The following is a 144,179-nucleotide window of genomic DNA, read 5'->3' as shown; positions in this document are numbered from 1 at the left end:
GCTTCCAAGCTTTTACTGAGGAAGCAGTGTGCCATCTATTTAGAGATTTCTTTAGTTTGATTTGTTGGCAGCATATTCATGGTTGTAAATTGAAAGGAGAGACAAAGAAAAGGAATAACATGAAATAGCAGGTTTTTACTGCATAAGTCCTGTGATGGCGTATAAAATTAGGAAATAATACTATGAAAAAAAGGTATACTAAAAACAATAAATACAACCCTGATGTTTATTATTGTGCTAAAAGTTAAAAGGTAAGGGACATTCCTTCAGAATACTGGAACTAAACATTTTTAGTAATAATTCTTAAATTATCACTAACATTCAGTCTGTTTATAGCTTTTCAGTAGAATATGCAGCTCTGTGTTCCCTAGAATTCTCTAGCTTGTTGCATGAAAATGGCTAATTTGAACTCACTATTCTTTTCTAGCCTGTTCATCAGTGTGCAATGTCCTGGAAGGATAAATTTTTTAAAAAAATTATTTATGTACAAAAATAATGGCATCAAAAGTAAAAGAAACAATCTCCAAAGAAGGAGAACAAAAAAATAAGCAATGAATTTCAGACCAGCAACAGCAAATCCCAAACGAGAGCTTCTGTGAGCAGATCACCAGGATCAGAGTGAAGCGTTCCTCCTGCAATTCTCACTCCAACCAGGAGGGTGTGCTGCAAACCTTCAAGGTTGCCCACCCAGCTGTTGCTCAAACCAGCCCTTTCCTTCCTGAAGTAAAGCCACTGGCTGGAAGTAAAGAAGAGAGTGTGAGTGTGTCAGGAACTAGCCTGAAGCTCGCTGACTCCCTAGCACCCTGAACAGTGACACCAAGGTGGAGATGTTCATGATAGCTGGCCCAGTCCTCCCCGAGGTCAGTCTGACACGACACCAAACCCCAACTTCTCAGCTGGTTCATTTAAGATGCAAATAAGAGAAATGACAAAGTCAAGCTCTAATCTCTTGGGCTAGGTATTCTAAAGATGAAGTGATCTGAGAATCATGGCGACAAGAGGGAAATCTAAGTATCTATCTGAATGCGTCAGGGTTAAAATAAATTTTCCCTATTTCCCCCTTGAAATTAAAACCCAGTGAACTTGGCTCATGAATCTTTTAGTTAACTATTTTGCTAGCAGAAGGTTTAGCCAGAAAAGGACAGAAACCGTTTTAAGTTTTTGAAGTCATCCTCTCACAGAAAAAGGAAAAGACCCTCTCTCTTAAGAAAAATCTTATAACTGTATGTGGGATAAAATTATAACTGGTTTGCTCTAAATTCAGTACAATCTTGACTGTGTATTAAGCAGTTGAACAGTTTTTCTCCAGGTTTTTTTTTTACTTTCATAAAATATTAATTTTTTCCCCCTTTAAACATTGTTCCAATCCGCTTGGTTAATGTGATGAGGTGCGTGTGGTCAGGTAAGGAGAGCTGTATTATTACCCCATGCTCTATTTAAGCAGTACAGCATGGTCTTTCAGAAGCAAAGGGCACATTGAAATAAAATCAGCCCAAAAGTGTTCCTCTGTGTTTACATCTCACAATAGCAATCACCACCACTGTGCAGGGTGTTTCTTAGCAAGGCCTGACTGGCTGAGGTTAACTGCCCGGAGTACAGCTGAAGGCCAGCAATTCTTCCCAGCTACTTATTAACCCCCAGGAAATCTCCTGAACCCTGAGGGTCATTGTTCAATCCTTTATAAGCAGTTTTCCAAGTATTTTGAGTACTTGTTCTTTCCTGAACACCTACAGCCGGCCAGATCGTGTTTGTATAAAGAAACACTCTTTTTTTTCTCTCTTTAAAAGTGGATTGAATTTCAGGTCACCTTAAAGGTCAGTGGCTCCAGAAACCTTCTGTACAGCACAGGGAGTGCAGCTCGGTGCTCTGTGATGATCTAGCGGGGTGGGATGGAGCGGGGAGGAGTATGGGAGGGAGGCTCAAAAGGGAGAGGATATACGCATACATATGGCTGGTTCACTTCGACGTACAGCAGAAATTAACACAGCGTAACGCGATTATACTTCAATAAAGAGAAAAACAGAAAAGAAAACCAAAGAATGGTCTTTACATTCTTTCAGAGGTATTTAGATGGGATGTGTGTGTCTGTGTGTGTGGTCAGTCTCTCAGTCCTGTCCAGCTCTTTGAGACAGCGTGGACCATAGCCCACCAGGCTCCTCTGTCCATTGGATTTTCCCAGCAAGAATACTGGAGTAAGTTGCCTTTTCCTTCTCCAGAGAATCTTCCCCACTCAGGGATCTAACCAGCATTTCCTCCATCTCCTGCATTGGCAGGCAGATAATTTTACCACTGAACCACCTGGGATTCTCAAGATGGCATGTATAGTTCACTTCTGGGATGACTATGTTACCCAGAATTATAGTGTCTTCTACATCCATGAAGTTGCTGTTCTTTGCATAATCGACTCAGGTTCCAGAGTTCACAAAAAAACACTACTAAACATAAAGAGAATTATTGGTGAAATATTTTGTACATGTCCCAAGAGAAGTCATTCTTTTTAGAGAAGGGAAAAAAGACCAGCGGCTCAGAGAACATCACTTTCTTCACATTTGGGTTTCTCTTTTTTTTCCTAAGGACCAAGAGAATAGAGAAGGTAAGGGAAAGAGGGGAGACAAACAGAAGGCCGAGGAGCCCAGGGACCAAATTCCTCCTCCTCCCAGGAATCGCCCTGCGAAGGACAGGAGAGCAGGGGGCTGCTGGGGAAGAAGGAAAGGCTCAGAGGAGATGATGCAGACAGGACACAAGGAGGTCGGAGTCAGAGGTGCCACTCTGCCAGCCACATGGCCAGGCCTGGGCCAACCAGAGACCACAGCTCAACCCAGAGACCGGAGACAACACTACTGATTTCCTTCTGCAAAACCAAGAGATTTTATTCATGCAAGAGAGTCCCACACTTGTGTGTTTTAATATTGCAAAAAACTGAAGAGTATAGACTAACTTGTCAATTCATGACAATAAATAGAATTAAAATTTTGGTCTGCCTTGCCAATAAAAAATTTTATATTTCACCTCAACATTTAATATCAGGTGTCTGGTATTAAGAAGTTGTATAAATAATGGAGATTATTTTTAAACCACAAATTAATTATAGAGTTGTCCAGTCTTAACTCATTGGGAAGTTTTGAGTACCCTGTACGTTTCGTGTGTATGTGTGACAGAAAGGAGGGGAGTAAAGAGAAGCACGAGAAAGAGGAGAGAGGAGAAAGAGGAGAGAGGAGAAAGAATCTTCTGAGTCAAAGCGACTTCATCTGTTCTACATGTTACTGTCCCTTCTTCCAAATCTTTTTTCTATCATTTATTAGTGCCCATAAGAAAAAAAAAGTATCAAATGAAAATGAGGATCTTCTAAACAGATATTGTTAACAATAAGTATATCCCTGAAAGTGCAAGTTAAAGTCGCTCCTCTGTGTCCGACTCTTTGCGACCCCATGGACTAAACAGTCCATGGAATTCTCCAGGCCAGAATACTGGAGTGGTAGCCTCTCCCTTCTCCAGGGGATCTTCCCAACCCAGGGATGGAACCCAGGTCTCCTGCAATGCAGACGGATTCTTTACCAGCTGAGCCACAGGGAAGCCCCAAGTATATCCCTATTATGACTTAAGAAACAACTAGGGTCTCTTCCTAATCATTTAAAATCAAAGACAAAAGGAGATTCTCCTGGTGGTCCCGTGGTTAAGATTTCACACTCCCAATGCAGGGGGCCCAGGTTCCATCCCTGGTCAGGGAACCAACGAGGATCTGGCACAGCCGAATAAATAAAGTAAATATTAAAATCAAAGACAAAAGACTAGATACATAGAGATGACACATATTTTGTTTATAATTTAAAAAAATAAAAAGATGTGAAGGCTGTCTCAAAGGACCAATAAACTTTCTAAAGTCATATGGCAGAAACATCACTATAGTTTCTTCCTTTAGCTGAGAGAAGAGAGGAAAATTATATTCATAATCACACACATAGCAAATTGTCCTACCTTGATGTACTGGAGATCTCTAGCTCCCTTCCAATCTAGTGGTGGGCTTCCCATGTATGTTTATGAAACATTATGTTAAATCAGTCCAATGTAATTCAGCGAGCAGTGATGGGTATTTGGCTGAAGGAGAATCTGGAACTGGTATTTTTATGAGTATAGCGTGAACTGTGATATTCTAAATGCAAAGGGGATGATGGGCATTGCCTATTCAACCAGGGAAGAGCTGAAGGAAATTTCTATAAAATGTTTTCTAATTTGACAATGTCTACATAAGCAAGAAACATCACTTTGCTGAAAAAGGTCCATATAGAAAGCTATAATTTTTTTCAGTAGTTATGTACAGATGTGAGAGTTGGACCATAAAGAAGGCTGTCTGCTGAAGAACTGATGCTTTCAAATTGTGGTGCTGGTGAAGACTCTTGAGAGTCCTTTGGACAGCAAGGAGATCAAACCACTCAATCCTAAAGGAAATCAACCTTAAATATTCATTGGAAGGACTATTGGTGAAGCTCCAACACTTTGGCCATCTGATGTGAACAGCCAACATATTGGAAAAGACCTTGATGCTGGGAAAGATTGAGGGCAGGAGGAGAAGGGGGTGACAGAGGATGAGATGGTTCGATGGCATCACTGACTCAATGGCTGTGAGTTTGAACAAACTCCCAGGAGGTAGGGAAGGACAGGGAAGCCTGGCGTGCTGCAGTCCGTGGGGTCGCAAACATGACTTAATGACTGAACAAAAACAACAACGCAAGCAAAATTATAGTATTGGGCAAAAGTGAAGAAGTGAAGTGAAGTCACTCAGTCGTGTCCAACTCTTCGTGACCCCGTGGACTGTAGCCCACCAGGCTCCTCCGTCCATGGGATTCACCAGGCAAGAATACTGGAGTGGGTTGCCATTTCCTTCTCCAGGGGATCTTCCCAACCCAGGGATCGAACCCAGGTCTCCCACATTGAAGGCAGATGCTTTAACCTCTGAGCCACCAGGAAAGCCCAAGCAAGTCCCATTATTTCTGCATCTTGGACACTGACATAAATACAGAGCAAGTCAGTAATTCTGTCAAACATAAGTAGTGTTGGGTTCAGTCTTTATAATGATACGGTATCCGGTATACATTTAATCATAAAAGGATGCAAACCAAGCCAGCAGCCAAGAACAGGGTTGAAGGAAGTGTTTCTTGCAGAGAGTAGGACTTGAGCGTCTAGGACTTTAATTCAGAAAGAAGCAGACAGTTCAGCTCAATGACTCTTCCTTTCCCCAGAAAAGACTTGGAGTCCCTGAGTGAGAAGGAAAACTGCCTTCCATCCTGCTCACTGCCATCCATCCTGCTCACTGCCATCCTATCCCTGAAGGCTATCCTGTGACTAAATGTAGCAGAGCCTGTTGAAACCTGCACAGCTGTGATAAAAACACTTGGACCAGGACTTCCACAATAACTGTTTGCATGGCTAGGTACAGTTAATTATTATGTTTTTCTTCACCCTTTCAGAATTCATAAACTCTGCCTCAAGGTCAAAGCATGATTTTTCTGTACTTTTAACAGGTCATTTATTCTTAAAATGTTTGGGGATTTTTTTTTTTTTTTTGAGAGAGAGTGAAACAGGTATATAACTTTAGGGAAAACTCTAATAGTCCAATTTGAAGAGATGGTAAATGGTGGGGGGATGTTGTTTTTCTTAAATATTTCAGTAGTTTTTCACCTTGAGATTTTTTAAAAGCAATATGTTTAGGATTATTATTATTATAGGCCTGGTATCCTGCTAAGAACTTTATATGTGTTTTAGTTTTCACAATAACCATATGAAGAAATTTCTTTCCCATTCTCCGTTTACATACTGAAGGTTAGAAAATTTCAAACCCTTTGCAGGAGTCCTGTTACTAGTATGACACAGAGCTGAGGTGTGAATTCAGGTCTGTCCTGACTTCAAATCTCTTTATCTTAATTATTGAGTAATTCTGCAACTGAATTGCTTTTCAGAGGTGAACTACTTCAGATAACAAAATGAGGTTTGCATTTCCTTCCCTATTATCACGTTCAGTCAAAGGATAATAGTTAAAAACAACACTAGGGACTTCCCTAGTGGTCCAGTGGTTAAAACTCTGAGCTCTCACTTAGGTCGGCTGGGGTTTCATCCCAGATTAAGGAACAAAGATGCAACAAGCCACGCGGAACTGCCAAAAAAATACTTAATAAAATAAAAACAACACTATATTAGATATTTACTGCCTTGTCAGTTTCTTCACTTTTACTAGGAGTCTCATGAAATTAAAAGTTTTATTTCAAAAGGCAATACAAAAAATCTCAAATGATGGGTTTTTTTCCCAATTCTATTTCACCTACAGGGAATCTGCATAACTAAGGAAGACACTGGCCACTCCCCAATTTCACCTAGGCAAAGCTCTTCTCACCCAGGAGAGCTTAGTAGTGACATGTTGGGATTAGAACAGCTGTCTATTTACCCTGGTGTAGTACTAATATTGTTAACCAGAAAATTCACATTTATCAGTGTAGAAATGCTGCATTATCAGTTCAACCCTTTAGGTCCCCTTAGAAATGTTCAAGGGTTTACATTTTTGTAAATGGGGCTTTACATTTTACAAATAAAAGCTTTCTTTTATACTCCCCAGAGCCCATCCAAAAAGTTGTGCCAATAGCATCAACTTTCTGTTCCCACCATAAACATACCCACACGCAGACACACATGAACACACACCCATCTCATTCTTAGAGGGAGAAATAATGAATAGGGTAGTTGAATACGAAGCTAATTAAATGCACTTAGCCTACACTGCCATCAGCTTTCTATTCAGCTTAATGTATATTCCTTTACCTATGTAATCAAGGCATACTCCCCAAGCTGTCAACACCTCAGCCCAAATAATCAAAGCAGTTCCTGGATAACAAAGAAGCAATATGCAAACAAAGTGTTTCTATAGCCTCATGAATTTATGTATGGCTCAAAGTTCTTAGATATTCTTTCTGCGAACTTCGGATTCAGTCAATATCCTACACTGACCGAAAACAAGAGTGAAACATCCTTGAACAGTTTCTTATGCCTGTTTATACCATTTATTCATGATCTACAAATTTATTTAATAAACATTTCATGCAAGCTTAAAAGAAGCTTCATGAGAAAATGTAAGGAAGCAGCATACACAGAAGATGGAAAGAAAATGTGTTCTTTTTCAAAGAAGAATCCAGGAAGATTTCATGTACCGTGGAGCAACTAAGCCCATGCGCCGCAGCTACTGAGGCCCACAAGCCCCCACAAGAGAAGCCGCCGCAAGGAGAAGCCCTCACACGTCAACAAAGAGTAGCCCCTGCTCGCGAAATCTAGGGAAAAGTCCACGTGCAGCCACGAAGATCCAGCACAGTCAAAAATTAATAATTAAATAAATAAAAATTAAACGAACAAAAGAGTCCTAATCCCAACAAAAGAAGAGGGATTAAATTTATTTTTAAAAAAGAGTATGTTTTAAAAGCTCAAGTGTATCCATGAAAATGGCTGTTTCAGCAATCTGAATGTTTCTTTCACAGAGAAACAGGTTACTCCTGACCTGTTTTGCAAATATACTTCACACTGAGTATCAGATCACTATCAGTCTGGAAAGGATTGTTGTTTTTACCAACTTTCAATAAATATGAAATAATCCTGGAGGAATAAATGCACAATAAAAGTCCAACTGGAGTTGCTTTGTTTCCCAAATGCAAACTTGTTCATCTGCAGCCTGTTTAGAAACCACAGTTCTGAAAGGAAGAATTAGGTCATGAATGGATGTGGCTGAGAAACAGAGGTTGAATAAAAAGGATATGACATTCCTCAACCAAGCACAAGATATTATGAAAATAAATAATGCAGTGTGATGCCTTTCCTCATGAAACAGTGACCAGTAAAATTATAATGAATATACCAATGTCAATGGTTAAAGGCCATGCAAAAGAGTCATGGGGAGATTACTTTCTGAGATAAATAACACACTGCAGATATATATTTATGTATTTTCACTAGAGCTGATAATAGGTTACGGTTTGGAATGGCAAACATTCTGGCTATAAAATCTTTTTAATGAGACATGCTGTGTGCTGAGGATATAGGACAGTGAGAATCAAAAAAAAAAAGGTGCTGATTTTGAAGAAGTTAAACAATTTGTTAGCTTTCTTTTATTCTATACTAGTGTACTGACATGTTAACTAAAATTTGAAACTATCAGTGTAAAAATATTGTTGTTTTTCAGTCACTGAGTCCTGACCGACTCTTTGTCACCCCGTGGACTGCAGCCCACCAGGCTTCCCTGTCTTTACTATCTCCTGGAGTTGGCTCAAACTCACGTCCATTGTGTTAATGACGTCATCCAACCGTCTCATCCTGTCTGCCCCTTCTTTTCCTGTCCTCAGTCTTTCCCAGCATCGGGTCTTTTTCCAATGAGTTGGTTCTTCACATCAGAGGGCCAAAGTATCGGAGCTTCAGCTTCAGCATCAGTCTTTCTAGTGAATATTCAGGGTTGATTTCCTTTAGGATTGGAAGAGAAAGAAAGAAAGTGAAAGTCGCTCAGTCGTGTCTGACTCTTTGCGACCCATGGTATAACAAAATAATCCCCTTGAAGTTTTAATGTGATCCAATAGCTCTCTTGTGCAACACAGCCTTTAAAAAGTGCTGAGATTTATTGCTTTGGGAAAATACAATAGACTATAAATCAAGCTACAATAACAACTATGAAAATTTCTCTTACCATTCTACACCTCTAGGCTCACCTCTGCCCAAGGAAGCTCTGGAAACCTTCTATTCAATAGACTCTGTCTACAAATAGTTATTTATCACACCTTGAGAGGTGGCTTCACCTCCACAACAAAGTGTCTGGAGATTTCATTTGTCTTCACTCACAGTTATGAGAACAAAGGAAACTTTGATTCATTCGGTTGGGATGAAACGTATCCATATCATAGCAATATTAGGACCTTTTAATCATCTCTCCATAAGAAAAGATTAAAATGCCTTAGTTATGCGAGATTAAATGCACATTCAGTAATTGCAACGGACAGTATGCTTTCAGAGTGGGAGAATTAAATTAAAAGAAAGACAACTCTGGAAAATGTACTAGTGGTAGAATTAGAGGATGTTTCATCAGGTCCTGATGTCTCTACAGTAATGAATCTGCCAAAAGATAATAATATTTTAGTGAAAGGTGTGATTGGATAAGTCACATTATTTATTAACTGTTACCCTAAAATATCACTTTTGTCTTATTATTAAGAATGGTTACAGGGCAGCTGGAATGCCTGACACAAGGTATTAGAATTGGATTGTGTCCATCACAGATCCTGGAGGCATGATCTCTGAGCTTGGTATTAGAACTCACTAGCACCTGCTGGCTGAGTGTTCTCAGACCAAGGCCTGCCAAGGTCTCAATTATGTCTCCAGGATCATCCAGTCATTCACATGGTCCTCTCCAATGGCCTCAACAGGAACTGTCTTTAATTCCTAAACTTGCTCTTCAAAAAATTTCAAATAGATGCAGACATTGGAGAAGACTGTCAGAGACAAGAAAGACTAAAGCTACAAAGGTGGGAGGGGGGAGCTTTCCTGGTGACCCAGTGGCTAAGACTCTGTGCTTCCAATACAGGCGGTCCAGGTGTGATCCCTGGTCAGTAAGACATACGTAGCCAAATAAACATATAAAAAATATTGTTATTTTTGTTGTTCAGTTGCTCAGTTCTGTCCCACTCTTTGCGACCTTAGACTGCAGTAAGCCAGGATTCACTGTCCTTCACTATCTCCCAGGGTTTGCTCAGATTCATGTCCGTTGTGTCAGCGATGTTATCTAACCATCTCATCCTCCGCTGCCCTCTTCTCCTCCTGCCTTCAATATTTCCCAGCATTAGGTTCTTTTCCAGTGAGTCGGCTCTTCACATTAGGTGGCCAAAGTATTGGAGCTTCAGCTTCAGCATCAGTCCTTCCAATGAATATTCAAAATTTATTTCCTTGCAGTCCAAGGGACTCACAAGAATTTTCTCCAGAAAAACAATTTCAAAGCATCAATGCTTCAGTGCTTGGCCATCTTTGTGATCCAACTCTCACATCCTTACATGACGACTGGAAAAACCACAGCTTTGATTATGTGGACCTTTGTCAGAAAAGTGATGTCTCTGCTTTTTAATACACTGTCTAGGTTTATTATAGTTTTCCTTCCAAGGAGCAAGCATCTTTATTATTATTTTTTTAATTTATAAAGAAAAAAGATTTGATGGGAAAATGTCCCTCTCTGGAGGTTATTGGCCTTCTCGTGGGAAGCAAACTTTCATGGACAGGTTAATTTAACTCCTTAGATTCCCAAAAAGCTTATGTGATAAAGACTATGAATGATGAAACAGATATACCAAAGAACAAAAGAATATAGACTTCTTCAAGCAAAGTAGGTCTGGAGGGTAAGGAAGCAACAGGAAATCAATCAGTAGTTACGCTGACTTTCCAAGGGCTTGCAATGGAGAAGGGCAGCGGGGAGGAGGAGATGGAGAGAAGTCCAAGGGCCTCACAGCTGTCAGAATTCTTTCTTGCTGGGTGGAGGTCAGTCTTTGTACCACTCAGGCCTTCGATTGACTGGAAGAATCCCACCTTCATTATAGAGGCATCTACTTTACTCTAAGTCCACTCATCTAGACTTTTGTTTGTTTGCTTTTGGTTTGTACTCAGTTGCTCAGTCGAGTCCAACTCTTTACAGTCCGACTACAGCCCGCCAGGCTCCTCTGTCCCTGGGATTCTCCAGGCAAGAATACTGGAGTGGGTTGCCATGCCCTCCTCCAGGGGATCTTCCCAACCCAGGAATAGAACCCAGGTCTCCCATGTTGGAGGTGAATGCTTTACCATCTGAGCCACCAGGCAAGCCCTGATTTAGATGTTAATCCCATCCAAAACCCACCTTCACAGGAACACGCAGTATGTGGGACTAAGTATTTGTCCCCAGTGGCCTAGCCAAGTTAACGCACAGAATCATCCTTCACAGTTTCTAAATGGACTCGATACTTAAGACCCAGTTGACTGACTATCTGGGCAAGGAGCCACAGCATCATTTATAGGGAAAAGATAAAAGAAATAAATCTGCAAATAAAAATGGACTCTTCTAAGTCCCAGATATGAAGAACAGAAAAAAGCCAAGGTGGGACTAATCATGATGAACGATTTCTTCACAAAGTAAAATCATTTCATCATTTCAGCTTCTCTCAAATTGGGTCAAGTGAATAACTCTATGAGAAAAGCAAAAGATCGTTTAATAAAATATTAAATCAAGCCCATGTATAGTAGTGTTGCAGGGTGTGATGGTTAATTGTATGTGTCAACTTAGTTATGCTCTAGTGCCTAACTGTTTGGTCAAACACCAGTCCAGATAAGGCTGCAAAGGTATTTTCAGATGTGATTAACACTTACACCAGTAGACTCCGAGTAAAGCAGGTGACTCTTCATAGTGTGAGTGGGCCTCATTCATTCAGTTGGTGGACTTAAGAGAAAAGTCTTAGGTCCTTCGAGAAAGAGAAAATTCTGCCTCCAGACTGCCTTTAGACTCGAAACTGTGGCTTCTGCTAAAATGTCCAACCTGCCCACCTGCCATACATCAGTCAAATTTACCAGTTCCCATATTCACACAAGCCCATTTGCCGGGAGCCAGCATAAGGAACTCCGCCCATGGCAAAGGTCATGAGGAAGGAGGCTTCGGCATACACAAAGGCAGGATCGAGCCTCAGGAAACCCTCTGTTCCCGAGCATCTACCCCCAAAACCAGAGTCTGATTTATGCTCTCACCTACACCTCTGACTTTACGGGGGGCTCTCCCCTATCACCATTTCTCTCAGAGAAGGAGTTAACTTGCAGCTCCAGTTAATAAAAATTCCTGGGGGTGACAAGAGTGTTTCAACTTACAAACTCCTCTGAAGGTTCTCTAGCCTGCCTGAGTGGGTTCGTCCGGCCACATGTGATTGTTTACAGCCTCCCAACCATGAGAGGCATGAGATGCTGTAAAATTTTCTAAATACAGACTCTTTTGAGAAGTTTTAAAATTATTAGTATAGTATAGTGGGTTGATTAGAAATTATATTGGTGAAGGGTTTTCATTTGTTGAGCCAATATTTGCTGCTAAATCTCCATATTCCTTGCCCTTATAACTAGCATATAGGAAAAATAAGTATTAACCTTTAAGATTAATCATGTTAAACCTTAGGCGAAGTAAATTCCTTTCTTGATTGTAACCCACTACACCCTCACCCTATAGGAATGCAACTTTATTTGGAGGGTGGCGCCTGGTTTAAGAAAAAATCACCCCTGGAAAAAATAAGTTTTCTGGTTGACTGACCGTTATCAGAAAGGGCCATAAAATGTCAGCAGGCCTCATGGCCAGAAGATGATGTAAAACCCATAAGACCTTTGTATAATTTTATATGAAGCACCTGATTTTGACAAGGGTCAGGTCTGCTGACCCCCGTGTGACTCTGTATTCATCCCTATGTATAACAAAAAGTATATAAGCAAACCTAAAAAATAAAGAAATCGGATCAGTTTCTGGAAAGACTGATTCCCCCGTGTGGTTCTTTCTTCCCCCTTCTGGCTGAATTCCCATCTGGAGCGTGGGCACTCACCACGTCTACTTACTTGCCCTGGCTTCTACGATCCGTGAGAGTGGGAGCCCAAGGCGGGGCACCCTCCAGTATTCAAACGGGCGCTGGTGGCCCAAAGTAGATGGTGAAATTCCTTGTCTTGGAGTTTTATTGGTATTCCACGTAAACCAAGTTATTCAGCCTCTTTTTCTCCACTAATTTTCCTACTACACTATTCCTTTCTAATCTCTCTTTATATCTGTAATTAAATAAGTGTTTTCCTAGGATGCCTACTCTGTCTCCCCTTCGAATTACCCTGGATCCACTGGGGCTGGACCCTGGCACCCATTTTTGCAAATCTTTCTTTCTGTCTCTTTCTCTGTCTCTCACCCTCTCTTTCTCACTCATTCTCTATGTGTGTGTGTGTGTGTGTTAATGTTAGTCACTCAGTTGTAGTAGACTCTACATGACCCCATGGACTGTAGCCCACCAGGCTCCTCTGTCATGGAATTCTCCAGGCCAAGAACACTGGAGTGGAACACTGGAGTGCAATCCACTCCATTCCCATTCTCTAGGGGATCTTCCCAATCCAGAGACTGAACCTGGGTCTCCTGCATTACAGGTAAATTCTTTACCATCTGAGCCACCAGGGAAGCCCGATAGGATGTGTGTGAGGATGTGTGTGTGTGTGTGTGTGTGTGTGTGTGTGTGTACATTCTATTGGTTCTATTTTTCTGGAGGACCATGACTAATACAGTGGTGGAGAGCTTTATGGCACGAATGGGCCCAGTATCTGAAACACTTCTCTTCTAAAATAGGTGTGCTAGTCTATAAAGAATCCTTATATTTTATTTTCAATGTATATATTAACACTTATTTAACTTTGTTACAAACTTTAACACTTCTGTTTTAAATTCATAAACTCACTTTCTGTGTTAAATTCATAACTGACCAGCACAAAACTCTCGGAAGAAGAAACTGAGATTGCCTTGCGATCTGTTTAGAGCCTTGCACACAGCAAGCATTCTTTGAGTGGCTCAGGTTTACCAGTTAATCTTCCCGCATTACAAGGATATGGTTTCTCAGGTGACACAGTGGTAAAGCATCCGCCTGCCAGTGCAGGAGATGTGGGTTCCATCCCTGGGTCGGGAAGATCCCCTGGAGAAGGAAATGGCCACCCACTCCGGTATTCTTGCCTGGGAAATCCCATGGACAGAGGAGCCTGGCGGGCTACAAAGCATGGGGTCGCAAAGAGTCAGACACGACTGAGCACACACACATACCATGTAACTAATCTGTTTAGACAAAGAGGTCTGTATCTTCTCTATGCATCTACAAGACGTGAGGTCTCTAAACGCAACGTGGCAGGTGTACAGCATTCCTTAGCTGATAGCCGGAAGAGGAGAGACGTTTGACCGGCTGTCACCAGCTTCCACCCACCTGTGTTTCATATACAGCAAGTTTTAAAGAACTCCAAGAAACAGAACTAACTAACCTCCTCAGGAGCTAATTCCAGCATACACAACATCCGCTTGCATGCTAGAAATGGTCTTCACGGGATGCAGAGGCTATTAAAGTGAGGTGCTCAGTCAGTTAACGTTATGTAAAACCAAATATGCACAGGCAAATTATTAAAGATTTGTTTACTTGGAACTCTGATATTTGCCATGAAAATTCCTACAATTAAAATTTGACTTAAAAAAAAGAAGTTTCTCCCCCCTCTCTTTAAAAATCAGTTTCAAAAAAACCCTTGATAGAATCAGCTAATTAATTCTTGGCCTCTTTAACTAACACCACATTTGAAGTCACGTGCTATAAATCAGTTTCAGTTGAGATATTAAAATCAGATTATAACAGAAAAGCCTTGTAAATATTTGCCTCCAAATGAGTTTAAGAATAAATATATATTCAGTATATCATCCATATTTAGCAGATATTAATAAGACAAAGCATAGCTTTAAATTCACTTATCATTTAATACAAAGGAGGAAATAGGAAAGTGGGCCTGATTAGCTTGTTTATTCTTGGGCTTGGTAATACCTTATTAAAATTTGAGGTTCAAAATTGATATAATCTGTCAAATGTCAGCAGAAATATTTGTTCTGTAAATGAAGCTTTAGTTAATAGAACTTTAATTTTAAGTATTTTACATTTTCTTCTCCTCCATAAGGAAACTGGAAAAGGGGTGGGGAAGTCTGGATAGGAAGGTGAAATTAACACATGCAGCGTGCTCCGTCACTAAGTCCTGTCTGACTCTTTGCAACCCCGTGGACTGTAGCCCTCCAGGATCCTCTGACCATGGGATTTCCCAGGCAAGGTTACTGGAGTGGGTTGCCATTTCCTTCTCCAGGGGATCTTCCTGACCCAGGGATCAAACACAGGTCCCCTGCATTGGCAGGCAGATTCTTGACCTCTGAGCCACCAGGGAATAGGAAATTAACACTGAGGTCTGAATTTCCTTTCTAGATCTGTGCTGACACTAGAGGTCAGCAACCTTCTAGAAATGATATCTTGAGTCTTCACTCACTGTAATTTGCGATTTGACAGAAGAACCACAGAATTTTAGGTGAGGAAGTGGTCTTACTAATGACTTAATCTGCTGCCTTTCTAGAAGAAAAAGAGGTGAGATCTCAAGAGGACCAGGGACTTGGCTGGTCTCACAGTTACAGGGAGTCAGGGCTGAACTCTGGACGCTAGGAGCTGATCAATGACACAGTGTTGGGGCTCTTCATAGTCACAGGGACCCTAGGTGGGTGCTTGTGCCAAGTCCCCTCAGTCATCTCCAGTGCTTTTCGACCCTATGAACTATAGCCCCGCTATGGACTGTAGCCCCCCAGGTTCCTCTGTCCACAGGATTTTCCAAGCAAGAAAACTGGAGTGAGTTGCCATTCCCTTCTCCTGGAAATCTTTTTGACCCAGGGATCCAACCCATGTCTCTTGTGTCTCCTGCCTTGGCAGGTGGATTCCTTGCCACTGGCACCACCAGGGAGACCCCAAGGTAGGTTGTCTACAGGACATCAAATACTCATTTCATATTTTACTGATAAAATCGACCCACTTCCAGTATTTTCAGCACCCCATAGACAGGACCTTAATGCAATGATTTTGAAGACAAATTAAGCTCTGAGGAATCTATCCTAACTCAGGTTTGTAAAAAAAAAAAAAAAGTCTGCTTATTCTGGAATGTGAGCTGCTCAGCTTTAGCCCGAGGCTGCTCTCAAAGCTCTCCGGTCCACTGGGTTCGGAAGACACATCACACTGGGAGACAATACCCACTGCTCTTCTTTACTCAGGCTCAGACAGCTTCTGTTTCGTACTGTTTTCTCCTCTGTCTTCCTGACACAGTATCCTTTGAAAATATGGAAGAAAAACTTAAGTTTGTGACTCTTGAAAATGTCTATTAGAAAATCACTTTATGTGAATATGGCAAATGACCTAAACAACTCTAATACCAAAATTAAACATGTGGTGATGAGGATTTCTTTAACAAAATAATAAATTGGGCTTTCCTGTTGGCTCAGTGGTAAAAAAACAAAAACACTTTCCAATGCAGGAGACATGGGTTCGATCCCTGGATCAGGAAGATCCTCTCGAGAAGGAAATGGCAACCCACTCCGGTATTCTTGCCTGGAGAATCCCCATGGACAGAGGAGCCTGGCGGGCTATAGTACCTGGGGTCGCAAAGAGTTGCACTGAGTGACTAAGCAGCAACAAGGACGATCCCTTTTGAGTCACCCCGGGAAAAAAATACACCCTGGGGGACATTCTGTCTGTATCCTGCAGCTTCGCTGTGGGCCCTGGGTGTCTTCCTTCTCAGCTGCAGCAGGTACACCAGTGATGGGACTCTGCACCCGCACTTGCACGCCAGTGGGATGGGCCGCCTGGGAGGCTGAGTGTCTGTGCGGCACTTCCTCTCTGCACTCAGCTTTTGTCACATGGATTGAGGGACCAGTGCCTCACCTCCTCAGCCCCCTGTCATCTACCGTCACATGAATGTGATGTCATTTCAGTCTGTTAGAGCACCGTGACACAAAAGGAGGCATTAGAGCCTGACAGCAGCTGTCAGAGTGTTGCAAATATTTATCTGAAATATTGGATTACAGCGGTGTCATGTAACATTAGTGGCGGCAACTTGTCCCTGTAGAGTAAGTTCATTTATTTGCACAGTGTAAATGAGGGCATCACACTCAGGCTATCATTAAAGAAAATGTCCCCTCGCGTAGTTATGGAATCAGAATTTCTAACGTGCAGAGGAGCGTCGCGGCCGTGAAGAACGATGCTGCAGCATTCCTAAGCTCGTGGCTCAGTGCCAAGCAAGCCGGTCACTGTGCCCGTGAAGGCTAGCTAAGCTTCTCTGACCACATGGGTGGGACATCCAAGTACTTTGATTATTTCCAAACAGAGTTTTAAAGCCATCACAGCCTTGCTCTGATCCAGCCTCCTTTGCGCTTCTCCTGTTTCCTTAACTGGAGGCTTCCTGAGCGAGTAGGAACCGTCTTGCCCTGTTCCTCTCCACCTGAGGATCCAGTACCGTGGCTTCCTCCTGCCAAAGCACAGTGTTCAGTGCCTGAAGATCCAGGGCAAACTTTCCTTTTTAACAGATGAGGGAACCAGTCAATGCACAAGAGTTATACAGTGAGGGCAAATTATTTAGTTACATTCCTTAAAACTCACAGGGTTTTATTACACAGAGTACCAGTCTCACTCCTGACTTAAAGGTATACATTGTTGTTTCTTATCCTTTAGGCACTAGTTCAGCTCAGTTCAGTTCAGTCGCTCAGTCGTGTCCGACTCTTTGCGACCCCATGAATTGCAGCACACCAGGTCTCCCGGTCCATCACCAACTCCCAGAGTTCACTCAAACTCATTTCCATCAGTCGGTGATGCCATCCAGCCATCTCATCCTCTGTTGTCCCCTTCTCCTCCTGCCCCAATCCCTCCCAGCATCAGGGTCTTTTCCAATGAGTCAGGTCTTCGCATGAGGTGGCCAAAGTATTGGAGTTTCAGCTTCAACATCAGTCCTTCCAGTGAACACCCAGGACTGATCTCCTTTAGGATGGACTGGTTGGATCTCCTTGCAGTCCAAGGGACTCTCAATCAAGAGTCCCACTAGGTTGTGTTTGATTCTTTTGTGACTCCATGGATTGCAGCCTGCCAGGCTCCTCTGCCCAAGGGGTTTCTCAGGCAAGAGTACTGGAGTGGGTTACCATTTCCTTCTCCAATTACTAGGTGAGTAAGTGAGTGAGTGAAGTCGCTCAGTCATGTCCGACTCTTTGTGACACCATGGACTGTAGCCTATCAGGCTCCTCTGTCCAAGGGTGCTGGAGTGGATTGCCATTTCCTTCTCCAGGGGATCTTCCCGACCCAGGAATTGAACCCGGGTCTCCCGCATTGTAGGCAGACACTTTACCATCTGAGCCACCAGGGAAGCCCTTCAACATAAAATATTTACTTTCTTATAAAAAGACCCTGATGCTGGGAAAGATTGAGGCAGGAGGAGACGGAGGCAACAGAGGTCAAAATGGTTGGATGGCATCACTGACTCAACAGATATGAGTTGGAGCAAACTGTGGGAGACAGTGAAGGACAGGGAAGCCTGGCATGCTACAGTCCATGGGGTCACAAAGAGTCAGAAACGACTTAGCGACTGAACAACAATTCCAACTATGTTCTATGCTAGTGATGAAAGACTAGGAAGCATCAGCTCTTTTAGGTCACAGGGCATTAGAATAACTCCACTGGTGACGATGATCATGGTGGAGACGACAGTGAGTGTGGCAACATCAGCTGCAAGAAAGCTCCAGGGACCCAGACGCACTCAGAGAGGAAGGGCCTCTAGGGGAACGACAGCCAGATTTTAACGTCCATATTGTATCAGTCTCTTTCCCTCTGGTTTCTGTTTTCTCTAAGGGGGGATGTGAAAGGTTTAGAAGGAGAAATTGTGACGTCATCTCCCCACTCTGGGGTTCAATGAACTAAACATGAGAGTTTAATAAATTTAAATATGTTTACTGCAGCCTGATGACGGAACAGGACACTACTTCTCCGCGGAAGCCCCCTCCCTGACCTCATCAAAAGTGATCACAGACCTGACTTTCATGGAAGTCACATTTTTGTTTTTCTTTGTGCTTGTATAATTGTTGTTCAGTCACTCAGTCGTGTCCGACTATTTGCAACACCATGGACTGCAGCATGCCAGGTCTCCCTGTCCTCTGTCTCCCATAGTTTGAGCATCTCATCTTCTGTTGCCCTCTTCTTTTGCCTTTGATGTTTCCCAGCATCAGGGTCTTATATGAACATGCATTTTCCTAAACACTAAGGCTTAGCTTCACCTGTGTGGGAACATTTGCTCAACATTATGTTTGTGAGCTTCACCTGCTTTTTCATCCAGCCATAAATTTGTTAATTTTCAGTACTGTGTATCATGCCACTGTGTACATAAACAATTTATTTATCCATTTTATTGATCATGGTAACTTTTTTTCCTGGTTGAGATAATATTCATAAAGCTGTTAAAATATTCTTGTATGTGTAGGTAAAGAGATAGATACAGAGAGATATAGATATTTCTTTGTGCACATATGCATGCATTTCAGGGGTGTATTTTTAGGTATGTCATTTCTGAGTCAGAAATTTTATTAGATAATTATAAACTTTTATAATTTTATTAGACAATTTTCAATTTTATTAGATAATTATAAACTATTTTCCAAAGTGATTCTACTAAGATTTGCCATCATTAGCAGTGTAAAAGTATTAATATTCCTTCCTTTTCCTGGAACACATTATCCGTCTTTCACAATTTCAATCATTCTGCTATGTTGGGTCATATAATGAAGACATGGGGAAGAACCAGAGCATTCTTAATGCTATTTGAGGTCATTTGTGACCGAAGCGCAATCTAGGGTGGTGGGATGTAAGGACAGCCCTCCAGGACCTGTGCCTTCTGGAATCCATGCCCTGACGTAATCCCTCACCTTGAGAAGTTACAGACTCGTTTCCTGGAACAGAACGCAGCACGTGTGATGGGCTATCACTTCCGAGATTAGGTTACAAAACAACTGTGGTTTCCGTGGTGGCCACCTTCTCCTAGCCTCTTGATTCTTTCTCTCTCTCTCATCAGCACCCACCACATCATGACAACACCCAGGCAGCCTATACAGAGACCCATATGGCAAGGACCTGAGGCCTGCCAGCAACTACATAAGTGAGCTTGGAAGCAGATCTTCTAAGGCAGGCACCGAAGTGAGCTAAGAAGTGGATTCTGCAGTCCCAGTTGACGCTTGAGATGACTTTAGCCTCAGAAAATATTGTGATGTAGCCACATGAGATTCCCTGAGCAACAACCCTCCTGCCTGGCCACTCCTAGACCCTTGACCCACAGAAACTATGAAACAAGAAATGTTTTTCTGATCTAAGATACTAAGTTTTCAGGTAACATTTTGTGGAAGTTTGCATGGATGCATGCTCCATGGACTGTAACTCACCAGCCTTCACTGTCCATGGGATTTTCCAGGCCAGAATACTGGAGTGCTTTGCCATTTTCTCCTCCAGGGCATCTTCCTGACTAAGTGATGTAGCAATAGCTAAAAAACATATACTTTGGTACCTGGAAATGGGGTGAAAGTGTTAGTTACTCAGTCATGACTGACTCTTTGCTACTCCAAGGACTATAGCCGGCCAGACTCCTCTGTCCCCGGACTTCTCCAGGCAAGGGTACTGAGTGGGTAGCCATTCCCTTCTCTAGGGGATTTTCCTGACCCAGGGAGTGAACCTGGGTCCCCTGCATTTGCAGCCAGATTCTTTACTGTCTGATGTCATGATGAAAAAATACCTTAAAATGTGGGAGTAGCTTTGGAATAAGACGGTTGGTGGAAGCTGGACTTTTGGGAAATGTTAGAGAAGGATACATTTCCTTGCACAGACTGTTAGTAGCACTGGTTTTGAGGACTCTGAGTTAGGACTTACAAGGAAATCACAAATGTATTTCTGGAAACCGGAGGAAGGGGATTTTGGTTAAATAGCGGTGGAAAGGTTTGCAACATTATCACCTGCAGAAACGTGGAAAGTAGAACATATGTCAGATGAACTAAGGAGGTTTCCAAGCAAGTTGTTGAAGGTACCAAATGGTTTCTTTTTGCTGTTTATAGTACATGCGAGAGAAAAGACATAAATTGTGGGAAGGACTGTTCGTCACAAAGGAGCCAGGACTTACTTGGATTTGAAAGTTCTCAGACCCTCAAGATAACAAATAGCTATTGCTAAAGCTAAAAGGGCTTCTTTGGTGGCTCAGACAGTAAAGAATCTGCCTGCAATGTAGGAGACCCAGGTTCAATCCCTGGGTTGGGGAGATCTCCTGGAGAAGGGAATGGCAACCCACTCCAGTATTCTTGCAGCCTGCCAGAATTCTTGTATTTCTTGCAGCAGTATTCTTGTAGTCCACCAGCCTTCTCTGTCCATGAGGTCAGAAAGAGTTGGACACGACTAAGTGACTAGCACTTTCACTCTCTTTTTCAAAGTTAAATATGGTTTCCAGGTAAAAGTCAAATCCAGGGCACTCTCAGCAAAATATGGCCCACAGATGAAGCTGAAGGTAGGAGTATAAAGTCTTCTGTTACATCTACAGAACAATCAAAGTCGATGCCCCCAAGTACTACTTAGTCACACAGGAGGTCCTTTAAAAGAGTAGGGGTATATGTGACAGATCCTCTCTGTTGAACAACCAGACCCTGAAAAGCCTGAGGTCTCATTAGAAAGGGGTTTGGAGGCATGGCTTTTGTTTAATGGAATGAACCACAAAGAGATTCTAAGGCAGCCCACAAAATTTGAGAGGATTTTGTTAGGAGAAATATAATTGGGCTGGAATGAATATTAAGAAAGTACAAAATGAAAAGAGGCATTTGGACTCCTGAAATCCCACTGTCAGGAGGCAGGTCAAGAAAAGTACTGAGCTGCAAACAAGTGCTACATCTCTTGAAAAAGGAGGATGGCTTGGGGGATGGAGTCAAGAGTCAAGGAGACCTTTTTCTGGGCCTTCATAGCTAATCCCAGAACTTCCAAGCTTTTTTTTCCCAACAAGATTTCAAAACTGCTATGGACCAATGACTTATTTTTTTGGCCCGCATTTTTCCCTTTTTTGAACAAGAATATGTATAGTGATTATTCTGTGTCTGCCCACCACTGTATGTACACGTAGAGGACACAAAACTTCTCTCTTTAGACTTACAGATAGAAATGAGCTCCCCATCAGAGCTGCACTTAAGAAGTATTCTTGAGAAACCTCATCCACACTTGAACCTGAGTCAAATAATGGCATCCTGAACTTTGAGCTGAGTTTAGAACGCGATGAAACTGTTGTGGGCCTTGGAGAGTGTCAATGTGTTTCGTAGGTTAAAGAGACAGAAATCACTGGGGGCCAGAGGGAAGAGTGTAAGATGTCTCCAAGTTCCTGTCACTTCCGGGTAGAACAGATGGCTCAGTGGTAAAGAATCTACTTGCCAATGTAGGAAACACCAGAGGCTCAGGTTCGATCCCTGGGTTGGGAAGATTCCCCTGGAGGAGAGCATGGCAACCCACTCCAGGATTCTTGCCTGGAGAATCCCGTGGACAGAGGAGCCTGGTGGGCTAAGTGCATGAAGTTGAAAATAGTAGGACAGGACTGAGAGTACATGCATGAGACGTAACACTTGGGAGCACCAACCCTAGGCTGAGGTGGCTCATCAGAGCAAGCCCCCTTTTAACAGGCCCTGGATGCCAATCTTGGTGTCTTAGGTCCTAGATATTGGCAGAAGCAACGTTCAGTCTCTCCCGTTTTCAGCTTCTGCCTTATAAACCGTTAGTTATCCTTTGGAGAAAAGATGGCCAAAAGCCAATGCCGATTTTTTTGACCTCTGCCCTTCCTTTAATCTCGAAACACAAAATCGATGCTGCTGTCATTACTAAAACATCAGTAGGAAGCTCACTGGATCGTACAGAGACAAAGGGACCAGAGCTAACATTTGTGAGTAACTTCTTTTTTTTTTTTTTAATTCTAAAGAATTTTTTTTTTAATTTTTTTAATTAATTAATTTATTTATTTTTTATTTTACTTCACAATTCTGTATTGGTTTTGCCATACATTGACATGAATCCACCACAGGTCTTCTAAATGCACCTGTTTATTATATGACATTGCATTTATGACTCACTTTAAAAGTGGCAATTCTTCTGTCCCTATTCCTACATATTGATACAGAAACACAAGATTCATAGTTACGGTTTGCTGAGAATTACAGTTCCTTCCAATGAACACCTAGGACTGATGCTGAAGTTGAAACTCCAATACTTTGGGCACCTAATGTGAAGAGCTGACTCATTAGAAAAGACCCTGATGCTAGGAAAGATTGAGGGCAGGAGGAGAAGTGGACGACAGAGGATGAGATGGTTGGAAGGCATCACCAACTCAATGGACATGAGTTTGGGTGAACTCCAGGAGTTGATGATGGACAGGGAGGCCTGGCATGCTGTGGTTCATAGGGTCACAAAGAGTCGGACACGACTGAGCGACTGAACTGAACATTAGATACTATTCTGGTTTTGCTGAGCCTCTGATAAACTGCTATCTCTGCTTCTTATGACATATGACATACATAATGAAGGGAAGTATGACGCCATAACAGTGGGATCTGATCTAGAGCAATCTATACTCGTGCTACTCAGAGTTGTCTGCAGGCATCCTGGCTGCTATCTGTCACCAGTTCACAGGGAGAGAAGGACAGAAAGTTGAAAGCCAGCATCCAGAGACCTGTGGGGCGACGTGGCATCTCCATGAGCTCCAGCTGTGTGGTCAGGGTCTCCTCAGCTGGACGAGGTTTGGCCGAATCAGGCATGAGTTACATGTGACCAGCCTGGTCCAGCAGGACTTGTTGAGACAGCAGCCCAGGAGTCAATGAAAAATTTTAAAACACGTCATTCACAGCAAATAATCTGAGAAGCACTAACTACTGACAGTGTCCACTCATGCCCTACTCTGGATTGGTGCCCCTGCCTTCCCCCAGTAGAAGTTACCCTAGCAACAGCTAAATCTTGGACCGGACCTTGGAATGGGTCCCTCATGCTGGGAGCCTTTGGACCTATGAGCCTGTGTGTGGTGCCAGCTGCCATATCTGTCCTCTGGCAGGCTTAGGTCCATGGAGGCTGGCTGCTCCAGTGGTCCAGAAAATGACATGACCCAGAAGTAGAAGAGGGCATGGAAACCCATTCCAATATTCTTATGGGCTTCCCTAGTGGCTCAGACGTTAAAGAATCTGCCTGCAATGTAGGAGACCTGGGTTCGATCCCTGGGCCGGGAAGATCCCCTGGAGAAGGGCACGGCAACCCACTCCAGTATTCTTGCCTGGAAAATCCAATGGACAGAGGAGCTTGGAGGGCTACAGTCCACGGGCTCAAGAAGAGTCGGACACAACTGAGTGACTGATACTACTACTACAATTGAAAAAAATGCTGCATACCAAAATTTGTCATGATTTCTATATCTTAACCACCATTTCCCTTTATTTTGGTTCTTTATAACTTAGACCAACACAGAGAAAACTAAATTTGGGACCATCCTGTTGTGTAACTTATTTATTTTACCTCTCGTTGCATCCTTCTGGCTTCTTCTACCTTCTAAGATAGCTATCTAGAATTATAATTTTGTTTTAAACAAAGCATATTAACATTAATATTTAAACTTTTGCAACTCTCCAGGAAATCCCCAGGACACCTCCACGGCCTGCTGACAACATCAGCATTTGGAATCCCCACTCTGGTCTGTACTCGGGGACAAGTTAGAGTCCTGTGTGTGTGTGTGTGTGTGTGTGTGTGGGTATGCACGGGCGCACCCTCAGTTGTGTCTGACTCTTTGTGATCCCAGGGACTGTAGCCCACCAGGCTCCTGTGTCCACGGGATTCTCCAGGCAAGAATATTGGAGTGGCTTGCCATTTCCTTCTCCAGGGAATGAACACACATCTCTGGCATCTCCTGCATTAGGAGGCAGATTCTTTACCACTAGCACCACCTGGGATAGCCCTTAGAGTGCCCTGGGGGCTTTTAAAATAGACTCATACATTGGGCTGCCATCTATGGGGTCGCACAGAGTCGGACATGACTGACGTGATTTGGCAGCAGCAGCATACATTGCTGGAGAAGGCAATGGCACCCCACTCCAGCACTCTTGTCTGGAAAATCCCATGGATGGAGGAGCCTGGTAGGCTGCAGTCCATGGGGTCATACAGAGTTGGACACGACTGAAGCGACTTAGCAGCAACAGGAGCATACATCACTTCCCTCCCCAAAGAAAATGACTCAGTTGGTCTGAGGTGGGACTAGGTTCTGTCTGTTTCAAAAGCCCTGAGGTGGCTTTCTAGGATTGAGAAACACTGTGAGGCCCACTTCAGCTCACAGAGTGCTTGGTTTTTGCTCTCTGACCCCAGAAGCCTTAGAACAAGCACATGATTCCAAGTATTTCTGCCTTTTGAAGGCAATTTAAACAACAAACATACTACCAATACCTCAGAACCATCAGGAAGACTTTCTGGAAGCTGAAGTCCAAGAACAAATCTGAGTCCATTTAAAATTACACTCAGACTGCACCCCAGAGACATTTAAAATGATTTGTGGGACTTCCCTGGTGGTCCAGTGGCTAAGACTCCACACTCAAAATGCAGGGGCCCTGGGTGCAATCCGCGGTCAGGGAATTAGCTTCCCACAAGCCACAGCTAAGGCCTGGCATGCACGTGTGCTCAGTTGCGTTGGACTCTCAGTGACGCCTTTGACACTGAGCCCCCTACGAAGCTCCTAAGAACCAGCACAGGCAAATAAAAACAAATGCTTTGCAATCTTCTTACAGAACTGTTACTGCCTCCTGTATTTCCTGCTTTGCTCCATGCTGTAGCTGAGGAAACCTGGTCTCCAGCAATCCCAGCCCAGTGACTGCAGCCTGGAGCTCGCCAAGGTAGAAGGAGTTGGGGCGTGGCTGAGAGTGCCCTCCCTGAGGGAGGGGTCTACACACTAGCCCAGAAGGTGAACTATACGGCCCCAGACAGTTTCTGGCCGCAGCTCTAGGCTGAGGGACAGCTCCCAAGAAGGCTTGGAAACCAACGGCACTCCTGAGCCAGATTCTGTACCAGGCCTGCTGCCTTATCCCATGAGTTGACTTGAGCTGAAATTTTGCGTTTGATTCTCACCTCTATTCCCTTAGTGAAAATCCCATTATCTCTAACAGCTGTGTGTCAAGAAAAGACATGGATTTTGTGTAACAACAGAAGGATGCCATACTTGTTTTTCTAGGTAGCCTTAGGCAAAACCATTTTAGCTCACTTTCTTGGCTTATTACATAAAGACTTAAACTTTGTGTAGAAAGAGGGGAGTTACTTTAGAGTGGGAAACTAGAAAAAGGGAATTCAATCTCTATTACACAGAAGCAAGTTGATAACGATATTTTTTTAAAAATACAGCCTGGACCAAAAAGATGGCATAGATTTGCCACTAAAATATTGTTTCCAGTTTATTATTTCTAGATAAATTCATAAAGTGAAAGAAAACCAGGAAGGTGACATACACTGCTTGTGTAAGCCTTGAAATTGATTTCAGAAGCATCAGCCCTCACGACAAAAGAATTTCACAGTTTAATTAGGATGGCTCAAATCCAGTGTCTATATTTAGGATAAGCTGGAAATTACAGTGTAGAAATGAGAGTCATCCAGCAATACTCTAAATGAGGCCAAGGGATCTATGGAAAAAAACTACCACAGTTTTTCTCAGCTAACCATAAAATTTCTCAGCTTTTGTTTTTCAGTGGATACAAACAGAATAATCTCTAAGAATTTTTTACCTGTTCAAACTGAAGAAGGCATTTTTCCTAAAATTCCCTAAGTACAAACTTTTAAATCTGCATCTACACCTACCTAAATTCTTTTTAATACCTGTGTGATCTGTGCTTAAGCACAGATCAATTTGGCATTTAATTTATAACATATCAGAGGAATCTCATTAAAATTCTGAATGTATATAAACATGTTTTATACAGCTAATATTTTGGCTTCGTTTTGTATGTGGTTGGCAGAGTTTTCATGGCACTCTATCATTAATTCCTTAAATATTCCTGTTTTCTTCTCATCATCGGTGTATCATCAAATAAATCAGTTCAAATCCAAGATGTGACAGAAAGAACCATATGATTACTTTTTTTTTTTAACTTCAGGAAATGTTTTAAATGATCTCGTACAAATTATATTGGCTTCACATCCAACAATTTATTAGAGGAGCATATGATTATTTATGACCATAATTATGGTTTTTGGATGTCCAACAAGAGTGCTTTTCTTCTTTCTCTTTCTCTTCTTCACTGTGACCTGGGTCTGAGTTTATATATGCTTGTCAGTAATTTCCCTAAAAGCAGTTTAAATGCTCTAAATAATACACTCAAAATCATTAAGAAAACAAATCGCTTTAGCGAGCTGACCTCGGCAGCAAAGATGCTCGAAAGCACAGGGAATATCCAGCCAGAAAGACGCGGAGAGAAGTCAGAACCTCAGGAATCAAAAATCCTTTGACTTAAGTTACTTGCCTTGGCTGAAGGTTTACTTTTAAATTACAAGGAAGGAAATATTCCAGGTAAAATAGCTCTTAGCCAGTTGTAACTAACAAATCAATTGTAGATATCCGGTACAGAAGCTGAGTGTGTGCCATCACTACTTGTGAATTACCTTCTCCTCATTTATTTATTTTGCAATAGTTCCAATACTGCCCCATGCTACCATTTGAACGTCAGGCACTCCATTCAATGTGGTCATTCAGATTTGTAAAGGGCCCCAAATTCACCAAATTCCCACTCTGAAGATCCGGTGGAACTGAGTTTGTTTGCTTGTGTGTTATTGTAAATTAACAGGTACACTGACTACTCCTTTAATTCTCAAACTGTCACTTACAGATAGGGGCTCACACTCTATTGGTGAATAAACTGAGGTTAAGTATTAATGTTTTCCAACTGTGGTGCTGGAGAACACTACTGAGAGTCCCTTGGACTGCAAGAAGATCAAACCAGTCAATCCTAAAGGAAATCAACCCTGAATATTCATTGGAAGGACTAATGCTGAAGCTGAAGCTCCAATACTTTGGTCACTTGATGTGAAGAGCCGACACATTGGAAAAGACCCTGATTCTGGGAAAGACTGAGGGCAGGAGGAAAGGGGGACAACAGAGGATGAGATGGTTGGATAATGTCACCAACTCAATGGACATGAGTTTGAGCAAACTCCAGTAGGTAGTGAAGGACAGGGAAGCCTGGCATGCTGCAGTTCATAGGGTCACAAAGAGTCAGACACGACTTAGCAGCTGAACAGCAACAACAAAGTACAAATCAGTAATCTGGTGTCAGAGCCTTAACGGAGAGCCCCTCCAGGTGAACACTGTCACTCCCTGTGCTGTGCCTGTTTGTTCCTGGTCTCTGATGCAGCACTTTTGGAAAGATGTGGACCTGTCCAGGAGGCACCTAACATTAGCATGAAAAGCTAAGCACTTCTTGCTTCCCTGAAGCCATCTGGTAACTGAAGGTGAAACCAACAAAGTCCATTTTTCTCTTTCTGGGAAAACGGGAAGTTGGGTAAGTGATGGTGGCTGAAATAAACACCTTGGGCTGCCTTTGTGTGTGTGTGTTAGACCTTCAGTCATGCTCTACTCTTTGTGACCCCATGGACTGTAGCCCGCCAGGTTCCTCTGTCCAAGGGATTCTCCAGGCAAGAATACTGAAGTGGGTTGCCATGCCCTCCTCCAGGGGATCTTCCCGACAGAGGGATCAAACCCACATCTCCTGTGTCTCCTGCATTAGCAGGCAGATTCTTTACCGTCTGAACCACCAGGGAAGTGGCTGCCTTAATTTCCTATCAAATTAGCTAAAACATCCTGAATGTCTTATTGCTTCTTTCAACTCAAATTAAAAACCTTCAGCCTCCAACCAAAAAACTTTCTTACACTTTGAACTAATCAGGAGGAGCACTGGTGATTTCTATGACAAGGCAGGCAAACCAGGCTGGTCAGATCTTGGTCACCCTCACAATAGGCACTGGCATTGAGTGGACCCCAGGGAAAGGGGTTTTGCACAAGGAGCTGCCAGCTGGCCTAGAGCTATTCATTTTGCTCATGCACATGGTACTGTGTCTGGTGGACACCCAGAAAATGCAGAAAATCAAGATCGAGGTGGCGCAAGGTCACTTTAACAATGTGGAGAAGCTCCCTAGGAGATGTTGTTCCCAACACTGCCACCAGGTGGTCATTCCTGGGAGAGACTTACTTAAATAAAAAAATTAAAAACCCTCTGATGATTTCCTGCTAACAATCAGAATCTAGCCAGGTCTCAGATCTATCATCAGTTTAGATCACTCACTTTCTTCAACTTGTTAATGGGAGGAAGAAAAAAAGAATGAAATGGAGTTTGTAGAGGAGTTTGTAGGGAGGAGTAGGGGAGCTGCTTTAAAGGGCAGGTAAGAGATATACTGATGAGGACCTCCCTGTTGGTCCACTGGGTAAGACTCCAGGCTTCCACTGCAGGGGGCACAGGTTCAATTCCTGGTCAAGGAACTAAGATCCCACACACACACCTATGAAATGCACTGGATAGGCACATTGAATCCTGAGTCAAACAGATCAACTGTAACAAGACATTTTCTGAGCCAAATGGGGAAAACTGGTTATAGGCTGTTTGTCAGATGATATTAAAGAATCATGACTCGTTGTGCTCATAATAATATTAAGGTTTATTTGTAAAAGAGCGGTGCTTTAACTTATAGATAGGCAGTATCCATCAGTGACGTAATACAGTATGGAGGATTTGTTTTAAAATAGTTCAGAGAAAAAGCAGGGTTGCGAGCAGATGAAAGGAGATTGGGAGAATGTTGGTGCCTAGAATCCAGGGTTATTCCCTTATGTTCCTTATGTTTATAGGTTTGAAAGTAACTTCAATAAAAATTCATTTCAAAAACCTGCTAATTTACAGGGAAAATATCAATAACTTTGAGTTATATACATATATATTACCTGTGTTAAGTCACTTCAGTCGTGTCCAACCCTTTGCGACCCCATGGACTGCAGCCCGCCAGGCTCTTCTGTCAATGGAACTCTCCAGGCAAGAATACTAGAGTGGGTTGACATGCCCTCCTCCAGGGGATCTTCCCAACCCAGGGACTGAATGCATGTCTCCTGCATTGGCAGGCAGATTCTTGACTACTTGAGCGCCCTGGGAAGCCCTACAACATAGTATCTGAACTCAAAGTCAAATTAGTCAAATCTGTACTCAAATTCCATTTTGCATTCAACTTTTTTATTGCTGCGCCCTCACAATAAGGCCTCGTCTACTCCTACAGGAATTACAACAAACCAGAGCATTCCAATTAAATTGGGCGTCAGGTCAGTTTTGATTTTTTTTTCTGGTTTAAATTTCATAAAAACAAGGACTACAACACAGAGCAACCATTGGTTTACAAGAGGTAAGAGGCTTGAAGGAGAAGGAAAATTTTCCAAACAGGTAGAAAGATAATAAAGGTATTTTTTTTACACTGATTTCTTTCCTTTTAAATTTCACTTAAAAAAAAGCTACAAAAATATTTTTCTCCAAACACATTTCTTAGTGTGGGTGCTTTGTTTTATTTTTCTTGAGGTTGGCAGTGGGTGGCACATAAGTAAACATACCAAATATAACCAGAGTCATAGTAACTCTCCTTAATAATAAAGTATCTCATCAATCTCCTTATAAATAAAGTATAAACATACCAAATATAACCAGTGTCATAGTAACTCTCCTTATTAATAAAGTATTTTGTTTCTGAATCAATATCACTGCCAGTGATTAAAAGTTGCCAAAAATCATTGGATATATTTCAATTTTCCTCAATTTAAGAGAGGAGATTGGTTTTGCTTCACAGCTTTCAGAAAAGTCTGCCTCTGATCATAAACTTGCCGGACGGAGCGTCCCTGGTGGATCAGTGGTAAAGAACTGGAGTTTGTATGGAAGTTTGTATGGCCCGTGTAGCCAATGCAGGGGACACGGGTTCAATCCCTGGTCCGAGAAGATCCCACATGCTGCGGAGCAACTAAGCCCGTGAACCACAGCTATTGGGCCTGTGCTCTTGAGCCCGGGAGCCACAGTTAGAGAGTAGTCCCCACTCACTGCAACTAGAGAAAGGCCCACGCAGCGATGACGACCCAGTGTAGTCAAAAAAAAAAAAAACAGGATAGACTTGTGAGCACCCAGAGGATAGGTGCCAGGCTGGCTATTACCAAGATGGTGAGCAGAGCAATGGATTTCATCTCTTGGTTTCCTCGGTCTTAAAATGGGCAGAAATCGTGCCTTTCCTGGGAGGATCCGGGCAAGTCTACACCAACCGGTGCTCAGAGAGAAAGAAGGTGGAGTACCCACCCCCTCCCCCAGGGCTCCGCCCACGTGCTCACTCCGCCCCATCAGGGCCCTGACCCTCCCCTTCCCCACCAACCGGTCCTCCTGATTCCAGGCTCTGCGCCTTCCCGCCCCTCTTCCTGGACATCCACTTCCTGCTCGGCTCCCTGCGCCAGCTCCCGCGTCTTCTCTGAGTCTCAGCTTCACCGTCAGCGCCTACGGAAGTGTTTCTATGCCTCAAGTTGGCCTTTGCTTCTGAGAAGGTGAAGTCCCCCAACCATCCCCAGTGTCTCTTGGGTTTTCGACACTTATTGGTGATTTCACAATGGATGCCACTCCTCCCAGACTCGGTTCCAACTGCGAAGTCTTGCCTTCTGTTCAGCGCTTCTCCTATGCGCTTGCACGTTGTGCAAGGGGCGTGCTAAGTATCTCAGTCGTGTCCGACTCTTTGTGACCCCGTGGACTGCAGCCCACCAGGCTCCTCTGTCCATGGGATTTCCCAGGCAAGAATACTGGAGTGGGTTCCCATTTCCTTCTCCAGGGGATTCTTCCCGACCCGGGGATCGAACCTGCCTCTCTTGCATCTCCTGCATTGCAGGTGGATTCTTTACCACTGAGCCACCAGGGAAGGCCTCTGTGATTACAAGGAAAGAATTAATTAGGAAGAGTACTTACAGGAGTACTCTCGGTATTCTTATAAGAATAGAAGCTGTGCAACTTTGGACAAGTTACTTAACTTCTCTGTGCCTGAGTTTCCATTACTGCAAAATGGGATTGATAAGAGTCCCTGGTATGGTTGTCCTGAGGGTTAAGTGCGAACATCCACTATACATGCTTAATCCCACCTACCATCACTGAGTCGCACACCCTGGGACACGCGTATGGCTTCGCTAGGATGAGCAGCTCCCAGGGCCCAGGAACCCTGACCTGCAGAAAGATGGGACAGCATGGGATGACAGCCCTCAGACCTTCCCAGGGAGCACGGTCTCTGAGTATCACCCTCTAAAACCACAGCTTCTCTGCTCCGAGGACGTAGGCAGCTTCGGCCCTTCACTCCAGCCACTTTTGTTTACCCCCTCGGGGTAGAGTTGTCACTCTCCACCAAGTGACCAGGGGGCATCTGTAGGCAAGAACAGCTTTGGGGTTTGGGAAGAAGGGGAACAAGGCCACTCACAGCAGCAGCATGAGGGTGTACATGTCTGGGTGAAGTGCCCTTTCACGTTGGGGGGGGGTGTTGTTTACTCGCTTCACTCGTGTCCGACTCTGTGACCCCATGGATTGTAGGCCATCAGGCTCCTCTGTCCTTGGGATTTTCCAGGCAAGAACACTGGAGTGGGTTGCCATTTCCTCCTCCAGGGATCTTCCTGACCCAGGGTTTGAACCCAGGTCTCCCGAATTGCAGGCAAATTGTTTACCGCTGAGCCACCACTGAAGCCCCTTGCACTGGACAACTGGACACCAAGTCAATGCCAGAGGAGTGGGGGACCCCTATTCCCTTCACACTCTGCAGCTTCCCATTCCTGGCCATGGCTGGACAAGGGCAGAGCCTCAGCCTGAGATGTCAGCAGAAGGCAGCCCTGGTTAGAAAGCACCTTTGGCCCGGGGCAGTGGCCTGGTTTCAGTCTGGAGGCTCCCGCCTGGATACAATTAGCTTGGGACAGGCTCCGGGAATCGGTATGCAAATGTGCCGTAATGCAACCTTCCTTATTTTCTAAAGCTGTCATTTCTTTTTCTTTTCTTCTTCTTTTTTTTTTTTTTTAAAAAAAAAAACCTCATGTATGGATAGAAATATCTGAGACCAGTGGCCTCTGCTGACCACTGGGTCAGCATGGAGGTTCCTGGTCACAAAGCGCCATCCATTAATCACCCTGACAGGAGCAATTACAAAGCGGACGTGCTGCAGAGGGAGCGTTGCATTTCCCTGCTGCATGTGAACTGTTGAGGGAGTGGATAATTGGAAGCATTTTTGGAAAAACAAATACTATAATCCCCAGCTCCCTTTAATTATATGTATAAGCAGGTATGCACTTCCTCCATTCATTCAAGAAACATTTACAAGACATGATATGGTACGGGAGAAACCATAAGTTGAACGATAAGCATTAGGAATAAAAGTGATTGGGAAGCATGTAGGCATTAAAGAGAAAAACAGTTTAAAACAAATTCAAGATTTGTTCTCTGCTGAAGGAAATGGCAACCCACTCCCATATTCTTGCCTGGAGAATCCCATGGACCTAGGAGCCTGGCTGGCTACAATCCATGGGGTTGCCAAGAGTCGGACATGATGAAGCATGATTGGGGGATGCCAGGGTGTCCCTTAAGGGGCTGACCTGAGCAACTGAGGCTCATGGGGACAGAACCCAGCTATGTCTGGAAGCCTCAGCATCTTAAGGGATGGGCTGTCATTCATGGGACTCAGAGGCCATGACATCAGACCTCAGTGTGTCTGTGTTTCAGATCTCCTCTTCTTGGCAGTAGCATCGTTCTGCACCCACTGAACCAGAAACCTGCTCTCTGCATCAGCAGCTGCGGCCAAGGGGCAGTGCCAGTGGCCCTCCTGTGTATTGGGATCATCCCCGGAGAAGGAAAGGGTTGCGACTCGGGGGACCATGGAGAGGTATCTATTCTAAGTAAGTGAGGACCAGGTACCAGGTGCTTTGCTACATGATGACGTCACCTGACTATTGACGTTAAGTCCATTCTCTCTGAAACACACAGATGCATAGGAGGGAAGGGACAAGATAAAAATACATCTTTAAGAAGGACATGCTATGAGTGATGCGCCCTTTGGATTTAAAGGTAGGACAGAGTCGGGGTCAGAGGTGACAGTGGTCCCCAACAAAATCCGGAGTGTATGGCAGAGTCATGTCCTCCTGGACCCCCGTACTCGGCAACTCTGAAGACATGGATCGGGCACGGGCGGCTGGAACTGGGGTTTGGGGAGTGCTCCCCAGCAACTCAGAGTCTCTGAGGCAGGAAGCCAGACCAGTCACCCTGCCAACAAGCAATGCAAAAAAAAAAAAAAAGCAGCAGACAAAAGAGACGGTGCCGGCTTTGAAAAGGACACTGACCCTTTAGGGATGTGTTTGGGAATGGAGGACCATGACTAAGGAGTTGAGGTGATTCCCACAGTTCAAGGTCAGGGCAAGGGGACAGCACCATCACACGGAACAGAGAGAGCAGAAAGGACACTGACCCACAGAGATAATGATCTTACACTGGTGTTGAGCAGGACTTCAGAGCCGAGACCGTCAGCAGGCGATTGGACCCAGATGAGCAAAGCATGTTATCATCCCAGAGGCTGTAATTTATACATGGGTAATAACGTATGAACAGAATCTATTCAAAATGAAATTAAAGTATTAAGATAATAATGAAATCTAAACAGTATCTCAGCAATGCATCTGGATTCAGATGTAACTAACCATCCAAGGTGCCTTCATGAATATTATCTTATTTAACCTTCGCAATTACCCTGTCATGGAACTGAGCCTCAAAGCTCTAAATTATGTAAATTGTCCAAAGTAACACACATGTCGGGTGGAGAAGCAAGAATCTGAACCCAGACTTTGAATTCCTGAGTTCTCTCTGCAACACCTTTGTGCATGCGTGCTAAGTCGTTTCAGTCATGTCTGACTCTTTGGGACCCTGTGGACTCTAGCCCACCAGCCTCGTCTGTCTGTGGGATTGTCTAGGCAAGACTACTGGAGTGGGTTGCCATGCCCTCTTCCAGGGGATCTTCCTGACCCAGGGATGGAACCTGAGTCTCACATCTCCTGAATTGGCAGGCAGGTTCTTTACCACTAGTGCTATCTGGGAAGCCCATAACATCATCCCCCCTTCCCATTAAGAAACAAACAAAATATGTATATGGACAAACAGCAAATAGGAGGAACACAGTTACAGACACTGGGAAATGTAGGCGTCTACCTTGTTAGTGTCCCTATGGATGACTGTGTTTCTTAAAACTTAAAAATCCAGCTGAACTAAAGAGATCAAAGACGACAGTCACTGCAGATTCCCAGCCTCAGAGGCAGCGGAGGCGGTGTTTCTAATTCCTCCTAGTCACTGCCGCGTGGCCTGGGTACAGTTGTGGTTCAAGGTCTTCGATTGGCGGCTCAGCTAGCTAACCTGCAGCTGCTTTTCCTCTCCCTAGTTCAATAATTCCACAGTGACCCCTGCTGGGAAGAAACCATGGCTCAGTCGCACCCTCCTCCCATGAGAGGTCCTGCCGGGCCTTGGTGGGAACAGGAAAGGGGGGGATTTCCCCCCTCCTCCAGCAGCTGCTGCTCATCAGGTGAGGGGACGATGATTCACACCCACATTCCAGTGCCCTCTGAGCTGGGCGGGTTCCGGCCGGGTCCCAAAGCGGCAGGACCGCCACCCACCCCTCCCTCGCCCCAGGACTGGCACCTGGAGAGGACACACCCGTGTGTCCTTGTGCAGCTCTCTCCCTGGTCCCTGTGTGCAGATATCAGTCCCCTCCGTCACACCCCAGCCCTCACACCATCCTGGGGTCCCCGGGATACTGTACTTAACAACAAAGTGAAATTGGAAAAAAGAAGTCCCTCGGCATAGCTGAGAAGATGACTTCCGCGGCAAGTGCCAAAATGTTTTAGAAATACACAGCAGACAACAGAGTCGCTGCATATTTCACCAGGCAGGATCGTAATTTATGTGATGTATTTTTAACTGTGAGAGGTGATGGGGGAAACCACTTAAATTTCATGTGAGTTGAAGATTTGTCAGTTACACAGTTCCTGTGGTGGCAGATCTGGAAAATGTCAGAGGGACTGAGCGATTACCCACAGAGTGTGCCTACAGCTGGAGCTCTTATTTGGGCTCTGACTCCCCCTGTTGTCGGGGAATTCACTTCTTTCTGGGATTAGTTTGCTTTCTGTGAAAGACATTGGAATTTTACCTTGTCTGTCAAACATTCTTTTTTTAAATCACCTCTCTCCCACCTTTGCTTTTATCCTTCAGGTCTCTATGTCAGCCTCTGTGTGATGCTGAGATGGCCGGGACACTAGCCGTATTCTTTGTGCCCAAATAGCATCTTCCCAACTCAGAAAGTGGGCTTCCCAGGTGGCTCAGATGGTCAAGAATCTACCTGTAATGCGGGAGACCTGGGTTCAATCCCTGGGTTGGGCAGATATCCTGGAGAAGGAAATGGCAACCCGCCTGGGAAAGCCCATGGACAGAGGAGCCTGGCGGGCTACAGTCCACCCGGTCACAAAGAGTCGAACATGACTGAGTGACTAAACACAACTCAGAAAGATTGAGAAAGATGCTTGTGTCCAACTTGGTCCCTGCCCCCATCTTAGGGGGACAGGAGCGGTCACCAGGTCTGGACTGCCCCCCTTCCCCCTGCCAACACACACACAGAAGAGTTATGTTGGAATAAACAGCCTTTAGTTCGTCCCTGCAGAGAAGGCAATGGCAGCCCACTCCAGTACTCTTGCCTGGAAAATCCCATGGATGGAGGAGCCTGGTAGGCTACAGTCCATGGGGTCGCTGATGGTCGGACACAACTGAGCGACTTCTTTCACTTTTCACTTTCATGCATTGGAGGAGGAAATGGCAACCCACTCCAGTGTTCTTGCCTGGAGAATCCCAGGGACGGGGGAGCCTGGTGGGCTGCCGTCTGTGGGGTCGCACAGAGTCGGACACGACTGATGCGACTTAGCAGCAGCAGTTCGTCCCTGGAATTTGTGCTCTGAGTACTGAGGCTACAACAATCGGGAAAAACTAGCCTCTTAAGCCGCGGGGACTTCACACTGAGACACAAGGACAGAATTCTGCCGTCTCAGGCTGCCCTGGTCCTCCCCGCCCCCACCCCCGTTCCCACCACCCTTCCAGACACGCTCTACAGCCTTTCGGAAAGATACCGGGTTTCCGAGGGAAAATTTTCATTATAGATGAAGCGAGCCCTCTAGTGGCGATTTTGCAAGTTACAGCCTCTATTTTGAGATTTCAAGGGGGTGAGTTCAATTTCTTCTTTCTTCTAGAAGCACCCAGAGCTAGTTCTCACTGTGAACGGATGGAATTCCATTCCTTTTTACTCCTCCCCGCCCCAAACAATTCTACTCTCCTTTCCCCAGTGTGCAGCATCCCTGAGGATCTTTTTGCCCGTTGTAATCCTTGCAACTCACTCTCACCCATCAGTCTGGGGTCCTCCATCCCCGTCCCCGTGCCTTTCTCTGCTGGAGAATCGCTGGTGTTCTGACTGCACAAGCCGCGTGCTGAGAACAGCGACACCGCATTGGCAGCCAGACTAGCAAAGCCTTTTTTGACTAGTTTGGCCATGAGCTACAGCTACTGCGCATTTCAGTTTCGAGGTGTTCCGATATTGATCCCCCAAAGTCACACCGTCTGCCATGCTGGTCATATGTAACACTTCTGTTTTCGGAGCGCTCCAAACAAACTGAAAAGGAGCACTTTGACTGTTTAGGACAGGATGCTGGGGATGGTGTGAATTTGCCAGGAGCAAGGAAATCAGAAATCAGTGATGACTCAGGTGGGCTGCAGGTCGCTCCAAACCATTTCAATCAACAGAGTACATCCATGCAGCCTCTTAAACAGCTCTGGGGTCTTTTTTGGGGGGATCCTAATCAGTCAGAAAACGGCATGTATTTAGCACCCACCATGGCACCCATGCCACGTGAAACAAACATTAAATACAAAGGCAAAAGGAAAACTCCTGGAGACCGAAGTGCTCATGGTCAGATAAAGAAGAGAGAAAAATAAACAGGTGAGGCTCAGCTGGGAAGCCAAGCCCATCAGAAGCATGAAGCAAAAGCACCGTCACTTCAGGTTCTTTGAGTTTCTATGGAGTTCTCCCAACAATAAGTTCTGTTCCCCCCTCAGATGGAATCCAGGGCTTGGTTCACGCACTTTTGAGAGGATGAGCCATCCTGGACTCCTCCCCCCTCACTTCTCATACCCACAATGTATCTAAATCCATCCTTTGCTGCCCTTCTTGTGCCAGTGGCTTGGCTGGGCTTTCAGAGTCTGCCTGAACAGCTGAGACACTCTTCTGGGCTCAAGTCCCCACAGTCATTTCGCCCCAGGCTCCCCATTCTCCACGGATCCCCGATTCTAGAATTCCCCTGCAGATCCAATCCTGCTGCAGACACCATCAGGGACCTCCTCATCCTCTGCACCAGTTTCCAGAGTGCGCTCAGGATTCTGACACCTCAAGACGTCGCTGCCAGGGCTTCCCTGACGGCTTAGCGGTAAAGAGCCCGCCTGTCAGGACAGGAGCTGCAAGAGACACGGGTTCGATCCCTGGGTCAGGAAGATCTCCTGGAGGAAGAAACGTCAAGCCACTCCAGTCTTCTTGCCTGGAGAATCCCACGGACAGTGGAGCCTGGTGGGCTGCAGTGCACGGGGTTGCAAAGAGTTGGACACAGCAGAGCAACTGAGCATCTCTGCATATGAACCAGCATTTCTTACTATTGATCTCACTGTGAAGGAGTTTGTACTCATGAATAGCAATCAGGAGAGTGCAGCTAAAGCAGGTCCTAGTGTGGAGATGACTTGGGCCCCCAGCCCCCAGCCCTGCACCAGCACATCCCCACCCTCTGCTCAGCTCCCCTGCTGCTCCGGGAGCCCCATGACTCTGGTGGGTTCTGAGGTCTCTCGAGTTGGCCTCCAGGGCCCCGGGGTCCCACAGAGCCCGCTCCCAGCATCACTCTCACAGCACATAACGCTCCCAAGGCCCACGCTAGCCTCTTTCACCCTAACTCTGCCATCAGTTTTACACGCTCTCATATTTGCAAGAACAGCATCTCCATCCTGTCAACCACACCAAAGCATTCACAAGAAATCTGTAAAGTCAGTCAGTGCTTCTATGATTTTTCTTATTTGAATGAGCAACTTTATAATTCTTGACATTTGGGGAATTACAGCCCCCTAAATTGAAAATAAATCCACAAACGTCACTCTGTGTCTAACATTTATTTTTTAAAATTGAATTGGGTTGGAACTAATGTTCTAAGAATTCTCTATTACATATGAAAAAATCAGAAACACCACGGGGTAGCATAGAGCTGGGGATGGAAACCACCTGAGAAGACAATTAGCCTTGGAGGGAGGTCCCGTAATAGCACAGGGTGCTCATCTGGGCCTAGAGTTCCCGTGCAGGGTGGGGAGTATATTTCAAGCAGATAGCAATGTGACACTAAGTTTATGTGTTGCACTCAAGAGAGGTCTTCCATCGCTAATCTCAGCATTAAATTAAGTACATTCAAAATAAGCACTGGATTTGAGGATCTTGGCATAGCCTGCATATATCAGGATTCTTCTATATAAAACCGAGGCCTGTATGCACGCGTTCTCAGTTGTGTCCAACTCTTTGTGACCCCATAGACTGTAGCCCCGCCAGGCTCCTCTTGCCAGGATTTCCCAGGCAAGAATACTGGAGCAGGCTGCCATTTCCTCCTCCAGGGGATCTTCTGTGCCCAGGGATCGAACATGCATCTCCTGCACTGGCAAGCAAATTCTTTCACCACTGGGCCACCAAGGAAGCATAAAGTCAAGGACTGCATACATTATCTTGGAAGCTAGTCCCGGAATGACTGATGGCTGAGAAGTTGGGGGTGGTCTAGAGGGAGGCCTGTAAGGACCAGTTCTCTTACTGTCCCTAAGCGGCCATGACCTCCAGGGGGCCCTTCAGAGATCTGGGGTCCACGTCCTTGTAAAAGGGGTCGTGGAGTCATGCAGCAGCACTCACAGGATGAACCGTTTCACATTCTCAGGGAGCTCCTTGGAACACGCTCATCATTTACAGGGCCGTGGGCAAGTGATGTTATCTTCTCTGAGCCACTGCTTCCCTCTCTGTGAGGTGGGAAGACGAAATCATAGCACTTGCTTAATAGGATTTTTGTAAGGATGAAATGAGAGCCTCATCTACAGTGCTTAGCCCAGTGTCTGCCGCACAGTCAGCCCTCAGAAGCTTCCAGCAGATTGAGACACCACTGCACACATGTTTGAAAGTCCAAAATCCAGAGTACGGACAACTCCAGGTGCTGGAGAGGATGAGAGCATCGGGAACCCTCTTTACTGTTGGGGGAGGTATGCAAAGTAGAGAGTAGAGAGGCTTCCCCGGTGGCTCAGTGGTAAAGAATCTGCCTGAGAACGCAGGAGCCGCAGGTTCAATGCCTGGGTTGGGAAGATCCCTTGGAGAAGGAAACGGCAACCCACTCTAGTATTCTTCCCATGGAGAGAGGAGCCTGGGGGGGGGGCTACAGTCCACGGGGTCACAAAAGAGTCAGACATAACTTAGTGACTAAACAACAACAATGCCAAGTAAAAGACACTGTGGGTGATACTATGGCTGTTTCTTCAAAGGTGAACATTCTCTTACCATACCATCCAGCAAGGGCATTCCTTGGTATTTACCCAAAGGAGTTGAAAATTTATAGTAAATAATGAGGCCCTGGGCTTCCCTGGTGCCCCAGACAGTAAGGAATCTCCCTGCAATGCAGGAGACCCAGGTTCAATCCCTGGGTTGGGAAGATCCCCTGGAGAAGGGCATGGCAACCTACTCCAGTATTCTTGCCTGGAGAATGCCATGGACGGAGGAGCTGGTGGACTACAGTCTGTGGGGCTCCTAAGAGTTGGACACAACTGAGCAACAACAAATCAAGGTGAGTAGACTTAAAAAAAAAAAAAAACCGGCGGTACAGTCACACAACAGAATATTATTCAGTGCTAAAAAGAAATCAGCTATCAAGAAAAGATGTTGAAGAAACTTCAGTGGGTTTCAGAAGCTAGTCTGAAAGGGCTTGTTCTTCACTCAGTCATCTCCGACTCTGCAGCCCCATGGACTGCAGGCTTCCTTGTCCTTTACCATCTCCCGGAGCTTGCTCAAATTCATGTCCATTGAGTGATGCCATCCAGCCATCTCATCCTCTGTCGTTCCCCTTCTCCTCCTGCCTTCAGTCTTTGCCAGCATCAGGGTCTTCGCATCAGGTGGCTAAAGGATTGGAGCTTTAGCTTCAGCATAAAAGTCTGCATACTGTATAACTGCAACTAGGCAACAATATGACACTCTGGAAAAGGTAAAACTAAGGAGACAGGAAGAAGATGGGGGACTGCCGGGAGTTAAGGGGAGACAAGGATGCTTAGGCAGAACACGGGCTATTCAGGGCAGTGACCCTACTCTGCATGGTACTATAACGGTGGGTACGCGTCATCATGTGTGCATCCAGACTCACAGAATGCACAGCATGAAGTGTGAACTCGAACGTAATCACAGGCAATAATGACATGTCAGTGCAGGTTCATTAATCATACCAAGTGTACCTTAGTGGGGGGATCCTGTGGGGATCGGGGTGCGAGCAGAGGTTCTATGGGAAATTTCTGCACCCGTTGTTCAGTATTGCTATGAACCTAAAACTGTTCTTAACAAATTAATCTACTAAAAAAATTTTTTTAGCTGTGGTTACTGTTATATAAAATTGCCTCTCGCTTTAGATTCTGGCCTTCTATGTAGCCAGTATGTATTTGTAGGATGAAGTTCATGTTTATGGAGTATTTGTGTTATCCTGGCCTCTGGTGGTGAATGTGCAGAGATGTCAGAATTTTTGACTTCTGCAGTGAGCGTTTCCACAGCACTTTGCCCTGATGCTGGCTTTTCCTGAGCTGTTATAATTTTTGCGCCTTTCCCACCCCCTGCAATTTCTTTGTGTGCTGCTGATGACTACTATTATCTTTAATTTCCGAAGGAGGAGACATGCACAATAGGCCCTCATCGAGGAGGTGTTATTTGGGCATAAATAACACCTCAGGTGAAACAGGTGGGGCACAATTTGCATCTTGGCATTAAATTAGAAGTAAACCCCAGGAATATTTTATTCCTGAAATAACAACGACCAAGCGGAAAAGCCAGTGTGATTAACTAACGTTACTTGGCTTTCACAATTACTTGGTAACAAATTCGGAGAAGAAGCCACCTGCTTACGGGCTGGACTGTTCTGGACCGGCGGCAGCCCCAGGCTCTTCGGCTGGAGCGTCCAGGCAGGTCAGTGGAATGAGCCCCGGGGAGCCTGGGCCCCATCAGTGATGTGGTACTGGCATGGCGCTAGCACCCTGGCAAGTACCTGAAATGTCCTCAGCATCAGTTCATCAGTGCTTTGGTTTTTTTCTTTTTTTAATTTGTGGAGTGACGATAAGGCTCTCTGATTTTTACACCTCACCGGGTCGAGAAGAAAAAAGACAAATGTTCACACATGCAGATAAAAGAGACAACTCCTGAGGTGTAACTGGGGCAGTGCTTCTTCCTTCAAGCAGGCTGTTGTGCCTAAAGCTCATCAACGGATGACCCTTCGGCCCCAGAGTTAAGACCACCACAAAGTGGGCCAGTGGCCACAAAGAGCCATGGCCTCATCAGAGATGTGTTTAGACGTCTATCCATCATGCTGGCCACAAATCACAGAGCACTGATGTGAAAACCAGAGGCCCAGCCAACGATTCAAGGCACCGAGTACTTCTCAGAGCACACACACGCAGGGTACACACTGTGTCTTCTGGACTAGCAGTTAACACAAGGTTAGCTAAGCGCCTTTGCTAACTCAGGACCCAGTCACAGAAGTGGAATAGGTTATGTGCTGCTGACTTAGCAGATCCCACTCTGATTAAGTCACATCACCTAATGGGACATTAATGTCCTGCACCTGAGGATACAAGGTACCAAGAAGACTCCATCATCTCTGTGACATTCTTTCCCCAAAGCCCTGGCTCCAATTCATCTAGATATCAGACAAAATCAAAATAACGGACACCTGAAAAGGTAACTGGTAGGTACACTTCAAAACTGTCAAGGTTGTGACCGACAGGGAAAGCCTGAGGAAAGGTCACAGGTGGGAGGAGGCCCAGGAGACCCTGCAACTAAATGCAGTGTGGGCTGCTGCCCCGGATCCTGGGACACAGACAGACACCCGAGGAAAGGCTGGTGAACCCGAAAGAGCGTGCAGTCTTGGAGGTCTTGTTGTTGCTGTTATTGTTCAGTCACTCAGTCATGTCTGACTCTTTGTACCCCCTTGGACTGCAGCACATCAGGCTTCCCTGTCCTTCACTATCTCCCAGAGTTTGTTCAAGCTCGTGTCCATCAAGTCGGTGATGCCATCCCAATATCACATCCTCTGTTGTCCTCTTCTCCTTCTGCCCTCAATCTTTTCTGGCATCAGGGTCTTTTCCAGTGAATTGGGTCTTCACCTCAGGTGGCCAAAGTATTGAAGTTTCAGCTTCAGCATCAGTCCTTGCAATGAATATTCAGGGTTGGTTTCCTTTAGGATTAACTTGTTTGATTTCCTTGCAGTCCAAGGGACTCTCAAGAGTCTTCTCCAACACCACAGTTCAAAAGCATCAATTCTTTAGCACTCAGCCTTCTTGATGGTCCAACTCTCACATCTGTGCATGACTACTGGAAAAACCATAGCTTTGACTATTAAAGACCTTTGTTGGCAAAGCGGTATCTCTGCTTTTTATAGCACAGCTAATTTCTCAAGAGTGGCCCTGTGCTCTCTCTGTCTACAGTTAAAACTGCTCTGTAAATTCAAATTTATTTACAAATAAAAAGTTCTGAAAATATTCTAGTGCTCGGTACCCCAGGCCCTGTGCATGACAATTCCGAGGAGGTTCTGGAGCCTGGATTGCCTGTGGTGGGGGAAGGGAATGATAGCTACCCGGCTTAGCTTGATGCAAAGGGTCAAAATGAACATGGCTGTTATCTCAGTTAATACAAAGAGTATATTCATAACTAGTTTATGCCAGACTGTGAACAAATAACTGAGGGTTTGTTTGATAAGCTCCTGCCAGCAGCCCTCTAATTTACTCACACACCACCCCTCTTCCCACCTCCCACCTGCCTGGAAAAGAGAAAATCCTCCGTGAGATCATCATCTGTTCCGATTCTCATGTTGACTCTCCTCTCCTTACATCTTTCTCATGAAGGATGCCACAAGGGGCTCGAAATAATGATGACTGCTGTCATAATTAAGCTCTGGGATGGATTTCAAAGACTCACGGAGGACCTAGCAGGTCATCCAAGCCCATCTCCCTGCCAGTGCACAAGGGCTGTGCAGGATTTGGCAGATCCGTCCCCGGGCTGTAAAAATTCTAAACTAGTCAAAAAATTACCACCATGTACAAATGATGATTAAAAAGTTTACCTTATTCCTGGATGGTTCTAGAGGGAAGGGGCTGGGGGCAGGGGGAGTAAGTCATGAATAGCTTCCTGAAAACAACTGCTGTTCTCTTTGGAGTATATTTTCCAAGGTGAAAATGTGGTTATTTTCCATTCAGTGTGATAGCTAGGGCTTATTGTTATGCAAGAGTTGCCTCTGCATCAGATAAATTAAAATTTAGCACTGACCCCCAGCTGTCCCTCAAACGATATTATAAGTGCGTCTGTCCTAGTTCCAACTTCTGGCTTATACTGAAGTGCTGGACTTGAACACAGTTGTGTATGAGGCTGCCGCTGGCTCAGACATCTTAGCAACAATGTCAACATTGCCCAGGAATGAATGCTACAACAAAACCCGGTAAGGGCCACCACTTGCTCAAGCGACTGTATGTTATCAAGTTGAGTGGGGCCTTTTCCAATGAAAACTGTGAAATGTACTCATGGGCATATAAATCCAGCAGAAAAGGGCAACAACAACTATGATGTCAGTGAAAACAGGAAGTATTTTCAGGAGATAGAACTTGGAGGAAGCTCGAGGAGAACTGTTAAACAGAAGAGTTAATTCAGAAATAGATCCTTGGAAGATGTTTTGATTATGTACAAAGTGGAAGCCTGGCGGCATAAACGACAAAGGCAGGTGAAGTCCACTGAAAACTGTAACCGCTGTGTGTATCCCAGTCACTCTTCTATGCTGGGCACAGGGAAACAGGAGCACGCAAACACTAAATACGTCCACATTTTCCATTTTTCTTAAGCGTTCTCTACTTGGCACATACATTCACCTTTATACATACAATACATAAGAAAATGTAGGTGTGTGGCCTATGGGAAAAAAACACCCATAGCAAAAACCATGCCTGGCCTTTCCTTACAAGTACCGTGTGGGTTGGGTACATCATGTCTGTCATAAGTCACAGTGGAAACTTACATAAGAGGCCTGTCCCAAGGGACTTCCCTGGTGGTCCAGTGGATAAGAATCTGCCTGCCAATTCAGGGGACACAGGTTCCATCCCTGGTCTGGAAGATTCCACATGCTGCAGGGCAACTAAGCTCCTGTGCCACAACTACTGAGCCCATGCTCTGCAACTGCTGAAGCCTGCACAGCTAGAGCCTGTGCTCTGCAGCAGAAGAAGCCACTGCAATGAGAAGTTCAGGCACTGCAAGTAGACAGTAGCCCCACTCACCAAAACTAGAGAAAGCCCAAGCGCAGCAGTGAAGACCCAACAGACAAAATTAAAGTAATTATTTTTTAAGTCTTAAAGAAAAAAAAAAAGAAGCATATCCAAAGAACCATAGTTCTGTGTTTGAAATTCTTCACCATTCTTTTTTTAGAGCTTCCCCAGTGGCTCAGATGGTAAAAAATCCACCTGCAATGCAGGAAACCTCGGTTCAATCCCTGGGTCAGGAAGATTCCATGGAGAAAGAAATGGCAACCCACTCAAGTATTCTTGCCTTGGAAATGCCATGGACAGAGGAGCCTGGTGGGGTACAGTCCATGGAGTTGCAAAGAGTCGGACACAACTGAGTGACTACTAACACTAATCAACCAATTTGGAACTGTCATGGAGTCTGTGGGCGTGTCGTTTAGCTTGCTGATGTGTTACAATGAGCTAAACTGAGGCTCAAGGTCTAGTGGAAGTTGACTTGTCTGCCATACTGGACATATTTGGTTCGAATCAATTTATGTCATGTCCTCGGGCTGGGTCACCCTTTTAAAGGTTATGCCATGCCCGTTTCACTAGCAGTTTTACCATTTCTTTCCACTAGGGGTAGCTTTCTATCATGAGTGACCTGAGAGGTTAACACCCTTTGATCACCTTTGGGCGGGGACTGGATTTCTCCTTTCTGATTAACAGCTGCGCAGAGTGGTGTCTCCTAACCAAGTCACATTCCAAAATATTTTTATTTGTCTCATCCTAAAACCACAGGTCACTGCTCCCCTGTGTATGTATCAGCCAAATCTTCTGGAAGTTGCTTGTCTTTCTTGACCAGTCTGTGAAATACACTGTATGATAATGAAGGTGAGGCTTTACACTGCTCCTCTAATGCTCAGCACTCCACCACACACTTCCAAATCTTGTCTGAGGCTTCTCAGGCTGGGGGAAAATGGTTTCTTTTCAAGAAACAAGCTTCCAAGATCCCATGATGCACAAAGCACTTCAGTTTGAAAAGAGAAGAGAAGAGGAAAGCCAAATAAAAAGGGCTCAGGCTGGAAAGTCTTGAAGCTGGGGGATTCTCTGAAATCATTCAGATGCTGGATCTACCCTTGACAGGTCACTTCATCCCATTTAGCACTTTTTATCTTTGAGTTCCGAAGCTCTTAAGCAAATGGAGACAGGAGGAAAGCGAACATTTCTGATGATACAGTTGATCAGACTGACAATCAAACAGAAGTTCCCCTGTGGTGCAAGTAAGACATGGTTTGAAAAAGAAATAATGCAAAAGAAAGGAAAAAGGGGATCACAGAGATCACACCTTCACATTTAATTTCAGAGACGAAGACCTGAAGTTGATGTCTGTTTAGATCAGTTGTGCCCCAGTTGGAACATGGGTGCCCAGACCTGCAGTGCAGTAACATGAGCTATGCTTTAAATAGCTGCCAAATAGCCATGTGGGGGCTGGCAGCAGGCTAGGGTTGCGAGGAGACCGATCTGACTCAAAGTGAAGTCACATAACAAGGGGGCAAGGAGGGCTGATGTGCAGGAGAGCCATTTTTCATTATCATTCTGTGCTTTCCTTGATATATGTATATATATGGGCACGAATTCAATTTGTATATATGTGTGTGTGTGTGTGTGTGTCTGTGTTTCTCCTTTGGTTAGCCCACCAGATATGGAAATCCACCCCAGGAACTTCTGAGATAACTTCTCTTCTTTGGCAGTCCTATTTTCTCTGTTTCTGTTGTTTAGTCACTAAGCTGTGTCCGAATCTTTTGCGACCCCATAGACAGTAGCCCGCGAGGCTCTTCTGTCCATGGAATTGTCCAGGTAAGAATACTGGAGTGGGTTGCCACTTTCTACTCCAGGGGACCTTCTGGATCCGGGAATCAAACCTGTATCTCTTGTGTCTCTTGCAGTGGCAGGCTGATTCTTTACCAGCTGAGCCACTGGGGAAGCCCCACCATGAGCAATGGCCGCTAAAGATAAGGCCAGAAGGACTCTTCTGCAAGGCGGCATCTGCTTTCTAATACTGGGCTTTCTAGTTTGCACTCAGGGTGGCATAAGCCATTCAAGTGGCTTCAGAATCCTACAGCCTCACACATATTTTAGGTCACTGATGTCACGGAGTATGCCCTGGGATCCTTGACCTCTGAACCACTCCATTTAATGCCTGGAGCCCAAAGCCTGCAGCAGAGGGGCTGGTCAGTGGAGGATTTGGAAGTAGCTCACTTCGTGCTTCTTCATTCATGCAACAAACCAACATGCAACCCTAATCATTCACAGAAATCTTTCTGTTTTCATTCAAATATGTCCAAAATATTTTCCTTCCCTATTAGGGAGAAGCCAAGAGGTGTCATAGAAAGAGCATGGAGTTCAAACACCTAGAGAACCATCTCCAATCCTTCCTCACTGTGTGGCCTTGGGTGACTTCCACACCTTCTCAATTTCAGTCCCTCAGCTCCCCAAGGGAGTGACACCACCAAATGGCATAAGAATGGGTAGTGGCACCCAGGAAGTGCTCAAGAATCGGAGTCAGCCTGTTCTTGATCTTGTCTGGACTGTCAGCCAGTGGAAGTCTAGAAAGTATTAACACGATTTGCAATTGTCCACAATCATTTAACTCAGTAACCTAGGGTATGTGCTCAGTCACTCAGCTGTGTCCAACTCTCTGCAACCCCATGGACTGTAGCCCACCAGGCTCCTCTGTCCACGGGATTTCCCCTCCAAGAATACTGGAGTGAGTTGTCATTTCCTCCTCCAGGGGATCTTCCTGACCCAGGGATCAAACCCACCTCTTGTATCTCCTACATTGGCAGGCGGATTCTTTACCACTGAGCCGCCTGGGAAGCCCATAGCCTAGGGTGGACACGCCTTGTTATTTCTCCACTTTAAAATATGTCCACATGAAGAAGAGCAAAGTGACTCAGAAACAGCAGGATCTCCAGAATCAGAGACTCTAACACAGACCAGGCGGGCCCATCTCTGAGATGCGTGGGCTTGGCTGCTATTGAGAGTGTAGATAATCTCTGCAATATCGAATGACACAAAATTGTTCAAGCTGTCATATTCAGTAAAAATCTAAGTTTACAAAGCACTTTTCTGTATGACCCTTTACGTTGTCTAATGTCCCCAAGTGGCCCTAGTGGTAAAGAACCCACCTGCAAGTGGACCCCACAGCAGAGAGGTGGGTGGGCTCGATCCCTGGGTGGGGAAGATGCCCTGGAGGAGGGCATGGCAACTCACTCCCGTATTCTTGCCTGGAGAATCCCCTGGATAGAGGAGCCTGGCGGGCTACAGTGCATGGGGTCACAAAGAGCTGGACGTGACTGAGCGACTGAGAACTTTAAGCGACCTACTAAAACTATTTATGCACTGCTTGACTCTACTGGTGGAGTTATGGATGAAATTTCTTTCTTTCCACTCACTGATACTTTCTGAATGGTGTAATGAATATGCATAACTTTTGCAAAGAAAAACAATTTGGAGAAGTAAACAAATTTTAATGTCTTTTTTCTTCTGTCTTATTGCGTCTGTGAATAGGAAGTAACAGACCTTGGAAATCATATTTTTCTGGAAGTTGGGTACGTGGTAAAATGGTAGGCTTTAGGGTTCACCATTTTATGACTAAGACAGCAACATTATGAAGCAACTGCATTAATGACAAATGTCATGCTATCATGTGGACAGGCAAAAGTATTAGAAATCATAAACTGTACTGATGATGCTATACCGATCAATCGATCAAAAACTAAGTATCTACAAGCATATGATGTGGCCCTTATTCCCAGCAACCTTCAGATGGTCTGCCAGTTGTGCTGGTAGTCAGTCAGGTCAAGTGGAGAGAGAGCAGTAGAAAGAAAAAACAAACACAAAGACAAACCTATAAACGTAACACACACACACACACACACACACACACACAAGTTGATAATTGATAATTACCAAGCACTGACACCTCTTCCATCATATAAATATACTCTTATAAGTGGATTTAATCTTCAAATTCAGTCAATACATTTCATAGATTAGTCATAAAAGCAGTCAGTGTCCAGTAACAGTACACTTAACAGTATTAGCTACCAGCATACCTTCAACCCCAAATTTAACATCTTCATTCAGCATCCTTGCAGGGTTTGTCCAGCAGTTTCCTGTGTTTCCTGTCGCAGGCCTGAACTAAACTGCTTGGGCAAAGAGGAGAAGGAGAGAACACAGTCTCCACCAGAGTCCAAGGTCACACCTCACTGTCCTCTTACCTCACTCTTTCTGCAAGTGTCACCAAGAAGCTATCTTACTCATTGAACTGAAACTTCAAGATGCAAAATCAATCCTCTTAAAACAGATTTTTAAAACTTTGAAAGATTTGGAAATACATCAATACACGAAATAGAGAAATAAAATGAAGCATATTATCCCAAATCAGATATAAGACTGTTACAAGAATATATAAGTGTATTTTACTCGTTGACATAGTAAATACAACTCACCTTTCCTCCGTGGATTGTTGCTGAAATAGATCAGGCAATATGCTTGAATTAATGTGATCAGTGCATTACAACTATTACTTCCAAAGTGTGGATCAGATAGCCAGTTGCCCTAAGATAAATATATGGTAGTCACACAAATATTAGAAAGTAAGACTAACCATCTGAAAACTACAAATATTCAAACTTTTACTTAAAAAAAAAAAAACCAGCTTGCACATGAAATTCGAATGACGTATAATACACTAGAAGAAGGCTCCATTCCAAAGTTCTACCAAAAGGAATTGTTTTTACAGATGCCATGAGTTAATCAAATACATCTAGCATCGTCTGGAAAACTTAATAGCATGCCACAACTTCATATCACTGTCAACATGCATAACAGAACCCATAATTATTTTTGTAATAATCAAGCCAAAAGCAAAGAAATAAATGAAGCAATATAAAAATGAAACAGAAGAACACAAAGGAAAGTACAAGGAAAACGTGTATGATAAAATTGAAACCGCCTGAGAAACCAGTTTAAGGCCCTGAAGTCTTTTCTTTCTTTTTTTAGCAGGAAAATCCTGTCGGTAGGTAACCCCTAAAATGCCCCGTAATCTGCACACACCTCAGACCTTCATTTTTCCCCCCAGAGCACTCTCCCAGTAAACCAGGTTTAATGGAAAGTACAAGGTGTGCACAGAAGAGACAATCTCGGGACTGGGGTGAGGCACCGAGGGACAAGAGCCTCTGCCCCACCCCAAGCTTGGCTCCTAAGGGGTCACCCTTCCGCCTGCCTCTGACTCAAGCCCATGGTGTCTGCAGCAGCTGCGGAGTAAAGTGCTGTGTCTGGAACACGTCAGTCCGCACACCACGCAGGGCCTCTGTGCCTTCACTAGGCGAGTCCTCTGCCAGGGGGCTTCCAAAATGCAAATTAGACCTAGGCTTCTCAGATGGATGCGGTTTCCATCAAAACTAGTGCCAAACAAACATCTTTGATATGCAAAATGTCTACTCTAGTGAATATAATCATTCCTACATACCCACCCCCCCAGGTTTTCCTCCAAGAGGTTAAAGCAAATAGCAGATCTGTAAATGCTAATGTACTTGCTGTAAAGCTGAAGTCAGGGAGGGACAACAGTGAAGGGCATCAAATGATGGGAAGAGCCACCACCCATAAGATCTTGGGGAAAGTTAACATTCCATAGTCTTTAATAAAGCAAGACTATTATCACCCTCATCTGGAAGCATTTTGGGCGTTTATAGTGAGTGCATATTAAAAACACATTTCATCAGTAAATCTTCACATGCTGGACAGATTAGCAATATAATTTTTAGCTTGAAATTTTAAAATATCAAATAGAATTATGTACAAAGCACAGGCGCTTGGTTTTTACATACTTTCAACCATATTCCATATACAATTAAGCCATTTTCAGTTCATAAAAAATCCAATCTGCATTATCTGTGATTTGGTATAGAGATTTGCTTCTTTTAAATATAGCCTAAGATTTATATAAGCATGCACAACTAAGTGAATAACTTAACATAACCAAACTTAATTTTGGTTAGGAAAGCAGAATAAATACAGGTTGGTTTGTGGGGGCTCCTTCTAACTGATGAGTTTGTGTGGCTCCTGCTAAGGGAGCAACTTGATCTATTTTTAAGTGGTGAATAATCTGCTCACAGGAACTGGTACCTGTGTACACGGGTATTTACGTACAGAGAAGAGAAGCAGAGTTAATTCTCTGACAACATTTGTTTGTTGTTCATAACTACTCTCCCAAGAGTTTTTCTTAACAGCAGCAGAAGTGAACGGGAAGGAGGCTTAAATCAAATCATGATTTGCCCCTGGTGATGGTATTTTGCACTTTCAGGCCTTTGTTACCTGCAAACTCCAACAAGTATGGTGAAAGGGATGAGGCCCATGTTACCTGCAAACTAGGTTCCTGAGGGCACTTAGACAGGACTGAAGCACCTGGGACCCTCTTATGAGAGAAAATCACAATGGCTAATTCAAATAGCAACTAACAAGTTACATCAACTCATTCTATGCCGGGATCACAGAGACAAAATGAAAAAAAAAAAAAAAGCTCTGTTTTAAAATCATTCAAGGAGACAGTGGAGGCAGCAGTCTGACTAGTGATGTATCTGAATGTGCCGTCCAACAATCAGAAACAGTAATCCAGCTAGCAGGGAGAAAACAATCCCCGCTGGGGCCAGGAAAAACGACCAGCCGTACAGCACAGAGGGGCTGAAATCCAAGCAGTCTCTCATTTTCATGTGTCTGTAGCTTTCCATGTCAGCCACCGCCTGGACCCAGATGACATACAGCATCACCACCAGGGAAAACAGGACGCCTGAGGGGACAGAACAAGACACCTTTAGCCTTTCTGAAGATGTCTGCCCGAGCGTGCTAGCAGACCAATCACACGCCCGGTGATAAAACTGTGAGAGGGCAGTTTTAGCTAAGCCGCCTACTTGGTGTCAGACCTGCTACTGCACGCTTCCTAGGCACATCACTTATCTTCAGTGTTCAGGGCACTGGGGGCGAGAGGTGCAGAAGAACGAGGACAGTGGCTGACCTGTGCTGACTGAGCGCGTACCGTGTGCCAGGGGCTGCATCAGGTGCCTGCGAATCCAAGAGTCAAAGACCCCTTGCGCTGTCGTGGAAGCCGCTTAGTCGTGTCCAGCTCTGTGGGACCTCATGGACTATAGCCCGCCAGGCAAGAATCCCTCTGTCCATGGGATTCTCCAGGCAAAAAAACTGGAGTGGGTTGCCATTCCCTTCTCCAGGGAGTCTTCAGGGATTGAACCCAGGTCTCCTGAAATGCTGGCAGATTCTTTACTGTCTGAGCCACCAGGGAAGCCCTGCCTAGCAGAATTTACTTTCCAACATTTACCCGTCTTTATGTCTCGTTTGTGATGAGCACTGTTATATGTTATTTCTTTCAACATGTACAACATACTCATGAAACAGGTACTCTGAAACCCCAGTTTCAAGTTTATGCAAACTCAGCTGGTAGCTTTCCTAGCTGATTTTTAGTTCAAAGCCTTTCTGACTATTGTTATAACAATGTAACATTTATAATTACAACTAACTGGTGCTGTAGTTAAATGTGACAGTGAAAACAGAAGCCAAGTAAGACAAGTACCAGAAAAAAAAACAGAGATGGGAGCACTGAACTAATATAAAAGAACACATGTGACTCCTTAACAAACTTTCTGTGGATTGGCGATCAAGAGCCTTATTAAATAAAAGAAAGGAAGAAAGAAAGGAGGGAGGGAAACTACTAAACAGAAGAAGGCAACATAATTTATGAACCATTTCAATATAAAACTGCAATCCACCTATTCAAAACACTGTTGGGATTATACGGGCAGAGAAGTGTCATAGTGTTGGGCCTTTGACTTTATCAAATAACAGGACAGAAGAGCTTTATGAATGCAGAAATCTGAGGCTACCACTAAGCACATGCTTCTCCATGTGACTGTTACCGTGACAGCAGAAGGAGGTGGTACCACTGCACTGAGCGGCAGTCTCGAGAGCTGCTAAGTTGATGCATTACTGAATGAGGGACAGGTCCCCATACACAAATTTGTCCCAAAGCAAAATATACTTCCAGTAGTCATGTGTGGATATTGAGAGCTGGACCAAAAAAAAAAGGCTGAGTGCTAAGAATTGATGCTTTCGAATCATGGAGCTGGAAAAGACTCTCGAGAGTCTCTTGGACAGCAAGGAGATCAAACCAGTCAATCCTAAAGGAAATCAATCCTGAATATTCACTGGAAGGGCTGATGCTGAAGCTAAAGCTCCAATCTTCTGCCCACCTGATGCAAAAAACCGGCTCACTGTAAAAGACCCTCACACTGGGAAAGATTAAGGGCAAAGGAGAAGGGGGTGGCAGAGGAGGAGATGGTTGGATGGCATCACTGACTCAAAGGACATGAGTTTGAGCAAACTCTGGGAGATAGTGAAGGACAGGGAATCCTGACATGTTGCAGTTCACAGGGTCGCAGAGTCAGACACAACTTAGCAACAACAACAAGAATATACCTGAGGTCACTTGTTATTTCTCCAAAAGTTCAATCCAAACTTGTTAAGGATCTACGGTACTCTTTGAACAAATGAACTGAACTATTGGGTATAAAAGCTCCACATTCTAATTACTAGTCTGTCTGGAAGGTAAGCACCACCTTGTGATCAGGAGCAGAGGCTGGGAAACACGGAGAGAAGAGAGCTTTTAACATGGGTTACAAGCCTAGCCATCCATCGCTCTTGTGGAGTTAACCATGTTCCTAAAGTATTTAGGTGTCCTCACCCTCCTGGGTCATCAATTTCATAAAGAATCTTGAGAAGAAGGGCCCACACGTTATGTCAAAGTATATCATCATCAGAGCTGAAACTTTACCCTGATTATGATACAAGCTACAGAGTTGCGAAGGGTCAACACAATGGCTTCACTAATAAGAACCATCCTTCACTCTGCCTTCTGAACGTGAGTGTAAACATTGCAGCACAGAATAGAGCAGTCTAATCACTGCACGACAACTGATCACAAAGCAGCAGTGAAGCCGGATCCGGCCAGCAAGCTTCTCGCAGAGCCATGCTTCAGACTGTGACAACAATATGGTGAGGCCATGTGCTGTCTAGCAACTCTGAGCCTCTCAATGCATTTTTTTTTTCAGCAAATACACAGACAGTGTGCTCTGCTAATGTAAAGGTGTGGCTTGGTCATCTGCATACTCTTGCCTTATACAAACACATTGCAAACCATTTTTTATTATTTATTTATATATATATTTTTTAATCTTCCTTGCATCACATGAATCTCTTTTGCTTTCAGGTATTTTTATTTTAAAAAATTTCCTTGGTGAAAAACTAGTAGCTTTATACATCTTTTCTTCAAGAATTGTAAACTTACTGAATTTAGACCATATTTTTTAAAGTATTGTAGGGCCTCCCAGGTGGCTCAGTGGTAAAGAACTGGCCTGCCAACGCAGGAGACATGGGTTTGATCCCTGGGCCAGGGGGTTTCCACACGCTGTGGAGCAGCGCAGCCCGTGCGCCACAGCTACTGAGCCTGTGCTTTAGAGCCTGGGAGCTGCAACTACAGAAGGCCGCGTGCCCCAGAGCCAGTCCTCTGCAACCAGAGAGGACCCTAGCAATGAGAAGCTCTCGCACGTTACTAGAGAGTAGCTCCCATTTGCTGCAACGAGAGGAAAGGTCCAGGCGGCAGTGAAGACCCAGCACGGCCGAAAATAATAAACAAACAAATAAATAAAATTATTAAAAAGTATTGTAGGACATCAAGCAGATGATTCATAATAAGGAAGAATTCAGTTACATTTAATGATTGCTGTTCTTTGAAGAGCAATTACATCCTGAAAGCCACGAAGAATAGTGGTTTCTATCAATACAGTCTTGTTCACTGGTTGGAGAAATAGTCCATTTACTTCATAACAGATCAGCTTATGATTATACCCCTGGGGTAAAATAGTGCTTCCCTACTCTTCATAACCCATTATATCGCCAGTGTCTTTTGTGTGTGTGTGTGTGCGTGTGTGCGTGTGCACGTGCAGACAGACAGACAAACAGAAGGAAAATTAACAAACAAACATGGGGAAACTATCAGTATTTACACCAAAGGCCAACAGATTAGCTAATATGGCAGCAAAAATTTATGACGGGGGCTGCATGAAGTAAGTAGCCAAAAGAAGAGTCAGGAGACTATTGCTCACAGCGGGACTGATCATCCACATACATATACTGAGGCGAGCTGGAGTCAGGTTCTTCACTCCTGAGAAGGGAGTCACAAATTTGAAAAGGGGGGAAAGCTAGAATGAACTCTATGGTGTTTTTTTTTAGAACTGAATGTGTTGGTGTGAATTTGTGGTTTTAGATGGATAAATGAATGAATACGGAGGCAAATGTGTGCACACACCCTTGTGCATGCGTGTACCTAGCTACACTTCCTGGCTGTTCCCTGCGAAAGTCTGGGAGCAACACCACCCCAGTTCCACAGAGTACACTGGGCATCTAGATCTTGGCTTCTAAACACGGGGTTCGGGGCATCTCTGAGAAACAGTTGAGTCCAGGCTGGGACAGAAAGAACAAGACGAATCTGGAACATCATGTTATACCAAAAAAGTACAGATGTGCTCAGAGAACAGTGTGGGCATTCAGAAAACACATCTTGGGGCTTCTCCTAGCCAGTTCTAAGAACATTTGACTATTAAACAAATAATGATAGAAGCCCATTACATCTCATCAAACAAAAGAGGGACCCACGAGCCCACAGAGATATAAATAAGCAAGTGAATAAATTTCAGTAGGGAGAAGGGAATGTCTTTCATTCAGAATGCTGACTTATAAATACAGAAGGAAGAGCTGAATCAGAAATCACCGCTCGGCGATCATTTAAGTCAGAATTAATTCAGGCAAGAAACAAAAATGGATACTAAAACTAGTGGATGAAATTTAGATGGGAAATAAATGTTTATACCGGCTCAGAGTCTCTTCCCACAAAATGCGTATTAGTCGTAAAGAAAAAACAGCAACTCTACACTGAAGAAACCTGGCAAATCCCCCTTTACTCAAGGGATCAAAGTTGGTAAAACCAGGGACATAACAGACTGGTGTCACTTACCACTTCAAGAGATTCAGTGAGAACACAATGTAACGGCTGTGCTCTGCAGCAAAGGGAAAAACCTAAGTCCAGTACAGAGGAAGCATCAGGCAAACCAGCTCAGGAACGTTCCAGAAAACCACAGGCCTGTACTCTTCGAAAGAGCCCAGCTCATGAAGGTCAAAGAAAGATTTATTCTGGTTTGATGGATACTCAAATGACACCTCTAAACACAGGGCGTGTTCCAGGGCTTGATTCTTTCGCTTTCTTTAATAGGCATTGTTGGGGAAATTACCAAATATTTCCAAGGGAGTCTCCGGGTAAAGGGGCTTACCATTTCTCTGTAAGTTTGAAAATATAGCAAAACAAGAAACAAAATGAATGAGGAAAAAAAAAAAGTATGGTGGAAGTGTGTGGCTACCTGTGCTGGAAAGTGAATGTGGTGGGGGTGGGTGGGAGGAGAGGATGTGTGTTCACACCCAGAGAGATGCATGTCCTATTGGTGGGATATTGTGACTGATGAACAGCACCATTATTGATGTATGGATCAAGAATGTATGGATGTGAGAGGTGGACCATAAAGAAGACTGAGCAATGAAGAACTGATGCTTTCAAACTGGTGCTGGAGAAGAGTCTTGAGAGGCCCTGGGACTGCAACGAGATCAAACCAGTCAATCCTAAAGGAAATCAACCCAGAATACTCACTGGAAGGACTGATGCAGAAGCTGAAGCTCCAATACTCTGGCCACCTGATGCAAAGAGCCAACACTTGGGAAAGACCCTGATGCTGGAGACTATTGGGAGCAGGAGGAGAACGGGGCAACAGAGGATGAGATAGTTGGATGGCATCACCGACTCAACAGACATGAGTTTTAGTAAATTCCGGGACATAGTGAAAAGACAGGGAAGCCTGGCATGCTGCAGTCCACAGAGTCACAAAGAGTCAGACACGATTTAGGGATTGAACAAAAACAATTATTGATTTGGTCCACCCACCAAGTGAAGCACTAATACTATGGGAAAATCTTAACTACAAAAAGAAATTCTTAAAAACATAAGCAATAGCTGTCTTGAGAGACAAGTGTATTATATTTCAAACCCACTTGCCACAGTGATTTTAGAAAGTATTGCCAGTTTAAATATAGCTTCATTTAAAACAATTATTACCATTCAGGTAATAATTGTTTTAAATGAAGCTATATTTAAATTAGGTCATACATTTTGAAAGTGTAATTTACCCCCAATTGAATTTTATAATTTCTATTTTTTGAAGTCTAACACAAATTCATAAAATAGCTTACTGGAGACATAATCAAAATATGGTCCCAAAGCCCATGAAGCTTTGTGATCATAATAAAACAAATAAACAGACAAATAATTATGGCATACCAAGAACAAGGTGGGTTTCTTATTGGCCGTGTGGTGAGGAGTCATTCAAGCTTATCACTACGCATAGTTTCTGTCAAAATGTCACCAATGCAACCTGGAGAGCACTTTTTTTGTACAAAGGTCATTTTCTGGTCTAATGTCTTTAGTCAATGAAGCCTATGTATTGGGTATTATCTATCAGATTTTTCAAATACTTACTGCTTTTTTAGATTGGCATGATAACTTCCGACACTAACATCCTTTATGTTCAATACTCTGTACTTTTTCTCTCTCTCCCTCTCTCTCTCTTTTTTTTTTTTTAACTTTTTGGCCATTCCCCTTGGCATGCAGGATCTTAGTTTCCTGACTAGGGATTGAACCCACATCTCCTGCACTGGAAGCATGGAGCCATAACCGCTAGGCAACCAGGGAAGTCTCAATACTCTGTACTCTCTTGTGAAACAATGATTGATAGATAGAGAATGATTGTGCACGTATATCCATATCTACTCATAAGTAGTGAGGGGTTTGATCTGAGAAGCAGTTTCATTTAAGGCCAAGGGTCTGCTGATGGTAACTGAGTTTCCAGAAGTATTTGGTGGTTGAAGAGCACAGGGCTGCAATCTGTCTACCCAGGTTCAGGTTTACTGTTTAGAAAGTTTAAACTTTAGTAGCTGAGCAACACTGAGCATGTTTCTAACGTCTCTGTGTCTCCGATTCATCACTGGTAAAATACAGATGACGCAAGTGCTCACCGAAGAGAGCAATAAGAGAAAGGAACAGAGGAAAGCACTCCAGGAGCAAGATGCCCCAGACAGGACAAGCACATAGCCAACACTGAGCTTTGGCGTACGCTCTTGCTGTGGCTAGAAATATCATCCCCTGAAACCTTCTGAAGCGTCAGAGCTTCTCATGTGACGGGACTACTTCAGGACGGGCCAAGAGGCACGAGAAGAAGCTTGCCGTGGATTCTCCTTTCTGAGACTTCATGGAAGGAGAGAGGGAAAAGGTGGTTTCACGTGTCTGCCCGGGCCTGCTGGAATCCTCCGCCAGGTGGCGCCCGTCACCTCACAGCCCCCTTCTAGGGGATATTTCAGAAAGCGCATCAGGTGAATCCAGACTGGAGCTTAGTCGTATTAAGGACGTTTTCTGTTTCCACTGTCCAGTCAAGCAAGCCTCCCTCCCCTCCACAGCAGCCCCTTGGTCATAGGAAGCAGAGATTCTTCCTAGGAAAATCCAGCCCATGTCGATCTGATCATTCAGACAAATCTATACCTCATGTGCTTCTCTTCTACATAAGAAAGTGTATGTGAAGGGAAAAAAGGCCTCAGAAAACACATAACATAATCTAGTGAAGAAAGCAATATGCCTTGTCCACTCACTACTAGTTATTTTCCAGCAAATGACAATTTGGGGAAAGGGTGTGGAATGAAACAATATTCGCAAACAAACCCCTCACAGTACCAAGTAAACAATAGACGGTAATGATACACGTACTTTGGAAGAGGAAAATGAGGCAGATGGAAGCACACTCTGCCCGTCCACCTTGGCAGAATTCACTCCAAACCAGAGATCCTATTTATAGGCCAGAATGTCTTGTCACCTGACATGTTTAAGACTCCTCAGGCTGGAGGTTAATTATTCAATGCATTCATTTGCAGGCCTGTTACTCTAGTTCTCAGCTCAGATACATCTTTTAAAAGGGGGTGGGGAGCATTTACTTATCCCAGTTTCAAATTGAAGCTTTTTTCAAAAACGTTTCACCAAAGCTATTACTGAGCAGGCTTCTCACATCCTTGATTCACCTGGGCAGGAGTTGACCACAGTCCAGATGGTCCCCAGCAAGGATGGTGCCAAGGCTGGGGTGGTGGGGGTGGGGGTGACTCCTCTCTCCCCCTCACACCCGCCTCCCCTCTGCAGCCATCACCTAGCTCAGAGGTTAAACTGACTGTGATGCATCGTTTCTGAACTCCTCCTCCGGGGACTTGTCCCTTCGCTTTAGTGCCACATACAGGCAGACCTTGTTTTACTGCCTTTCACTTGACTGTGCGTCTCAGATACTGCATTTCGTAGCAAAGTGAAGGTCTGTGGCCGCCTGCCCCGAGCAAGTCTGTCAGTGCCGTTTTTCCACACATCATTTGCTCACTTTGTGTTTCTGCGTCACATCATGGCCATCCTCATACTATTTCAACTGCTTTTTAGACATAATGGTATTGCACACTCATGGATTACAGCAGAGAAGGGTCTGGAAGCAAACCCACCACCTCTGTGAGGTGCCCCTGTGTCTACCACGTTGACTCCGACTCAAAACCAAGAGAGGGCAAGTCTGATTCTAACAGTCTGTGCCACAAATCTCAGCTGAGAAGCAATGTGGAGAAAAAAAGAAACTTTCAAAGATGCATCTGAGAAAGAAAAGTATTATGACTTTAAAGTACTTTTGTAAGTAACAACTCTTCTAAGCTCTTCCCTATTTAATACCAGCCAAGGTTGACTTACTCTGGTATTTGATATTTATAAAAATTTTTTAAAAAGTCAGATTGAGGACATTAAAATTCCACATGAGAATCGTATCAGAATCCAACACGATGATCTTCCTAGACAAATCCCCAAATGTGACAACTGAAGATGCAAAGCAAGTGTGCAAAAACAGGTACTTTTAGAAAACAAGAGTCACTGGTTCCTCTGTTCCTACTTAGAAGGCAGCCCTGTACACCTGAGACTCTGGACTGAGGACAAGGAAAAGCTGAGCAGCCATTCTGCATTTCTGGAAAATCCAAGACACTAATTCTCCTCAACGGTACATCCGCCCGACAGATCAGCGGTGCCTAGTTATTATTCATCACTATTTCCCTCCACCGCCCACCTCCAACAGACCAGAGCCCTGAACAAAATGCTCAAGTCCTGTACTTTGGTATATATTTGGTTCCATACTGAGAAGTTATGCTTCTGATTTTCCCTGAAAGCCCACTTCTTGCCTGCTAAGAAGACAGAAGCTTTAGCAAAGCCACCGGCAAGCCCTTGCAGGCCCTCCAGACCAGTTTCCCTCACAGGGAGATCCGCTCAGCTCCCCTCAGGTCAGCGGCTATTTATAGTCTGGGTCTCTCACTACAGGGACTGGAGAGGGCAGGGGCACTCAGAGAGGTGTGTGTGCCTGTAAGTGGAGAACGCCTGCCTTCAGGCCATCAGCAGTTCTTTCCTGATCCCTCCTGCTCTTGGTCTGTTTCCTCCACACTCTCCTCCGCTCTGACTATTTGGCTTTATCTGGAGGAAGATGTGAGGAGCCGGGCATGATCCCCGAGCCTCCTGTGAGCCACGTGTTTGGTCTCAGCCAAAGAAGAGTGAATATCTGACATACGTCCCTGGGATTCTATGAGCTACTTTTTTTGCATTAAGGTAAAAAACGTCTCCTGCAGTATGCATCCATCACATCTGTGTTTTCTCTAGAAATGAGTGTGGTTCACCATGAACTACTACAAATTCCACTGACCTTTTAAAGGAAATAAGAAAACACACCGCAAATCCGATGTGCTTCTGAGTCAGTTTTACCCTCTTGTAGAAGAATGTCATGTTCCCTTCACATCCACTTACCCCCCTGACCCATTTTAAGGGGCTCCCATCCCTACCTTCTTAGAAAGCACTGTCTTCCAGACTAGAAGAACATGCTCAGGGTGTCTGCCGCAGGTGGCAGAGGGTTTGTATAGCTCACCCCACTCACTCCACTCACTTCCCTGGTGAGCCACGGCAGCATATGAAACAGCTGTCTGGACAAGGAAAGGATGTGGCCTGCAGTCACTGAGTGGGGCAGGACTCAGGCCACAACTTGGCCTCCATCACCTTCCAAAGGACTCACTGCACTGCCAAAGTGTCCTTTCCTTTGGCTAACATACCCTGGGCCTGGAGTATGGGCTTCGATGTTCCTCTGACTTACAAAGACGAGTGTGCAGTCTCACTAACATGAGATGCTAACAAGGCATTTAGCCAAGATTCAGAAGTTTCCCAGCCCTCTCGACCCAGCTGAGACTCTGGAGTTCTACATCCAGCAGAAAAAAAATATAATCCCAGGTTGTCATTCAGGAAAAGGTGATTTCAATTATGGAAGAGAAATCTCTCTACCCTGTTGTTCAGTCGCTGAGTTGTGTCTGACTCTTTGTGACCCCCTGGACTGCAACACAACATGCTTCCCTGTCCTTCACCATCTCCCGGAGTTTGCTCAAACTCATGTCCATTGAGTCGATGATGCCATCCAACCATTTCATCCTCTGCTGCCCTCTTCTCCTCCTGCCCTCAATCTTTCCCAGCATCGGGGTCTTATCTAAATAGGTGGCTGGCTCTCCGCATCAGGTGGCCAAGGTATTGGAGCTTCAGCTTCAGCATCAGTCCTTCTAATGAATATTCAGGGTTGATTTCCTTTAGGATTGACTGGTTTGATCTCCTTGCGGTCCAAGGGACTCTCAAGAGTCTTCTCCAGCACCACAATTAAAAACAATCAATTCTTTGGCACTCAGCCTTCTTTATACCCTGATAAGCTGATAAAATACTATTTTTAGCTGTGATGCATTATCACCCAATGTCAGTGTCCCAGAACATCCCAAACCCTGTCCTCATGATTTCCTGTACACTCCGGGATCTAACTCATGCACAGCAATTCCTGCATTGATTTCGCTTTGGCCGGTGTTCCCAGGGATGGGGGGAGCCTGGTGGGCTGCCGTCTATGGAGTCGCACAGAGTCGGACACGACTGAAGTGACTTAGCAGGAGCAGCAGCAGGAACACTCAGCCACACAATGATTTTCTCCACATAATTCAAATGTTTTTTAATGCCATGCCTTCCGACATCTTTCCCATCATTTCGGGTATCACAGGGTGCGGAGAAGCCGTGAGTCAGCCCTCCATAGCTGCCCCACGGAGTTCACATGAGAAGAAGGGTCAGCAACTCTTTAGGCCTTGGAGTGGCGTGGCAGAAGCTCGCTTAAACAGACTCGGGGACTGTCACATCCTAACGATCACCTCGCACTTGGTCCGGAACTGAACTTCCATGGCGATCACATGGCCCGGCCAGAGGAGGCATCTGGCCCAGAGCGGGAAGTGACGACACAGGGCCTTCAGACTCTGCCCGAGCCGCTGCCAGGGCGCGAGGAAGACCGCGGAGCCCGCCCCTGCTCACACTGACAGCTGTGACGTCAGCACGCCACGGCCGTGCGCGGGATGTGCCCAAGCGGCCTGTGTGCTGATGCCGGAGTCCTCTGCGTGCTGATGCCACGGGCCGGCGCCGGTGCACACACCAGCAAGGCCAGTCGGAATGTGCTTCCGCCCTCTCAAGGCCATCTGTCCAGATAAAGAGAGTGTCTTGTTTGTGGTGTGGATGAAGTAGCTCCGGCAACTGCGGGCCCGGGCCACACCTGTTCCCGACTGCCAGGCCCAGCACGGAGAGTTGGCATGGGGAGACAGCGACGTCTGGAGTGACCAGCAAGCCCTGAAAAGGAGGGGTTTTGGAATACTTGCCCCTGGAATGAGAACTCTTCGTTTTGAAAACGTGACCTCTAACCACTAGAAAGCTCGATAAATTCGATCCAGTTTAACTCAGTAAATGACTACCTGCATGGTTCCATGTCAAATACAGTACAGAAAAATCCTGGCTGCCCCCAAAACCCAGTGATCAGAGCACATTTTCCTAATGTCTCTATAGAATAGTCTGTAAGTTTCCCTTTCCAACTCTAAGAGTATTAATTGCCTATTAAAATATCTGGGGGTGGAAACAGTAGACAACTGAAAGATTTTTAAAATTTGTCTCTAACATTCAGGCTTATGGATGATATATTAAACTCCCATAATTGCTTTAAAAGATGTGTCTCATGGTGGAAATTGCTACTAGACAGTAAGTTTCAGGTATTCCTGAGAATATCACTTTTACTGTCCAAACTGATAAAAAAAAATAGTAGTTTAAAAAAATCTCATCCAATGGAATACCTCCTTGTGTTCTTAGGAAATAAACGGCTATACACAAACAGTAAATAATTGGTCTGTGAAGGAAATTAAAAGTCAGATTTGAAGTCTTCTTGTAACTGTCCGGTTGAGTGGCTTTCAGGACCGGCCTCCTGGAACACACTGACTCCTCCCTTTTGCATAAAGTCCTGAGCCAAGAGGACCTCAGCCCCATAATCAGTGCAGCCAGAGAGCCACTGAAGAGAGAAAACCTACTGGTCAAATATTAATCAGATGCTTCATCTTTGTTCAGAGTCCTCAACCAAACTAATTCTTTAGATACACAATTTTCTCAAACAAATTATAAAATGGAAAAAAAATGACCAACAATTTTTTCAAGAGCACTGCATACACACAAAACACACAATTCTCTAATAAGATGAAACCCAGGATCACAGTATCTCTGAGTTTAAAACAATCATGTTGCCCATAATGTAAGTACTGGACTACTGCTAGTACATATTACCTTTATGGAGAAAGGTTTAAAAAGATGGAAAAGCAAAGAAGAAGAAATAAAGGTTTACACATTTTAGTAGAGGGAGATTATTTCTGGGGGAATCATGGGAAAATATACACCATAACTAGACCTTTGAATGAAGTAAGAGTAGAGTGTGATTTGGTTGAGAAAATATATTTGGTGAAGAAGATGCTCAGTTTTAAGGCATATAAGGGATTCCAGTTCAGTTCAGTCACTCAGTCGTGTCCGACTCTTGCAACCCCGTGGACTTCAGCACGCCAGACTTCCCTGTCTATCACCAACTCCCTGACACTACTCAAACTCATGTCCATTGAATCAGTGATGCCATCCAACCATCTCATCCTCTGTTGTCCCCTTCTCTTCCTGCCTTCAATCTTTCCCAGCATCAGAGTCTTTTCCAATGAGTCAGTACTTCCCATCAGATGGCCAAAGTATTGGAGTTTCAGCTTCAGCATTAGTCCTTCCAATGAATATTCAGGGTTGATTTCCTTTAGGATGGACTGGTTGGATCTTCTGGCAGTCCAAGGGACTCTCAAGAGTCTTCTCCAGTTCAAAAGCATCAATTCTTCAGCACTCAACTTTCTTTATAATCCAACTCTCACATCCATACATGACTACTGGAAAAACCATAGCTTTGACTAGATAGACCTTTGTCAGCAAAGAAATGTCTCTGCTTTTTAATATGCTATCTAGGTTGGTCATAGCTTTTCTTCCAAGGAGCAAGCATCTTTTAATTTCATGGCTGCAGTCACCATCTGCAGTGATTTTGGAGTCCAAGAAAATAAAGTCTCTCACTGTTTCCATTGTTTCCCCATCTATTTGCATCCCTATGAAGTGATGGGACCAGATGCCATGATCTTAGTTTTTTGAACATTTGAGTTTTAAGCCAACTTTTTCATTCTCCTCTTTTACTTTCATCAAGAGGCTCTTTAGTTCCTCTTCACTTTCTGCCATAAGGGTGATGTCATCTGCATATCTGAGCTTACTGATATTTCTCCCAGAAATCTTGATTCCAGCTTGTGCTTCATCCACCCTGGCATTTCACATGATGTACTCTGCATACAGATTTCTCAGGTCAGGTGGTCTGGTATTCCCATCTCTTAAAGAATTTTCCACAGTTTGCTGTGATTCACACAGTCAAAGACTTTGGCGTAATCAATAATGCAGAAGTAGATGTTTTTCTGGAATTCTCTTGCTTTTTCTATGATTCAATGGATGTTGGCAATTTGATCCCTGGTTCTTCTGCCTTTTCAAAATCTGGCTTGAATATCTGGAATTTCATGGTTCACATACTGTTGAAGCCTGGCTTGGAGAATTCTGAGCATTACTTTGCCAGTGTGAGAGATGAGTGCAATTGTGCGGTAGTCTGAACATTCTTTGGCATTGCCCTTCTTTGGGACTGGAATGAAAACTGACTTTTTCCAGTCCTGTAGCCACTGCTAAGTTTTCCAAATTTGCTGGCATATTGAGCACAGCACCTTCACAGCATCATCTTTTAAGATCTGAATAAGGGATTTGGTCTAATGGAATTATGAAGTATAGAGAGATTATCAGTTGTGAGATCTAAGTCAAAGAAGCCAGACACAGTGTGATTCCACAGACATGAAATGTCCAGAAGAGGAAACTCACAGGGACAGAAAGTGGACTGGTGGTTACCAGAGCTAGAGGGGAGAGAAAGGGAGGGGAGGATGAGGTTTCTTTGTAATAAGATAAGAAAAAAAAAATATTCTGTAATGAGATAGCGCTGATCTTTGTCCAGCTCTGGAAATGTATTCAAAACACTGCATGACACACTTCAAAATGGTACATTTTGTGGTATGTGGACTATATTCCACATATTTGAAGTTATTTTTAAAATCATGAGCTCAGATGGGTAAATCTGGGCCCTTAAAAAGGCTCCCTGAAGACTCAGTGAAGAGAACAGTTGAAATAAGAGATGAAAAGAAAGACAGAATAGGTTACATAGGGCCCCTGTCCCCAGGGTGGGCTTTGGTCTCGTTGTTGTTGTTGCTGTTGTTTTGTGGGGTTTTTTAAGCTTGTTGAGCAGAGATTACTCTTCTTAGTCCCTCTGCAAAATTAAGTATAATTTTTATACAAACATAATGCTTAAAGGAGCCATTTTGTTAACTGACCATTGGTTAAGTGATTCTGGGCAGCAACATGAGTTGTCTTTGCAGCAACTACAAAGGCCGCTGAGCCGCCCAGCCTGTCCCATCCTTCACAGCCACTACAGTCTCAGGTGAGGCCCCTGGACCTTCTCATGTGACCCTGCAACACAGCAAAGGCAGGTCCAGTTGGGTCCTGTTAGTGCTCAGTTGTGTCCGACTTTGACCTCATGGACTGTAGCCCACCAGGCTCCTCTGTCCATGGGATTTCCCAGGCAAGAATACTGGAGTGGGTTGCCATTTCCTCCTCCACAGTTGAGTCTTAGGCTGAAGTTTGTCTAAATTCCTAGAATTCTTATGTTTACAAAAAGATATGGTGCTTATGTTTTCAGGTTAGTGCTCTGAATTTTAATTCCTAATGAAGAGAAAAAGTGTTAAACTTCACAAAAAGTCTTAAAATTCATAAAACTCACCTATTTGGTTATTTTTCTATTTGTATGATCATTTCAGTGGGCTTAGAAGGACTGGTGGACTTCCCTGGTGGCTCAGACGGTAGAGCGTCTGCCTACAATGCAGGAGACCCGGGTTCGATCCTTGCATCGGGAAGATGCTCTGGAGAAGGCAATTGCACCCCACTCCAGTACTCTTGCCTGGAAAATCCCATGGATGGAGGAACCTGGTAGGCTACAGTCCATGGGGTCGCCAAGGGTCAGACACAACTGAGTGACTTCACTTAGAAGGTGACTATTTTAGTTTAAAATAGCTATTTTATTTTAAATGCAGGTTTTACAGAGAAGGTGCTTAGATAACACATACGAACCACGGTTATGAAAATGGAATGATGATGTTGTAGAAAAATTTGATTTTCACCTGAGATAAATAAATCATGAGGGTTTGTAATATCGTAATGGGCTATCTTCTTAGGCACACACAAGAGGCTTCACAAACATCCAGATGTTATAGACAGATGTGTCGACACACTCATTTTACAGGTGGAAATTTAACAGGACAAGGGAGATTAAAAGGCTCTTATAGCAGAGCTTTCCTGCCTGTTGTCTTCATTCACAGAACCTGGATACAATGAGCAAATGGAAAACACAAAGTCCCTGGAAATGTGTGTGCCACCTAGGCAGCACTCAGGAAATACTCTATGTGCATATTAGCATATTACTAACTCCTAGAAGTCTCACCTCTGAAACCAGAACTGGAAAATACAAAGACGTATTCCACAGCTAGAAATCACAGCCTTCACATTGGACGTACCTGCGGCGATGTAGGCGCCTCCCCCGGCTTTGTAGAGAAGGTGGCTGGTGAAGGGTGCTGCGCAGATGATCAGAAAGCTTGCAGTCACTACGGCGACCACCCCCAGAAGCATCAGGACTGCCCAGAAGCCACGGTAAACTGCAGGTCCCAGGAGAAAAGGAGAAGAGTAAGGCACGCTTAGATTGTGAACACGGCAGACTGTCGCACAGTAAGTTTCTCTCTTCTCCATGTTTCTAATTTCAGCCCCAGCACTGCTGGGCAGCCTCCCAGGCTGTGGTCCTGAGTTATCTTTGAAACGAAGCCTCACCAGATGACTTTGGATTCAATGATGCCGAACTTCTATCAACACAAGCTTGGTATTTACACCACGCACAAGCTTAATATACTCTGGGAGCTCTTTTTCTGACCAGCTTATCCATTTAGAAATGGGTTCTAAATGAGTTCTAGAAAGACTCCTCTTGAGCAAGTTCCCAGATGGGTCACACACAGGAGTTTACGCCAAATGGACAAAGACATAAAAAGGCATTCACATCCACAAACACTGCCTCTTACTTCCTGCCAAGATGATGCTTGTACTGCAGTGATCCCTGAGAAGCTCGTAACAGTCCCCCAAGTTTCCTAACAAAAAGTGGGCTCTTATTTAGATTGTGACTCTATTGGAAAATAGTCTTAAGGTAATAAAAATGACAAGCAAAGCCAAAAAAAAAAAAATAAGGTTTGTATAGACTGAGACTTAAGATATTTTTAAGACTTACTACTTTTTATTAATATTTGTTCTTAGATTTAAAATGAAAAGTTATAGTGGTCTCTTAGTCAAGGGTCAGTAAGTCTGAATTAATGGATGCAGCTGGTGATAAATAAATAGTAGATTTGGTGACATATAGTAATCGAATAAAGAGGAATTCTAATGACCATTTTTGAGTGGGATAATTACTGATCCACTAAACAAATCTGTCATTTCCCAAAGGCTAAAACACAAAAACAAATTCCTACATCTGTAAATGAGGGAAAGCATAGCACAACATACTGGGGAAATTATACTTTTTTATGAAAATACAGAAACTTCATAAGAAAGTAAAGAATGATTTTTCTCAACAAGCCCACCTGGCAAAATATATATAAATCAACTGGAATCTTTAAGAGGAAAGAGGATGGGAAGATGGAATATTGAGGAGAGGAGCCGCTGCAGTTAAATAGGAAAAGGAAGTTTACATTTTGTGTAACTGGGTTTTGAAGGCAAGAACACAAGCCGAGCCTCGTGGGGCACGGCTGCTGGGGTGACTGTGTAAGAAGGCACTCTGTGGCTGTATTCCAGCTCCTCAGGGCACAGGGCAGGAAATGACTGGTCGACTTGACTGTGGGAAGTAAGAGGGAAGGCTTTGAACAAACCTTTGCCTTCCCTGTCCGACCAGAGTTACTAGGTAACAGAGGAGCCTCACAGCTTACACTTTCATGCACCTCATTTTCTGCACTATTAGGAGGTGGTTTGGTGGCAAGCGGGGTGTAAATGTCAATAAGCAGTGGTCCGGGGAAAGTGGAGCATGACAAATTATAAAGCATAGTACAGCAGAGAAGCACAGTTTTTGGAATCAGCGTGACCTGAGTATTCACCACTGACAGTTACTTAAACTTAGGTGTTAGTCACCCCACATCCTGTCCAGTGAGCTCAGGAAGTTAGCGACCCGTTAGGACACGTTCTGTACACACAAAAACCCAATAATTTGTGGACCTAGCTTGACCATGCAGAGACAAGAATACTCGCCTGCTCAACCTCGAGGAGGAACTGCTAATGGAAGCATGACATCCATTCAAGAAAAACGAAGAAGCTCTTCTCCCCCTCCCCACTTCTCTCCTTTGATTATGAAACTGTAGCCCAGTAAGTTCCAGGGTACTGCATTTCTCACTTGTCTGCTTATAAACCTCACAACTAACCTTATTCTAAGAAATCACTTCTTATCTCTCACTTTGCCTCTTGCTGGATTCTTTTCTGCACTGAGACTGACAGCTCTGGGTACCGGAGCTCTTTGGAGCCCTTAAAATGACTCCTAACGATATCAGAGGGACTGCCAGAGAGAGAAAGCATCCAGGGAGGGTGAGAGCAAAAGAGAGCCAGAGGGAAATGGGGGGTAAACGCCCCCAAGAACTGCTGACCCTGAGACCTGCTACTTCCTGCCCTGGTTTGCTCTAGCACAACCACCTGACTTTGGATTCTCAGTCCCTGGGAAAAGGCAGGAGCACCCGACTGGTACTTCTTGGAGGGGGTGCTGGCTGCCTGGAGAGTTGTGACCATGCAGACACAGCCTCCAAGTGAACTTCCATACGGGCGGTCACCACAGCCCTTATTTCTGCCCGCGCTTCAGCTCTCCAAAGTGCGCAACTCTCAGCCTATTTCAGAATTTCTTGGAACTTCCTGTTTCTTAGCTAATTATATTACCTACTTTGCATATGTGGCACTCTTCGATTCCAGAATGGAAATGTTCAGTTGTAATGAAGAATTGTCTCGGAACTGGGTAGTTCCTTCACTGTCTGAAGTAAAACTGAGGCAATCCGAGAATTTTCAACATGAAGTGAATTACGTAGCATGTGTTTTGAGAGATGACCAACTGTGTGACTCCGATAGAACAGTTTTCTAAACCAGAAAGCACTATCCTTAAAATAAGTTTATAGGAAGGATTGAAAACATACATGGACAGTAGTTGCATGCAATAAAGAATCAAAAATATTTGGTACTACTATTATTTTTACATGCTTTGTAATAAAATGCTCTTGTCAACAATGTAGTCAATATTTAAAAGATATCTATTAACCTCATGGATCTAGGATAGGGCAAGCTTTCAGTTCTAGTCCATAGACACTAAAAAGTTTAAAGTATGTTCTTGTTTGGTTAGTGATTTATATACTGTTTAAGACTCCCAGATCTTGAATGTATCTCTGAGAACACTCGATCTGTTTCCTTGTTCTTAATATGAGCCCGTGAAAACTGCAAGTTCTGTCTCTGAAAGCTCTGAACTGTGCCAAGTGAAAACATCTCTAAAAATCCATTTCTACCATTAAATACAACCCAAAGCTCAACTTAAATAATATTGAATGTCTATTAATTCCTTAGAACTTGAAGCAAGATATACAATATGAATAGATTTACATGTGATCTACATCATCACAATTTGGATTAATTAAAGGAAAGCTTCATCTGAATCAATCTCTGAGAGGCCAGAATTAACTACTGTTTTCACAGAAATGAAGTTCTGTTAATTCTAAATAATTGGTGAACTAACCTAACATAGTAGTCCTTGGTTGGGTGTTGTAATGAGGAGGAGGATGAATAATTAACAACAGACGTTGTTGTTAAATAACTAGCAACAGACAAAACGGTTCTCCTGAAGTACTCAGTTGATTTTCCTACCTCGATTAAACTTTCACCCTTACAGTATTACTTTCCTGGGCTTCCCTGATGATTCAGATGGTAAAGAACCCACCTGCTAGTGCAGGAGACTCAGGTTTAACCCCTGGGTCAGGAAGATCCCCTGGAGAAAGAAATGGCAACCCACTCCAGTATGCTTGCCTGGACAATCCCATGGACAGAGGAGCCTGGTGAGTTACAGTCCATTGGGCCGCAAAGAGTCGGACACGACTGAGCAACTTAACACACACACACATCATTCCCGTAGATGGACAGAGAATGAACTGGCAGGAGAAAGGACAGACCAAGGCAAACAAGTGAAGCAGTTACTACAGCCTCCGGGTAGGGGGCTGCAGCTGGGTGGGGAGAGGGGAGGGCAGCAGAAGTACCCTGAGCTTTAGTGATTCTGCTGTTGGGGTGGTGAGAGTCCAGCGGGACAAAGGCTGTCTTCATGGCTGTGGTCTGTACGCCTCACAGGCTGTTCCGTTAAGGTACGAAGACACCTGGACTGGCTTTTGTAATACTTTAATTTACACAACAAATCCTCTTTCATACAGAGCGCAGAGAGGGGAAAGTCAATCCAAATGACGAATCCAAATCTACAGTGTTTTGATTAATTACTCGGTTGTGTCTATAAAAATGTAAATATTGTCTTTGCAGTTTCAAAACTTTCAAGACTTCAGCGGTGTTCCTTTTTCAAAGCTTGCGATCTTGCCTCAGACACCTCACGAAGCTAGTTCAGAAAGCCGGTCCTGTGTTTCGACACATCCTGGAGCACAGACAGTGTGGAGTGCTATAAGCCGTTCTAAAATGAAGCCAAAACAAAGCACTGCCACCCCCTCCTCTCTTCGGGCAAGCCGCTTCTGCTGCTCAGGCCAGCAAGTCGGCCCTGCATCTCCACACACCGTTTGCCTTGGCCACGTCGGGTCTAAAAATACAGAGATGCCGGCACCGGAGCTGAAAGACAGGCTGCCCGGTGCGGCCGAGTCTGAGCGCCACAGCGGAGGACGTGCCAAGTCACGTGCTCTGCCCAGGCCGTGGATTTTCAGGACAAAGAGAACACTGAGAGGCCCGACAGAGTTCATTGACTTTCCTCTTGTAAGCCTGGCTGCGAAGGAACAGCTGAGAGGCAGAAGGTGCCTCGGAGGGCGGGGCCCCTGCCACCCCGCTGGCGGCGGCTGTGGACTTTGGGAAAGGCCCGACCCCGACGCCGAGGAGCGTGGCTTTTCTCACCGGTAGAGCTGGGGCACACCCACAGTCGTTAGTCACTGTCTGGGCTGCCCTTCTGGCATCCTCAAGGTCGCGGTAGGGAGGAAGCCGAGGTTCTCAGAAGCCAGGTGAAGGACATCAGAACAGGCCACCCCCATGCATGCCAGGCTGGTACCAGGGTTACTGTGAGCTGGGGTCAAATGGGAACCAATGCACAGAGAATCAACACACACTTGTAGGAGTTTTCCCTGTCTGACTGCAGGAAGGAGAAACTCCGGAGAAATGAGGACCCCCAGAGGAGGAGTTTTATGCCCCGAAAAAGACAGCAAGTCAGCATAAGGAGAGGTCTTCAGACCAACCTACCAAAACAACCCATCTCTTCTGTTAGTTTCTCTCATATATTTCTCCTGGTCACTTTCCCACAATTTACAACCCAGGCTCAAATTTCTTTTTCCTTTGTCTTGTCACATCTCCATGTTCATCACTCTGCTAAAAGATATGTTAAGTTCCCAGGCCTATCAGCTTCTTCAGGTCTTGCCTTTCTACAAAGAGGCCTGCATGCACACACATAATTGTCAAGCTTTCCTCTCAATCCGTCTTTTCTGTCTCTATAATGTGATAATGCTGACAGCCATCCTACCACATCCTTAAGAAGACTGAAAGAGCTGATGCAGGTCAGCGTGGAGTGGAGCCTGGCCTCACACTCTGTCAGAGTTCCCGAAGCCTGCCCATCACTGGACAGCACTCTGCACTGTCCTTCTTTACATTCCCACATCCACTTCTGGCCAGGGCCCTCCTGCAGGGCAAAGACGCAGTCTGGCCCATCTTTCCTACTCTAGGGAAAGCTTTATACCTGACATGCAGTGGATACTCAACAAAATGCGAATAAGCGGATGATTGCTAACTTATCACTCAGTCTCCACTGAAATCTCAATATATGCAGTCAAGGTTGCTGAGATGTTTAATGACCATGGGAAAGAACGAAGCACACTCATTCACAATGGCAGCCACTCGATGGTCTTGGCCTCTGATCAGGATGACTGGAGGGGGCCATTATCACTGGAATCACTCCTAGGGAGAAGCGGGCACAGGAAGAGAAGAGCTGAGCAATCAAGTGGGGAGATGTGAACACCTAGATGCTGGGAGCACCAAGGACTGTGCCACTATCCTTCCTACACTCCTCAACACCCAGTGCACAGAAATGATCAAGAACACTGGGAACTTCTGTAGGTGACCCTGCCAAACTCCAACAATGCTAGCTAGCAGAGAGACAGATTTCCTCATTAATGGATTCCCTCTTAAAAGGTCAGGTCTATTCCTGAGACGACCTGCTGTCCTTCATACTGAGCCAGAAAAGGAACAATCTTAGGATCCTTTTATTCACATACTTTCTAAACATTAAATATGAACCTGTTTACCCAAATGTTTGGGCAGACAGTTGAAAATAAGTAGAGCAAATCCTTGCTTACTTGATGGTGAATATTCTGTTGTAAGTTTCTTAGGACCCCTGAGCTCAGATCTTTCAGATGATTTGCCTCCAAAAATCTGTAATACCCTAGACAAACATTTCTCTGAGGAATTTTATGGGCTTTTGTCACAACTGTACATCCAGGAATCTTTCTCTAAGGGAGCTGACTCAAAAGTAGTTTCTCTACTTCTTTCTCAGAAAAGTTAGTTTAGGAATTGCACAGCACTAAAATGATTTGATATTTCTCCTCTATTTTTCTCATAAAACACCAACAAAAGAAGCGATTAACAACTGAATTAAATTCCACTTTTTCCTTCACCCACGCTCAAACACGGACTGAGAAATCTACTGTGTACCAGGCACTGTGCTAGATAAGTACATACTGGTGATATGCCATGAAAAATGCCCAACATGTGCTACCAAGCAGTGTACTGGGAGTGAAAGCCACAGTCAGATGACTGCAGCTATGCCAAGTGCAAGGGCAGGATCCCCTGGTACACCGCCCAGGAATAAAGAAGGGCACGTGACCCAGTCCTGGCATATGACAGAAGGTTCCTTGGAGGAATTGCTTCTTAAACGGGAGAGCAGGAATACAGGAAATGGAGGCAGAGAGCAGAAAGCATGAACAAAAATCAAGGAAGAAAGTGCTGTGTGCAGGGAGCTTCGTGTGAGAGCACAGAGAGGGAAAGCTTTGGTGCTGGGGAAGTAGTGAGAGAGAGAAAGGCAGGAGGGAGGTCACAAGGGTCCTTGTAGAATACAGCTGTTCACCAGGAGAACACTTTGGCCCACATTACATGAAAGTCTCCCTACAAACAATACAAAAAATCATTGACAAACTTAAATTAAAACAGGTGTTTTATCCACATAGAGCTTTAATCTATCAATTATCACACCATTGGCAAAAGGTTTGCAGTCTGGTTTTTTTTGGGGGGGGAGGGCGTTGTTCAGAGAGAAAGAGAAACAAAGGCAGTAAAACCCGTACTCCCTTCTCTTTATTTTATACATTTACATTTTCTTGATCTTTAAAAAGGGTAAAATACTTAGAGATAAAGTACCCCAAAAGATCTAACAATACTTCATGGAAACTAGCCTGTCTTATGAGTAAAATGTAATGGCAAGAGACCTTATCAAGGACTTGTAATAACAAAAGGGAGTTTAAAAGTTTCTAGGAAGAAAATAAAGGAACTGAATGCCCGTTGGCTACTGTGGTGCGAGGGCCCTGCAGGCAAGCAGGGACCGGTCCCAGTCAGCGAACACCTTGGAAGAGTAGCTGGCCAGCTTGGAACCCAGACCCGCACGGTTTGGGATGTGAACCCCCAAGGGAGGAGTGCTAGCTCGCAGGTATGAAATGACTGTCTCCTGGGGGCAGACAAGATGGCTTGTGTCCCTAGCAGGGCAAGCCTGCCTCATTCACTCCAAAACAAACTCTCACACTTTGCTTATTCACCAACAGACTGAGAGTCACAATTTCTCCACTGGTCTTTGCTGTTCAAAGTCAGCATTCACCAAGAACCTAAACCCCTCTCCCCATCTCTCACTGACTAGGCTTCTTCTAGTGCTCAGTCTGAAGGAATGGGGCAGATATGCCTATCGGCACCCCTGAGTCTTCACCGACTTATCTTCTATTTGCTGCGTGCTTTGAGAAGTGATCACTATCCAGCTTCCCTGGTTTTCTGTTTGTTTCCTGATTTAAAAAAAAAAAGGTAGACCAGCAGTCTCAGGAGTCACTTCCAACTTCCCTGGTTAGAGTTTCAACAAGTGAATAGTCAATATTTCCCTTTGATAATGAACTGCATAGACTGAACTTCCAACTCTCCACTAGAGAAGACCAGCCTGCTGAAACTGCACATTTTAGGCAGAAAACCATTGAAAAGATCAAACACAGCATTCCCATAGCTACTTTGTACATGGTGTAGTGGGGGAATCTGGTTTTATTTATTTATTTGCAGTGATAAGATACATCTTTGGAAGACTTCCCTCTGGAGCTCCTCAACACAACAAGCTATTGGAGCAAACGCCCTTCATATTGTGTCACAACAGCTGTTGCTTTGGGAACAAGTTAACACTTTGCTTTCCACAAGATGTGTCACTTCCCTTACCACGGCCAGTGCAGTCCTGGAGCAACAAATCTGAGTCCTAGAAAAAGCACTTTATAAAAATCAGTCATGTTTCAAAATAACTACATTTAACAATCACTTGAGTTTTATTTCTATAACCCCAAACTTGTTTGTAAAGAGCAATAAAGAGTAAAAAAGAAAAGAAAAAAACTCACACCGAGTCACCATACCAAAATTAAATATAGCAGAACTCACCAATTCTCTCCTAAATAACAAATAGATTTTGTTTTAAACTATATATTGCTTGTTAGAAAAATAAGGCATAATTTCCCTTACAATGTTATCAAGAAGGCTACTATGGAAATGGAAGCAGCTCACTGCAGAGCTGAACTCTGAGTTGAGAAACCCAAATGCTCTAGGTTTCCTTGGCTTTGAAAAGGCAGCAATGAATTCTACTTGACAGTATGGTCTCAAGATCCAGGGAGGCAGTATTTGTAAAATAAAGTAGGTGGGTTTGTTCAATGACTGCACATAATAGGAGCTTGTCACAGGAAATGGAATAAGTCATTTTGTTGTGATATTAAAGATTTTTATAACATTTTTCTTCTTATATATTTGTCAGTAGATTAGTAGGTTTTAATACGCAAAAACAAGAAATATGGATATCAGTGAACAACTCTGAAGCAATGATGATGGTGTCTTTGAGCAATTAACAGCTGCAATAATCGATAAACTCACTGGATCTAATTAATCCCTCATGTCACCACTGAAATTTATCAAGCAAGACTGACATGTATCATTCATATACTCTCATTTAAAGGTAAAAGAAAGAAAAGAGAGATTACACAAAATGTGATGTATGTGTTAAAGGGGATATAGGGGTAGTGAGCCTGAGAAGAAATAAATCTAGATTGCAAAGCACTAGGTCAAGTTATTGTGGACAGCCTGCTCAATTCAAGGGTCAGACCTCCATCCATGCCTCCTTCTACTTCCAGGTAGCATTTGGCCAAGTGTGGCACTCCCTTCTCTTAGAAAGAGCTCCCTTTCTGGTTTGCAGAACACCACGCTCTCCTGGTTTTCTTCCCACTTCCCTTGCTGCCCATTCCCAGTCTCCTCTGTGGGTCTCTCCTCTTCTTCCTGACTTCTCAACAACAGATCATCTTAGGGCTCCGACTTTGGACCGACCTCCTTTCTCTCTATCTCACTCTCCAAATGGTCTTATTTTTCTTCATGGTTTAAATACACTCCCAAGCAATGTCTCCCAAATGCACACTTTCTGCCCAAAGGGCCACTTTAACTCCAAACTCTGGGACCCCAAAGCCTACATGATATCTCCACTAGGTGTCCTGAACTCAACATGTCCGGAAACTACCCAAGCTTCCTCTTAGCAATCTATCTCAGCCTTCCCCATCACTAAAATAACAGCTTCATCCCTCCAGTTGCTAAGAAAGTGTCCTCATTCACTCTGCTCTTTCCCTCACACCTCACACCAGGCCATCAGTGAATCCGGTCAGCTGTGCCTTCAGAATGTAACTAGATAAAGTGAACTTCTGCTTCCAGAAAGATGAAGCACACGTACCTTCCCCTATTGCTTCTTTCAGTCACCACGAAAATCCCTGGTGATCATCTATGAAACAAACAGAAGAGGCAGAAAGACGGGAGAGAAGGCCACCTGGGAAACCTGAAGTCCAGGGAATGATGTGATGGTGAGTTCAGGTTTTATTTTCGTTCATTCATCCAATACTTAGAGCACAGGGAAGCAACAACAGGGAAACAGCAAGGGCCACAGCAGCAGACCAGCCCCCTGCTGGGGTCGTGCCAAAGAGGGAAGGGAGGTGAGGCTTTTATCACCACCAGGCACTAACGTTCAGCGCATATGGAAAAGCAAGCAATCCAGAAATGCCAGCATTCACAGTCAAAAAACTTTCCAACAAAACCAGTTTGCTTTGATCCCTGGGTCGGGAAGATCCCCTGGAGAAGGAAATCCCATTGACAGAGGAGCCTGGTGGGCTACAGTCCTGGGGGTCGCAAAAGAGTGGGACACAACTGAGCAACTAAACCACCACCACCACCACCACCACCAAAGAACCAGGTAAGGGATTGCCTATCAAAGCAAGAAACTTTTAGAAAATAACCACTTGACACAAGTCAAACAGCACAGAGGGCTTCCCTGATGGTTCAGTGGTTAAGGACCCTCCTGCCAATGTAGGGGACACGGGTTCAATTCCTGGTCCAGGAAGATTCGCCCGTTTACCATAACTACTGAGTCTGCACCCCAGAACCCACAAGCCACAAGTACTGACCCCATGTGCTGCAACTATTAAAGCCCACGCGCCCTAAAGCCCGTGCTCTGCAATAAGAGAAGCCACCACAATGAGAAGCCTGCACACCACAACTAGAAAACAGCTGTCCGCTTCAGGCAACTAGAGAAAGCCCAAGCGCAGCAATGAAGATCCAATGCAGTCAAAAATAAAATAATTTAAAAAAAAAAACACACAGAATAAATGTTGGCCCCAACCCCACTCTGATCAGCAAAGACCAAGAGCCTAGTCTTTGACTCCCGAGAGGCTGTAGTAAGGTGCCCTCCCCCCTCCACTCATGCGCAAGGATGTAGAAGACAAAGCTGAATGTGGGGTCAAGACTTTGATTTTCGTAGAGTAACGGGGCCACTATTCACAGTGAAAGTGGAGACCACGTGGGAACTCTGGACTTCCACCCCTGCAACGTGGAAGTTAGACATCCCTCCCCCTGGGGCGATATGAGAGGAGGCCAGTGAAGATTTAGGACTTTCCCCACCAACCACAGTAATGAGGACTCCTTTGCAAACCTATCATGTAAGTGGAAATCATAGTTAAAGTTGCAATGATTCAGTCCTGCCCCTCCTGGTCGGGATGGCATCAACGGAAACATAGTGGGAAGCCAGAACTTTCACTATGTCCCAGAGGTACCAAGGAGGGCTCCTCCTTATGTCAACACAGGCTAAATGGAGAACCTGGAATTCTATCCCACCTGATTTTATTGAGGCAATGCCCACCCTCTCCTGCAGGAGCAGTGTCAAAAAAGCCAAAAGAAACAGACGATCTCGCGTTTACTAACATAATATGTCCAAATCCCTGGCTTCATTTTTTTTCATCATTCTTTTTTATTTTTTAAATTGTGAAATATGATGACATATTTACAGGAGATTTGGAAAATACAGAACAAAGTTACATATAGTTTCACTATATATTACAATTGTTTTAAGTAGATAAATTAAGATTTCTTAGTTGGAGTTTCAATATCAAACTCTCAGAAGTTAACTGAATGAATGTACAGAGAAGTAGAAGAATATAGTATACCTGAAGAGCATTATGAACCAATTTGACATAATTAAGATTTATACAATTTTCACACAACAGTAGGATACAAATTCTATTCAAGTTCCCATAGACTTTAAACTAGGAGACACTGGAATATATCCAGAGACTTAAGACCAGGTGCAGCAGACATTTAATTTCCAAATACATGGGATTTTTTAAAAGTATCTTTGATGTTAATCTCTCATTTACATACTTTCTTCTCTGCAATCACCCTCTGTGTTTTTTCAGTCTTCTAACTTTATTGAGTTTTTCAATGGCTAAATCAAAGATCTGGCTTCATTTTTAAATGAGGTCATACCAAGAACCAGAAAAATTTCAACTTCAATGGAAAAGATCACTCAGTAGATGGCAATGAAGATAGAGATGTTAGAATTATCTAAGAAGGACTTTGAGCGGGTCATGATAAAAATGTCTCAAAGAGTAAACATGTACATCCTTGACCCAAATTGAAGAGAAAACAAAAGTTACTGGCAAATAAATGAAAGATATAAAAAAGAACCAAAAGGAAAATTTAGAAATGAAAAATATAGTAGCCCCAAATGAAAATGCAGTGGATGATCTAGACAGTCAAATGGCACAGAGAAGAGAGATACTCTAAAAAAACTTCAGATAATTCAAATGGAATGAATTTTAAAAAATCCAAGTCACCCTTAGAAAGGCAGGATAAAGAAAAGAGAAACGAAAAACAGAGAGAACAAACAGAAAACGAAAATTAAAACGGCAGGGTTAAGATCAATAAGAACGTTAAGTATAAATAGTATGAAAAACAGTAAAAGTGTTAGTCACTTAGTCATTCTAACTCTTGCAGCCCCATGGACTAGCCTGCCAGGCTCCTCTGTTCATAGAATTCTCCAGGCAAGGATACTGGAGTGGGTTGCCATTCCCTTCTCTAGTGGATCTTCCCGATCCAGGGATCAAGCCTGGGTCTCCCAAGTTGCAGGCAGATTCTTTATCATCTGAGCCACCAGGGAAGCCCCATACACTGTTAAGTGTAGACTTTGCCTTAATGTGTATATACATAACAACAGAGTATTAAACTATGTGGGGCAAAAACTGATAGAACTTAAAAGAGAAGAGGATAAGAAGGATTCACTGTTAAATTGGGAGACTTCAACACCTCTTTATCAGAATGGACAGATCCATCTGGCACAAAATCAGAAAGGACACAGCCAGGCTTAACAAGGTCATCAATCAACTGGATACACAGTTGAAACCCTGGAACAACATGGGTTGGAACTGCATGGGTCCACTGATATGTGGAATTTTTCAATAAATATGCAGCTGTCCCTCCTAAGCCATCATGTCCACATCCATGGATTCAATCCAGATGGGTTTACTGTTAAGTTCTACCAAATATTTAAACAAGAAATTATGCCAGGTCTCTCTCTACAATATCCCAGAGGGAAAGAAGCAGATGTCCTACTTTCTAACTCATTCTGTGAGGCCACTGTTATCCTAATATCAAAACCAGACATTTATAGGGAAAGAAAACTACACTCAGTATCTCTCATGAACATAGATGCAGAAATCATCAACAAAATATTAGCTAACTGAATCCAACAATGTGTAATTATACATGATGATCAGGTAGACTTTATCCCAGGTATTCAAGGCACCTTCAACATACAGAAATCAGTTAATATAACCTATCACATCACCACATCAACAAGGCTAAAAAAGACAAATCACATGATCATATCAGTAGATGTAGAACAAATATTTGACAAAATCCAACACCAGCTCATGATAAAAACTCTTGGTAAACTAGGAATGAGGGGGAAATTCCTCAAGTTGATAATGTATATTTAGGAAACCCTATAAGCACACAAAGACAGCTAATATCATTCTTAATGGTGAACTGGAAAGTTTTCCACTAACTTCGGAAATAAGATAAGGATGTCTCCTCTCACCACTCATTTCAACTGCCCTGGAAATCCTAATTATGCTATTAGATAAGAAAAGGAAACAAAAGGTAAACGTATGTAGAAGGAAGAAATAAAGCTGTCTTTGTAGATGATATGATTGTCTATGAAGAAAATCTGAAAGACTCCATAAAAAAAAAAAAGAAAGAAAAAATGCTGGAGTGATTATAACAAGGTTGCAGGATACAAGGTTAATATACAAAAAAAATTTTTTTTTCATTCCAGCAATGAACAAGTGGAAACTTGAAATTAAAAACTTATAATTTACATTAGAGCCCACCAAAATAAATATTTAGGTTTAAATCTAACAAAATATATATCAGATTTATATGAAGAAAACTATAAATCTGATGAACAAAAGAAAAGAATTAAATAAATGGAGAGATGTTCCATGTCTAGAGTAGTAAGATAACATCAGGCTGTCAGTTCTTTTTAACTTGATCTAGACATTCAGGCACCCCACTCCAGTACTCTTGCCTGGAAAATCCCATAGACAGTGGAGCCTGGTGGGCTGCAGTCCATGGGCTCGCGAAAAGTGGGACACAACTGAGCGACTTCACTTTCATTTTTCACTTTCATGCATTGGAGAAGGAAATGGCAATCCACTCCAGTGTTCTTGCCTGGAGAATCCCAGGGACGGGGGAGCCTGGTGGGCTGCCATCTATGGGGTCGCACAGAGTTGGACACGACTGAAGTGACTTAGCAGCAGCAGCAGACATTCAGTACAACTCCAGTCAAAATTCCAGCAGGTTATTTTGTAGATATAGACAATTGATTCTAAAGTTTATACGGAGAAGCAAAAGGCCTAGAATAATACAACACTGAAGAAGAAAATCACCGTGGGAGGACTGACACTACCTGGCTTCAAGACTTACCATGAAGCTAGAGTAATCAAGAGAGCGTGGTACTGGCAAAGGAATAGACATACACAGATCAATGACAGAACAGAGAGCCTAGAAATCGACCCACAGAAGTATAACCAACTGACATCCAACAAAAACGGAGCAGAGAAAATGCTCCTGAAACAAGTGGACATCTACATGCAGGAAAAAAGGAATCTAGAATCAGACTTTACACTCTTCACAAAAATTAACTAAAAATGGATCACAGACCTAAAAGTAAAATGTAAAACTATAAAATCTTTAAAAGATATTACAGGGAAAACCTTGGGTATGGTGATGACTTTTTAGATGCCCTTGAGTATAGTGGTGACTTTTTAGATACAACACCAAAGAAACAATCCAGGAAAGAAATAATTGATAAGCTGGACTTCATTAAAATTAAAAGCATCTGCTCTGGAAAAGGCAATGGCGAGAGAATGAAAAGACAAGCTACAGCTTGGAATAAAATATTTGCACAAGACAACTGATAAAAACACTGATCTGAAGTACATAATGGACTGTTAAAACTCAACAATAAGAAAACAAACACCTTTAAAAAAATGGTCCAAAGACCTTGATAGACACCTCACATAACAGAGCTCATATCTCCTCCACCTCTGCAACCCCAGGCCCCTTAGTCTCCAGGTTCCTTCCCTAACTTGCGTTTCTCCAGACACCTGTCATCTTCCAACGTACTATAAAATTGGTTCCCTTTATGCCACTTTTTCTGCCTCCCCTCGCTGGAGTGGCAACCCCGTGAGGGCAGGGATTTCCAACTCTTTTGTTCACTGTTGTTTCCCAGAACTTAGAACAGTGAATACACAGTGTTTGTTGAGTCCATTTTAATCAACATTGTCACATAAACAGTAGCCAATCTTGGCCAGTACATGTGGTAATATTAACTCTCATGTACTAGGATGATGGGGATCATGGCATTAATAATGAGTTTTATTTATGAAGTCCTTATTCTTGATCAGAAACTGTACCAAATGCTTGATGTGGTCACACACACACACACACACACACACACACACTCAGAGAGCAGAGAGCATTCCACTAGGGAGAAGCTAGGATGAACTGACATGCCTTGGGGATGACTTCTTTAGGGTCTTGTAAGTTAGTATAGCATATTAAGAATGACTGACATTTATTGAATACCAAAGACATGGCAACCGCTATGCTAAGCATTTGTACTATTCTCTCTTTCTATTTTAACCACAGTATGAGGTTGATATTAAGCTTATCTTCCTTTCACAGACAAGTGAGGTGAATTTGGAGGAGACGAGAGACAGGAAGTCACGGCTCCAGACAGTGAACGCAGACATGCTGACCGAAAGCCCAGCTTGTAACGCCCACAGACCCTGTACCAAGAGCCAGTCCCTGTGCTGAGCACTCCGAACAGCATTTACCTAGTTTCCAAAAGAGGGGTCAGGAAACTGTGACAGTTTATAGCTGGTGGCAGCCCCATTCAACTCAGAGCTGTCAACTCAAAACAGGCATCACCTTTTCTGTGCAGACTCCCTGTCACCGTAGTTAATACTGAGGTCCCCTCCACACACACTCTTTCTCCTTTTATTTCTCTCTGAGTATGTGATTGGTTTATTTTTTGCCTCCCACTGCAATGAAAGCCCCATGAGGGCAAGAATTTAGGGCTGGCTCTAGAGCACCCAGAACAGTGCCCAACATACAGCAAACACTCAATAAATTTTTTTTTCATCAAATCTACTTAATACTGTTTTCTCAAAAAAGGTCTGAAGCCTGAGGCAGAAGCAATGCTAGTTAAAGATAAAATTGAGGCCAAGGTGGTCTTCTTGTTCCTTTCTGGTTTAAATATCCAGTACAAAAGAAGACAGAGGAAACAGCGTTATTTGGGGTCCAGACTTGGAATTGGACACAGAGTGTGGATAATACAGGTATAATTCTGAAGAGGAGCTTGGGCCCTGGGTCGGAATCTTGGGGATGAATGTCTAGAGTGCCCCAGTAGTTCTCACTGAAGTGGTTCTGTGCTCATCCAAATACCCCAGGACATTTGGCAATGGTTGGAGATGTGTTTGATGGTCACACCAAGAGGTACCTCTGACATCTAGTGGGTACAGACCAGAGATGCTGCGAAATGTCCTACCATGCACAGGACCGTCCTCCCACCACAAGTCATCTGGCCCCAGTGTCCACGTGCCAAGGCTGAGAAACCCTGGTCTACGGTGCCAGGACGTGTCCTTTCATTAGAGGGGGTTTCTACTTGTGCGTGTAGCTGACAGCGTCAGAGATATGACCGACACCCTCTGTCCAGGTTGCATGCAGCCTGTCCTCTGGGAAGAGAAGCCAAGGTACACTGATGTAAATGACAAACAGTCCTGTTTAATCGGGGCTTCCCACATGGTGCAGCGGCAAAGAACGCACCTGCCGATGCAGCAGATGCGGATTCTGTCCCTGGGTTTGATCCCTGGGGTGGGAAGATCCCCTGGAGGAGGGCATGGCAACCCACTCCAGTATTCTTGCCTGGGGAATCCCATGGACAGAGGAGCCTGGCAGGCTATAGTCCATGGGGTCACAGAGAGACAGACATGACTAAGCAACTGAGCACAGAAGGTATTTCCAAATAACTAGGTACTTGACATTTGTGACCAGAAAAGAAAAAAAAGAAAGACTGAATTGTATTTTCTATTAAACTTTGCAGAGCATGCTTTTTTTCCCCTACACAACTAACACAGAGCAGAAGTATTTAAAACTATCTTGTAAATTTATGACAATGTCCAGAATCATTGTATACAAACAAAAGAATTGGCAAATAAGATACACTACACTAGCATACTGGAATTGCAAGTAGAATGTGGGGGAGGCGGGGGGGCGGGGAGATGTTCCAATGAGATTAGTTTCCTCTGACAGGTTGATCTGTCTCCTCAATTGTTTAAGCATTTATATCAACCCTAGACTCAAACCTTAATTCAGTTGTTCACGGCTTCACGCTGTCCAGTACAAGGGCATGCATTTTTATGGTTTAGTTTGCCCTGCAGAGTAAAGCGTGGGGCTGTTTTGTGGGGACCTGCAGCTTTCTAAAAGACTGTGCTCTTTGAGTTGCTCTCTCAAGGTCCAGGGTTGGCTAATGGCAAAGGTCTCCACTTCCTTGCTGCCCGGCTCCCCGGACACCCGGTGTGAGGTTTCACGTTCTGTCCTTCTGCTGCCCTGCCCCATGAGGAGGATCACTGCCTTCTGACCTCTCTCTCGGGAGAAGAGGAGGAGAAGCTTGGGGCAGGGCTTGGCTCCCAGGAGGATCCGATGTCAGAATGTGCAGGAAAATGATGGAGAAAAAGCACTGCCAGGGAGAGAGAGCTGGGCCCTGGGCTCAGCCCCAGGGGATGGCCTGTGCATAGAAAGGGGGACACAGAGCAGAAGGGCTGGGGTCTCAGGCCAAGCCAGCAGCGCCTGCGGGTCTAGATTTCAAAGGAGCTGGCCTCACCTTAGTGGTGAGGGAGCTATCAGAGCTCAGCAGAACCGCTGCACCATCGGGGTATTGCCAACCCCTCTTGCCTCTTCTCATCCTCATCCACTCCACGCCTGCACTGAGGTCGGCCTTGTCATTCCCAAGACTGGTGCCTGTGCAGACCCCTCTGACAGCACACCAGCCAGCCATCGCCTCGACTCTCCCTGCTTCTCTCTCTTTCTCCTTCCTGGACTGCCTTTGCTTCTTTCCTTCTCCTAAGTATAACTGATATTTTACCACCTTCTTTACTATGACCTCTCTTAAAGATCATATTGTATCAAAAACCATCTCTGCAATTCTTGGTATCTGTTATGCTAATTAAAATCTTTTAAATCAGTCCTGCACATCAAGCTACTGGCTGAATTATAGTATTATAGTATATATAGTATTCCACTATCAACCCAAATTTAATGTGTCTAAATCCAAACTAAATCCCCAGTCTTCACTCCAAAACAGGACCTCTCCTCCTGATTCTCATATTTCCATCTTCCTACCACATTTACTTAGTTGAAATACTTCACGGTACAGTACTGGTTGGCAAGCAATTTGGCACCTTGGTAAAATAATAAAAATGCAATTTTATTCCTACCTTTTGATTCACATTTATGTAAATATAATCCAAAGAACTAACACAAATTATGACAAATGTTACACACATAAAATTATTTTTAATATGGAGGTGGCAACTAACATTTAAAATCTGAGAAACTATTAGGCACAAACATGGAGAAATATTAGCTAACTTAAAAATTAAAAAGTGAGGTATACGTTTTTATTTATAATGATCAAAACAAAGTACAATATGCATGTAAAAAGGACTGGAAAGAAATACACTAAAATTAATATTTATTGTCTGGAGGAAAGTGACCATTTTACCTTGACTCTATGTTATTTGGTGGTTATATCTACTACTGTGGGCAAGAATCCCTTAGAAGAAATGGAGTAGCCATCACAGTCAACAAAAGAGTCCGAAATGCAGTACTTGGAGGCAATCTCAAAAATGACAGAATGATCTCTGTTTCTTTCCAAGGCAAACCATTCAATATCACAGTAATCCAAGTCTATGCCCTGACCAGTAATGCTGAAGAAGCTGAAGTTGAATGGTTCTATGAAGACCTACAAGACTTTCTAGAACTGACACCCAAAAAAGATGTCCTTTTCATTATAGGGGACTGGAATGCAAAAGTAGGAAGTCAAGAAACACCTGGGGTAACAGGCAAATTTGGCCTTGGATTACGGAATGAAGCAGGGCAAAGGCTAATAGAGTTTTGCCAAGAGAATACACTGGTCATAGCAAACACCCTCTTCCAGCAACACAAGAGAAGACTCTACACATGGACATCACCAGATGGTTGACACTGAGATCAGATTGATTATATTCTTCACAGCCAAAGATGGAGAAGCTCTATACAGTTAGCAAAAACAAGACTGGGAGCTGACTGTGGCTAGGATCATGAACTCCTTATTGCCAAATTCAGACTTAAATTGAAGAAAGTGGAGAAAACCACTAGACCATTCAGGTATGACCTAAATCAAATCCCTTATGATTATACAGTGGAAGTGACAAACAGATTCAAGGGATTAGATCTGATAGACTGAGTGCCTGAAGAACTATGTATAGAGGTTTGTGACATTATACAGGAGGCAGTGATCAAGACCATCTCCAAGGAAAAACAATGCAAAAAAGGCAAAATGGTTGTCTGAGGAGGCCTTACAAACAGCTACGAAAGGAAGAGAAGCAAAAGGCAAAGGGAAAAAGGAAAGATATACCCATTTGAATGTAGAGTTCCAAAGAAGAGCAAGGAGAGATAAGAAAGCCTTCCTCAATGATCAGTGCAAAAAGATAGAGGAAAACAATAGAATGGGAAAGACTAGAGATCTCTTCAAGAAAATGACAGATACCGAAAGAACATTTCATGCAAAGATGGGCACAATAAAGGACAGAAATGGTATGGACCTAACAGAAGCAGAAGATATTAAGAAGAGGTGGCAAGAATACATAGAGGAACTATACAAAAAAGATCTTCATAACCCAGATAATCAAGATGGTGTGATCACTCACCTAGAGCCAGAAATCCTGGAATGCAAAGTCAAATGGGCCTTAGGAAGCATCACTATGAACAAAACTAGTGGAGGTGATGGAATTCCAGCTAAGCTATGTGAAATCCTAAAAGATGATACTGTGAAAGTGCTGCACTCAATATACCAGCAAATTTGGAAAACTCAGCAGTGGCCACACGACTAGAAAAGGTCAGTTTTCATTCCAAAAATCCCAAAGAAAGGCAATGCCAAAGAATGCTCAAACTACTGCACAATTGCACTCATCTCACATGCTAGCAAAGTAATTTTCAAAATTCTCCAAGCTAGGCTTCAACAGAACGTGAACCATGAACTTCCAGATGTTCAAGCTGGATTTAGAAAAGGCACAGGAGCCAGACATCAATTGCCAATATCCACTGAATCATTGAAAAAGCAAGAGAATTCCAGAAAAACATCTACTTCTGCTTTACTGACTACGCCAAAGCCCTTGACTGTATGGATCACAACAAACTGTAGAAAATTCTTAAACAGATAGGAATACCAGACCACCTGACCTGCCTCCTGAGAAACCTGTATGCAGGTCAAGAAGCAACAGACAGGACCAGACATGGAACAACAGACTGGTTCCAAATTGGGAAAGGAGTACATCAAGGCTGTATATTGTCACCCTGCTTATTTAACTTACAGGCAGAGTACATCATGAGAAATGCTGGACTGGATGAAGCACAAGCTGGAATCAAGACTGCCAGGAGAAATGTCAATAACCTCAGATATGCAAATGACACCACTCTTATGGCAGAAAGTGAAGAGGAACTGAAGAGCCTCTTAGTGAATGTGAAAGAGGAGAGTGAAAAAGTTGGCTTAAAACTTAACATTCAGAAAACGAAGATCATGGCATCTGGTCCCATCACTTCATACAAATAGATGGGGAAACAGTGGAAACAGTGACAGATTTTATTTTCTTGGGCTCCAAAATCACTGCACATGGTGACTGCAGCCATGAAATTAAAAGACGCTTGCTCCTTGGAAGAAAAGTTATGACCAACCTAGATAGCCTATTAAAAAGCAGAGACATTACTTTGCCAACAAAGGTCCATCTAGTCAAAGCTATGGTTTTCCCAGTAGTCATGTATGGATGTGAGAGTTGGACTATAAAGAAAGCTGAGCACAGAAGAATTGATGCTTTTGAACTGTGGTGTTGGAGAAGACTCTTGAGAGTCCCTTGGACTGCAAGGAGATCCAACCAGTCCATCCTAAAGGCAATTAGCCCTGAATATTCATTGGAAGGACAGATGCTGAAGCTGAAACTCCAAAACTTTAGCCACCTGATGGGAAGAATTGACTCACTGGAAAAGACCCTGATGCTGGGAAAGATTGAAGGTGGGAGGAGAAGGGGATGACAGAGGATGAGATGGTTGGATGGCATCACCAACTCAGTGGGCATGAATTTGAGTAAACTCTGGGAGTTGGTGTTGGACAGGGAGGCCTGGGGTGCTGCAGTCCATGGGGTCACAAAGAGTCGAACACGACTGAGGGACTGAACTGAACTGATGTTATATAAACTGAATTACATCTTATTTAGAGAGCAGTTTCTTTATCAGCCTAGATGCCCCTAGATTTCTTCTGTTTGGCTCCAAAATTTACATGTTAACTCTTTAATATCCTTTATGCCCATCAGTCCCTCTTGACCTTTGTTGCCCCATCCCTTGTCCTGCCCTGATAACGTCCAGGGAGGACCAAGATGCTGGTCCTTGAGGAGGATCCTGTAGGTTGGTTCATCAACCCTCTGAACTCTTCTCCCCCCTCCCCTTCTCCTCTTCCTCTCCTCCCCTGCCACAGAGCCTAGAAAGCAAGCAAGTCCAAGCCCCAGCCCAGCAAGGCCATGTGACATGGTTCTGACAAGGGAAGCATTGGCAGCAATCTACTGGAGAATTCCAGGGACATGCCTGTTCTCCTGAAGATGGGAGAAGATGACAGGGGCTGTCCATCTGCCAAGGACGTGGAAGAAAAGGCTTTGCAAAGCCAGAGTCCCTGATAGCATCATGACAGCGGCTGCTTCTGAACTTCTTACTGTGGGACTAAAGCAACCCTCATTTTTCAGTTGCTATTTGTTTTTGGCTACTTCCAGCTTCATGAGCTGCTGACTAACACCTTGCCTAGTTGCCTTCCTGCTTCTAGTCTTATATCATTCACAGCACCCTACCTTTTTTATAAGACTGAAGAATGAGCAGACCAGAAAAGAATAGTAAATAAATATTGGCAATAAAGGTAAAAGAGAGCTGACACATGAAAACAATGGTGTAGACCTAAAAAATTTACCAGAAGTATGAAAAACCATTTTCAGAGTAAACGAGGTCCGCTGAGTAAAGGTGTAAAAATTCCTACACACGTCAGTAGTTATTCAAGGCATCAGTGCCAGCACACAGTCCAGTCTAGCTAGTGCAGACTCTCAAGAAATACTAATTCTACAAAAATATTAAGTCAAGAGTGGAAACAACGGTGAGTCAAACATAAAAGACATTACAGTTGTGGAGCCTAGAATTAAATCGGGAAGGGATATATGAACAAAATAATTCTGCAGTAAATATTTGAACTCTGTGCTATAAATTATCAAATGAAAGCATGGGTTTTATAAAGGAGAGCCTGGTCTAGCCTCCATGTTAGAGGGGGCAAGGGCAGCAAGGACGTCTTCCTTAGGAGCTGAAGCCTGAACTGGCTCGGTAGGTGATCCTGCTTCATCAAGAAAACAGGGAGGAGGGCGTGGGAGGAGGGAGGAGCACCTGGGGAGAAGGGTGGACACCCTTGGGCCCTGCAGTGAGAGTGCAAACACTGGTTCTGAGCAACGCAAAGAAGGCCGTGTGGCCGGTCCATGTCTGCATGTTTGTTCCAACACATCAGGGAAAAACAGAAATTATGTTCAGTATATTCTACTTCATAAGGAAGCCCTTTCCACTTGGAAGTAATAAAGTTAAAATAGTTCATCGCTGAAAATACAAACTGCAATTTGGCATTGTCATGTCATACCAACGCTGCAGGACCTTCTAGGTATCCGGCACTATGCTAAGTGCTGGTGATACAAGCATGACTAGCTCACAGTCTGTGCCTTCGGGGAACTGCAATAAAGAATGAAGAAACCCAGTATTCATGAACAGTTGCAGTTGGGTACAAGGGGCACCTGGGTGGGTGTGGTTACAGGCCAAGGGGACGCCATACAGAAATGACTGACTCACTCAAGGGTTGAGTTACCTTGAAAATTAATCTACGCTCAGTACACCATCACCCGATGTTAGCAAATTAATGGACTATGACTAAATTTAAGCATGAAACAAACCAGAAAATCTGAATTCTGACAGATATTGAGAAGTAATGAAATTGTTTAATGGACTTCGAAGTACACAGTCCTACTTCAGAAAACAATTCTGAGAATTAGATCAGCCCCTCTAAGCTTGGGCAACCATCCAAATAACAAGATTTGAACATAAATGGATTTTAGAATATGCATTTGAGATTAAAAGAAAAATAAAGGAAACAGTGAATTAGACCAGACTGTACATACATACAAGTCAGGATCAAACAGAAAGGTAAAAAAAGCCAGCATAAGTTTACTTTGTTCTTTTATTGAGCTCTAACTAAAAGACTTTACTTTAAAAGATTTAATAGTAAGAACTAAAATCAGCCTTTTTCATTCACTGTAGTTGATAAGATCATCAATAAACAAAATCCAGAGGCTTGGACCTTAGATTAGTTCTGCCAGTGATCAACTGTGTGAAGACAGAAATCACACGGTTTCTCTGAGTCTCAGCCCCCTTATCGCGAAATAAAATAATTTCATCAGTAATGTCCAATAATTCTAAAATAGTCTTTCCAGAAAGCTATCCACCACTGTATCATTTTCAGTGATTTCAGTATTAGCTAACTGTAGCTAGCTAATGGCAATTCTGCCAATAATTTGCCTGGCCACAATACATCAGATTTCACAAACAATACTTTGAATTTTCCCAAGATAAGCTGACAAATGTACCGTTGTTGTTGTTTAGTTTCTAAGTCATGTCCAACTCTTGGCAACCCCATGGACTATAGCCCAGCAGTCTCCTCTGTCCATGGGGTTTCCCAGGGAAGAATACAGGAGTGCCAATTCCTTCTCCAGGGGATCTTCTCAACCCAGGTATCAAACATTGGCAGGTGGATTCTTTACCATCTGAGCCATCAGGAAATCCCAGCAAATGTATAATGCCTGATAATTATTAAGCTATGAAGTTGACAGGTAGTTCTGGAGTCTAGTGAAATCTCGTGGCTTTATCAAGTAGGAAACACACACTTTCAACCAGATTGAATCTTTTTGATGAAGTCTGTATCTTTGTCTTGGATAAAAGAAACAATAAAATAATCACCCAAATATAATGTCAGGTATCACTTGTATATACTATTTCTGTTGTAGGACATACCTCTTCTCACCTCAGTCATTTTTCCTTAGTGTTTTTGCTTAAAGTAAAGTAAGAAGTTGCAATATGTATGCCAAAGAGGAGCGTGACAACTTTAAAAAATGGAACACGGTTTGTCACTTGATCCAAAAAGTGACATAGTAATTATATGTAACGCAGCATAATTCTAAACATAATTGCAGCGCAATTTCGCTGACATGCACTCACCCCTTCCCGATCATTATTATGCACAGATAGCTTTACCCTGTTTTGCAACTTCGCCACCATCCCCTTAGGGCTTCCCAGGTGGCGCTAATGGTAAAGAATCCACCTGTCAATGCAGAAGACTAAGAGACTTGGGTTCGATCCCTGGGTTGGGAAGATTCCCTGGAGGAGGAAATGGCAACCCACTGCAGTCTTCTTGCCTGGAAAATCCTATGGACAGAGGAGCCTGGCAGGCTACAGTCCATGGGCTCGCAAAGAGTCCAACACAACTGAAGCAACTTAGCACACACGCACTATCTCTTCGAGATGCAAATTTTTCAAATATGCAGATTCACTCTTAAGTATATAGAGCCTACTGCACCTATCTTATTACAGGACCCCAACACACGAGTGTCAGCAACAGCAATATACAAATATTTATGCAAATAGCTAATGTCCTAGAAAGAATGACAAGCAAGGGATAGTGTTTCCGTAACTCTCTGTAATGTAACTTTTTATAACGTAAAGCAGTGTATCTGCCTGTTCCCCATGCCACGTCCTCTATCGTCAGTGAGAAGGTCCGAATCGTAAATGACATAAGAGAAGGTTTGGCAAGTGTGACTGAGACGACTGTTTTTTAAAACAATTATGAAATGATGGGGGAACTGTACTTATCTATTTTTGGTTGCAGCCAAGCAGATTTTTACGGGAAAGAGCATTTGCACCACACTCATTATCAAGACCAGCAGCCACAGGCCCTCTGAGCACAGGCGAGTCTGCTGGACAAGCACAGCTTCACCCCTTTTCCTACCCGGATCCACACCTGCTCCGTAACATGTCATGTTAACAACGTGATATAAGCAGATGCTATCCCCTCTGACAAACTCAAAACAAAATTAAAATGTATGGAAATTCATATTTTACATAAAGATGAAAAAAATGGATGACGGATGTAAAAGTTCATTGAGTTCTGTGGCTGTTAATTTTATGTGTCAGCTTAGTTAGACAACGGTGCCCAGCTGCTTGATCAAACAGTAGCCTAAAAACAGCTATAAAGGCATTTCGATGTGTCAGTGTTTACAGTCAGCAGACTATCAGTAAGGTAGATTATCCCACGGTGTGAGGCGCTGGGCCTCGTGCAATCAGCTGAAGGATTTAAAGAACAAAAAAGGGTTTCCTGAAGAAGAAAGAATCCTCCCCTGGACTGCACCATAGAAATTCTACCCAAGTCTCTAGCACTCAGAGTCAAGGCCTCAACATCAGCTGTTATTTGAATCTCCAGCTGCAGCCTTGCCCCACAGATTTCAAACTTAACAGCCTTTCAAACAACAGCATGAGCCAATTCCTTAAAATCTCTCCCTCAGTCAATCAATCAATTAACCTCAGTCTCTCTCTCTGTACACACACATACAATTCCTATTGATTCTCTGGAGAATCCTGACTAATACACATTTATCCAGAATATTAAATGTTACGTATTCTCTTTGAAAAACAGATTTATTTTTTTGGCCCTGTTAATGACACCACTAAATTCTGTACCAACCCTTAGTTTTAAGCTTATGATAAGCACTCTCTTATGAAAAACTTCATGAAACCAGCTGAGAATAAAGTTGACATATTGAGCTTATATACTTTTAAAAATTAGATTTATGTGCTAAATATTGTATACTTTCTACAGAAACTAAGTTTATATAGTTTCTATAGAAAAAGTAGTATGAAAACATGAAAGAAGCTGGGCAATCATGATTCCCAGTTAACAGCACAGGGCTCTCCTTCTCCTGCGGAATATCACACACAATGAAGTTTCATCATTTGGCAGAAATACAGTAACCTAATAGCAGCATCGGAGAAGGCAATGGCACCCCACTCCAGTACTCTTGCCTGGAAAACCCCATGGAAGGAGGAGCCTGGTGGGCTGCAGTCCATGGGGTCGCTAAGAGTCAGACCCGACTGAGCGACTTCACTTTCACTTTTCAGTTTCATGCATTGGAGAAGGAAATGGCAACCCGCTCCAGTGCTCTTGGCTGGAGAATCCCAGGGACGGGGGAGCCTGGTGGGCTGCCATTTATGGGGTCGCACAGAGTCGGACACGACTGAAGCAACTTAGCAGCAATAGCAGCATTGGTGGTCAAGAACCTGCCTGCCAGTGCAGGAGACATAAGAGACGTGGGTTCAATCCCTGGGTCAGGAAGATGCCCTGGAGCAGGGCATGGCAACCCACTCCAGTGTTCTTGCCTGGAGAATCCCCATGGACAGAGGAGCCTGGAGGGCCATGGTCTACAGGGTCACAAAGTCGGACATGACTGAAATGACTTAGAACGCAATCATATTCTTATGTATGACAATGGCAAAAGTGTTTTAAAATCAGGGTGTATATTTCAGTGGTTTCCATTGTAGGACGAGTTTTACATCTTCCGGAGCAGTTCTTCCTGATGCGCGTGTCTCAGTTGTGTCCGACTCTTAGCAACCCCATGGATTGTAGCCTGCAGGCAAGAATACTGAAGTGGATTGCCATGCCCTTCTCCAGGGGTTCTCCCCAACCCAGGGATTGAACCTGGGTCTCCTGCATTGCAGGCAGATTCTTTACCATTTGAACTACCCGGGAAGCCCATCTTCCTGATGAATACCATTATTTTCATATCAGAAAACAAACACACTTGTAAAAAATTATCATGATAAGCAACAAGCAAATGGGCTTTGATTTTGGACCAAAGTTGTATTTTATTAAGATTATAAATGGTATTTTTAAAATGACATTTTGGGAATTCCCTGGCAGTCCAATGGAGAATACTTCACTTTTCAATGCAGGGGATGTGAGTTCAATCCCTGGTTGGGGAACTAAGATCCCATGGCCAAACAAACATACAAAAGAAGCAGTACTGCAACAAATTCAATAAAGATTTTTTTAAAAAAGTCCACATCAAAGATAAATAAATAAAAATGACACCTTATTTATTATTTTATACATGACTGATATAAAAAAAACACACTGAAATTATAAATTATTTTTTGATTGCCCACAAAGCTGCTATGAGGGGAGTGTTTCAGAAAGACCACCCTTCTGGAGGCGTCCTGAGGACTGAGTACTTACTGACTGCAGAGTCGTAGGAGGTGGAGTTGTGCTCGCCTCTCAGGAAGGGGTATGGCGACAGGTAAGCATGGGTGCAGTTCTTCCACAGGGGCTGATTGGCTGGGAAGGAAGGCAAGACAGAGGTATTTGTTACCGAGAGGCTGCCTGAAGATTCGTTCCCAGTAGAAGAGAAATACAGGCTGCGGGGGGTACACAAGCAAAATAAAACTACAGATCCACAAACTCAGAGAATTATTGAATAGGGAGGAACTTCCTTAAAAGTCTCATATGGAATAGCACAGGAGACCTGGAGAGTGGATTCTCATCAAACATCTAGCTCATGACCTAATCCAGTGGAGAGAATGCCCTTAATATCACCTACAGTTGAAATCACCAGATTTCATTCATTTTCACAACAGTATTCTCCAGTTCCTAACATTATGCCCGACACAGACACACACATACAAAACGTTGTTGTTTAAAAATCTAATAAATTTAGATCTAACTATGATTGGTTCTAACTAATGCAAAATTTCTTCTATATTCTACTTTCAGGGAAAAGATGTAGGTAATAGACCACACAAGTTAATGATTAAAGTTTATTTTTAGTATTTGAAGAAACCACAAGAAAGAACTTTAATGTTGTTTGAAATCTTGATGATTTCATCATATACCCTTTAAGGAGTAAAATATGTTTTCCTTCTCTAAGTCTTGGCAAACTCTTCCTCTTGCAAAGTCTGACTTACTTCACTTTACCAAAGCCTAGATAATTTTCATCGGCAGATCACATGCTTATTCTCCTCCCCCAAATGACAATCAGAAACTCTATTGAAATATTTCTCTCAAAATGCCATTTCATCATAACTTTGTTCCTTTAACATATGCCAATTTACTATTGGCCTATCTTCTGTGATCTCAAATTTCTATGATATACTCCATAATCTTGACTTAAGTGCCATACTTTGATTTATCACAGGAGTAGTTTTGAGAAGAAGACTAATAATTTCAACCCACAGTAAGTCCAAAGGTAATAAACAGTTCTTTCATTGTTGGATGCAATAAGATAAAGGCTAGCTATTTTCAGTGAATTGATTTTCAAAGATTAACAACAATATAGAAAATACAGTTGAAAGAATGCAGCTGTATTTTTAAGGAGCTATTTTATTTCAAAAAAGAACTTTAAAGTTTCTGTGAGAGAATGGAAACATCAAAAGCAAAGCATTTCTTGATATTGCCCACAAACTTGGTTTAAGCCTTAATAGAGCAAGCTTTCATCTGTCACTGCTCATAACTGTTTCATTATTTTAAAAAGATTTTTTTTTAATTTTGAAACTATTACTATAAAATAATACATCTCTAATTCTGAATTTTTAAATTTGTGACTTCAAGGATTCATAGCCCCCAAAATAAAAACATTTATTTGTAATATAGCAATAATAGACATTCCAAAAACACACTATAGAGAATATTTGTTTTGTTTGTTAAGGATGATGTATTTTAAATGTGAGCAAGGAAACAGTGGATTGTCCAATTCTGCTGTAAACATGGACTAAAATTTTATGTTAGAAAATAAAATAGTTATTTCTATAGCCAATTCTGTTTACTGACAAAGAATCAGAAACCTTTGAAAGATACCCCATTGAGATTCCACAGCTAAGAATCCAATCTTGTTTTGTAAGTGACATGAACCAAAATAAGAAACTGTTCTTTTTTATTGACAAGCCAGGGGTTGGGGTGGGGGGGAAATAAGGCTGAATTGTACTTACTGTACCAGAACTGCCAGATATTGGAATCATTCTCTTCCACAATCCCATTAAACCAACATCTCCAGAAGAATCCTTCATGGTGGAAAGTGACGTTTTCTACCTGTACAGAACACAAATGAAGTAATTGGTTTCAACACAAGGAACACAATCTGAATAATTACATCTGGGAAATTTTTTAAGCAACGTATTGTTTCCCAAATAATGATGATCATTAGCTTTCTACATATCTCTTCTGAGAAGAAATAGACATTCCACTGCTATTTTTGGATTCTCAGAAGATACATGAGGCTATCCTCATTACCACCAAGTACAACAATATTTTGAAGAAGAGACGCACATTTTGTTCACCTGAACACTTTGCTACTTCAGTCGCAAGAAGCCAGTAATCTGATCCAAAAGCCACCAGAAAGAGTAAAACCCCCAGAGCTCCAAAGAGAGCCCCAAAGAAGATGGCAATATTTAGTCTCATTTTCAGTTCACTGGTTTCTGTTGAACTAAAATAAGAAAATAAATGAGAGCGGACACCCAGATCCTCAGTTTAAAAAAAAAAAAAAGAATAAAGACTTCTGAGCAGGCAGGATCTTCTTGAGAAGTGGCTCTTAGTTGGTGTTTCAGTGGAGTCCCACTCACACGGGCGGTGGATTCGTGTTGCCTTTGCGTTCCCCTGGAGGGCCTCCAGTCCGGCAGCTGAGAATGGCAGGCTATTTTAGGACACTGACTGAGGAGTTGCCTCTCTCCCCAGGGGATCAAAAAATAGCTGACCTTCCCCTGACGGTGGAGGGGGTAGTATCAGGAACTGGCCAGAATCATCCTTATTGCTGTGGGGCAATCCAGAGGAGTGGAAAGATGACAGAATGGTGTGAGGTCACAGCCACACTGGCCCAAAGTCTTAAGTGTCTGAACAGGCTCCTCTTGATCCCGAATGACCATGACAACCCTGGAGACACTGAAGACCCTCTACAAGGGTAGATAAATCACAGGTGTAAAGAACCACAAAGACTTCTCTTGGATATAACTGCAAAAAAGGTGTGAGTAGTTCAATCAGTGGAGAAGGCAATGGCACCCCACTCTAGTACTCTTGCCTGGAAAATCCCATGGACAGAGGAGCCTGGTGGGCTGCAGTCCATGGGGCCGCTGAGGGTCAGACAGGACTGAGCGTCTTCACTTTCACTTTTCACTTTCATGCATTGGAGAAGGAAATGGCCACCCACTCCAGGGTTCTTGCCTGGAGAATCCCAGGGACGGGGGAGCCTGGTGGGCTGCCGTCTCTGGGGTCGCACAGAGTTGGACACGACTAAAGCGACTTAGCAGCAGCAGCAGCAGTTCAATCAGTAAAGAATCTACCTACAGTGCAGGAGACTGACAGCAGCATAGGACCCAGGTTCGATCCCTGGGTCTGGAAGATCTGGAGAAGGAAATGGCAACCCACTCCAGTATTCTTGCCTGGAGAATCCCATGGACAGAGGAGCCTGGTGAGGTCCTCTGAGGATCGCAATTAGTTTCTTTTTGGATATTTTTGGAATATAAAATAGTAGATCAATTGATCTAACATAACACCAAGTACAGTTCAGGTTCATAACCTAGAAGTTCATAAGTATATTTAAAAGATCAAGAATATGGTAACATAAACTCTTAAAGTAGAACAAAATACTTTTATGTAGCACATGCTATGACATAAATTGCAGTTCTCAGATGCTATACAAGGTATTCCAAATGATCATCCCCAAAGTAGACTCATGAAAAAACTCTCAAAAGTGTTTTATTTTCTAGATTAAAATGACAAAATACAGCCCACATTTTCTTTTGTTTCTTTCATTTTAAATATTCAACCTCCTTAAAATAGGGAGTCTTACTTGATACCCATACAAGTCACTGAATAGCAATTTATCTACACATTCTTCATGTCTAGCATCTCTAGCTCATTTCTTTGTTTTCACTCCATGTCTAAATATGCCGGAGAGAATTTTTTAAGTATTTGTGCAATATTTGAAAACTTTCACTGTCTCTAATGATTACTGTCTTTTGTATTCAGTTGTAACATGGGTCTCTGCATCTTCTGAAGAGGCATCTGACCTCTGCCAGCTTCCCTCACCACTTTTGTTTGACATGGGATGGATCCTTAGAAACGAAATTGTGTGTGTGTGTGTCTGCGTATGTGTGTGTTCGTGTGCACATTCAGTCACTTAGTTGTGTCTGACTCTTTGCAATCCCACGGACTACAGCCCACCAGGCTCCTTTGTCCATGGGATTTTTCAGGCATGAATATTGGAACAGGTAGCCATTTCCTCCTCTAGTCATCTTCCTGGCCCAGGGATCAAACCTGCATCTCCTGTGTCTCCTACACTGGCAGGTGGGTTCTTTACCACCGAGCCACCTGGGAAGCCCCCGATAGGCAGAATAATGGGTTCCCAAAGATGTCCACACCCTAATCCTAAACATAACCACACAATCTATGAATACATTACCTTACACAGCAATGACCTAGATTATACAGGTTGACCCAATCTACACACATGAACCCTTCAAAAAAAAGTAGAGAATCCTTCCTGACAGCGGTCAGAGAAAGAAATGTGACTCCAGAAAGAGTTAGAGACTTGCCAGTTTAAAGACGGAGGAGAGAGGCTACAAGCCAAGGAATGTGGGTAGCTTGTAGTGCATGGAAGAGGGAAAAACAAAAAACGTACAAACAAAAAACATACAAACAAAAAACCAGATTCTCCCCAAGAGCCTTCAAGAAGGAATGCTGCCTACCAACACCTTGACTTTGGGGATTTCTGACCTCTGCAACTGCAGAAAAGGAAATTCGTATTGTTTGAAACCACTAACTTTGTATTGTTACACTTTTACGGCAGCAGTAGGAAACTATTAAAGATGCTGTTCTATAGTTAATGCAATGTAAGGTCAAACTAAGGGGTTTTTCTTGGGGGATGGGTAAGAAGAATGCATCTTCAAGAAGTGCTTATTGGGAGCTTGTGACTGTCCAGGCATTTTATTAGATACACAGGCCCTGACCATGAGGAGTTTATGAGCTAGTGGGGAAAAAACAGTTCATTGGAATGAGGTACATAGAGGTTATAGTAATAAGCTTCTGGTCACCCCACATCCCCTCCCAAGATAACAGTAGTTGTGGTTATGCAGTTTTATTGTAGGTGACGATGTTGTTATTTGGAAAGGAAAAGGAATCTTTATAGGAAGTTTACTTTATTTTATTTATATCATAATGGCTTATGATAAAAAACCTATGCATTAATACCAAATCTTTAGTATATGCATTCACAAACACACACATATATACAAACAACTAGATTTTTTTAAATAAGTAGAAAAGAGTGTAGGATTTTGTTATTGCTACAATTCATCTCAATTTTGATCTCATCACACACAGAATATCACCTTTCTGGAAGAGGTTCATCAACTAATATTTTTTTTCACCATTTTTAACTATTTGAGAAAAATACTAGAGACTAGTTCTGATTTCATAAAACTTAACTCCTTTAGCTCAGTTATCGTTATCCTCAGTGTTTATCATGGTGCTTGACATTCATGGAGCACTAAAGTAAAATAAAAATATACTTGTATTATGACTCTTGGCTGTAATGTAAGTACACAGCCTGAGCTATTTAACTGGTGATCCATCAGGAAGAAATAGTGCTCATCTTGCCTGTTCTTTGCAAAACCTGTAGAGAAGGATTTTAGCAGGGTCTGTGCTTCCTGTGCAGATAATCACAAACCATCTTTTAAAAAATCCACTGTCTATTCTTCTTTAGAAATAAAATAGAATTTGCCATCCAGGGGTCAAAAAGTTTCCTTTTTAGAAAATTAGACCATTTGCCTTTCGTTTGAAACACCTAATTGACCATCATTCCTAAAATATTCCCAACGATCATTCAGTTATCTCTTCCTTGAGGTCTCTCAGCAGCTTAAAACGTTGTCTGAGCTCCCGCGTAACTGGTAAACAGCTGCTGTGTTCCCGTGATGTCTTCACAAATTCAGACATTGGATCTTCTTCCTTCGCATCTCTTTTCTAGTGAAAGACCGGGAGATGTGGGGAGACAGACAGACCTTCGCATTGACCTTAACTCACAGTAATCATATAGTAGGACAGCGCCATCACTACTGTGTGTGCCCGTGCCTTTGGTGAATACTGAACCTATTTCACGTTGATACGATGATCACAGTGAACCTGCAAAGGCACAAGCTTGGTGTCTCAGGTTCAATCCCTTGGGAGACCTTGACTGTCAGAAATGTAAACAGAGGTGAATAATAGTAACTAATATTAACGAGCATCTGCTCTGTGGCAGACACCATCCTAAGCATATTAGCTGCCTTGAGAACAAATAACCCTTCAGTTGGTAGAATATGAAATAATCCGTTTCCTGGGCAGGAATCTCAGCATCTAAAGGTCTTCCAGGTGGGAGTTAAAGACCTTCCTGGTGGCATACAGAAGGCCAGAGGTAAGCAAGGGTAGCTCTGCATGGGGTCCTCCTGACTTCCTGGAAATAATATCCCACTGACAGTCTCCTGTCTCTGAGAGAAATTATGGCAAAAATTATTTTTAAATTAATTTCTCAATCTAAAATGGTTTTTTAATCCATCTTTTAAAATCTTGAGGATACAAATATCATGAGCATTCCAAGGTAGTGTGGTAAATTCATCCCTTGTTTTTTACAAATTAAATAAAACTTGACAACCAAAGGATAGATGACATAAGCAATGGAAGACTTTGCCTGTTTTGATTCAATGTCTTTTTATTTACTTAACTGTGTTTTTTTTTAATCAGTAAACACACTACAACTTAGCAGAAATCCCAAGTCATGTTTAGTTTGTGAGTGATAAGGAGCAAAACATTTTTTCTAAGGTCATAATTTCCAATCTTGATATTGCAATAATCTTAATTATTTCAACATATCTACTGAAGCTATCTAAACATTCTACAAAAAAAAATTAATTCTGGTTTCCTTTATTCTTAAAAAATACAGGAATGACAATGCTTAACATCCAAAAGTACTGAACAAATGTGTAAATAAATAAAGAAATCAAACTTTCAGAAACCAAAGTGGTTCTGTGCAGATTTGAGGGTAAATTCATTTTTGTCTTGGAATCCTATGTTATAGATCCACAATCTTTATCTGCCATTCCAACATTCAAAATTTCTGAAAACCAAAAGCTTTTAGCAAACCAAATCTGACTGGCATGGAACATTTGACTGCACAAGCACAAACGCGTTTGGTTACAGTGCTCACCAGGTTCCACAGGGGTGTGGGGGTGGGGGTGGCAGGTAATGTACAGTACACACACATTGCTACTTTTTCAAAATCCCCCAAATTCTGAGTTCTAAACACACCTGGCCCTAAAGGTTATGTATAAAGGTTTGTGGTCCCAAGTCCTAGACACAGACAATAGGCTGAGTGATGACCCTACCATCAATTGTTCCCCTTTGATCACCACTGAGACAGATTTTTACTGCCCATGAACCGTCACGGCCGGTCTCTGTGGCTCTAAGGACCTCTTTAAGTCTCTGTTTTGAGTTGTGGTTCTTGGGTCTCTTGTATGTCCTCCTCCCTGCTCCCTCCATCCAACACTATGACAACACAACCACAGTCTAATTTCATGAGATTATTTTTACAAGCCTTCTCATCCTGCACATAGTATAGGAACAACAAATAAACTCGGGGCGGGGGAGGTGGGTGATAGAGTGTCTGTCTTTGTTCACTGCTACATCCCTAACCCTAGCACAATGCTTTATGCAGCTCAGTTGGTAAGGAATCTGCCTGCATTGCAGCAGACCCTGGTTCGATTCCTGGGTCGGGAAGATTCACCGGAGAAGGGATAGGCTACCCACTCCAGTATTCTTGGGCTTCCCTGGTAGCTCAGCTGGTAAAAATCCACAATGCGGGATACTTGGGTTCAATCCCTGGGTTGGGAAGATCCTCTGGAGAAGAGAATGGCTACCCACTCTAGTATTCTGGCCTGGAGAATTCCATGGACTGTATAGTCTATGGGATCCCAAAGAGTCGGACAGGACTGAGCAACTTTCACTTTCCCAGTAAACACGTGGCTGACCAAATATCCAGCTGATTGAGTTGAATTAAATTGGGTTGAACAGTGCCATCTGCTGGCCGCAGGTAAAGTTTGCATTCCACGGTACACAAAGTCCATTGGGATTTTTATCACACAAATACTGCAGTGCAAGGATTTGCTGTTTTTAGAGTTTGATGCTGACCAGCCTTAACTAAGATGGTGCCATCCAAGTATTAAGGCTCTGATAAATAGCTTACGTGGAATGTAAGCGAATCAGGATCCATCCACAGGCTCATTCACTCATTCATGTGGGCAGTTTACACTCCACTGAATTGAGAGCTACTTACAGAAAAAACTCACACAAAGGGAGTTATATCACACAACTATCTTCCACTTTGAAAAAGGGTCTGAGTTCCCCAAAGAATTCCATTAGTATGCTGAAGTGCATTAACTCTTGAAAGGGGGAAAAAACTTGGAACTTTTTTTTTTTAACCTGCTTTTGATTAAAATTAACACACACACACACACACACACACACACATCACTTCAGAAATAAAACTGGGGACCAAAGGAGAAATTTTTTGATATATGAAAGCAGAAATGAAAAAAAATGTAACTTATAGGAATGCATGTATTATATAAACAAATACAGATTTAATGTTGGCAATTTTTATTTTAACTTACCCATCCCTTTGTTTCCTTGTATTTCTTTCTGAAAGAATACATTAAACTCCCTATACCAGAAGCCTTGTGAATAAGAAGATTCCCCTCTCTGGTCCCTATGCTGTGAAAGCGCTTTGCGTGAATCTTGTATACACGATTTGAGTCTTAACTTCGAGAAAAACATTTTTATTTATCCTTGCCTCTGGGATATGTTGCTTTCCCCTTAAGAACCTTTGTCACTGAGTCATTCTTTACCTATCAAGATGAAGACAGACTTTTGAAATTTCCATTCCAAAGACTTTTCCAAGAAGAGACTTATAGAAGGCTCAGATGCGTCCAGGGTCTGTGAGCCAGTTCAAGTCGACTCGCAGAGAAAAGACAATCCAGTTCAGGACAGAGTGGGAGGGCGGGGAGACACATCCCTGTTACCTTAGTGTCCCCAGGTCTCTGTTGGGGAAACAGATGGTGTTGTATTGACATGAACACAGTCAGAACTGCTGCAGGTACTTCAGCCTTCTCTTCATGTCCTGCTCAGCCAAGTCCCTGTTTAAGTCCTGTTTAATTTGACCATACATGTGCTAATGGATAAAGCTGGCTTCCCATGTAGGCCAGTGGTAAACGTATCCATCTGCCTATCAATGCAGCAGACACAGATTCGATCCTTGGGTCAGGAAGATCCCCTGGAAGAGGAAACAACAACCCACTCCAGTATTCTTGCCAGGAGAATCCCATTGACAGAGGAGCCTGGTGGGCTACAGTCTATGAGTTAGACATACCTGAGCAACTGGCATGCATGCAAACAGGATAAAGTTAGAACCTACCAGGATACTCAAATAGCACAAAAGCTAAATAACAACAGTGACAACAGCAACGAAACAGTAACACCTCGGGCAAACACAGAGCACTCTTTGTCCCAGGCACTATTCTAGGAGCCTTGGGTTTATTGATCCATGGACTTAGGACCTGTGGAAGGGGTATTAAGGTTAAAGGAAGTCATAAGGAAGGGGCCCTAATGTATCACCCCAGAACACGGAAACAAAGTCAGGAGTGAGATGTCTGGGCATATCTCAGCTCAGTATCAGTTGACAAATAAATAACACAATGTGACAAAATCAGTAAGACTTCCATCTTGAAATTTAGAAAGCTGGAAAGAGCATTCTGCCACCTTTCTTGCAAGTAAAAGGTGAAGCAAACTGGCCCGCACCTTAAACATAAGGTAGCGCTGGGGCAGTGCTTCCCACCTTCGGCACCATGGACGTCAGACACTGGATAACTCTGTTGTGGAAGCTGGGGTGCTGCCCTGTGAGTCGCAGGATACTCAGCAGCACCTGTAGTCTCTACTCACTAGATGTCAGTAGCACACCCTGAATTCCAACATGCCCCAGGCAGTGCCAAATATCCCTAGGAGGCAAAGTCACCCTCAGGTGAGAAGCACTGAGTTAGAGAAACGTCAGTCCTATGGTACAATGGGGTAACCACGGCAACACCAAACCACCCTCACACTACCCTGGACCCGATTAACACATACCCTCACATTGAATGACTAGCCGAAGGAAAAGTGTGTGTGTGTGGGGGGGGGGTGTGTGTAGTATTAATAGCATAACTTCACTACCTACTGTCCTATACAGCATACCAAACTTTCAACAAAATATCACGGGACAAGTAAAAAGCAAGAAAAACCAGCTTGAGCTCTATTTCCAGAATGGTAGCTTGGGCAGCTCCATGGATCCATTCCCCAGTGAAACTTGTGTAACTTGTGAAATCTATTTCAAACATCTGAGCATTTAAAGTCTAAGGAAATTGTCCTAAAGGCAAATAGAACATTAGTCAAAAAAAAAGACTACTTAGATTTTTATAAGCACACCAAGTGTCCTTGACATTTTAGCCATGACCCACTCTCCTTATTTCACAAAATACACAAAAAAATAATAATTCACAATAGACTACTGGCCTAAATGTAAGAACTAAAACCATGTAACTCTTAGAAGTAAACGTGGGTATAAATATTCATGACCATGAATTAGGCAATGATTTTTTTTATATAATCCAGGAAAAGCACAAGCAATACAAAAATTAGATAAACTGGACAATAATGAAATGAACTTTTGTTCATCAGTGGAAACTACCAAGTAAGTGAAAAGATAACCTGCAGGGTGGGAGAAATATTTGCAAATTATATATCTGATAAAGGACTTGTATCTAGAATATACAAAGCACTCTAACAACTCAATAATAAAAAGATAAACAACCAGTTTAGAAATGGGCAAAGTGTCTGAACAGACATTTCTTCAGAGAAGATATGCAAATAACCCATAAACACATGAAAAGATGATCACGAAATGCTACACAAAATCCTACTCTCTTCCCATCAAGGAAATGTAAATCCACCATCATTGGAAAATAAGTGCTGAAGAGGATGTGGAAAAATTAGAGCCTTCATATACTCCCAGGGATGGGGGAGCCTGGTGGGCTTTCGTCTATGGGGTCGCACAGAGGCGGACACGACTGAAGCGACTTAGCAGAGGCAGAAGCATATACTGCCAGTAGGAATATAAAATGGTGCAGGCACTCTAGAAAATAGTTTGACAGTTCCTCTAACGTTTAAACATAGAGTTACCAAATGATCCAGAAGCCCCACTTTGAAAAGAAAACCTATATTTATACAAAAACCTGTACACAAATGTACATAGCAGAATGAGTCATAATATCCAAAACCTGGAAACAAACCAAATGTCCATCAAAACTACCAATTTGGTAGCATGCAAATTATATCTTAATAATAAATCCCATGGACAGAAGGAGCCTGGTGGGCTACAGTCCAGACACGACTAAGCCACTAAACAACGATATTGTTTTGGGGAAAAAAAAGAAAGAAAAAATGCAAGCTGAAGAGACAAAGCAATCATCACAATTAAACCCAGATATGACAGAGATGCTGAAACTACACCACAGTGGAATTAAAACAATTTTGATAAATATGTTAAAGATTATACTGGAAAAGATAGACAATGTGTAAGATAAGATAGGCATCTTTAGCAGAGAGATGTAAACTATAAGTAAAATACCAAATGCAAGTTCTAGACGTCAAAACATAGTCACAGCGGTGGAGAATGTCTTTGACAATTTCACCAGCAGGCTAAAGACAGAAAAGGGACAAACCAGTGAACTTGAAGACAAATCAACAGAAAGTATCCTAGCTAAAATGCAAAAAAAGTTTAAAAAAAGGTGAAAGAAAAAAATACACAGAACACATCATTCAAGATCCAATGGATATTAGATCATGTTATCATATCACTGAAATCCCAGAAGTACAAGACAGAAAATGGGGCAGAAGAAATATTTGAAGAAATAATGGCTGAAAGTGTTCCTAAACTAGAGACACATCAAAGAACAGAACAAAGAAACTCGGTGCAAATAAAGCAGGATTAAAATCAAGAAAGAGAAAACATCCAAGTAGGCTGATCATATTCAAACTGCTGAGTATCAAAGAAAAAGATAAAATCTTTAGAGGCTGCCAGAGAAGAAAAAGTGGGCTTCCCTGCTAGCTCAGCTGGTAAAGGATCCACTGCAATGCAGGAGACCCTGGTTCAATTCCTGGATCAGGAAGTTCCCCTGGAGAAGGGATAGGCTACCCATTCCAGTATTCTTGGGCTTCCCTAGTGGCTCAGCTGGTAAAGAATCCACCTGCAATGAGGGAGACCTGGGTTCAATCCTGGGTTAGGAAGATCCCCTGGAGGAGGGGGATGGCAACCCACTCCAGGATTCTGGCCTGGAGCATCCCACGGACAGAGGAGACTGGCAGGCTAGTCTATGGGGCCACAAAGAGTCGGACATGACTGAGCAACTAAGCACAGCCCAGAGAAGAAAAATACACAGATAGAACATAGCAGACACATCATCAGATAATATACAAATATGAAGACAACAGAGTGACATCCTTTTAAGGACTGAATGAATTAGAAACCCACATTTCATCTCAGATTCTACATTCTTTAAAAGTGAAGAGAAAATCAAGCCTAGCCATACTATAAAAACAGGAGGAATTCATTGCCAGCACAGAAGATAAGAAATGTTAAAGGCTTCAGGAAGAAGGAATGTGATACAGATCAGGGAGCTGGTTCTAAACAAAGAAAATAAAATTGCTCTAACTCTAGTTTCCTACAGTGGAAGCATTTATTACTGATTTAGATCTTTCTTGTTTCTGACGCATGCACTCAAAGCTGTAAATTTCCCTCTAACTTCATGTTTGTTGCATCTGACAACTTTGACAAGTTGTATATTTTCATTTTCATTTAGTTGAAAATGCTTCTTTATCTTGAGACTTCACCCTTGACCATGTGTTATTTAGAACTGGGCTGTTAATCTCAAGATATTTCTGAGTGTTCCAGCTACTTTCCGTTATCAAGTTTTAGTTTAATTCCATTGGGGGTATACAGTATACTTTATATTGTTTCTCTTTGAGATCGTTAATGCCTATTTTATGGCCCAGACTGCGGTCAATGTGATCCTGATATGAACGGGTATCCTGCTGATCTAGCTGAATTCTAGATCCAGTGGAATGCTGATGCTGTTCTTTGGTTTTCTGCATTTGTGAATATGATATGTCTTATGTAGGGGGGTTTGGTATTTATCCTGCTTGCTGTTCTGAGTTTCACGTGCCTGTATGTACAGTTGCCTGTCATTAACTTTGGAAAATGTGAGACTATTTTTACTTTAAATAATTATTCTCTCTCCCTTCTCCTGGATATGATCTCAGGTGGCCTAGACCTACAATAGCTTGGAGTGGGGCTTGGGTTCCCAGCCAGAGATTGTGTCGGGGCAGCGAAAGCATCAGATTCTAGTCACTAGACCAGCAGTCGGTGCCAAGGTCTCTGGCGCTTCAGCTTTGCAGAAAAGAATTTCCATAAAGACGGAAAGTAGTGAAGCAAGTAAAGTATTTATTAGGAAAGTAGTGAAGCAAGTAAAGTATTTATTAGGAGGAAAATGAGAACAGTTCATGTGGACAGACACACGGGCAAACTCAGAGGGAGAGTCCCTGAGCTGTGCCCTCATGGTAGTTTGAATTAATTTTATGGGGCATTTCTTCCAGTTTCCTTTGACCAATCATTCTGATTTGCCTGGTTCACAGTTCGTATTGTGCTTCCCTGGTAGCTCAGTTGGAAAGAATCTGTCTACAATGTAGGAGAGCCAGGTTTGATCCCTGGGTGTGGAGCCCTGGAGAAGGAAATGGCAACCCACTTCAGTATTCTTGCCTAGAAAATCCCATGGACAGAGAAGCGTTGCAGGCTACAGTCCATGGGGTCACCAAGATTTGGACACGACTGAGTGACTAAACCACCACCACAGTCCATATTTAGTATATATTAGAATCCTTCCATGTGTGCACACACATCTCTCAGCCAAGATGGATCCTACTGAAAAGGCCTATGGGTAGAACATCCCTTGGCATGACTCCCCTTTGGCCTCCAAGAAGCCTTTTCTGTGCGTGTATGTTTGGGAAGGTCTCCTGACTTTGGGAACAAGAAATATGCCATCTGTTCAGCCTCCTCCCTTAATTGCCCTGCTATTCCTGTGTTAGAGTTTCGGTCAATAGAGAATGAATCTCAAGTTGTTTTACCCTGGGTTGGTTGGGGGCGGGGGGGTCCCTCTGCCTCCTGCCTTAGTATTCCAATTTTGTATATATGTTTTGAAATTGACTGACAGTTCTTCAACATTCTGATTTTTTCTTTTTCTTTTTTTGTCTTTGCTTTGCAGTATGGGAATCTTCTATTGACTTATCTCAATCTCCATGATTTTTTCCTTGGCTGAGTCCAGTCCACTGATGAGCCCACCAAAAGCAATCTTAACTTCTATCACTATGGTCTTGCTTTCTATCATTTCCTTCTGATTCATTCTCAGATATTTTGTATCTGCTTATATTATCCATCTGTTCTTACATCTTGTCTACTTTCCATGAGAGTTCTTAACAGTGATCATAGTTATTTTGAATTCCCTGTTTGATAATTACAAGATTTTTGTCATATCTGAGTCTGGTTCTGATGCCTGCTTTGTCTCTTAAAACTATTTTTCTTCTAATAAAATTGTAATTGTTTTCCTGAAAGTTGAATGTATGTATTAGGTACTAAAAACTCAGGTACTTGGGCTTTTAGCTTAAGGCTTTATGTGAATATGCGTTGGAACTAGCTGTTTAATATTTTCATAACTGTAGGTGCCAGAGACTTCAGTTTCCTCTTTTCCCCTTTCCCGGTTGCCTTTGAACTTCCCTAGAAACTTGTTTTAAAATAGGGTCTCTGTCTTACATCTTTCTCAGCTGTAGTTTACTGTTACTATAGCAAAGCCCTGTTTATATTTTCCTAAGGTGGGGGGACTTTTATAACCTTATGATTAAATCTCAGTGTTTCAATGAGCTTGAGTCCTTGGATTTCTTAGCTCTCTCCCTGCTTCCCACTACATGAGACCAAAAGATAGGCAAGGTGCTCGAGTGGTCTAATTATCCTTTTCCCAGGTGCCTGGTGGCTCAGACAGTAAAGCCTTGGCCTGCAATGAAGGAGACCCAGATTCGATCCCTGGAGGAGGGCATGGCAACCCACTCCAGTATTCCTGCCTGGAGAATCCCATGGACAGAGGAGCCTGGAGGGCCACAGTCCATGGGGTCACAAAGAGTCAGACATGACTGAGCACACACTACTCTGGACTTAAAAAGTTACTGGTTTCCATTTTGTCTTTTTTTTTTTTCTTATTTTTAAGTGTGGGAGCTGCAACTGCCAAGCTCTTTACACATTGGAACTGAAACCAGAGTTCTCTAAAAATCTTTATATGACTGGAATTATACAGCATATCCTCTTCATTTGGCTTCCTCAGTCAGCATAACTATTTTGAGATTCATCCATGATGTAGCATGAATTCATAGTTCATCTTTATTGCTAAGTGGTAACACCACAACTTGTTCACAAATTCACTTGACAGATATTTGGGTTGCGTTCAGTCTAGGGCTATTGCAAATAAAGCTTGTATCAATAGTTGTGTACAAAATCTTGTTTGGCTATATGCTCCTTTATCCCTTGGGTAAATATCTCATATGCTGGGTCATATGGTAGGTATATATTTAACTTTTTAAGGTATTTTCAATCTCTTTTCCAAATTGGTTTTGGCATCACATATTCCCATTATTGTTCCATATCCCACCAACTCTTGGTATATTCTTTTCATCTGTAGATATTCAAATGACAAACAGCTGAATCCCAATGTAGCATACTATAAATGAGAATGCTTATCTTAATAGTATTCAGTCTTCCAGCTCATGATCATGGTATACATCTCTCCATGTAGTTAGGTACTTTTTCATATCTCTCAGCAATGTTTTGCAGTTTCAGTGTACAGGTTTTTTTTTTTTTTCCTCCAGTTCTATTTTATTTTTTTAATTTTTTTACTTTACAATACTGTATTGGTTTTGCCATACACTGACATGAATCCACCACAGGTGTACATGAGTTCCCAACCCTGAACCCCCCTCCCACCACCCTCCCCATCTCATCTCTCTGGATCATCCCAGTGCACCAGCCCCAAGCATCCTGCATCCTGTATCGAACCTAGACTAGCGATTTGTTTCTTACATGATAGTATACATGTTTCAATGCCATTCTCCCAAATCATCTCACCCTCTCCCTCTCCCACAGAATCCAAAAGTCTGTTCTTTACATCTGTGTCTCTTTTGCTGTCTCACATACAGGGTTATCATTACCATCTTTCTAAATTCCATATATATATGTTAGTATACTGTATTGGTGTTTTTCTTTCTGGCTTACTTCACTCTGTATAATCGGCTCCAGTTTCATCTACTTCATTAGAACTGATTCAAATGTATTCTTTTTAATGGCTGAGTAATACTCCATTGTGTATATGTACCACAGCTTTCTTATCCATTCGTCTGCTGATGGACATGCTTCCATGTCCCGGCTGTTATAAACAGTGCTGCAATGAACACTGGGGTACACGTGTCTCTTTCAATTCTGGTTTCCTCGGTGTGTATGCCCAGCAATGGGATTACTGGGTCATAAGGCAGTTCTATTTGCAGTTTTTTAAGGAATCTCCATGCTGTTCTCCACAGTGGCTGTACTAGTTTGCATTCCCACCAACAGCGTAAGAGGGTTCCCTTTTCTCCACACCCTCAGTTAGTTCAGTTCAGCTCAGTCGTGTCTGACTCTTTGCGACCCCATGAATCACAGCATGCCAGGCCTCCCTGTCCATCACACACCCTCTCCAGCATTTATTGCTTGTAGACTTTTGGATCGCAGCCATTCTGACTGGTGTGAAATGGTACCTCATCGTGGTCTTGATTTGCATTTCTCTGATAATGAGTGATGTTGAGCATCTTTTCATGTGTTTGTTAGCCATCCGTATGTCTGCTTTGGAGAAATGTCTATTTAGTTCTTTGGCCCATTTTTTGATTGAGTCATTTATTTTTCTGGAATTAAGCTGCATAAGTTGCTTGTATATTTTTGAGATTAGTTTGTCAGTTGCTTCATTTGCTATTATTTTCTCCCATCCTGAAGGCTGTCTTTTCACCTTGCTTATAGTTTCCTTTGTTGTGCAGAAGCTTTTAATTTTAATTAGATCCCATTTATTTTTGCTTTTATTTCAGTATTCTGGGAGGTAGATCATAGAGGATCCTGCTGTGATTTATGCTGGAGAGTGTTTTGCCTATGTTCTCCTCTAGGAGTTTTATAGTTTCTGGTCTTACATTTAGATCTTTAATCCATTTTGAGTTTATTTTTGTGAATGGTGTTAGAAAGTGTTCTAGTTTCATTCTTTTACAAGTGGTTGACCAGTTTTCCCAGCACCACTTGTTAAAGAGATTGCCTTTAATCCATTGTATATTCTTGCCTACAGGTTTTTGTTAAGTCTTTAATTTAATCTTATCCCATTTAAAAATTAAGTTAGCTTACTACAGTTTCATAGATGCCAGCAGAAGACATGAGACGCCTGCATCAGAAACAAGACTTTCTTATTCATAATGCAGTGAGCAGCATAAACATTAGCACGTTTGTGTCTGTTTCTCTTGCCTCCACATCCCATGAAAGTGATGTCCATATTGATGCTGCACCTCTAGTGGATTTTCATTTCAAATGAGAACACTGGGCTTAGAGTGTCTATCATTTTTATAATCTGTAAGTAAGCTTTATCTTTAACCAGTGGGGATATGCAATATCTTTCAAAGCTATGGCATAAATAGAAATGGTTACAAGTTTACCATCTTGGCACATCCCTAAGAAGTTCAGGCATCAACAGTTCCAAAGAAAGAGGAATGTCTCTGCACATTTGTTGGTCAAATGTATCCCCATTTCACATGTCATGTTTTCAAAATGATTTTTAAACTCCAGTTTCTAATTCCCTTTTGTAGCATTTGTTGCTATTGTTTAGTCATTAAGTCATGTCCAACTCTGCACCCACCCAGCACCTCTGTCCCTGGCAATTCCCAGACAAGAACACTGCAGTGGGTTGCCATTTCATTCTCTTTTGTGGCATACGGGAACAAAATCATAATCTGTATATTGATCTTGTATTCTGCAACCTCATTAACCTTACTTTATGAGTTCTAGTAAATTTTTTTTTGTAGCTTCCTTAGTGTTTTCTACAAGATGACCATGTGGTTTATGAATACAGTTTTATATCTTTCTACCAAGTACAGATGTCTTTTATATCTTGTGCTTACCTACTGCATTCAGCTGGAAAACTGATGAAAATCACTGGGAGGCTACTGGAGAAGTGTCTGTGGAAATGGCCAGGAAATTACTTGCTGGGGCACCTGGGAGGTTCTCCTGGAAACCAGCTGGGCTGCCCAGGGAATGTTCTGCATGTCACTGAACCTTGCTAGGGGCTAGGGACCACTAGATGTCTAACAAGTCGGCCACACACCGCAGGAACAAGAAGAGAGAAAAGCACTTTAATGTGTTAGAGAAGCTCCTTCCCCATGCAGTGTCCCTCAGCATCATCTACAGACAGTTTCACATCATGCCAGCTAGCAAAGGAGATGTGTCTACAGAATCCAGCGTCAGGATCACACAACAGAGCAATGATGCATGTATTTGGAGCAAAACTGATCACCAGCACGGTCCGTTCTTTGGCTATGTGGCTTCCAAGTGTAGCCTTCTGTTCACATTTCAATTTTCATAAAACAACTCCACGAAGGGAAAATGTCGCAACAGTCATTGTACCCATTCTGGCTCTATACATTACTCCTCAAATTTTCAGTCTTACTTAATTTTCTGTTACCTAAAGACTAAATTAAAAACATCCTTGGTGGCTCAGAGGGTGGCTCAAGTTCGATCCCTGGGTCAGGAAGATCCCCTGGAGAAGGAAATGGCAACCCATTCCAGTATTCTTGCCTGGAGAATCCCATGGACGAGCTAAACTTACTAAAATTATTAATTTAAAAACTTACTAAAATTAAACTTTAAGGACTTGTAAAGTTATACTTGGAAGAAGACAGAAGAAAATAGTGAGCATGTGCCAATACCCACATGTATAATAGAAAATACACAAAACTTTAACAGTTCTCACCCTGGAAGTAGCCCCAAAGTCATAGCTGGTATCTGTGGCTTCTGTCTTTATTTTACTACCTATTTCTTTTCTTTTTTCTTTTTAAGGCTAAGGTTCTTTATCTAAAAGAGGAAACTTTTCTAGAGATTTATTTCAGAAACATTAGTAACACTAATGACCTAATTCAAACTGAGGACAGTGTGATAATTAACATATAAACTCATGTCTTTAAAAGAAGTCCACAACTAAGTGTCCCTTAATCATCTTATTGCTGAAAACACCTGTTACAGGAATAACAAGAGACATTGATTTCATAAACGAGATTTTTTTGTTTGGGATTTTTGTTTTTTTGTGTGTGGGTTTTTTTGCTTTTGTTTGCCTGTTGTTTTTTTTTTTTTTTTTGCTTTTTTCTGCCTATTCTTTCCCTTGCCCTCGGCCTAAACATCAGCTGTTCAGGGGTCTTTACCTCACGCAAGGATGAAAGTCTTTCTTCAGGAGTCCAGGAATTGATTCTTCCACAGTTCAGATTTCTTTTGTTTCCTTGTTTTTGGAACGTTCCACGCAGAGTCCTTCCTCACTCCCCTGGACAACGATCATCCAACTTGCCCTCAGTATTCCAGCTCCATCACTTCAGCCGGGAGAAGGTCCCCTTGGGCTTCCTGACGGTTTGGTGGCTTCGGAAGGCCCAACCATCCAGGTGATGGTCTCACGGCCCAACACAGCAGAACTTCTGTTTCACCCCTCGTGGAAGGTCAGCCCTCCTGGGATAAAAAACCTCCGAACCAGGAGGCTCCAAGTTGCCAAGACAGACAGCAGCGAATGTTCTACAAGCGAGCCGCCTTCGCAGGTCCCAGAAAAAGCGCTGGAGCGGTGTATGTATTAATATATAGACTCCTCACCCCTCCAGGAGGCTGGTCCACACTGGGTCCTCCTGTGTTTCAAGTGGGAAAAACGAAGCTGGGAGGGGCCCAGGGTTCTTTCTCCAGGTGAGTCACTCACAACTAGGCACGCCAGTCTGAGTTTCTTCCCGCCAAAGCCGGCGAGCCCCTCGGACACCCCGTCACTTCTGAGCTAAAAGTTCATCATCGCAATTCCCTCCAGCCAACGGCGAGGGCAAGCGGGCTGTTTATCCCCGGGGTGCGCAGAGCATCATCACCACCATCACAAAACTGGCGCGTCCTGCACGCACGCCCGCTCTCTGGGCGGGGCGCGAAACCGTGGGGCCACGCGGAGCCTGCTTCGCTGCGCCTGCGTCGGAAACGCCGCCCCTGAAACAAAGTGAGCGGCGCGCGGCTCTGCGCCGGCGCAGCCGCTCGCTTCCGCCGGGGGCGGGGCCGGCGCCCCCGGCACACAGCCCCCCGCGCGCGTGCGCATGGGGCCGGGGGTCAGACCAGCGGCATGGCCCCGGACCGGGGTTTGGAATCAGCAACACAGAGACCGCGGCAGGAGCCCAGGACAGGGACCCAGGAGGGGGCTCCTGGCCCCGGTGCTGTTCGAGCCCGCCGCTTCCTGCTCTGCCTCTACCTGGTAGGCTTCCTGGTGAGTAACTGCGGGGCCAGCGGGCTGCGTCCGCGACCTGGAACCTGACCAAGGTGCTTTTCCTTGCACATCCTGGGTGGTCGCCAGGCTCTTCGAGGGCTGGAAACCTGCGATCAGCCTGTGATGCCTCCCTACCTCTCAGGTCCTTTCTTGCCCCACACTCCCCCTTCACAGTGCACCTGGCCACAGATGAGGCTTGCCCCTCTCGCCCACGCGGAGTCCAGTTCGCCCCCACCCTCACCCCAGCCCCGCGATTTAAGACTCTCCAGCACCAGGCTCAGGTGTGACTCGGTGATCGAGCCACTCGCAAGGGTGAGCCCGGGTGGTGGATGCTGTGACAGGTGCGTCGCCCAGCAGTGCGGTGGCCACAGGTGTGGTAGGAGCACACAGGCCCTTTCTACCAGACCATGTAGGAAAGTCGCTGTTGGTAACACCACTTGGGCAGAATTTAAGTTGTATTCACTTTAATCTTGAAAATTACAGAATTAAAAATATCGCTGTAGCTAACTTGCTGGCCTTTCTAATGCCACAACCTCTAGTGCCTTTAACTTGTTTCCTTTAGTTTTCTATTAATTTCTATTGGAGTTTAGCTGCTTTACAATGTTGTTGTGGGTTTCTTCTGTACAACACAGTCATATGTATACATACCACCCTCTTCTTTAGATTTCCTTCCCTCTAGTTTCTTTAACATTTAACTGATGCTGCCACATTTCACACATAAAATGTAACACTGTTCAGACATAACCATTTTGATCTCTAACAGTGCAGTACAGATCATTATTAACAATGAGATGCAGTGCCTGCTATATTCAATCACAATATACTTTTTAAACAAGTATTCACTTTTGGCTGTTCTGGGTCTTCGTTGCTGCTTGTGGGGTTTCTCTTGCTGCAGAGAGCAAGGACTGCTCTCTGCTGTGGTGCCTGGGCTTCTCTTGCTCCTGAGCACAGGCTGTAGAGCACGCAGGCTCAGTGGTTGAGGCTCACGGGCTTAGCTGCTCCGTGGCACGTGGAATCTTCCCAGACCAGGAATCGAACCTGTGACCCCTGCATTGGCAGGTGGATTCCTACCCACTGTGCCACCAGGGAAGGCCCAGAATAGCCTTTGAAAGTCACTTCCTTATCTAGGACAGGGCCCTGGACCAAGTGGAGTGCTGAGCACACAGTGTCTGAAACTCTCCCGACACAGACACAGGGCCTTCTGGAAGTTTCCACTCAGGCGGACTGGCTCACCTTCAGGCTGCAGCCTCTCCCTGGAAAGAACAACCGTGACTCCCCAAATGAAGTCTGACCCCTGCATTCAGTTTAACGCTGCACACTACCTGAGCCTTCCCAGTCTTCCCAGACCTCCTTCCTCAGCCCCTTCTGGCTTGTTTTGTCTACAGCACATATCGCCTCTAACCTAACAATTTCCTTCTCCCACTATGAACGTGAATTCCACCTGGGAAGGGAGCTTTGTAGTTTTGTTCACCAACATATTCCAAGTGCCCAGACAGCGTCTGAAACAGGACAGGTGTTTCAGAAACATGTGGAAAGGAGTTGCCACGGGCTCCCTCCCAGGATTCCCGTGGGCCAGCCCCACACAGCCCTGTCCTGTCACCAGCTCCCCGGAGATGGCTGCGGGCTCTGCTGATGGAGCCTCCTGCGTCCCAGAGGCGTGAAGCCGCTTACCCTGTGCTCGCGGTTCAAGCTGCTGTCCTTCCGAATGCTCTCCCGGAGGCTGTGCCGCCGGCGGATCAGGATCTCCTTGGCCTGCCTCTCACTTGTGTCTGCCGTCAGACTGTGTCGGTTGTAGGACAAGGTCTGAAATGAAGACACCGGTGACATTTTACTAAAATGCCGATCACTGCCAGGAAGTTCCAGCGCTTCACTACATTTCTTTGGCTTTGCACCTTGAAGAGATATTTAACGATGAACGTACAGAGTGGGGTGGGGGAAAGAAGAGAAGTTAACACTTGGGCAGAATTAGGTACATTTTCAGAGGACTTCCCTGGTGGCTCAGATGGTAAAGCATCTGTCTACAATGCGGGAGACCTGGGTTCGATCCCTGGGTTGGGCAGATCCCCTGGAGAAGGAAATGGCAACCCACTCCAGTACTATTGCCTGGAAAATCCTGTGGACAGAGGAGCCTGGTAGGCTACAGTCCATGGGGTCGCAAAGAGTCAGACACACTGAGTGACTTCACTTTCACTTTCAGAGCTTTCCAGGTGGCGCTAGTGGTAAGCAATCTGCTTGCCTATGCAGGAGACACCAGAGATGCGCCTTGGATTCCTGAAAGGCTAGAGTTTGATCCCTGGGTGGGGAAGATCCCTTGGAGAAGGAAATGGCAGCCCACTCCAGCGTTTTTGCCTGAAAAATTCCATGGACAAAGGACGTTGTAGGGTTATGCTCCTTGGGGCCGCAAAGAGTCAGATACAACTGTGCTAAGAAGCATGCATTAAACTTTACAGACTGCTGAGCACCTTGCATTGAGGTTGGGGGAGGAGAATGTCTTCCTGCTGCTCTCCTGGCTCAGTAAAGCTCAGCATCCTAACCTTAGTCAGGCGCCAGACTGGAGAGTCATGGCAATGGTTGTCACACACTGTATATGGATTTCTCCATACCTTTAACCAGATGAGTGTATCTTACTGTAGAATGCAATTATGAGTTCTTGTTTGCTCAAAAATTTAGATATTGTCCTTAAAAAAAAAAATCAGTTTAGAGTCAAGATTCCACTTAAAAAATACCCAGGCCTCTGTTTCCAATTTGCATTAAGCAGCAATTTGTTGTTTAGGATTTGTTTGGTGTGAGCATGGTCGTCCCTTTACTGAGCGTTCATGTCAAGTCTCTTGGAGCAAGTCCAACGGTTGCTGGCATAGTAGGTGAGTAGGTTAATCCTGCAGCTTTTCAGAGCACTGAATTTTAAGCTCCCTAAACTGAGTACCTGGAAACAAATCAGTCTTTTAGCTAAGTAATATCCAAAGGTAAAATAAAAAGTGTATAAGATGAATTTTCAGAATATTTCAAAGTCTGGCCCTGGAGCAAATGTGATTCATTTTTTCCTGGACTACATATATTCAGAGAGGTTTCCTGGTACAGTTCACCCCCATGCCCTGCCCCACCAATGCCATCACAGGTAACTTACTAAGTCTCTCCAGGGGCTCTGGTCATGCCTGTTAATAAGAGTTAGGTATTGACGCCTGCCTGCAGGGACCTGTAACCTAATGGGAGACCAGAGAGACATGATCTACAGAAATCACACCACGAAGACCAGATTGCTTACAGGCTTCCTTCACCACCACCAGAAGACCTTAGAGGGCTTCTCTCTCTGTGCAGCGTAGTATCTCCATTCAGAAGTTGTCGATTTACCCAGGGAACAGTGGGGGTAGGATTCTGCTAATTAATGAGAAATTGATAAAAACTCACAGCCTTTGATCATTCACAAACGAGAAGAGCAGATGTGTTGGGGGAGTTTTGTACATAATATTTGGAAACTCCTGAGCCATACTGTGGCTTGCATTTCCCCGGAAAAGTTTATGTTGAGTTACACTGGCCCACCCAGCAGAGGGAAGGGGTCTTTGAAGAGCAGAAGGAATGTATTCTGTGATAGGATGGAGCTGAAAGCGCTCCATAAAACTTTGTAAGTTCTTTACAAAGCAAGCATTTTATAAAACTGAAATGTTAGAGACATAGGAGGTAATGTTAACATTTTAAGACTTGGTCGAGACTTTGTGGGATTCAGATTTCTACTCCTGCGTACATACGTCATGCAGGGTAAGAAGCACTGTCTCAAGATCCCTAAGGGTGATCTCGGCCTTCAGTCTCTTTTCTGCTTTCCCTCAATTTTACTCTGAAGACCTGTACTAAACACTGTATGACCTGACTCTTCATCTGAAAAAAGTATAGGGTCATTTCCTTTTTAAAATGGTCTTTTTCTCCTAATGTTTTCTATTAATTTCATCCACCTTCTTGACAAATCTAGCTTATTTAACAGGTGTCACTTGTTTTTTGCAGGCTCCTCCTATGGCATTTTGCAACTCTTTTCCAGCACGTTAGTGGTAAGTTCTCTTCCGTCTGGCAGCACATCCCAAAAGCTTCTATGCCCAAAAGTCCCCATGCCTCTGAGGGCCATCCACCATGCTGTAGAAAAATCACGGCTTTAGGTTTACCCAAAAGGAAGTGTGTGGATGGCAAGGACCTAAGTGTCCTTAGACCAAGAAAGATGTGTTGGTCATCTCTCTCCCTTAGTCAACCTCTGAGAAGACATAGGCCTGAAGGGGTTGGATGGCTGGGTCTAAAAGGACCTGGTTGAGTCAGAGTGAGCGCCTGCTTTTTAAATCATAACATGTTCTTCCCAGGATTCCTTTTCACTAGGAGAAGAGGATGCAAACAGACGTTATGACCAGTTTTGTTTGTTTCAAGTAACTGACAGTCATCAAATCCATTCAGATTCTAGGATTCTATGTGAAGTTGTGCCTTTTGAATGGCATGGCTTATCAGTTATAAAACTTAAGTGTATAGACAGAGGAGCCACAGGCAGTGATGGGTTGGACATTGACCACAGAAAGTAGAAAGACCCAGAGCTGATCTCGCCAACCCCACCCACTTCTTTTATTATTGGCCATGCTGTTTGGGCTTGTGGGATCCTAGTGTCCCGACTAGAATCAAACTGGTGCCCCCTATGTTGGAAGCTCGGAGTCTTAACCCACTGGGCCTCCAAGGCAGTCCCCACCACTCCTGCTTCTGACCGTGCAATGGCTTGAAATTCAGAATCCTTCACTGATTCTGTCTGCCCTCTATGTAACACTGATCCTGGGGTCTCGGCCTCCGGAGGTTCATGCTGTTCAAACAGAAAAGGCAGGGACTGATCAGCTGTGACCTTGGTCTAAATAACTGGTCTCACCTCGAGTGAGCACCAGGTGTACAGCACTGTGCTTCCCAAGAGTGGCTCATGTGTGAAATATATTTTAACATCAAAGGGCAATCTGGTGAGATTCCATTACAGATTCTCAGATAACTAAACAGCTACTGCCTGATTTATCTTTGTTACAGTGTTTCATGCTTTAAATTGGCATAGCAGTAATAGTCATATTCTCATTTAATCATTAAAATGACCCAGGAAAGTAGTTAGTAGTCTGCCTTTTATTGAGGAGGAAATTAAAACTTAAAAAGTTTAAGTAATTTGACAAGGTTACCTAATCTCAATATCTAAACTCTTAAATGCTTTTTTCTCTCCATGCCATCTGCCACTGCCTTAATGATCTAGTAAATAGATAGCAAATATCAAACTGTATAGGAAACCAGTGTATTTACTTGTAGGGCAGCACGTCATATTTCATATTCTTTCTCATGAAAGAACCGTCTGGGATACATCTTAGTAAATATCTTTTCTGTTGTCTTTGGGAACTCCATACCAAAATACTTTATATGTGTGTGTATATTGGCTTCCCAGGTAGTCCAGTGGTAAAGAATCTGCCTGCCAGTGTAGGAGACGCAGTTTTGATTCCTGGGTCGGGAAGATCCTTTGGAGGAGGACATGGCAACCCACTCCAGCATTCTTGCCTGGAGAATCCCATGGACAGAGGAGCCTGGCGGGCTACAGTCCATGGGGTCGCAAAGAATCGTACACAACTGAGCATTCACACACATGTATATACTAGACCAGTTAAATCGCAGTGTGTTTTAAATACTCAAGTGCCTTTCTCCTACTGGACTCTGACCTCCCTGAGAATATAGACCGGGCTTGATTTGTTTACGTATGTTTATCAGCAGCCTTTATCAGAGAACCTGGAACGCAGCAGCACTTTATGAGTTTTTATTGCCAGGCACGGCCCAACCCTGTTTTTCAAATTGATCCTTTGCTGTATGATAGTAGTACTTACAAAGCACATTTCATAGCTCTCAGCTGTAATTTAATGAGACCCTTCCTTAGACATCCTTCAGTTAAAGGAAGACCTACTTAAAGGGTCCTCTTTAACCACTACTTTTTTAAGTACATATTTTAATTAAGTTTTATAAAAACATTTTAATTTTAAAAAATATTTTTGAAAAGGTTTGCTAAATCACGTGAGGTTTAATATTTTTTTATATGTGTATTTTAATAAAAATGACCAGCATTTATTATCTGTGATACGTCAAGCTCTACTCTCAGCACATTATTAGATTTAATCTTCGTAATAACCAGTCTCAACCACCAGGCTGGGAGTTGTGGGTTTTTAATGATTCATTTTAACTCAAAGCATGTAGCAAGTGTTGATGGGAAAGAGGAGTGGCTGAGGCAGATATGATTACTCTGACTTTATGGTAGAGAAACTGACCTCAGAGATACGCCTGTATGTGTAATTACATTGACTAATACTTGGGCTGTATGTGGGATGACAGGAGTTCGGAGCTGAACCCGGACAGCCTGGCCCAGGGTGTTAACTGCCAGATTACATCATGCCCTGTGAACACAGGAGGCCAGTAACCTCTCCCACACTGAAAGAGGGGAGACTTTCTAAAAATCCGTTGAAAAGTGAGGAAAGATAAAAGCAACTTTTTCACAACATGAAATGATGTTCAAGAGATACTGTTAAGTGGAAAAGCGTGTTCCAAAATGGAATGTATAGGATGGTCATTTTGTTAAAAACATAGGGGGCTTCCCTGGTGGCTCAGTGGTGAAGAATCCACCAGCCAGTGCAGGAGACACAGGTTCAAGCCCTGGTCTGGGAAGATTCCACATGCCACAGAGCAACTAAGCCCATGCACCCCAACTGTGGAGCCTGTGCTCTGGAAGCTGTGAGCTACAGATCATGAGCCTTGTACTGCAGCTGCTGAAGCCCAAACCCTCGAGCCCGTGCTCTGCAACAAGAGATGATACCACAGTATGAAACCCGTACACCACAACTGGAGAGTAGCCCCTGCTATCTGCACCTAGAGGAAAGCCCATGCAGCAGTGAAGACCCGGCACAGCCAAAAGTATATGTATAAATGTTTTCTAAAAAGCATAAAGGGAAGAAATGACCAGGTCTCAAAGGACTATTAAAAAAATATGTAGATTCAGGATTACGAGGTTTTATATTCATTTTGTTTTTCAGTGTTTTCTAAATTTCTAAACCATGAATATAGTTGCTAAGAAGTTAAGTTGCATAAAGTATTGAGAATGAAGACAAAACGAGGCTTTAGAAATTATCCCTCACCATCTCCACAGCCATTCTTTGCTATTAGGTCATCGTAGATGCTTCCTTTGGTATCTTAGGCTGTTTAAAAAATAAAACTGTGTTGTATTTTCCCATTCCACATGGGAAAGGCCGCAGAACGTAACTTACGTGGCAAGGGGCGTAACAGAATTGATCTATGGATCTTAAACCCCGTTCCCCCGTGATTTCCACGGGGGTCACGTGTTCAGGCGTTTCCGGGGTGGCCAGGTTGTTTTAGGAGGAGTCAGAGGCTTTCCCTTGTCCCCTTGCTTCCTCAGGGCTGCTGGAGCGACGTCGTCGGAAGACGGTCTTCCTTACTGGTGTGCATCCTGGGCAGCGCCCTGGGTTACCTTCTGCTCGGAGCATCTACCAACGTGTTCCTGTTCACCCTGGCTAGAGTCCCTGCGGGTGAGTTCTCGCCCCGTGGCTGGGTGTCCATCCAGAACAATCAGTTTATGCGTCTGCATCGAGAGAGCCTGTCCCTGCCTAGCAGTGCCTCTTTGATCAGACTTTGTCTTTTGATATTTATTCATTCTTAGCTACACAGCGTCTTTTTTGTCTGCACGGGCTCTCTCTCATCGCAGAGTGGGGGCTCTTCTCTGGCTGGGGTGTGCAGGTTTCTGATGGCAGTGCCTTCCCTTGTGGCACAGCATGGGCTTCAGTAGTTGTGACTGTAGGGCTTCACTGCCCTGCAGCATGTCGGTCTATCCAGACCAGTGATCGAACCCATCTCTTCTGCACTGCAAGGCGGATTCTTAACCACTGGACCGTCAGGGACGTCCCTGGTTAGACTTTATGTGCAGAGCCTGTCATGATGATAGCAGTTAGGACTGTAACACCGACAGCTGCTGTCGATCGAACACTCGGCACTGCCAGGCTCTTCTGATTGCTCCAGGATTACAGACCTTGCACTCACAGAACCTGGAGCCCTCCTCGCCCCTCGGCATGAACACCCATGCCTCAGTCATAGGACCTGACTGCTGCAGTCCACCTCTCTCTGCATCCAGTCAGTAGGAATTCCCTACATGTCTTCAGCCAGCAGCACAGTTGCTGTTCTCTCCCTCGGTGAGCTTGTAGTTTTGAAATTGGGCTTTCTGACCTCAAATTGAGAACAGCAGCAGCAGTCAGGCCCGCCATATGTTGGTCAGGACAGTGGACGGCCTGTGGCTTTAGCACCCATCCACGTGTGAGTGTGTGTGGGTGTTCAGCAGATGGTGACACGCACAGGTCCCTTATATCAGCACAAGCTTGAGGGATGTAAAGTTGTTATGTACATTATCATCTCTCATTAAGGCAGGTCACAGCTTTCAGTTTGGCAACAAACTGCCAAGCTGCTTGTGGTAGAAAGTTGGCATTGGTTAGATGACCATGTCGTGGCGTTTTTATACTTTTAGTCATGCTCAGTCTTTCATACCCCTGCTCTGTTTGTCTTTATAGCACTTATCACCCTCCCGTGTCTTGTGTGTGTGTAAAATGATATGTAGACTCTGTGAGAACAAGGATGAGTGTGTGTTTTATTTCGGTTTCTTGCTCTCTGTTCTTTGCATTATCCTCAGGGTCACAGTGAGTGCTGGGCTTGCAGAAGGCATGTGGGAATTGTTTATTTATGGAGCAAATAAAGAGTGGTTAGTCTTTGCATAGAAACCACCGTGAACTGCACTTGGACCGCAGACATGGCTGGAGACCCTGGAATGTCCTGATGGAGGGTGGACAAGCTGAGGGCTCCGGGGGCTTGGTTTAGATGCAGGTGGCCCACTCGGGTCTGGGGCCGGGCCAGGAGTCCAGCCACAGTGGGATGGGACCTGCAGGCCTTGGCACAGAGGTCCCCAACCTTTCTGACATCAGGGACAGGTTTCATGGAAGATAGCTTTTCCATTAGGGGGACAAGATTATTTTGGGGTGATTTAAACACATCACATTTCTAATGCACTTTATTGTTATTACATCAGCTCCACCTCAGACCATTAGGCATTAGATCCTGGAGGGTGGAGACTGCTGCCTTAGAGGGTCACAGAAAATTGAGATCAAAACTCCATCTGGGACGGGGATGAAGCTCAGGATCCCAAGTGAGATGCTTTTGGTTGGAAAATGCACAGACGCGTTTCTTGTCACCTCGCAGGTATCTTTAAGCACACACTCTCCATCTCAAGGGCCCTGCTCGCTGACCTGGTCACAGAGGAGGAACGGCCGGTGGTGCTGGGACAGTTCAACACAGCGTCCAGCATGGGCTTCATCTTGGGCCCAGTGGTCGGCGGGTATCTGGCTGAGCTGGACGGTGGGTTTTATCTCACGGCCTTCGTCTGCTCTTCTGTCTTCGTTCTCAATGCTGGTAAGTTGACATGAATCATGAGGAGATGGTTTGCTTGATGTGATTATCCCCACCAGTCTTACCCCCTTTCTCTCATTACAGTGTTTTCCTTAGAATGTATTGTGTTCGTGCTCAGTTGTATCCAACTCTTTGCAACTCCATGGACCAGGCTACTCTGTCCATGGATTTTCCCAGGCAAGAATATTGAGTGGGTTGCTGTTTCCTTCTCCAGGGGATCTTCCTGACCCAGGAATCGAACACGCATCTCCTGTGTCTCCTGCATTGCAGGCAGAATCTTTACCTAGTAAGCCATCAGGGTAGCCCTTTCTTAGGATAGACAGACTCATTACTCACAGAGGACAGTCAGGTCACATCGGCCCTGCTGGGGGCCCGCTCAGTGGCTCCCGTCATGTGTGTGCCTGTGGGTCTGTCTGTCTCACGCCCACTTGATGTGGGCCAGCCACCCACTGCCTCCCCCACAAATGTCGGCTTCTTCTCACAGGGGGACTCTAATCACGTCTTTCCTCCACCTACAGTATTCTTTTCACATATCTATACTGACTGTTTCTTGGCTGATCATTCAATTTTCAGATGTTTGCTTCCTTAGACTGGCCGTCCCTGTTCCTTGTCTAAAATAACTCAATTTTTTGGTAGCACTTCTGAAATCAGCAATTTATTTTGTTATGTTCCATTGCTCCAGTACATACACAATTAGAAAATAAAGTCCACAAGGATAGGGGCATTCAGTCAACATTAGTTGCTGTGAGTGTGATCGTTTTATCATCATTTAAATTATACTCTTCCTCTTGGTTCATCAACAACAATCCTTTTGCACTTGTATCAAGATTCTGTGAAACGTCCAAGGCCCTTTGTCAAGGATGAGGACAGATGAAAAGCCCTCACAGGCCCACGTTCTCTGTGGTTGGTTTTCTGCATGAATCAGTTGTCCCTCAGCTCCCAGCCCACTTACACTGTATTTCGAGGAACCGCAGACATCAGTGTTATGGGTGAGAACAGCCCCAGGCAGGCCTGAGCAGCACCAGTCCACGTGGTGCTGAAGTGATGAAGGGCTGAAAACCACGGGGATGAATTCAGAAAGATGTCCAAGAAGGGCAGGTTTGCATGTGAAAGAAAGGGTCATTCACTCAGTCGTGTCCAACTCGTGGTGACCCCATGGAACGCAGCACTCCAGGCTTCCCTGTCCATCACCAACTCCCAGAGCTTACTCAAACTCATATCCATCGAGTCGGTGATGCCTTCCAACCATCTCATCCTGTGTCCCCTTCTCCTCCTGCCTTCTATCTTTCTCAGCATCAGGGTCTTTTCCAGTGAGTCAGTTCTTCGCATCAGGTGGCCAAAGTATTGGAATTTCAGCTTTAGCATCAGTCCTTCCAATGAATATTCAGAGTTGATTTTTTTTCTTAAGGTGAATAGCAGAATTCTGATATCAAAATGGAATCTAAGTAGCTGTGGGAATGGTTAAACACAGGTTTCAAAAATCCACCTAGTAAGTGGACTAATACAGGAAAACAAAGTAATTGCTCCCCCTGAGGAGGCCCTGCATGGGTTCTCTGCGGCTCTAACAGATCTCGTGCCGTGTTGACAGGTCTTGTTTGGCTGTTTCCATGGAGTGAAGTAAAACTCAGAGGTCCAGAGGATGACTTGCCACGGGGTAGGGACCAGGCGCTTTGGGTAAAGGCAGACTCTGCCGTGCAGAGGGCGGCCAGTGCCCAGGCGACCCCAGCCAGCCCCCAGGGGACCCCAGTGAGCAAGGGGCCGGCCAGACTGCGCTGGGCGGAGGTGCTGGCCACCCTGTGGGGCCTGAGGAGCCTGGTGCTCTCCGCCCTGTGGGTCGTGTTTGTGGTGCGCCTGCTGATGGCTGTGGCCGTCATGCTCTACCACAGTAACTTCGTCCTGGCCCTGGAGGAGCGCTTCGGCATGGGGCCCAGGGCGGCTGGCTATCTCACCAGCTGCAGCAGCGCCCTGGGCGTCCTGGCTGGCTTCGCCCTGGGGCCCCTCCTGCGGCTGTACGGCCACCAGTCTTACCGGCTCCTGCTGCACTCCAGCGTGCTCACGTCTACGCTGTTGCTGCTCTTCGCCTCGGCACGCAGCCTGGACATCGCAGTCGTCTGCTCTGTGCTCCTGTCCTTTTCCACCGCCATCGGCAGGACCTGCATCACCGACCTCCAGCTGACCGTGGGCGGGGTGCGGGCTGGCGGCAGCCTCCTGGGCATGGGGCAGTCGGTGACAGCCGTGGGCCGGGTCCTTGCCCCCATCCTCTCGGGGGTGGCCCAGGAGGTAAGCCCCTGCGGCCCTCCCAGCCTGGGGGCGGCCTTAGGCTTTGTGGCTGTTGTCATCATGTCACGAAACAGACCTCACTCTGGTGGCCAAGGGGGTGAGGAATTAAAAAGCGAGTAGGTGGATTTAGACAGCAGGAAGAGACAAAACCAGAGGTGTGTGGATGTGGGCAGAGGCCCCAAGATGGGTGCTATAGAAAGGATCGATGGTAAAGAGAAATGACTTCTCTCCAAAAAGAAGCTCTGGTGGTGGGTGTCCCATCAGGCTTGCGGGACGGGTGGAATCAAAGCAGTACATAGACACATGAAGACGGGAGCTGAGTTTGGCGGGAGGGGAAGGTTGTCAGCGTTCCCCTAAGAATCTGCTCTTCATCTGGCCAGTGAGCCTGGGGTTTTCAAGGGGAAATGGTGGTGGGCTCACAGAGCAGGACACGTGCCAGGAGGGGAGAGACTGCAGGAATGTCCCTGCTGAACAGAAATAAGGAAACATGAATGAGATGCTGGTCAGCTGGATGCAATATCAGGTGAAGTTCATGAGCTCCAAGGAGGCTTTCCTGCCACCAAAATGCCAGAGATCGAAGAAGCTGCTGTGCTGAAACCACTCTGTCCCTTCTTCAGGGCCTCACAGCATTCCACCCGGGGAGCTGGCTTAAAACCAGAGATGCCCATCTGAGCCCGTGGACCCAGGCGAGGCCCTGGAATCTGGTATGTTTAGTGAGTCCTGTTTCCAGTTTCGCCCGGAGGTAGAGAAAGGCTCATTCCGAGACCTGCTGGTTTGGATTAAAGTAAAAGTCAGAGACTCGGTTGTTATTAATAGCTAACGCGTTTGGATTGTCTGTTAAATTCATGTGATCACACACAGTGGGTTCCGCGTCCCCCGGCTCTCGGCAGTCACACTGTATACCAGGGGAACTCAGTCCTAGGGGCCCTTCCCCTGTGCCCAGGGGCCCTGAGGCCCCCGCCCTGCAGAGGCCCAAGCCTGCCTGCAGCCACATCTCCCAGAGACCAGGCGTGATGACCTGTCTGCTCCTGGAAGAGGGGAAAGAACCTGGTGGAGAAACCAAATCAAATGCTTTTCAGATGAACGTCTTCTTCAGGATAACAGAGAGATATCAGGCCCTGTCACAGGTGCTACAGCGTCTTTGTTGAAAATCATTTCCTCACTTTCATGTTGACATCACACCTGAGAACAGAAGCACTGTGTTGACCTACAGGGAAACATTCTGGGTGCCTCCAGGGGCCTCGGAAGCAGGGTGAGCACAGATGCCCGGGAGGCTGCAAGCACTCACTGACTCTCCAAGGTGACGTCAGTTACTGGTACAGACAGTTTAGGGGCCCCCTGTCCACACAGATCCCCAGAGCTCACGTTCCTTTCGGTCCTTTTAATCAGTCTGCTAGGGTTGGATTCCAGTCTTCCACCTGATGTGTGTAATTATAAATGATGCTTTAATAAATGAATTTGTTGTAACTTTAATACTTGCAGAGCAGAAAAAAATTGTTCTGCAGCTGCAGACGTGTGTTGGGTAAACTCAAGTATTTATGATGAAGAATTAACTGCAGGTTTGAAGATTGTCCTTGTTCCTGTTTAGCTACAAGAAAAATGTTAGCTTCTAATTAAGTGTGAACTTTTGTACAGGTGCTTTTGAGGAAACCAAAATATATAAAATGGCCTCGCTCTGAGTGAGTGTACCAAGTTGTCACAGAGATTAGACTCAAAAGAACTATATATAATCAAAAGTTTATGCCATGAAGGAGAATTTCAAAAGAATTTCTCCAAAGATTGTCTTTTCTTCACTCTCAGAAATAGGTTTCTGAGAAGCTTTTAAATCTAGCCATGTGTTTATTTTTTTTAAACTGTAGCACTTTATTTTTGAAGTTAAAGCCTGTAGACTTAATGAGGTTTTATAACAAACTAGAGACATAGAAATACTGAGAACCGTAAAAATTGATCTCAGTATGGAGAGCAGAAACACACTTGGTATTCTCTACTACTACAAATTTTAGTGTTTTGTTCACGTGAATTTTTCAGATATTTATATTAGATAGTCTAACATGTTGCTACTCAAAGTGTGGCCCGGGGACCAGCTACGTCCCGTCCCTGGAGCTCCTTGGACATGCAGACACTGGCCCACCCCACACCTGCGGGAGTCGTGCACAAGACACCCAGCTGCTTTGTTTGCACAGTGAAGTGTGAAAACCACCACCAGTCTGATGGACACTGTTTGTTTATAATATGGCCTCAGGGAAATTAAATCTGCTCAAAGTTTGTTTTTCGTTTGTTTTTTTAATTTTGAGTATCTTCTGTCATCTTTTGCAATGCGTTAGGTCAAGCCACATGAAATTGCAGTTTTTATATGTCAGAAGTTTACATCTGGCTCAACTTAAATTAACTGTTATGATGAAATCTCACTTCAGAGACATTGAATGTGCCCAAGAAGTTTGTAAAGGAAATGGCCCCCTGTCCAGCACTGTGTTACCAGAGCTGGTACATTCTCTGAAACAGCCTGGGGCTTGGACATCCGAAAGACTTGGCCTTTTCCAAAGAGAAAGGCGCGCCTATGCACATGTCCACCTGTTCACGTGTTCAGAGAGATGAGCAGGGAGGGAGCAGAGTGTGCCTGGCTAGCAGAGACATGTACTCGGCTCCACACCCGGGTACCTGTGCCCTCCTGGATCCTGAGGTGTGGAGGGTTACACCTGGAGCACGGAAGCACGGGCTGGAGTGAGGGGCTCCTTTGCCCTGGCTCCATGTTCGAGTCGCCTGATGCCCAGAGCCTGCCCTGCACCTCAGGGCAGCCCTAGGTGCTCAGCATACACCCAGAGCTGAGCAGCACGGGGTTAAATCACCAAGGGCTTACCCACCAGGCTCAGGGTAACCTTGTGTGCTAACATGATTGAGAGCCCTAAGCATTCCTGCTGGATGGTGTGCCAGGGGCCTTCACATTCCAGGAAGCCCCCTGTGGCTGCAGGGAGGAGGACCAGCTGGAGGCTGGAAGGAGGAGTCTGGGCTGAGCAGCCGGGGGAGAGGCGGGCCTGAGGCTGGAGGGAGAGTCCCAGAGGCTTCAGGGAGGCCTGGGAGGAGCTGCGGTGCCGCCCAGGTCTCTGGTCTGGCAGAGCTCTGCCAGCTTGGAGAGGCTCCTCCCAAGCAAGTGTCCAGTACGTTGTGCCCTTCCTGTGTTACCTGGCAGGGAACATTTATGGAACATTCAGAACACTGAGAAGGCGTCTTTTCCTGAGGACACGTGTAGGTATGGAGCAATCTGTCGGGGAGAGAAGCAACCCACTTGGGGAAATTTTAGGCATCTGGAAGGGAAGAGCTTTTCATTTGGAATCCACAGTAAAAGCCAGCCTGAGCTTCCCAGGTGGTGCAGTGGTAAAGAATCTGCCTGCAGTGCAGGAGCTGAGGGAGACCCATGTTCAATCCCTGAGTCAGGAAGATCCCCTGGAGGAAGAAATGTCAACCCACTCCAGTATTCTTGTCTGGAGAATCCCATGGACAGAGGAGCCTGGCAGGCTACAGCCCATGGGGTCCCAAAACAGTCAGACACGATTTAATGACTAAACAACAACATTCTAAAATACATCTTGATAGTAAAAACAACAAGCCCTTGGCTTGTAAACCATATCATATCCAGTATATACATAATCTGAAATTTATTCTACACTGATGGTGAGCCAGTTGTTTTCAGGTCATCACAGTAGAATTTATTTCTAATTTGATATAAAAATACTAACTTACTTAAAAGTGAAAGTGAAAGTCGCTCAGTTGTGTCCAACTCTTTACAACCCCATGGACTACACAGTCCATGGAATTCTCCAGGCCACAGTACTGGAGTGGGTAGCCGTTCCCTTCTCCATGGGATCTTCCCAACCCAGGGATCAAACCCAGGTCTCCCGCATTGCAGGTGGATTCTTTACCAGGTGAGCTATCGGGGAAGCCCAACTTACTTTAAAGCATTATTTTTACTTTAGATCTGTTTTTCTCAAGTATCTAAACTCACCATTTTACAGATAATTGTGAAAACAAAACTAACAAAATTTCTACTGTGTTCTTGATTCAATCCATTTTAAGTGTGCTGATTCTTATTTTGAAAGTGGATACTCTCAAATAGTTTTATGTTGGTCCTCAAGGGAAAAAGATAATTATGAACATTAAAGATTGTTAATTATTACTATTGAACAGTATAAAAGTGGACTGTAAAGATCTTGTTAGAAAAATGATTTGTATTTTGATTGTTGTTCAGTGGCTTAGTCGTGTCCAACTCTGTGCGACCCCATGGACTGTAGCCTACCACACTCCTCTGTCCATGGGATTCTCCAGGCAAGAATACTGGAGTGGGTTGCCATGCCCTCCTCCAGGGGATCTTCCCCAGGGATTGAACCCAGGTCTCCTGAGTCTCATGCATTTTCAGGCAGATTCTTTACCACTGAGACACCTGGGAAGCCCCTTTATCCATATTTATTCTGGATATTCATAGATTGGAATTCACGTTGCCAGTTATAGCCACAAAAAAAATTTTTTTAATTGCTTTAAAGATGACTTGAAAAAATAATTTAAAAAATAAAGTACCAGCAAGCTACACATTTTGCTCTAAAAGTGGGGAAAACAAAAACAGAAAACCCCAGAATACCACTCATGAGCCTGACTTATTCAGGCTGAGGAAAGAAATCAATATTCAGTGTTCAGGCCTCAAGAGATAATATCACAGCTACTTCAACCGGACAAAAAAACCCTCTATCACTCTTGAGAGAGTAAAGTCAAGTATGCACAAGGAACTAATAAAATACTACAGTTCTCATACGCGCTTGTGAAATGCCAGTTTTAACATCAACGTGATTTGTGTGATGTAACAAATGCAAAACATGCTGAACATGTAATAACCATGCTTCTCTCTTTTTATATAAACAAATATCCCCCCCCACCCAGGTAAAATGGTACACCCCCACTACAAAGCTTAGCAAGAGCCCAAGGGAATTGCATTCCAGATGTTTGGGGCATATACAGCAAACGCATGCTTTTAAGAAGTGCCAAACTTTGGGACTCACTTCTAACTGTCTGCTAACTGACATAACTGCTCTCAGCTCCCAACAGCCAGTCTTAGCATAATATATAAAGTAATCAGCTGGGTGCTCCTGTGGTTAAGACTTGGAGCTTCCAATGCAGAGGTCATGGGTTCCATCCCTAACCAGGGAACTAAGATCTCACATGCTGTGTGGTGCAGTCAAAATATAAATTAAATTAGTTAAAAATTAATATATAAATAATATTTTATATATAAACAATACATTATATATATAATAATTAATAAAAATAAATCGTTTAAAATGTTCCCAAACCTAAAAAAAAAATGAAAATATAAAAAGAAATAAGCCCTGACTCTGCATTTGTAAATAGTTCAAATTTGTTACAGCAAACACCAAAGACACAGCAAAATTCCACAGTCACATTGGAACTTGATTGTATCAAGTGCTATTTGAAACGGGAATTATTCATAAGGGTGGGGATATTTCTGTACCACAGAAATTTAGATTGTTAGGATATTTAAAGGGTTTCAACTCCATACATGCTCCCATAATGTCTAGAATTTAATTACATAAAAAGAAGTATAGAGAAAAGTTAAAGTCAGATTTATTTTTCATTAATTTTACCATTCCACAAATAAGGAAAAATTTTACTAATTATAAATAAAATGACACATGTTCATGTTTTTAGAAATTGACACAATAACCGAGTTTTTTTTAATCTGACTTTTAATTAGTGAAAGCTGAATTTGGTCTATGTGCTTAACAAGAAGTATCTAATCAACAGTTTTAGGTTTTCTCCTTTAGTTCCAGAACATTAGACTCCTTGTGATATTTATTAATCTAGGACACCAGGAAAAATCAGGACATTTATTTTAAGGTTATTATTTTACATTTCAACTTTCCATTTCAGATTTCATAAACTGTAACTTACTCTTCAAATTCTCAAAAATATACGTCACATCTCTTGATGAATCATAATCCTATAATAAAGATTCTACATTAAAATTCAGCTTTATTTCCAGCAGATGAAATATATACTTTTTATATAAATATTTCCATTTAAAATTAAGAATTTTGGCACAGAGTCCTAAGCTCGTAGTCTTCAAATTGTGTCTACATTGCTTTCCACCAATCAACCTGGGAGAGTTTGGGGAAGAAAGCATGCTCTTTTTACACTTGTACCTTGTGTGTTTACCCTTCCCTCTGCCTCGTGCTTGACAATCCAGCAGTATTCAAGATTTTAGAACATGAGAAAAAAGGGTAGAAGATTTAGTTCTCCATGTCAGTGAGGGTAGACGAAAGGGACAAGATCTAAGCCTGAGAATTTCTAAGTACCGGATCTTTTTGTTTAATTTATTCTTGTTTTTCCAGCAGTTCTATGTGGTCACTTATATCCTTTGCTATGTCTCCAAGAGAAAGACATAGCAAATGTCTCTCCAATGTGAATCCATCGAGTGGCTTCATTTCATATCTAAACCCCAGAAAATTCAAGTCTTATTCAAGTCAAATTTTTATAGAAAGGTTTTTCAGGGGGAAATGACAGGCCAATAAAATCTACAGTCTGAGCGATTCCAATATTAATCTTTAATAGTTATGTTCCATTTCTAGTCTTTCTGCTGTAGTTTTAAAAAGTACTCAGATGAGTAGAATTCATTTTCATATGAAGAATTTGAGCTACTACTTTCTTGACAGGGGAGAGGTAACAAATTAGACTAGTGCAAAAAAAAAAAAAACAAAACAGAACTCCCACATTCTCCAGAGTGCTTCCTGTATGAAATTCAAAACCTGAATCCCCACCAGTTTGTTAAGGGTCGGAATATCATTTATCTCAACCTTTATCCTTGTCTGCTTGGAGCCTCTGTCCTGGATTCAAAGTTCTAGAATGTTCTACAGAAAAATCCTAAAGCAGGTGGTCGCAGATGGGCGTGACGGGATCTCCTGCACCGTCCCCCAAGTATTGCACAAAACCCGCCAGCCAGCTGCAAGCAGGCACTGTCCTGTCACCCCTCACCCAGCACGAGGCCAAGTTCCATCCCACGCTGACCCTGAGTCTGTCATACAGCGTAAGCTGGTTCCACCCACACCTTCCACATTTCTCTTGGTACCATTTAAACACGACGGGGAGATGGAATCTGTACATCGCCCACAAACACAGTAGAATGAGGAACACATTAAAAACCAGCTGACTCTCACAACTTCAGAGGACCTACAGTCTGGCAGCCAGGCCTCGTCCGCCCAGGTGTTCTGGCTGTTGGCGTCCTCAGGAATCTCTGCTCCATGCTGTGATCTTTCTTAACCAACAGCCATCAGCTCAGAATCATCAGGAAACACCCCACCATCCGGAGCTGATGACCTGGCCCCCATCCTGTGGAAGCTGCCCCGGATGCCGTGGAAAGGTGTTCTGAGTATTTTTAGTGCCATTCACTGAAAAACTAATTACAGATATACATATTTTTTCATAAATAAAATCTGAGGCATATATGTATATATTAAAACTTTCACCAACAAGGGTGTGTTAAAAATTTCAAGTTCTGTCCTTCAAGTTCAATAAAGGCACAACTGTTTTTTGTTTTGGTTTGGGTTTTTTCCTCTCTCTTTCTTTAGGCTTGCAAAGAACACAGTTGCCAGCAACAAGTCATCAAAGACACTAGGGGACTTTTCTTTGACTTTCTTCTTCCTGGGGTGACTATTTGTCCCGTGGATCACTGGCCACTGGCATGATTTCTACCTAAGGACAGTATTTAAATGCATAGAGGGTTTAAGTGGATTCCGTTGCTGTGTCAGGTTGCTAGGTAACACGCCACAGCTGGGCGGGGCCGTTCCCCCCAGGTCTGCTTTGGCCATTTCCATTAAGGCTTCTCGCTCCCAAATCGACCCTTCCGGTTTCCAGGTTCCGAGGCCCTTCGGACCAGCCTGGGGGGTGGCTTGGGTCGGATGCCTTCGTGGACACGGTCACCGCGCACGGAGCCAAAATGGCCTTTGGAGAGGAGGGGCTGGCAGAGCACACCCGGGGTCTGGGGGCACCCCTCTTTACTGTGGGCAGCTGGGGAGCTGCGGGGTTGATCCTGCCTGGAATCCATGTCCACCTCGTTCTTCCACTCCATTCTATAGGCCTGGGGGGCTTTCTTCGAGAACTGTTCTGGCAAGAAGCGCCTGGCCCGAGGCTGCAGGTTGAGCACCGTGGTCCCAGCCTCCAGGTCGGAGTCGCTGCTGTTGCCACCTGCCAGGGAGCAAAAGAAAGCATGGGCAGGCATTTTAGGGAGAAGATGATACAAGCAACTGCTCCAGCACCTGCTTGGCCCTCCGTGGGGCTCTGGGGGCCACAGGAAGGCCAGAGGACTCACCCTGACTCCAGCTGAGTCCTGGGCCTGTGCATAAGCTCTGTGAAGTTCTGTGTCCACAAGTGTGCACACTTACTATTTCTAAAGAGCTTCTGATGTACCAGCCGCTCGCTGTACTGAGCACTTTCAAATGCATTAACCTATGGAATCCTCACAATCACCCACTTTACATATGAAGTAACTAAGGTTCAAGAGATGTTAGTAAAGGACGAATGAGTGTGTGTGTGCACCAAGTCGTGTCCGACTCTGTGACCCCGTGGACTGTAGCCCGCCAGGCTCCTCTGTCCATGGGATTCTCCAGGCAAGAATACTGGAGTGGGTTGCCATTTCCTTCTCCAGAGGATCTTCCCAACTCAGGGATCGAACTTGTGTCTCCTGAGTCTCCTGCTTTGGCAGGAGGATTTTTTAACCACTGAGCCTCCTGCTGGATGTCAAACAGACCATTTGGCAGCAGTTGCCTGCCCACTTGCCCCATCCAAATGGTCCTGGACTGCTCAGCTCAATGTCTGGCACACAGTAGACAGATCAATAATTAGCTGCTATTATGCAGATTCTTGTCCTGCTCTACAATCTCATGCGCAGGTTTATTTCCTTTATATTTTCATAAAATGGTCAAAACACCAGTATGGCTTGAAATCTACACAAAGATTACCATCAAATAAAGAGATATTAGCCTTCATGTCAAAGCTTGAATAATGAGGCCTGGAAGTCAATTATATGGTTGCCTTTATGAAAATATATTAAAATTATGAACATTTAAGTTATAAATATAGTAAGAATTACAGAATTAAATGTAAACCTTTGAAGATGGACAACTATTTACCTGTTCACCAATCACATGGTGACAATAGTTCCTTTTGCTGTGTCAGATAGAATCATTATGGGATGAAACTAAATTATGTACAGCGTGCACCGAACTCGATTCCAAAAGGATGCAACACTAATAAAGGTCACCATGTTATTATGTTTGCAAATGACCAAACTCATTGTCTTTTTTTTTTTTAATCAGTCCTCATTGTCTTTAATGAAGAAGAAAACATGGAAAAGTTTTCTATTTTATAAGCATTGATAAATAGGTTTAAAGTCTTTTTGCTCCAACTGCCTTCATTACCTGCATTAGAAACATTCTTTTTCTTCTGTAGCTTTTCTGGTAGCTTTGTATTTTTGGGTAAGGATAAATATCGGGAGGTTGAAGTGGAAGCCTGTCAAAAAAATAGTAGAAAACCTTATTTATGTGTCACGCCATTTATTGTATGTTCGTTTACAATTCTACAGCAAACCTTGGTGTTAAAAATTAAAATCTTAGTTCTCGATTCCAAAATTACTGGGTGAGGAACTGTAAGGATGGGGAATACACATCCAAGTGATAATCATTTGATATAAAATGTAGAAAGCCTCTTTTAAAATGTCACAGAAATCAGTACTATTAAGGAAAACAGAAATAAACTGGGACCCTTAGGAACAGGATATGAAAACCTCTGGCTTTTCTTAAAGAAAAGCTACAGAAACATTCACTTATAAGAGCATTACTAAAAAAAGATTTAGAACCTACATATATAAGGAGGAAGATATATGAAAAATGTAGCATCTTTAAGTTGTATTCACTTTAATAAATCTTGAAAATGATAAAAATATCACTGTAGCTAACTTGCTGGCCTTTCCAATGCCACAACCTCTAGTGTCTTTAACTTGTTTCCTTTAGTTTTCTATTAATTTCTATTGGAGTTTAGCTGCTTTACAATGTTGTTGTGGGTTTCTTCTGGACAACACAGTCATATGTATACATACCACCCTCTTCTTTAGATTTCCTTCCCTCTAGTTTCTTTAACATTTAACTGATGCTGCCACATTTCACACATAAAATGTAACACTGTTCAGACATAACCATTTTGATCTCTAACAGTGCAATACAGATCATTATTAACAATGAGATGCAGTGCCTGCTATATTCAATCACAATATACTTTTAAACAAGTATTCACTTTTGGCTGTTCTGGGTCTTTGTTGCTGCTTGTGGGGTTTCTCTCGCTGCAGAGAGCAAGGACTGCTCTCTGCTGCGGTGCCTGGGCTTCTCTTGCTCCTGAGCACAGGCTGTAGAGCACTCAGGCTCAGTGGTTGAGGCTCACGGGCTTAGCTGCTCCGTGGCACGTGGAATCTTCCCAGACCAGGAATCGCACCTGTGACCCCTGCATTGGCAGGTGGATTCCTACCCACTGTGCCACCAGGGAAGGCCCAGAATAGCCTTTGAAAGTCACTTCCTTATCTAGGACAGGGCCCTGGACCAAGTGGAGTGCTGAGCACACAGTGTCTGAAACTCTCCCGACACAGACACAGGGCCTTCTGGAAGTTTCCACTCAGGCGGACTGGCTCACCTTCAGGCTGCGGCCTCTCCCTGGAAAGAACAACCATGACTCCCCAAATGAAGTCTGACCCCTGCATTCAGTTTAACGCTGCACACTACCTGAGCCTTCCCCGCCTTCCCAAACCTCCCTCCTCAGCCCCTTCTGGCTTATTGTGTCCACAGCACATATCGCCTCTAACCTAACAGTTTCCTTATTCGGTCCGTTCCTGGTGGCCTTCTCCCCACTAGAACGCGAATTCCACCTGGGAAGGGAGCTTTGTAGTTTTGTTCACCAACGTATTCCAAGTGCCCAGACAGCGTCTGAAACAGGACAGGTGTTTCAGAAACATGTGGAAAGGAGTTGCCACGAGCTCCCTCCCAGGATTCCCGTGGGCCAGCCCCACACAGCCCTGTCCTGTCACCAGCTCCCCGGAGATGGCTGCGGGCTCTGCTGATGGAGCCTCCTGCGTCCCAGAGGCGTGAAGCCGCTTACCCTGTGCTCGCGGTTCAAGCTGCTGTCCTTCCGAATGCTCTCCCGGAGGCTGTGCCGCCGGCGGATCAGGATCTCCTTGGCCTGCCTCTCACTTGTGTCTGCCGTCAGATTGTGTCGGTTGTAGGACAAGGTCTGAAATGAAGGCACCGGTGACATTTTACTAAAACGCCGATCACTGCCAGGAAGTTCCAGCGCTTCACTACATTTCTTTGGCTTTACACCTCGAAGAGATATTTAACGATGAACGTACAGGGGTGGGGGAATAGAAGTTAACACTCTTTCAAATTTTGTTAACATTCAAAGGTTATTGATATTCATGAATTTTGAAAGAATTCATGGTCTATCAAACGTCAAATTTGGTAACAAATTTGGGTAACAATGGTAGTAATTGCAGGTTGTGTTGTTATGTGTTGTTACTCGCTCAGTCATTGTCCAACTCTTTGTGACCCTCTGGACTGAAGCCCACCAGGCTCCTCTGTCCATGGGGATTGTCCAGGCAAGACTACTGGAGCTGCTTGCCGTTTCCTTCTCCTGGGGGTCTTCCCAACGCAGGGATCACACTCATGTCTCTCGTGTCTCCTGCATGGGCAGATGGATTCTTTACTACTGCGTCACCTTGGAAGCCCCACATATATTCAATAACTGTGTTTGATTGTGGAGAAGGCAATGGCACCCCACTCCAGTACTCCTGCCTGGAAACTCCCATGGACGGAGGAGCCTGGTAGGCTGCAGTCCATGGGGTTGCGACTGAGCAACTTCACTTTCACTTTCCACTTTGATGTATTGGAGAAGGAAATGGCAACCCACTCCAGTGTTCTTGCCTGGAAAATCCCAGGGACAGGGGAGCCTGGTGGGCTGCCGTCTATGGGGTCACACAGAGTCGGACACGATGGACGTGACTTAGCAGCAGCAGCAGCAGCAGTGTTTGATTGAACCAAATAAAACTCTCTACTTATGGGGGGGAAAAAAACCTCATGTTTTAGTAAAAGTCAGCTAATACTTTTCATTGAAAAGTATGATCTTTATAAATCAGAAAATGACTGAATTCATCAAGCATCTTTGACTTCTTTGCAATATCTTATATGTATTTACTCATCAGTAGCGGCTGGGGAAAAAAAAGTCATACATTCTCTACTGATAGTGAGAACTGGTAGGAAACCAACCACTTTGGGCCACTTGGTGGTGCTATGACCCTCTAATTAAGAGCGTTTCTTTTCAAATTGAGAAAAGTGGCTGTCTCCACCAGCAATAATCATATCCTAATATTTGAAGCCACACAACTTATAAAGTAGGGCTGTCCAGGGTATACATTTTTAGTTCTATAAGCTATCAGTCAGTTCAGTCGCTCGGTCATGTCCGACTCTTTGCAACCCCATGGACCACAGCACACCAAGCCTCCCTGTCCATCAGCAACTCCTGGGGTTTACTCAAACTCATGTATACTGAGTAGGTGATGCCATCCAACCATCTCATCCTCTGTTATCCCCTTTTCCTCCTGCCTTCAATCTTCCTCAGCATCAGGGTCTTTTCCAGTGAGTCAGCTCTTCACATCAGGTGGCCAAAGTACTGGAGTTTCAGCTTCAGCGTCAGTCCTTCCAATGAATATCCAGGACTGATCCCCTTCAGAATGGACTGGTTGGATCTGCTTGCAGTCCAAGGGACTCTCAAGAGTCTTCTCCCACACCACAGTTCAAAAGCATTAATTCTTCGGCACTCAACTTTCTTTATAGTCCAACTTTCACATCCATACATGACTACTAGAAAAACCATAACCTTGACTAGATGGACCTTTGTTGGCAAAGTAATGTCTCTGTTTTTTAATATGCTGTCTAGGTTGGTCAGAACGTTTCTTCCAAGCAGCAAGCATCTTTTAATGTCATGGCTGCAGTCACCATCTGCAGTGATTTTGGAGCCCCCAAAAATAAAGTCAGCCACTGTTTCCACTGTTTTCCCATCTATTTCCCATGAAGTGATGGGACCAGATGCCATGATCTTAGATTTCTAAATGCTGAGCTTTAAGCCAACTTTTTCACTCTCCTCTTTCACTTTCATCAAGAAGCTCTTTAGTTCTTCTTCACTTTCTGCCATAAGGGTGGAGTCATCTGCATATCTGAGGTTATTGCTATTTCTCTCAGCAATCTTGATTCCAGCTTGTGCTTCATCCAGCCCAGCGTTTCTCATGATGTACTCTGCATACAAGTTAAATAAGCAGGGTGACAGTATACAGCCTTAGCGTACTCCTTTCCCGATTTGGAACCAGTCTGTTGTTCCATGTCCAGGTCTAACTATTGCTTCCTGAATCTGCACACAGATTTCTCAAGAGGCAGGTCAAGTAGTCTGGTATTCCCATCTCTTGAAGAATTTTCCACAGTTTGTTGTGATCCACACAGTCAAAGCCTTTGGCATAGTCAATAAAGCAGAAGTAGATGGTTTTTCTGGAACTCTCTTGCTTTTTCAGTGATCCAGCAGATGTTGGCAATTTGATCTCCGGTTCCTCTGCCTTTTCTAAATCCAGCTTGAATGTCAGGAAGTTCACAGTTCATGTACTGTTGAAGCCTGGCTTGGAGAAGTATAGCTATGAGCTATATAGAATTCCATTTCCTAAAATAAACTGTAGTCAGTAATTAAGTTCATTTTCTGATAGAATTAATGTGTACTTCTTGGGAATAGTCTTATCCCCAGAACTATATTAGACCTGGGCTTCCCAGGTGACTCAGTGGTAAAGAATCCACCTGCCAATACAGGAGACAAGGGTTTGATTCCTGGGTGGGGAATATTCCCTGGAGAAGGAAATGGCAACCCACTCCAGTGTTCTTGCCTGGGAAATCCCATGGACAGAGCAGCCTGGCAGGCTACAGTCCTTGGGGTCGCAAAGAGTCGGACACAACATAGTGACTAAACAACATATCAGATCTAGTAGAGATAAACAGAAGTACCGCAGAACCACACTCATTTCCTGCCTTGAGGAATCTGCTATCTAGTTGAGCATGTATAATATGAAATTGTGAAAAGAAATGCTAAAATGATATGATATGTACGAGCTCTAAGTGATAGCCCATTCAAAGACAGGCCGGGGAATAATTTAGAGGGTGTTGAGGAAACCTTAAAAATCGGAGAATATGGATCAACTGGCAGGAAGGAGTGGGGCATTTCAAGTGGAGATGCAAAAGACAGCAACACAGTCTCAGGAATGAATCCAGACCCATAGCTCTGAGGGTGATGGGTAGGTGGGTGAGGGGTGGTTGGAAACACAGCTGGTTAAGAGGGAACCTGAATACAGATCCCAAAGACTGAAAGAATAGTTGAGCCTGGAAGCTACAACTGTTTTGTCTTATTTTAAATAGAAAGATGCTTTATTAAAAGGGGCTTTAAGGGACATCTCTGGTGGTCCAGTGGTTAAGACTTCACTTCCCAATCCAAGGGGTGTGGGTTCAATCCCTGGTTGGGGAACTAAGATTCCCATATGCCTCCAGGCCCAAAAGCCAGAACATAAACAACAGAAACAATATTGAATTCAACAACAACTGAAAAAACATTTTCTATAAATAAAAAGAACTTTAAGAAAAGAGTAGAACCGCCATGATGTCAGACGGAATGGGATGGGCTGTGAGGTCAGCTAGGAAGCTTCAGAAAAGCCCTTGATGTGAGTGACCGGGATCCCTGACAAGCACTGCGTCCGTGTACCAGGTCACCTCATTGTGTCTCAGTTTCTTCATCCATAAAATGGAGACAATAGCAACACCACTTGCTGGAGAATGAAGAGTTAAGACACACAACACACGGAAATGGGGGCTGGCAAACCGCACACACCAAGTGTTGGCTGTATTATTAGCAAACTATGAGAATGAGGCTTCGAGATGGAAATGGGTTGAAAGAAGTGGCTCAGAAGATACAGCAGAGGAAGAAATGGTTGCATTTTACAAACAATGAAGAAGGTTAAATACATTTTGAAAAGTCTTCTAAGTGATAAAGCTATTTCATTCAAAAAGTTTAAAGAGCAATCCATTAACTTTCTTTACCATTAGATAACACATGTTTTTATCTCCAAGTCTTTGGTAGCAGAACTCTTACCTCCCTGGGATTCCAGGCTCCAGCCTTGACCAAGGTGTCTGGGAGGAGAGCTGTATGCTAACGGGACAGGCCCCTGGGGGGCAGGGGGGTCTGAGGGAAGGAAGTGCCTGGTGTGGGACCTGCAGAGGCTGGCACGATGGTGGCAACAGCCCCTGTAACTGAACAGCGTCAAATCTGCAGGTACATTTTTAACCAAAGGCAAGTATGTGCGTGCTCAGTCGCTCAGTCGTGTCTGACTTTGCAACCCCATGGACTATAGCCCCGCAGGCTCCTCTGCCCATGAGATTCTCCATGCAAGAATATTGGAACGGGTTGCCATTTCCTCCTCCAAAGGCAAGGACATATTTTGCTAAATAAATTATTCTTACTCGCTGACGGATCTGATAGAGATTTCTTGACAATATTTCTCGGATTTCATCCATTTCACCAGGTGTGAGCTTCCTTACTTTTTCTTCACGACAGTCACTGTGAACGTTCAGGAAAAAATATTTTACTATTCAACAAGTATTAAATTCATCTATGTTCTTTCTATCATCATTTAAGAAGAAGAAACTTAATGAATAAAACTCAGGAATTATTTAGTAGTTTAAAATAATGTTTAAAATCTAAAACAGTTATTTCAGTGTCAAAATCATTCACAAGTTGTTTCAGCCTGTTCATGCAACTATTTAAAGAGGAAAAACTAGAGTAGCTTGCAATGCTATCACTTTATTATTTCTAATGCTCCATAAATAAAGTAGCATAGAATTGTTATATTCCCACAGAACTTAATTAGCTGAATTTTACTGTTATGGCTCTATTTTTTAAAATACCTCATTAGAAATATTTACAAAGACACCATTTATACTATGTATGTCCATACAGTTGATCTTCTTTATTCAAGGAGTCCATATTTGCAAATTCACTGACTTGCTACAATTTATTTATAAACACATTACCAGTACTCAGGGTACTGTCCCAGTCATTCTCAGACACTTGCAAAGTGAATAAAAATTTGAATCGTTGGGCATGCAGGTTTCTGAATGAGGCCAAATATGTCAGCCCTTTGCCTCTTAGTCTCCGTGCTCATGCTGTTAAAAAAAAATGTCCTTTTCACCACCTAGTGGAATGTTCTTCATATTTTTGTGCTTTTTATTGGCGATCCTGTTGTTTTAAATGGTTCCCAAGTATAGTTCTGAACTGCTGTCTAGGGTTCCTAAGTGCAAGAAGTTCCTAAGTTTTAATTCTACTTTTTTAAAGGATATTTTAGCAAGATATGGATTTCTAGGTTCAGTTACATTTTTTCAGAATTTTGAAGCTACCAATAGTGTCTGCTGGTTTTACTGAAAAATCAGTGGTCAGGTTTTTTCTCTTTTGAAGAAAATAGGTCTCTTTTTTTCCCTCTGAGTATGTTTAAGATTTTCTCTTTGTATTTCTGACTTTCAGCAGTTTTATGAACCTGTATCTACATTTGCTTCTCTCCTTATCTAATCTGCTTGAGGCTGTCAGAATTCATGTCTTTTATCT

General features: G+C 43.8%; 3 protein-coding genes across 3 annotated transcripts in view; 1 reads left to right on the top strand and 2 right to left on the bottom strand.

Annotated features, from left to right (window-relative positions):
* Nucleotides 1-49,276: 49,276 nt before the first annotated feature.
* Nucleotides 49,277-97,536, bottom strand: TMEM182 (transmembrane protein 182). Its single transcript, XM_040223823.1, has 5 exons — nucleotides 97,216-97,536; nucleotides 96,879-96,978; nucleotides 95,134-95,232; nucleotides 67,601-67,738; nucleotides 49,277-52,136 (listed from the first exon to the last, which is right to left on the bottom strand). Exons 1-5 carry the CDS (start codon nucleotides 97,345-97,347, stop codon nucleotides 51,916-51,918), a joined length of 690 nt encoding a protein of 229 aa, XP_040079757.1. The 5' UTR covers nucleotides 97,348-97,536; the 3' UTR covers nucleotides 49,277-51,915.
* A 17,902-nt stretch (nucleotides 97,537-115,438) lies between these two features.
* Nucleotides 115,439-129,670, top strand: MFSD9 (major facilitator superfamily domain containing 9). The gene is made up of 6 exons (XM_040223821.1): nucleotides 115,439-115,640; nucleotides 118,414-118,501; nucleotides 119,634-119,677; nucleotides 123,076-123,205; nucleotides 124,917-125,126; nucleotides 126,712-129,670. The coding sequence occupies exons 1-6, from the start codon at nucleotides 115,500-115,502 to the stop codon at nucleotides 127,521-127,523; spliced, it is 1,425 nt and encodes a 474-aa protein (XP_040079755.1). The 5' UTR covers nucleotides 115,439-115,499; the 3' UTR covers nucleotides 127,524-129,670.
* A 5,317-nt stretch (nucleotides 129,671-134,987) lies between these two features.
* Nucleotides 134,988-144,179, bottom strand: part of SLC9A2 (solute carrier family 9 member A2) — an 86,156-nt gene continuing 76,964 nt past the window's right edge. Inside the window, exons 9-12 of the mRNA XM_040223820.1 lie at nucleotides 143,042-143,138; nucleotides 138,603-138,734; nucleotides 136,880-136,970; nucleotides 134,988-135,647 (exon numbers count right to left, since the gene is read on the bottom strand). Of these exons, the coding sequence (XP_040079754.1) occupies nucleotides 135,277-135,647; nucleotides 136,880-136,970; nucleotides 138,603-138,734; nucleotides 143,042-143,138 (691 nt within the window). The 3' untranslated portion in view covers nucleotides 134,988-135,276. The remainder of the gene's footprint in view (nucleotides 135,648-136,879; nucleotides 136,971-138,602; nucleotides 138,735-143,041; nucleotides 143,139-144,179) is intronic.

This window comes from Oryx dammah, unplaced genomic scaffold, assembly GCF_014754425.2.
Source record: "Oryx dammah isolate SB20612 unplaced genomic scaffold, SCBI_Odam_1.1 HiC_scaffold_25, whole genome shotgun sequence".
NCBI lineage: Eukaryota > Metazoa > Chordata > Mammalia > Artiodactyla > Bovidae > Oryx > Oryx dammah.
The sequence above is the reverse complement of the archived record's forward strand: the minus strand, read 5'-3'. Positions and strand labels throughout refer to the sequence as shown.

Coding starts and splice junctions, on each gene's coding strand:
- TMEM182 (XM_040223823.1), bottom strand. CDS start 97,347: ATGAGACTAAATATTGCCATCTTCTTTGGGGCTCTCTTTGGAGCTCTG. Junction 96,979..97,215: donor AGTGTTCAGGTGAACAAAAT/GTGCGTCTCTTC, acceptor TGTTCTGTACAG/GTAGAAAACGTCACTTTCCA. Junction 52,137..67,600: donor AGGCGCCTACATCGCCGCAG/GTACGTCCAATG, acceptor CTGTCCCCTCAG/GCGTCCTGTTTTCCCTGGTG.
- MFSD9 (XM_040223821.1), top strand. CDS start 115,500: ATGGCCCCGGACCGGGGTTTGGAATCAGCAACACAGAGACCGCGGCAG. Junction 118,502..119,633: donor AACGGTTGCTGGCATAGTAG/GTGAGTAGGTTA, acceptor TGTTTTTTGCAG/GCTCCTCCTATGGCATTTTG. Junction 119,678..123,075: donor TCTTTTCCAGCACGTTAGTG/GTAAGTTCTCTT, acceptor TTGCTTCCTCAG/GGCTGCTGGAGCGACGTCGT.